Source organism: Heptranchias perlo, unplaced genomic scaffold (genome assembly GCF_035084215.1).
Source record: "Heptranchias perlo isolate sHepPer1 unplaced genomic scaffold, sHepPer1.hap1 HAP1_SCAFFOLD_49, whole genome shotgun sequence".
Classification (NCBI taxonomy): domain Eukaryota; kingdom Metazoa; phylum Chordata; class Chondrichthyes; order Hexanchiformes; family Hexanchidae; genus Heptranchias; species Heptranchias perlo.
In genome coordinates, this window is record NW_027139505.1 from 6,674,006 (window position 1) to 6,818,184 (window position 144,179).

The following is a 144,179-nucleotide window of genomic DNA, read 5'->3' on the forward strand; positions in this document are numbered from 1 at the left end:
TCCAGCTCCTCAAATCAGAGCAGAAATTCCTCGAATGGCAGACACTTACTGCAGATGTCGTCGCTCTGGACAAAAAATGTCCATCATTTTATTTATTTAATTAATTAATTTAGTAGTAACCAAATTAATTACCTCGTTTAATTTATTAGATTACTTGAATTAAGTTTAGTTTTTACAATTTGGTAATGTTCTGTATGTAAACTTAAAACTTAGCCTGCAGTCGCTGCCAATCACTTACTGTCTCACCTGTGACGTCACATTGCAGTTTTCTCTTGTTTCAGGTCTGCTGCTTTTGTCCCCGTTCGCGGTCTGGTGCTGCTCAGGTCCGCTGCCGCTCTGCGGAAAAAGTTAGGAAAAGCAAGGCAAAGCAGTACCTCCTTCCCCCCCTTCAGCGACCTCCAAGTTACTTACCATCTCTCAAGTCGCTCACTCCGTGCCCGCTTCACTCAGTGTCGGTTGCACTCACAGGTCCCTGTATTTCTATTGTTTGTGACTCAGATGAGTCAGCCCTGCTCTGCTGCTGTTTCAGGAACCAGTTTAACCTCGCTAACCAATTAACTAACTGCAGCATTAGGAGAGCTTGCTTGATTGTCTCTGCTTATGCCTGACAGAGTCTTAAAAAAATAACGTTTTAAAATTGAATTTAAACAGTTGATCTTACTTTAAAGTTAATTGCATTTAACACTAGATTTTAAAAGATATTAACCCTTAAACTCCCCCACTTACAAAACGCTCAAGTTGCTCACTCCGTGCACGCTGCACTCATTTGCATTCCTGCCCCAGATTTTACGTTTTCCATTATAAGAAGATAAAAGGAACAAGTGAAAAGCATAAACAGCATTGGAACTGTTTTGAATGAAGCTCATTTGTATCGAGGCTGCTGCCCATAACTTAAACTCTTGTATTCCCTTAACATTTAGTCTTTGTGACGGCACTGTTATGTATCTGAGATCTATATAGTGGGCACTTGGCTGACGGGCACGCTCCATTCTCAGGAAATTATTTCAAGGAGTCATTGTAAATTCATGCTGTATAATACGAAGTAAAATGTTCGTACTAAACATTTCTCTCCAATATTTGGCATAAGCCTTGGCCTTTAAAATCATCGAATTGATTTCCTCGGGCCTTGCACACCTGGAGTTAAGACCAAGCATGGTCTTCAGGTGAAGCTTGGTGGGCGGGCGGAGGGAAGGAGATATTGAGCCTGGCTGCACAGAAATTTACTCCCCATTGTAAAGTCAAACATTGCATCCTGACCTTTACTTAATACTTTGATCTTATATTATTTAGAATTAAGCGGCAAAAATTAAGACAATTTGGGAACAAGAGAAGTGATAGTTGATTGGAGCAGTGGAATACGTCGACAGTGTGCATGTCAAGCAAACGGGAGCCCGACTCAGGTACTACAGCGCCAGCACTGGCGTGAGGCTGTAATTCAGCCTGATAATGTCACTGTGGACAGTTCCCATTATCAATGTGGACACTGTAAAGCATAAAAGTTTACACCAAAAATGTTAGAAAGTGCGACAGCAAAGAGTCAGGAAGTGCGAACAGATCAAGATATTTAATTTATTGTAGATTGGTTCAGAATTTTGCTGAAATAGCGGGTGAATGGAATTTCAGGCAGACATCTGGTTTAGGATCCCACAGCTTAATTTTGATGAGCACAAAGTATTTGTTTAGGTTTTGCATTAAGAATGTCAAATTGAGATAATTCGCATCTTGTTGAAAGTTCTAAACCCGAGATGTGGTCGTTGTTCAGAGTTCCAAGCCACAGTGTGAAGTTAGTGCAAAATCAATCTGAAGCAAATAATTCAGTTGATTTACAACAAGAGTTCTTACTGGATAAACTTCCAGAGATGGTGGGGGCAATTATAAACAAATCCGCCCATCGGAAAACTGACCAGACGAGGTCGAACGCTGGTTTGACACCCCGTCCAATATCCATTGACTTCAATGGAGAGTTAAACCGGGCGAGGTGCAAAACCAGCGTTTGCACCCGATCTCGTCAGTTTCCCGACGGGCGGGTTAGGTTAAAATTGCACAAGCGCTTCCAAAACTTTTCATATGAATCTACATGGAGATTGCTCTGAACTATAAAAGCCACTCGATCAGGATTCAATCCAAACAATAGGAATAATGTTGCAAAGTGGCAGACATTGTGGCGATATTTTAAGTTATCATATTGTTTCCTCTCTGTCAGGCACGTTCTTTCTATTTTTTGTTTAATTTGTTTCTCAATTAATTTCATAAAGGGAACAAGTAAACAATAAAACACATAATCTACAAGTAATTAATATTTAGATTTTTTGTTGTATTCTATTCAAATTTGTAAATGGGCTCGTTTGACAAAAATAACCCCACAACTCACTTGGAGGTCGTTTTAACCTTCGACGATGGTGTGAAACTGACGAGATTTAATTGGTAGCCCATTATGGACGCTGCTTGATTTCGCCTTCCATTGCAAAGGTAAATTGGTCAGAGAGTATAATGTGCGGTTGATGCCCGTTTTACACCATCTTCCCGAAGGTAAAATTGCTCCAATCGTCTTTACCTCACATGTGAAATAATACAGTCCTCTTACAGGTATAGGTGTACGTACATAGGCTGAGAGAAAGGTCAGAGTGATACCAGTGTTTTATAAGATTCATAAACCCTCACTGGCTGAACCCAGAAATTAATGGACCACCCCAATAAATCGCCTGGTAACTCCTTAGGAGCTCCGGCAAACTTACCATCGTTCCCAAATACATCACCGCAGTATGCGCAGAAAAAATATTCTGGGTGCCGAGGTTTTATCCAGGGCCGTGAGGATGTTCTTCAAATGGGCAAAATGAAATGAAGTGAAAATCAATCGTTGATCCTTTGATATTTGCAGAAATATTGGCCATCGGCCATCCACTGCTGTTTGTAACTATTTCTCGCTCACTGGGGTGGAAATCCATCCCTGCATGGTAGCGCAAAACGGGCGGTATCGCATCGGCCGCCTATTTTACGCCCACCCCAATATTCTTTCCCATTAACTTCCATTAACTGAATGTTGGACATTGTCTAGAACAGGCAGCCAATGCGATATCTCCAGTGTTTCGGTCCCCTGGTGATAATGTTTCAAGCTGAAGTTTCAAAATAACGCCAAACTGATATCGATTAGCTCCCATTGAACCGAGCTCGATTAGGTATGCTGGAATATGGTGGTTGCGGGGGGGGGGGGGGGTGTGCGGTGGGGAGAGAAATTCGTTTTGGGCGTTAGCGTAAATCAGGCGAAATCACATCGGTCGCCTGTTGTGTGCTCCGTTCGATATTCAGTTACTTGACTTCAATAGAAGTGAATGCCGGGCGTGTATATAACCGTCGGTGAATTCGATTCCGCCTGTTTTGTACCATCGCCCATGTCCACTTTTCTAAGATTCGGGCAAATAATAATTAATTGTGGGAGACCGTGAGATGAGCTTTAATTTCACAAAATGGGGTTTCTTCTACCATTAAGATGTAAGCTAAATATGATTTGCAACGTACTAGTTTACCAGGCGTTCATGCAAAACAATGTTTTGGAATCATTAAGTAACTCACATAGATAGATATTTATAATGCACACTGAGATGTCAATTCCAATTTGGTTTCAGCAAAATAATATCTAGAATAGCACCGCTGCATTGACACAGAGTGGGGAGAAGAGGTATTTTTTTTATTATTCGTTCATGGGATGTGGGCGTCGCTGGCGAGGCCAGCATTTATTGCCCATCCCGAATTCCGCTTGAGAAGGTGGTGGTGAGCCGCCTTCTTAAACCGCTGCAATCTCCGTGGTGAAGGTTCCCCCACAGTACTGGTAGGAAGGGGGTTCCAATATTTTGACTCACCGACGGTGAAGGATTGGCGATATATTTCCAAGTCGGGATCATTTGTGACTTGGAGGGGAACGTGCAGATGCTGTTGTTCCCATGTGCCTGCTGCCTTTGTCCTTCTAGTTGGTAGAGGTTGTGGGTTTGGGATGTGCTGTCGAAGAAGCCATGGCGAGTTGCTGCAGTGCATCCTGTGGATGGTACACACTGCAGCCAAATTGCGCAGATGGCGAAGGGAGTGAATGTTTCTGGTGTCGGATGCTGTGGCGATCAAGCGTGCTGCTTTTTCCTGGATGGTGTCGAGCTTTTCGAGTGTTGTTCGAGCTGCACTCATCCAGGCAAGTGGAGAGTATTCCATCACACTCCTGACTTGTGCCTTGCAGATATTGGAAAGGCTTTGGGGAGTCAGGAGGTTAGACACTCGCCGCAGAATACCCACTCTCTGGCCTGCACTTGTAGCCACAGTATTAATGTGGCTGGTCCAGTTTATTTTCTGGTCATTTGTGACGACAGGATGTTTATGGTGGGGGATTCGCGATGGTAATGCCGTTTAATGTCAAGGGAAGGTGGTTAGACGCTTTGTTGCTGGAGATGGCACTGGTTTGGCGCGAATATTACTGGCCACTTATGAGCCCAAGCCTGAATGTTGTCCATTTCTGACCTTATGATGGAGGGAATGTCATTGATGAAGCAGCTAAAGATGGTTGGGCATAGGACACTGCCCTGAAGAACTCCTGCAGCAATGTCCTGGGGCTGAGATGATTGGACTCCAACACTCACTACCATTTCCTTTGTGCAAGGTATGACTCCAGCTGCTGGAGAGTTTTCCCACTGATTTCGATTGTCTTTAATTTTTCTAGGGCTCCTTGCTGCCACATTCGGTCAAATGCTGCCTTGATATCAAGGGCAGTCACTCTCACCTCACCTCTGGAACTCAGCTCTTTTGTCCATGTTTGGGCCAAGGCTGCAATGAAGCCTGGAACCGAGTGGTCCTGGTGGAACCCAAACTGATCATTGGTGAGCAGGTTAATGGTGAGTAAGTGCCGTTTGATAGCACTGTCGACGACAGTTGTGTTAATCCTTATGGCAATATGCCTGACTATCTCTTTCACACAACCCGTACAATCCGATTTCTTCGTTACAGTGAGCGCAGACAAAGTGTTCTGGATGCCAGGTCAAACCCATCGCCGTGACGATCAAAAAATCCACAAAGACATGGATTTCGTATTCATAGGCAATGGCGGTGAGTGATCACTCATTCAGTTTACAAGTCTGATATAGGTTTCCCCAGAGGAATCGTGGGAACGATTCGACCCCTGAAGTTCCTTCCATTTAAATGATGATAAGCGGAAATCTGATCGCTTCTTTAAGGGGCGAGCGATGCCCTCAACAGATCTTGTTCTGCCTAGATGATTTGAACGATTACTTTACACCAGTCCTTGATCTAGTTGAGGATTCTCAGTTACCAACAATGTGGGGCACAGTTCTCTCCAATCAAGGTGGATGCGCAGATAGCTCTGGATAAGAAAAATAGGTGGTAAAATAGATCTGGCTGCTGATCCTAATAACCTTCACCCCTAATGTGCAAAAAAGAACGGAGCAGTGACGTCAATGAAAATAATAAACTGGAGAGATGTAAGACGGGTTTCTGATTTGCTATCACCCATTTTACGCGATCACACAAAGTCAAAATGACCCCCATGATGTTACTTTCCACATGTAAGCTAATGTCGTCCACTCTACATTTCCACTAATTCTCTCGATACCTCATGTATTGTCAGACTGCTTCTCCAACATCCACTCCTCAATGAGAAACAATTTCCTCCACTTAAATATGGGGAAGACCGGAACCATCATCTTGGGACCCCGGCAGAAACTCCGTATCATTGCCATAAATTACATCCTCGTTCAAGGCCAATGTTTCAAGATGAAGCCGGTTGTTTGAAACCGGGGTGTATTATTTGACCCCGAGCTGAATTTCAAAACCCATAATCCAATCATCTCTTGCTACAGGTGTGGTGCCAGAGGACTGGAGGCCTCCTAACGCTGTACCATTTATAAAAAGGGATAAAGGGATAGACCAAGTAATTACTGACCAGTAAGCCTACACTAGGTGGTGGGCAAATTATTGGAAACAATTGTGAGACAGAGTATTAATCGCCATCTAGAAAGGCAGGGATTAATCAAAGACAGTCAGCATGGATATATTAAGGGAAGGTCGTGTCTGACTAACTTGATTGAATTTTTTGAGGGAGCAATAAGGATGGACGATGAGAGTGGCAAATTTGCAAGTCCCACTGGCAGACGGGTGAGAAGTAAAATCCCTTGGGATCCAAGAGAATGTGGCAAATTGAATCCAAAATTGGCTCAGTGGAAGGAAGCAAGTGACAATGATCAACGGGAGATTTTTGACTCGAAGGCTGTTTCCAGTGGCGTTCTGCAAGGCTCAGTACTCGGTCCCTTACTTTTTTGTGGTATGTATCAATGATTTAGACTTAATGTAGGTTTCATGATTAAGAAGTTTGCAGGTGATAAAAAAAATTGGCCGCGTGATTGATAGTGAGGAGGAAAGCTGTAGACTGCAGGAAGATATCAATGGACTGTCAAGGTGGGCTGAAAAATGGCGAATAGAATTCGATCGGAGAAGTGTGAGGTAATGCATTTGGGAGGATAAACAAGGCAAAGTAATACACAATAAATGGTCGGATACTGAGAAGTGCAAAGGAACAGAGGGAACTTGGAGTGCATGTCCGCAGATACCCGAAAGCAGCAGGACAGGTAGATCTAATGTTTAAGAAGGCATATGGAATACTTTCCTTTATTAGCCGAGGTATAGAATATAATAGCAGGGAGATTATGCTAGAATTGCATAAAAACTCGTCAGGCCACATTACAGGAAATATGTTAATGAACTAGACAGAGTACAGAGGAGATTTACGTGGATGTTGCCAGGATTGGAGAATATTAGCTATGAGGAAGATTGGATAGGCTGTGGTTGAATTCTTTGGAACAGAGGCGGTTGACGGTAGATTGAACTGAGGTGTATAAAATTATAATGTGCCGAGATAGAGTGGATAGGAAGGACCTATTTCCCTCAGCAGGGAGGTCAATAATGAAGGGGGCATAGATTTAAAGTATTTGATAGAAAGATTCGAGGGGACTTGAGGTGACATTTTTTACACCCAGAGGATAGTGGAGGTCTGGAACTCATTGCCTGAAAGGGTGGTAGAAGCAGAAGCCCTAATCGCAATTAAAAAGTACATGATATGCATTAAAGTGCAGTAAACTCCAGTGCTATGGACCAAGTGCTAGAAATGGGTATTAAGCTGGATAGCTATTTTTCGGCCGGCACCGACACAATGGACCGAATGGACACCTTCTGCGCCGTAAATTTCTATGTTTCTATGTTTTCCTGGTCAGCATTAATGTTAGAAAAGGGTCAGCACCGGTAATGTTAGAGCAGGGTGATCACCAGTAATGTTAGAGCAGGGTCACCACCAGTAATGTTAGAGTCGGGTCACCATCAGTAATGTTAGAGTAGGGTCACCATCAGTAATGTTAGAGTAGGGTCACCATCAGTAATGTTAGAGTAGGGTCACCATCAGTAATGTTAGAGTAGGGTGATCACCAGTAATGTTAGAGTAGGGTCACCATCAGTAATGTTAGAGTATGGTCACCACCAGTAATGTTAGAGTAGGGTCACCATCAGTAATGTTAGAGTAGGGTCACCATCAGTAATGTTAGAGTAGGGTGATCACCAGTAATGTTAGAGTCGGGTCACCACCAGTAATGTTAGAGTAGGGTCACCATCAGTAATGTTAGAGTAGGGTGATCACCAGTAATGTTAGAGTAGGGTCACCATCAGTAATGTTAGAGTAGGGTCACCATCAGTAATGTTAGAGTAGGGTGATCACCAGTAATGTTAGAGTAGGGTCACCATCAGTAATGTTAGAGTAGGGTGATCACCAGTAATGTTAGAGTCGGGTCACCATCAGTAATGTGAGAGTAGGGTGATCACCAGTAATGTTAGAGTCGGGTCACCACCAGTAATGTTAGAGTAGGGTGATCACCAGTAATGTTAGAGTAGGGTCACCATCAGTAATGTGAGAGTAGGGTGATCACCAGTAATGTTAGAGTCGGGTCACCACCAGTAATGTTAGAGTAGGGTCACCATCAGTAATGTTAGAGTAGGGTGATCACCAGTAATGTTAGAGTAGGGTCACCATCAGTAATGTTAGAGTAGGGTCACCATCAGTAATGTTAGAGTCGGGTCACCACCAGTAATGTTAGAGTCGGGTCACCACCAGTAATGTTAGAGTAGGGTCACCATCAGTAATGTTAGAGTAGGGTCACCACCAGTAATGTTAGAGTAGGGTCACCATCACTAATGTTAGAGTAGGGTCACCACCAGTAATGTTAGAGTAGGGTCACCACCAGTAATGTTAGAGTAGGGTCACCATCAGTAATGTTAGAGTAGGGTCACCACCAGTAATGTTAGAGTAGGGTCACCACCAGTAATGTTAGAGTAGGGTCACCACCAGTAATGTTAGAGTAGGGTCACCATCAGTAATGTTAGAGTAGGGTCACCACCAGTAATGTTAGAGTAGGGTCACCACCAGTAATGTTAGAGTAGGGTCTCCACCATTAATGTTAGAGTCGGGTCACCACCAGTAATGTTAGAGTCGGGTCACCACCAGTAATGTTAGAGTCGGGTCACCACCAGTAATGTTAGAGGAGGGTCACCACCAGTAATGTTAGAGGAGGATCACCACCAGTAATGTTAGAGTAGGGTCACCACCAGTAATGTTAGAGGAGGATCACCACCAGTAATGTTAGAGTAGGGTCACCACCAGTAATGTTAGAGTAGGGTCACCACCAGTAATGTTAGAGTCGGGTCACCACCAGTAATGTTAGAGGAGGATCACCACTATTAATGTTAGAGTAGGGTCACCACTATTAATGTTAGAGGAAGGTCACCACCATTAATGTTAGAGGAAGGTCACCACCATTAATGTTAGAGGAAGGTCACCACCATTAATGTTAGAGGAGGGTCACCACCAGTAATGTTAGAGTCGGGTCACCACCAGTAATGTTAGAGGAGGGTCACCACCAGTAATGTTAGAGTCGGGTCACCACCAGTAATGTTAGAGGAAGGTCACCACCATTAATGTTAGAGTCGGGTCACCACCAGTAATGTTAGAGGAGGGTCACCACCAGTAATGTTAGAGGAGGATCACCACCATTAATGTTAGAGGAGGGTCACCACCATTAATGTTAGAGTAGATCACCACCATTAATGTTAGAGGAAGGTCACCACCATTAATGTTAGAGGAAGGTCACCACCATTAATGTTAGAGGAAGGTCACCACCATTAATGTTAGAGGAAGGTCACCACCAGTAATGTTAGAGTCGGGTCACCACCAGTAATGTTAGAGGAGGGTCACCACCAGTAATGTTAGAGGAGGATCACCACCATTAATGTTAGAGGAGGGTCACCACCAGTAATGTTAGAGTAGGGTCACCATCAGTAATGTTAGAGTAGGGTCACCACCAGTAATGTTAGAGTAGGGTCACCACCAGTAATGTTAGAGTAGGGTCACCACCAGTAAGGTTAGAGTAGGGTCACCACCAGTAATGTTAGAGTAGGGTCTCCACCATTAATGTTAGAGTAGGGTCACCACCAGTAATGTTAGAGTAGGGTCACCACCAGTAATGTTAGAGTAGGGTCACCACCAGTAATGTTAGAGTAGGGTCACCACCAGTAATGTTAGAGTAGGGTCACCACCAGTAATGTTAGAGTAGGGTCTCCACCATTAATGTTAGAGTAGGGTCACCACCAGTAATGTTAGAGTAGGGTCTCCACCATTAATGTTAGAGTAGGGTCACCATCAGTAATGTTAGAGTAGGGTCACCATCAGTAATGTTAGAGTAGGGTCACCATCAGTAATGTTAGAGTAGGGTCACCACCAGTAATGTTAGAGTAGGGTCACCATCAGTAATGTTAGAGTAGGGTCACCACCAGTAATGTTAATGTAGTAGGATCACCACCAGTAATGTTAGATGAGGGTGACCACCAGTAAGGTTAGAGTAGAGTCACCATCAGTAATGTTAGCGTAGGGTCAATAACATTAATGTTAGTTTAGGGTCAATAACAGTAATGTTAGTGTCGGGTCAATAACAGTAATGTTAGTGTAGGGTCAATAACAGTAATGTTAGTGTAGGGTCAATAACAGTAATGTTAGAGTAGGATCACCATCAATAATGATAGATTCGGGTCACCAACATTAATGTGAGAGTCGGATAACCAACAGTAATCTTAGCGTATGTTCACCACCAGTAATGGTAGTGTAGGGTCTCCATCAGTTAAGTGAGAAAAGGATCACCACCAGAAATGTCAGTCAGGTCACCACCAATAATGTTAGTGTAAGGTAATCAAACTTAATGTTGGACTAGGGTCATCAAAAATAATGTATGATTAGGGTCATCAAAAGTAATGTTTGTGTCGGTTCATCACCAGTAATATTCGAGTAGAGTCAGCACCAGTAATGTCAGAGTGAGATCAACATTAATAATTTGAGAGTAGACTCACCACCAGTAATGTTACAGCAGTATCGCCACCAGTAATGTCAGAGTATTGCAAACACCATTAATGTTAGAGTAGGGTCACCATCAGAAATGTTAGAGTAGGGTCATCAAAATTAATGTTTGTGTCGGGTCATCACCATTAATGTTACAGTAGGGTTAGCACCAGTTATGTTAGAGTGCGGTCACCACCAGTAAAGTTCGAGTAATGTTAGAGCAGGGTCACCACCACTAATGTTAGTGTATGGTCACCACCAGTGATGTTAGAGTAGGGTCACCACCACTAATGTTAGTGTATGGTCACCACCAGTAATGTTAGAGTATGTCCACCACCAGTAATGCTAGAGTAGGGCGATCATGAGTAATGTTAAGGTAAATGTCCCCAACAGTAATGTCAGAATAGTGTCTCCACCAGCAATGATAAAGTCGGGTCACCCGGTATTGTTAGTGAAGTATCAGCATTGTAATTTGAGGGAAGTATCAACATTAGTGATGTTATTGTCGTGTCACCGCCAGTCGTGATGGATTAGTGTCACCATCAGTAATGTTAGACTAGATTCATCTTCAGTAATGATAGATTAGAGAAAGCGTCAGTAAGGCTGGTGTAGAGTCACCACCAGTAATGTAACAGCAGGGTCACCATCAATAATGTTAGACTAGCGTCACCACCAGAAATGTTAGAATTAGATCATCACTTGTAATGTTAGCGTAAATTCATCACCAGTAATATTAGAGTAGAGGCACGACCAGTAATGTTTTGAGCAAGGTCACCACCAGTAATATAAGTGTCGGGTCACCACCTGTAATATTATAGAGGGGTTTACACCAGTAATGTTGGAGTAGTGTCACCACCAGTAATATTAGCGTAGGGTCACCACCAGTAATGTTAGAGTAGGTTCACCGCTTGTAATATTAGACTACGGTCACCAAAGGTAATGTTAAAATTTGGTAACCACCAGTCATGTTAGAGTAGGATCACCATCCGTAATGTTGGAATAGATTCAACACCAGCGATGTTGGAGCAGGGTCACCATCAGTAATGTTAGAGTAGGGTCATCACAATTAATATTAGGGTAGGTTAACCACCAGAAATGGTGGAACAGAGCCACCATTCGTAACGTTAGAGTAGGGTTAAACCAATAATCTTAGAGAATTATCACCACGAGAAATGTTGGACTAGAGGCAACACCAAGCGATGTTGGAGTAGATTCCCAACCAGGAATGTTTGATTAGGATCACCATCAGTAACTTTAAAGGTAAGTCACCACCAGTACCGTTCGAGCAGGTTCACCACGAGTAGTTTTAGAGTAGGGTTTCCACTAGTAATGTTACAGTTGGTCTCCATCAGTTTTCTTAGTGTCGGATCAACACCAGTAATGTTAGATAATGGTCACCACCAGTAAGGTTGGGGTGGGGTCACCACCAGTAATGTTACAGTTGGGTCACCACGAGCAATGTTAGAGTAGATTCGCCACCAATAATGTTTGTGTAGGGTCACCATCAGTAATTTTAGATTTATCTTTCATCGTTTTCATTATTTTAAGATTTTATTGTTAATATCCAGCAGAGAAACGAAAACGACGAATAACCTTGGATACAGAATATGTATTCCAAAAGTCTGATAATTATATTTGCGGGGTTAAATGTGATCAACATAATGACGATTTCTATTCAAAACAAATGGTACCGTCGGTGTTTCTGGTTTGAGCTGCTGGACCGCATTAAATGTACGATTCCTCTTAAAATAGTCAACATTGCACGTGACTTTGGCTTTCTGTCATGTTGCAATGACATTGGTGACCATTTAAGATCTGCTGCGCTATTTTAGCGCTGCTCAATAGACCAACGTAAGCAATTAAATTTGTGAATTTTTTCACATTATTTACTTTATACATGTCTGTTGATGTTAGATCTCTTGTGGGTTGTATTTTATTTCGAGGAAATATTTCATGTGATACACATGGCATTTTCATCTTCTACCCGATTGACTTTCTAGCGACATTATTGTTCCGGGTTCATGGAGAACCGAACGCGTGATCACACTGAGGACCCGGTTTCACCAACCTCTGGGACAGTTTTACCCACAGCAGAAAGAGATATATATTAACGACCGCTACAGTCACAAAGAAGCAATTATGTTTTCTTGATAGATCTGACGTATGAGGTGTTGAGGCCGCCCAGGGCAACTCCGGCCAGGCTGCATATTACTGTGCCGCCATCTCTGGTTTTAGTGCGTCTTTGTCAGGTTTAACTCGTTCGTGGGACAACTTTCTCAACTTGAGCAGAAGCGCCTGGATTTTCGTGAGTGGGACTTTGTAGTGTTGACTGGGCTGTGATCGCCATAGAATTATCCTGATAGGATATCTGGGTCATTGATGATACGACCGTGTGAATGTCTTCTTCCTGAACTTGGTAGCGATTGTTCGCATCGGGGTGGATCAACGGTCAATCACATAGTGTGGACTGAAGTCACACGCAGGCCAGACCGGGTCGGCGTGACAGGCTCTCTTATCTGAACGACATTAGTGAACTATTTTGGTTTTATTTCAAAACGAGTTTCCGTGGCTGTCATTTTACCTTCTGCTAGTCCACAAATAACCAGGTTTATAGAATTGGATTTCAAGATTTACCATTAAATGATTTGAAGCCGCGATCTCTGGTTGTTAATCAAAAACCATAACCACTGGGATAACGTCATGATACACAATACACATTGAGTTAAATTTTCCCCAAGATTATGCACCTCCCAAAACAATTTCAACAATTATCCAACCAGAAAACCATGCTGATTTTCCAGAATCTCTTTCTACTGCTTTAGATGTCTCATGGGCTCGAACAGTATACCTCCAGTAATGTAACAGCAGGGTCACCATCAATAATGTTAGACTAGCGTCACCACCAGAAATGTTAGAATTAGATCATCACTTGTAATGTTAGCGTAAATTCATCACCAGTAATATTAGAGTAGAGTCACCACCGCCTGGAGGAATCCCCGCCGGCTCTACTTAAAGGGACCATGCAGGATTGACAGGTTAGTGGCTGGATTATTGCCCCTGGCTGCCGAGACATTTGCAACCGTTTTTGGAGGTCTCCTGGATTCAATACTAGAATTCGGTGACATAGCCTAATATTCAGTGCCAGGACGTGCAGGAGTGAAGTTAGAAGCGCAAAGCGTGGGAGACTTTGGAACGCTCTTCTACAGACGGCAGGTGATGCTAGCTCACTTGTGAATGTTAAACCTGGGATTGCTGGATTTCTGTGAACCACGGGTATTAAGGGATAGGGGGTTATGGCGGGTATATGGAGTTAGGTCACAGGTCCACCATGATCTCACTGAATGGTGGAACAGGCTCGAGTTGCTAAATGCCACCATCAATTGCTGCCTCTTGCTATGCGCCACCTTCTCCTGCAAGAAAGCGAGGCGTGTGCCTGAGTGAGGTTCCTGTCTTGGTTGAATAGCTGCCAGTCTGTGTGGCTTGTGGAGTTGTGGGTGGACGGCTTGAAACAGTGGTAATGTGTAATGGCGGGTGGAAGCAACTGATTGGAAGAGTTGAGTACGGATGGAAAGAGTTATTGGTATGAGGGTGATGGGGTGTATTGCGTGGTGCAGTTGTTAGGAGACGCCACTTGACAGTTGAGCTCACTCACCTTGCCTACTCATGTCAAAGCATTGAAATTCTTCCGGCACTGCCTCCATGTTCATGATGCTGTGTGCCTGCATTGACTTCGTCCCCCGCTGCCTCCCACTCTTTTTTGAATATATGTCTGGATGGCCTCGTCTCCTCCCACCCCCAGCGGATATAGGATGTCCCTCCTTCTGTCCACATCTTGAATCCAAGGTCTCTAAAGCATCAGCAGAGAACCTTAGTGCACGCATTCTCGCAGGCCTGGTACAAACTCAGATCGGCAGATTGGTGACGTCTGGCGTGCAGATTGGAGGAAGTGGGATTTGGTAGTGCTCAACCTTTATTCAATGTTTTAATATAATTCATCAGTGTGTAAACATAGGGATGGGATAAGCATCCTTGATTTACGTGTGCGATGTCTGATTTTTGTCCAGACTCCATGCAGACAGTCGAGTTTTATTATCAGTGAATATCAGGTACCAGATACCTTTAAGAGATTTCTCAGAAGCATCATTCCTTTTAGAGATTGAGCTCCCTCTGGTGGTGGAGAGTGGAAATTGAATTGATTCCACGTGCAAGGCCTGGAATGGAACGCTGATTGCAGTTCAGTGCTCCCTTGGGACCAAACTTTCCTCCTGCCTTTGCAGTGTCGGTCGGGCGCGGGGTAACACCGCCCAAAACGGACCTTATCGAATTTTTCCTCCAAGATTCCCGCTCTTGGCCGGCAATTTTAACCTGAACCGCCGGACGACATCGACGAAGACGTTGGTTTTGGAACCCGTCCGATTTTGCTCACCATTAAAGTCAAAGGAGTATAATGAGCTGTAAATCTTGCTCCCACCACCCTTTCAGGGATTGCATTCCCGACCATAACAAGTTGCTGCGTAAAAATATTCTCCTCATCTCCCCATTTACCTTAAATCTGTGTCTTCTAGTTACCGACTATCCTGCCACTGGAAACAGTTCCTGTTTATTTACTCGATCAAAGCCCCTCCTAATTTTGAATGCCTGAATAAAACTTATATTTAGCTTTCTCTGCTCTAAGATGAACAATCCAAGCTTCACTCCGTATTGCTGAAGTCCCTTATCCCTGTTACAATTCTCGTAAATCAGTACCATTCAAGCAAAACTAGCCCATTAATTTCTATTTAATGCGAGGTGTGTGTGTGGGGAAAGTCCAGTCCGTTGTATGAGTGAACACTCACTGGACAGGCTGAGAAAAGAACAGTTGACACCTACCCGATTGCTCGAATGATCTCCTAACCCAACAAGCTATGAATCTCCTCAGTGGCGAGAGGTGGAGCTGGAGGAATTGGCAGGAGGACGACGAGGAAAACAATTTCGTCTTAATTCAAGAAAGTAATGGTGCAGATGTTAGTTCATTTCAATTATGTAAGTTTCTATAGTAAACGGTTGTTTACTATAGAAAGACTAAACAATCAGAGCTAATAGCTATTGGATTCCTGGGAGATTTTAGCCGAAAAATGAAAGAAAGACTTGCATTTATAAAATGCCTTTCACGACCTCAGGATGTCCCAAAGCACTTTACAGCCAATGAAGTACTTTGAAAAAGAGACAGGATTTGGGAGGAGAAGGGGAAATGGGGGCCGAGAGGAGGGGGTAGGGAGGGAAGGGGTTGGAATCTGTGGGGTGGGGGGAGACGGGCGGGCAAAGTGATTGGGTTGTGTTGATGGAGCTGGGGCCTGTATCATACAATGCAGCTTCTGTCCACAAAGCTTCATCTGGGGTTTCATGTATTTTTCATAAACCTATGTTTAAAACTGTAGCATATTTTGGAATGTAGCATGATATCGATGGGAGGGGGCTGTGACTATGAGGAAGGGATTGGGATTATTGCAGTCGGTGAGCGGCGTCAAAGAGCGAGACCAGAGCGGGGATATAAACAGCGCGGAGAGAGCGAGAGTTCAGTCGGTGAGCGGCGGCAAAGAGCGAGACCAGAGCGGGGATATAAACAGCGCGGAGAGAGCGAGAATTCAGTCGGTGAGCAGCGGCAAAGAGCGAGACTCTGAGACCAGCAGCAGTTCAAGGTGACGTCGCCAGTCAGAAAGTGACGCGGCACAGGGGAGGCAGCTGAATGGTGAGTAGGTTTAGGTGAGTATTTCTACCGTTTTGCAGTGAGTGAAGTAATAAGAAAGGGAAGGTAAGCAGGTAGTGGTTTTTTATTAGTGAACCTAGGTCCATAGTATAGTTAACATTTTCTAATTTCAACGTAACTTAAAAGGGGTAACTAACCTAAGGCAAATCATGGCAGCAGACCTCGCAGCCGTGATATGCCCCTCCTGCAAGAAGTGGGAAGCCATGGACACTAACAGTGTCCCTGCCGACCATGTGTGCAGGAAGTGTGTCCACCTGCAGCTACTGACCGATCGTATCTCGGAGCTGGAGCTGCGGGTGGACTCACTGTGGAGCATCCGCGATGCAGAGAAACTCGTGGATAGCACGTTTAGCGAGTTGGTCACACCGCAGGTAAACGGTATACAAGCAGGAAGTGAATGGGTGACCACCAGGAAGAGTAAGAGGTACAGGCAGGTAGTGCAGGGTTCTCCTGTGGCCATCCCCCTCTCAAACAGATATGCCACTTTGGATGCTGTTGGGGGGGATGACTTATCAGGGGAAGGCAGCAGCAGCCAACTTCCTGGCACCACGGGTGGCTCTGCTGCACAGGCTGGGAGGAAAAAGAATGGAAGAGCTATAGTGATAGGGGACTCAATTGTAAGGGGAATAGACAGGCGTTTCTGCGGACGCAACCGAGACTCCAGGATGGTGTGTTGCCTCCCTGGTGCAAGGATCAAGGACGTCTCGGAGCGGCAACAGAACATTTTGGACGGGGAGGCTGTCGTGGTGCACATAGGCACCAACGATACAGGTAAAAAAGGGGATGAGGTCCTAAAAGCAGAATATAGGGAGTTAGGAGGTAAATTTAAAAATAGGTCCTCAAAGGTAGTAATCTCAGGATTGCTGCCAGTGCCACGTGCTAGTCAGAGTAGAAATAGGTGGATATTTCAAATGAATACGTGGCTAGAGGAATGGTGCAAGGGGGAGGGATTCAAATTCCTGGGACACTGGAAACGGTTCTGGGGGAGGTGGGACCAGTACAAACAGGACGGTCTGCACCTGGGCAGGGCCGGGACCGCTGTCCTCGGAGGAGAGTTTGCGAGTGCTGTTGGGGAGGGTTTAAACTAAAGTGGCAGGGGTTTGGGAACCTGGTCAGGGAGAAAGAGGAAAGCGTAACAGGAAGGCACAGAAGGTGTGGAGTAATAGGTAAACTGTTAAAAAAGGAAAAAGCAGGAACTAAGTGTCACAAAACAGATTTGAAAGTTCTTTATCTGAATGCACGTAGCATTCGTAACAAAATGGACGAGTTAACGGCACAAATAACTACGTATGGGTATGATCTTGTGGCCATTACAGAAACATGGCTGCAGGGTGACAACGACTGGGAATTAAATATGCCAAGGTTTCTAACAATAAGGAAGGACAGTCAGGAAGGAAGGGGAGGTGGGGTGGCTATGTTAATAAAGGAAGGAATCACTGTTATACAGATAAATGATATTGGGACAGAGCATCAAGATAACGAAACAGTTTAGGTAGAGATACGGAATAATAAGGTAAAAAAACACGAGTGGGCGTATATATAGGCATCCTAATAGTTGCAACTCTGCTGGAAGAAGTATTAATCAGGAAATAGTCGGGGCATGTAATAAGGGAGCAGCTATTATTATGGGGAATTTTAACTGTCATATTAACTGGACAAATCAAATTGGGCATTGCAGCCTCGAGGAAGAGTTCATTGAGAGCATCAGGGATGGATTTCTTGAGCAACTGGATCCTACAAGCGGGCAGGCAACCTTGGACCTGGTCCTGTGTAATGAGCCAGGATTCATTAATAATGTCCTAGTGAAGGATCCCCTTTGGAATGAGTGACCATAACATGGTTACATTCCATATCCAATTCGAGGGTGAGAAGGTTGAATCTCAAACAAGCGTAGCGAGCTTGAATAAAGGAGACTATGATGGTATGAGAGCGGAATTGATTAAAGTGGACTGGGAAAATAGTTTAAAGGGTAAGACGGGACATCAGCAGTGGGGTTCATTTAAGGAGTTATTTTACAACTTTCAAAATAAATATATTCCACTGAGGAAAAAAGGGTGTAAAAGAAATGACAGCCATCCGTGGCTATGTAAAGAAATCAAGGATAGTATCCGACTAAAAACAATGACATATAAGGTAGCCAAACTTAGTGGGAGGATAGAAGATTGGTAAGTCTTCAAAAGACAGCAAAAAGTAACTTAAGGATTGATTAAGGGAAGTTCGATTATGAAAAGGAATTAGCAAAAAATATAAAAACAGATAGCAAGAGTTTCTATAGTTATATAAAAAGAAAAAAAGGTGGCTAAGGCAAACATAGGTCCGTTAGAGGATGATACCGGGAAATTAATGGTGGGAAACATGGAGATGTCAAAAATGTTGAACAAATATTTTGTTTCAGTCTTTACGGTAGAGGACACTAAGAATATCCCAACACTGGACAAACAGGGGACTCTACGGGGGGAGGAGCTAAATACGATTAAAATCACTCAGGAGATGGTACTCAGTAAAATAATGGGACTCAAAGCGGATAAATCCCCTGGATCTGATGGCTTACGTCCTAGGGTCTTGAGGGAAGTGACAGGAGGGATTGTGGAAGCTTTGGTGATAGATTTGCAAAATTCCCTGGACTCATGAGAGGTCCCGGCAGATTGGAAAACTGCTAATGTAACACCGTTATTTAAAAAGGGTAGTAGGCAGAATGCAGGAAATTATAGGCCAGTTAGCCTAACATCAGTGGTGGGTAAAATTTTGGAGTCTATTATTAAGGAGACAGTAACGGAACATTTAGATAAACATAATTTAATAGGACAAAGTCAGCATGGCTTTATGAAGGGGAAGACATTTCTGAAAAATTTGCTTGAGTTCTTTGAAGTTATAACGTACAGGGTGGATAAAGGGGAACCAGTGGACATAGTGTATTTAGACTTCCAGAAGGCATTCGACAAGGTGCCACATAAAAGATTATTGCTTAAGATAAAAAATCACGGGATTGGGGGTAATATTCTGGCATGGGTGGAGGATTGGTTATCGAACAGGAGGCAGAGAGTTGGGATAAATGGTTCATTCTCCGACTGCCAACCAGTAACCAGTGGTGTTCCACAGGGGTCGCTGCTGGGTCCCCAACTCTTTACAATCCAAATTAACGATTTGGTGGAGGGGTCCGAGTGCATCATATCAAAATTTGCAGATGATACAAAGATGGGAGGGAAAGTGGAGAGTGAGGAGGACATAAAAAACCTGCAAGGGGATATAGACAGGTTTGGTGAGTGGGCGGTGATTTGGCAGATACAATATAATATTGGAAAATGTGAGGTTATGCACTTTGGCAGGAAAAATCAGAGAGCAAGTTATTATCTTAATGGCGAGAAACTGGAAAGTACTGCAGTACAAAGGGATCTGGGGGTCCTAGTGCAAGAAAATCAAAAAGTTAGTATGCAGGTGCAGCAGGTGATCAAGAAAGCCAACGGAATGTTGGCTTTTATTGCTAGGGGGATAGAATATAAAAACAGGGAGGTATTGCTGCAGTTATATAAGGTATTGGTGAGACCGCACCAGGAATACTGCATACAGTTTTGGTGTCCACAATTAAGAAAATACATACTTGGTCTCGAGGCAGTATAAAGAAGGTTCACTCGGTTAATCCCAGGGATGAGGGGGTGGACATATGAGGAGAGGTTGAGTCGATTGGGACTCTACTCATTGGAGTTCAGAAGAATGAGAGGCGATCTTATTGAAACATATAAGATTGTGAAGGGGCTTGATCGGGTGGATGCGGTAAGGATGTTCCCAAGGATGGTTGAAACTAGAACGAGTGGGCATAATCTTAGAATAAGGGGCTGCTCCTTCAAAACTTAGATGAGGAGAAACTTCTTCACTCAGAGGGTGGTAGGTCTGTGGAATTTGCTGCCCCAGGAAGCTGTGGAAGCTACATCATTAGATAAATTTAAAACAGAAATAGACAGTTTCCTAGAAGTAAAGGGAATTAGGGGTTATTGGAAGCGGGCAGGAAATTGGACATGAAGCTGAGCTCGGATCGATCAATGCCCTGTGGGTGGCGGAGAGGGCCCAGGGGCTGAGTGGCCGGGTCCTGCTCCTACTTCTTGTGTTCTTTAGATTTGTGGTTGGGATCAGATCAGCCATGATCTTATTGAATGGCGGAGCAGGCTCGAGGGGCCGATTGTCCTCCTCCTGCTCCTATTTCTTATGTTCTTATGTCAGAGTTGGGAGTCGAGTAGGAGGGGTGGGAATATGGAAAACAGTGGGGTGGAGTGGATGGAGTTGGAAATCTATGGGAGCAGAGAAATAAATAGGATCGAAGAAATGCGGCTTCAGTCATGAATTGGATTTAGACGCCACGGCACCAAGTTGTCTTCCGACTGAATCTCCCACTGCCAATGGAAACCATTCTGTAACAGCGATGGAGGCATCAGACTGCTGTTTATCGAGCCTTGAGGTATCGGTGTTTGGAGGTATTGTTCTCATCAATAAGCTCATTGGGAGGCTGAGAAGGAAAAGGGAATTCTTGTAAAGATCGTAAATTTATGAACAAATAAATACACAAACAAACAAACTGACATAAATGATGATGATTTCCATGCGCAATGTGTGACATTCCTCAATAACGAAGAATCTCGGCATAAGTGACGATATTACACATTTAAATACTTTTGGGAGGTGAACACCAAATTCTGAATCGTTAGAGCAATTATAGTGTGTGAGCTTGGCGCATTTGGTGGCGCTCTTGCTTCTGACTTAGAAGGTTATGGGTTCAAGTTCCACTCCAAGAGGCTTGAGCACCATAATCTAAGCTAGCAGGCCCAGTGTAGTACTGAGGGAGTGCTGCACTGTCAGAGGTGCCGATGAGACGTTAAACCCAGAACCCTTCTCCCCTCTAAGATGGACATAGGAGATCCCATGGCACTATTTGGAAGAACAGCAAGTGCCTTGGCCCAATATCTATTCCTCAACCAAAACCGAAAATTCAGTCATTATCTCATGACTGTTTGTGGGAGCTTGTTGTGCGCAAATTGTCTGCCGCATTCCATGTATTAGAAGAGTAACTACACTTCAAAAGTACTTCATTGACTGTAAAGTCATTTGGCAAGCCGAAATGTCGTTTATAACTGCAAGTTCTTTCTTTCTGTTGAGCACAACTAGAAATATTGATTGATCATTTACGGTCTTGTAATTACCAAGCTCATTGTTGCACAACGCCTTGCATCCGGAAATGGAAATGGCGATTGAAAGCGACAGCTCCAACAGTGCCAGAAGGGAGAGAACCAGTACCCCCAAGGCCGTAACGGTATCTCTGTGAATCAGTGGCAAGAAAATGTTACGGGCAATTGGAAGTAAGAAGGCTTCTGGCAGCGAGAATAGTCGTACGCACAGCGACAGCACAATTCATGGAGAAATTCAAATCGAAACTTACAAATTAGACAATTTTGGGACAATGTACAATATCAGGTTGAAATTGATCTTCATCAGTAACGGGCCCGTTTTACGCACCTCCAGATTTTCCTTTCCAATTGACTTCACTTGAAAGGACAATCTGGCGAGGAGCCAAAGACCAATTTCACACGCATTATCTCAACACTAGGCGGGCAAGCACAGGATGTCCAGAATAAGTCTTCAGATGAAATGGGAGTGGATCTGGGAGTGTGAGGGCAGTGTGAGCAGGGAAACCAGTATGACCGGACTTGGGCGTGCAAGGGTAGTGTCAGCAAAGTGTCCAGTAGGAGCGGATCTGGGCGTGTAAATGGATTGTGGGTGGGGAGAGCAATAGGAACGGATCTGGGTGTGTGAGGCGTGTGCGAGCAGGGAGAGGAGTCGGAGCAGACGTGGATGTGTGAGGGATATGTGAGCAGGGAGAGCAGTCGGAGCAGAAAGGTTATGTTAAAATTGTATCGAGGCGTGTTTCGTACACACTTGGAGTATTCTGCACAGTTCTGGTCTCCATATTATACAAAAGGATATAGAGGCATTGGAGGAAGTGCAAAGAAGATTCACAAGGACGACAGCAGAACTGAGAGGATATACTTATCAGGTAAGGCTGACCAGACTGGGGCTCTTTTCTCTTGAAAAGAGAAGGGTGAGAGGTGACCTGATAGTGCTCATTAAGATTATGGCAGGGTTTGTTAGGGTAGATCTTGAGAAAATGTTTCCACTTGTGGGGGAGACCAAAACTAGGGGCCAATATATAAAATAGTTACCAATACATTCAATAGGACATTCAGGAGAAACTTCTTCACCCAAAGAGTATAAGAATGTGGAAACCGCTATCACAAGGAGTAGTTGTGGGAAATAACATAGATGCATTTAAGGGATATGATGATAGCGTTGGATGAAGAGGGTTGGGAGGAGGCTCGTTTGGAGCACAAAAGCCGGCACAGGCCAGTTGGGACGAATGGCCTGTTTCTCTGCTGTAGACTCGATGTAACTATCTTCACATTTCCGCTGATTGTCTGAAAAACATCTTAATCAAAACACTCATGTAAAGGGATGAAGGAATTGGATATTCGATCCATTTCGGAATTGTTGCAAAAATATAAAAAGGTTTAATTTGTGGTTATAACATTTGACCAAGGATAACGGGATATATTGTTGGCATGAAGCATAACAGAAGAATTGGGATTTACTTCAAGCTAATTTATGGGCCCCACATTTTACAAACAATGGTAAAGCCTTTGAGAGGGTGCCGAGGAGATTTACTAGAATAATACCAGGGATGAGGGGCTTCTGTTATATTGAAACACTGGTGATTCTTGGATTGTTCTCATCAGAGAAGAGAAAGTTAAGGGGAGATTTAATAGACGTATTAATATTTATGAAGTGTTTTGGTACAGTAGATAGGAAGAGACTGCTTCCACTGGCAGGGATGTTGGCAACCAATAAAACACAGATTTAGGATAATTGGCAAAAGAACCAGAGGCGACATGAGAAATATTTTCTTTGGCAACGAGTTCTTATGATCTGATCTGAAATTCATTCCCTGAAAGGGTGGTGAAAGCAGATTCAATACTAACTTTCAAAACGGAATTGGTATATAACTGTAAAGAAAGGATTTGCAGTGCTATGGGGAAAGAGCAGGGGAGTGGGACTAATTCGATCGGTCTTTCAAAAGACCCGTCACAGGCGCGACGGGCCGAATCGCCTCCTTTGGTGCTGTGTGACTCAATGATTCTATGATTCCAATTTGTAAGAGAAAGTACTTGTTTTCGAATTTCGAAGAAGAAAATTGGGTAGTGTGAGCAGTGGGATAATGCATTGACCAATGGTAGATTAAAATGAAGAGATTACAAAATAATTACATAGAAGGATCTCTTCTAGACCGCCTTAAAACAATCCGGGAAACAATGAGAACAGGCATTTGGAATTGCAGCTTCAGCTCGTGGGCATTCTCTGGGTAAAGAAATGTCTCCTGAATTTCTTATTGGATTTATTGGTCACAATATTATATTCATGGCCCGTACTTTTTTCTCCCCCACAAGTGGAAACATCTTCTCTACCATATCGAACCCCTTCATAATTTTAAAGAACGACATGAGGTCGCCCCTCAGCCTTCTCTTTTCTGTCCCAGCCTGTTCAGTCTTTCCTGATAGTTATAACCTCTCAGTTCTTCTATAATGCTTGTAAATGTTTGTTGAACATTCGCCAGTGCTTCTATACTATTTTTGTATTGTGGAGACGAGGACTGTGCATGGTACTATAAGTGTGGTCTAATCATGGTTCAATGTTTAACATAACTTCTCTGCCATTGAATTCTATTCCTCTCGAAATGTAAAACGGTAGAGATTGAAAACGAGCTGCAGATTCGGTATCCCGTTTTACACCTTCTGAAAAAGCCAAGATCCACCCCATTATAGGGACTACCACGTGTCTAACCAATCCCAGTTAAAGGTTAATTTGCGGAAACGCAAATATTCAGGTCAGTGACCACAGTGTCAAGCCAGAACAGTACTCCTTGGGATGGAGTGCTTTGTTTCAATGGAGAACCATTGTGGAGATACTTACAAGGACTTTAGATGATATCTTTTCCAGAAAACACCATATGCACCCACAAAGCATAAACTGGTAAAAAAAAAAGTGAATTATCAATTTCATATGATAAAGCCTTTTTATGTTTAAATCAACTCCCTGAAGCGATGAAGCACAATGTTCTGATTGATTATTCACAGTCTGTGACTGCTGGTGATCTGTGGTGCCCATGGATCTGTACTCTGCCCTCAACTTTTCACTATCTTTATCAATGAATTAGATGAGGGCATCGAGAGCCGTATATCCAAGTTTGCTGGCGACTCCAAGTTCGGTGGCACAGTAAGTAGCATAGCTGGGAGGAGAACATTACAAAGGGACATTGATAGATTATGTGAGTGGGCAATACTGTGACAGGTGGTGTTAATTGAGGGGAATTGCATAGAATTATCCAGTATATACAGCACAGAAACAGGCCATTCGGCCCAACAGTTCCATGTTGGTGTTTATGCTCCACACGAGCCTCGTCCCAAGTTTCTCAGTCTAACCACATCAGTGCGTTGTCATTCAATTTTGAACGAAAGAAAGATAGTTCAGAGCATTTTCGACATGGGAAGAATCCACAAGCTGTGGAGGAGCAGAGAGACGTGTAGATCCATGCACAGAAAACATTAAAACTAGTGCAAAGATACAAAATTTACATAAACTTTTACATAAACGATTTGGACTTGGGAGTTGGAAGTACAATTTCAAATTTTGCGGATAAAACAAAATTGAGATTTATTTTTAATATTGACGAAGTCTGCAACACAATACGAGAAAACATTAATATGCTTGCAGAATGAGCGTGTAAATGAATTTCAATATAGATAATTGTGAGATGGTACATTTTGGAAGGTGGCAAAAAAGAGACTAATTGGGATAGAGGAGCAAAGGGATCGAGGGGCACAGATTCACAAATCGTTAGAAATAGCAACGCAGGTTAACAAGACCATAAAAGAGGTAAACCAGGTATTGGGGTTCATCCTGAAAGGGACAGAATCTAAAAGCAGTGAAGTTATGTTAAACGTGTATAGAATCTTGGTTAGACCAAACTTGGAGCACTTTGCATAGTTCTGGTCTCCATATTATAAAAAGGGTATAGACGCATTGGAGAAGGTACAAAAAAGGATTCACAAGGATGATACCAGAAGTGAGAGGATATAATTATCAGGGACGGCTCAACAGGCTGGGGCTCTTTTCTGTAGAAAAGAGAAGGCTGACGGGAGACCTGATGAGGTATTTAAGATTATGTAATGTTTTAATAGGTAGACGTAGAGAAAATGTATTCACATGTGGGGAGTGCAAAACTAGAGGTCATAAAAAGAGGATGGACACTAACAAATCGTGTATAGAATTCATGAGAAACGTCTTTACCCAAAGAGTGGTTAGAATGTGGAGCTTGCTAACACATGGAGCAATAGAGGCGGAATAGAATAGATTGGCTGAATGTCCCATTTCTGTTATGTAATATCTTATCTAATATTTAATCAGAGTAAAAGATAATTGAAACATCTATTGGAATGTTAGCGTTTATCTCAAGGTGGCTGGAATACAAATGGATACATGCTGTGCGACACTTCTAAAATCTCTAAGTAGACCCCATCTGGAGCACTGCGCTCAGTTTTGGGCACCGCACCTCAGGAAGGATATATTAGCCGTGGAGGGGGTCCACTGTAGATTCACCAGAAGGATACCGAGACTAAAAGGGTTTAAATTATGAAGACATTTTGCATGGACGAGGCATGTATCCTCTGGTGTGAAGAAGATTAAGGGGTGGTGTAATTGAGGTGTTTAAGACGATTACAAGACATGAAAGGGTTGATAGATAAAAACTATTTCCTCTGGTGGGGGGAGTCCAGAACAGAAGGGAATAACCTCATAATTAGAGCTATTTCCGTTCAGGGGGTGAGGTCAAGGAGAAAGTGTTTAAAATATTTTGCCATCTCATGTGTTCAATTCCAACCGGATTGAAATTCCTTCAAACATTTTGTGCTGTGGACATTGGGCGGAAACTCACCAAAAACCCGCTCACAATGTCCGTTCTGTGTTCCCGTGCGACCAATATCCGACTCAGAATTAATGGCTTCCAGAATATTATAAAAACAATATTCCCAACACAATCTGAATGATCTGAAAGAGAACAGTATCGCACTGCCTAAAAATGGAAAAATATTTAAAATCAAACAAAATGCGAGTCTGTGTGTTTGAGAGAGAGAAAAAGTAAGAGCAGAAGGGAGCGAAAGAGATCATGGAACGATACAAATAAAGATTCCTTAGAAAATGAATGTGATCATTTGATTAACAAGTGCACCCGTGGACCACCATAAACATTCACTCCCTCCACCACCGGCGCACCGTGGCTGCAGTATGTCCCATCCACAAGACCCACTGCAGCAACTCGCCAAGGCTCCTTCTGCAACATCTCCCAAACCCGCGACCTCTACCACCTAGAAGGACAAGGGCAGCATACACATGGGAACACCATCACCTCGAAGATCACCTCCAAGTAACACACTGTCCTGATTTGCAAATATATCGCCGTTTCTTCATCATCGTTGGGTTAAAATCCAGGAACTCCCGGACGGAACATCATTGTGGGATAACCTTCCCCACACGGACTGCAGCGGTTCAAGAAGGCGGTTAACCACCAGCTTCTCAAGGGGCAATGAGGGATGGGCAATAAAAATCGGCCTTGCCAGCGACGCCCATATCGAAATTTTACATGTGATCTGAGTGAAGGTGTTTACAACTTACATTACATAGAATTAAAGCACAGAAAGAGGCCATTCGGCCCAATTCGTCGATGCCAGAGTTTATGTTCCACACGAGACTCCTTCCACCCTTTTTATCTCACCCTATCAGCATATCCTTCTATTTCTTTCTCCCTCGTGAGCTTATCCAGCTTCCCCTTAAACGCATCAATTTCTGGATGTAATTGATGTATGAGGTTACACGGTCAATTGAACGAAATAGAAACCTGATTGCATCAATGTAAAAAATAGTGTTTTATTTGAGTTGAACGTACACAAGTTAAGACATTGATCCAATTCTGCATTGTGTTAAATATAAATCGAATAATCAGTTGTTATGACGAATCTTACGGGAGAAGTTCCTTCTCTTTGTCGAACAGACACAGATTTCGGTACAAATAGCTTCACTCACTTCTAATTTCAAAATTTAATATTACCTCAAGCCTGAATTTTAATTTAATTATAACGTTGCAAACTACAACAGTGTCATAACCAGATATGGAAATGGAAATTTATTGATGGTAAAACACAAAAACATTTCAATCGGCCCAACGAGTCCCTGTCGGCGTTTAACCTCCAAGCGAGCAAAATACAGAAAACACATTATGTGAGGAAGTACCATGTTTGAAACCTTACACCTACATTCAGTGAATGGCCGGTTGTGAAGTATTCAACCACAGCTCGGAATTATTAGCACAGAAAATGCTTATCAGTCCACATGGGATAACATTGTGGTAATTGGATGCAATGGTGGGATTGCATTTTAGGACATGAGCTTCACTGACACTTTCAGACTGAAGATATCCAACAATCTGAGAAGATACTGTAATGCTTACGACAAACTTTTTCAAATTTCTGTTTAAATTGGGGTTAATGTTAACTGTGAGCAATGCAGTAAATCGGGCTTTATCGAATATCGTGTTGTGCACCCACGCCAGATTGTCCCTTCAATGGACTTTAATGGAAGGGATAATCTGGCCGGGCGTGTCACGGGCGGCTATTTCCATCTCGGCCATTATAAAGCATCGCCCAGGGTTAAAATTGCCCTGATTGTTCGCAACAGAAGCTGTGTCTCTTCGGTAAAAGGAATTGGAAGTGGAATATGAATTCGACATAACTTACCCGTGAGTAACGTTCACCGATCGGTATTCTGCCTCCTCTTTTTCACCTTGTGAGCCTTTATTATGAAACTTGGGTAATACTGCCGGGTGTAACATGAATAAAAGATCAGCCATCGTATGGTGGTGGGGTTGGGTCCTGGTTCTCACTGGCTTCTCAAAGCGTAAGTCCAACCCCTTTCTCTTCTCCGGAGCTGTTTTAGGCAGTTCAATTCAGAGGAGAACAAATGATATTTGAATGAGACATTGCGGGAATACTGACCTGTGATGTGAGTCTCGACATTACCCTTCGTCCTATCACTGGAGAGACGCTGCGGCGGTGAAATTGGCCATCGGCGGGGACGCAAAACAGGGCGAATCGCATTCGGTGCCCGTTATAGGACACGTCCGATATTCAGTTCCACTGAAGTAAATCTGAATATCAGTGGAAGTGTATAACAGGAAACCAGTGTGATCGAGCCTGTTTTGCTTGCCCGCCCAAGGCCAATTTCAGCCCCTTTTTTCTGTCCCAATGAAATTCCTCTGATTGTTATTTTATCAGAAGGTTCAATATTTCAAGGGAAGAATTTGGTAACCGCACTAAAACTGGAAAGAAGATTTTCATACGAATCAGCGCATTATTCACCCACTATTGTCCCAATATCGATTCCCCCTGTTTTGCATACCCGTCCTTGTCCGACTTCACCCCAGTGTTGGCCTGGCGCTTAATTTTGTTTCATTTATTAATGAGACATCAGAATAAACACCCTCTCCCTTTTCAAAAGCTAAACATTGCGGGCAATCGACCTCTCATTAGCTGAAGTACCCTGTGAGTAGACAATGGCTGAGTTCAAGTTGACCGCACTTTAAACTGACGCCAGACTGGCGTGTTGGTTTTGTTGTTTAGTTTTCATCATAAAATTGCGCTATGTTTAGTTTGGGAAAATAAAGTCGACTCTCAATGAGGGGATCACGGTGTAATGGATATTTTTAAACCAAATAATTGCATGTCTGCAAGAGATAATAAATGTTCCTTTTCTTGCTTCCTGTTGTCGAAATCACTCAGTGCATCTCATGCGTCAATAACCCACCTCGGTTTCTGTGGTGATCGACAATGTAAGTCTAAGACGGTGAGGCACGTACGTCAGTAGGACATTATCTGGGTCAGGTCTGTGCTTTGTAGCAGTTTCTGCACATTGTCAATAGCAACCAAACCACAGTCAGTGCTTTCAACAGCTGCACACTTTGGGGGAGGTTGGGATTCCAGCACAGTGGGATTGCTCTCACTTGTTTCCACACTTATCTATCCAATTGTCACAGAATCATAGTATGACACAGCACCGAAGGCGGCCATTCGGCCCATCGCTCCTGTGAAGGATCAATGTTAAATGTAGCCAAAGTATCTTCAGCAATGGATTCACGACCAAGCCCCTCACCGTTATCTTTGGAGGCCCCCTAACGATTTAAGCTTCACCCATTCTCCTTCCTCATCTACAGTTGCTGCTTGCTGACATCATCTGAAGACATGGAGTCAGCTTCCATATGTCTGAACTCTCCGACTCTATGCCCATTTTATCTATAAGGCTAAGAAGTGAACTAATTGAGAGGTTTAAGATGAATAAATGAGTTGATGAGGTAGATAGAGAGTGACCATATTGCCTGTTGGGTGGGGTGGGTTTGGTGATTGGGGTACTGTCCAGAACAAGTGGTCATGGACTTGAGAGTAGAGCTGGGCCGTCAGGAAGCACTTCTTCAGAAAATGTTATTTCAAATCTGGAAGTCTGTCCCCCAAAAAGCTCTTGAGGCTGGGGTTCAATTGAAAATGTCAAAACTGGGATTAATTAATTTTTGTTTGGCAAGGGTATTCAGGGTTACGGAACCAAGGCGGGTTGATGTGAATTAAGACAAAGATCAACGATGCTCTAATTGAATTGCAGAACATGGTGGAGTGGCTGATTGCCTCCTTGTGTTCCTATGTTCTTACGTGACGTGCAATATAAGACTATAGGAGCAGATCATAATCACCTCTATAGGCACAACACATATTGCGGGTAAACATGGAGATTGTTAAACAATCAAACAATGCATAGCATAGGCTGACACTAGGAAATTCCAAGTAGCTTCAACAGATTGAGGATACACATTGTTTAGAATGAGCACTTTAAACGCGCAAGAAGCGAAAATCAATCAAAGTCCATCCTGAGCTCAACTTTAACTTCCTTGGATCCCACGGTAACATCCACACCCTATGGAGCGGCTGTGTACCTGTCATCTAACTGCCCCATAGCCTCGACCTCCCTCCCTATCTCTGTAATCTCCGCCTACCCTACAACCCCCCCACCCCCGCTCCAGATCTTTGGACTCCTCCAATCCTGGCCTCTTCTGCATCCCTGATTTGCTTCATTCCACCATTGGCGGCCATGCCTTCATCCGTCGAGGCCCCAGCTCTGGAATTCGCTGCCTGAACCTTCCCACCTCTTTACTTCTCTCTCCTCCTTTAAGATTCTCCTTAAAACCTATCTCTTTGACCAATCTTTTGGTAACCTGTCCTAATATCTCCTCATGTGGCTCGGTGTCAAATTTTGTCTGATTTCCGCTTCCGTGAAGTGCCCTGGGACGTTTTACTGCGTTAAAGGCGCGATATTAATTGAAGTTGTTGATGTATCCCCTCAAAATAGCGTCTCGAACGGACACTAATCCTCTAAACTGGCCCTACTCTGCACTCGACAGGAATGTTGCTTTTTTTGCGGTACATCTCTTCCACTAATCGGATTCGACAGAACTTAAAACTCAAATTGCGAACCTCCCCCTAATGTTCAGCTGCCTGCTGAAACCACTGGCTGTGGTTCCGTTGCTATTGGCAATGTGCAGAAACTGCTACAAAGCACAGTCCTGACCCAGATAATGTCTTGTGGACGTGCGCACCCCGTCGTCTTAGACTCATATTGTCAATCACCACCGAAACCGAGATGGGTTAATGACTCTTCAGATGCACGGAGTGACTGTTAGAACAGGAAGCAGAAAAAGGAGCATTTGCTCTCTCTAACGGTCATGCAATTATTTGATAAAAACAAAATTATTTTAACGCTGCCTACCACTTATTGACAGTCAACTTTATTTCATAGAATGATGTAATCACAGAATGATACAGCACAGAAGGATGTCATTCGGCCCAGGGTTCCTGTGCCGGCATATTGAAAGAACTATGCAATTAATCGCAATATCCTGCTGTTTCCCCATAGCCCTTCAAATTTTCCTCCTTCAATTTATCGTGTGATTAAGTGCCCTCTAATAAGCTTGTCAACAATATTGAAGCCCTTGGAATAAAAGGGGCAGTGGCAGCATGGATACGAAATTGGCGAAGTGACAGGAAACGGGGTAGTGGTGAAATGTTGCTTTTGGGACTGGAGGAAGGTGTACATTGGCATTCCCCAAGGGTCAGCTGCTTCTTTTGATATACATTAATGAATTGGAGTTGGGTGTAGAGGGCACAATTTCAAAATTTGAAGACAACACAAAACTTGGAAGTGTAGTAAAAAGTGAGGAGGATAGTGATAGACTTCAAGAGGATAGTGATAGACTTCAAGAGGACATGGAATTGGTGAACACATGACTGTTGAAACTTAATGCAGAGAAGGGCGAAGTGATATATTTTTTCAAGAAGAAAAGAGAGAGCCAATTTAAATTTAATGGCACAGTTCTAAAGGGGGTGCAGGAACAGAGTGACCGAGGGGTATACGTGCACAAATCTTTGTAGATGGCACGACAGGTTGAGAAAACGGTTAAAAAAGTTGACGCGATCCCGGGCTTTATAAATAGAGGCATTGAGCACAAAAACAAGGAAGTTATGTTGAACCTTTATAAAACACTGGTTCAGTCATAACTCGAATATTGTGTCCAATTCAGGGCACCGCACTTTAGGAAGGATATGAAGGCCTTAGAGAGGGTGCAGAAAGGATTTAATAGAATGGTTCTCGAGATGAGAGGCTTCAGTTACATGGATAGAGTGAGAAGATGTGGTTCTCCTTAGAGCAGAGAAGATTGAGAGGAGATTCGATTAAAGTGTTCAAAATCTTGACAGATTGTGTTAAAATAAATAAAGAGAAACTGTGCCCATTTGCGGAAAGATCGAGAATCAGAGGACACAGATTTAAGGTGATTGGCCAAAGAAACAAAGGCGACGCGAGGAAAAACTTTTTTACGCAGCGAGTTGTTGTGACCTGGAATGCTTTGCCTGAAAGTATGGTGGATGCAGGTTCAATCGGGGCTTTCAAAAAGTAATTGGCTAAATATTTGAAGGCAAAATTTGCAGGGCTACAGGGAAAGAGCGGCCGAACGGGACCAACTGGATTGCTCTTACAAAGATCAGGCACAGGCTCTATGGGCCGAATGGCTTCCTTCCGTGCCGAAACGGTTCGAAGATTCTATGCTTCTTATTTTCCAAACTAAAATCACAGTCTCATAGAATGAAACAGCACAGAAGAAGGCCATTTGGCCCATCGTGCGTATGCCAGCATAAGTTTATCACAATTTGTTCTGAACGCGAAACAAAGAAACTAAAAGACAAGTGTCAGAGAGCTGACCACGTAAACTCCGCCATTGTCTACCTACAGCCTACTCGGCCCATCACATTTTAGCTGTTTAGAAGATGGAGGTATCATTTGCTCGCTGCTCTCGAAATTAAATGAATGGATGTTCAAGTTTAGCTGATGAAGTAAATGCAGCGGGATCTTTCTCGAAAGCCCATTAAACTTAAACACCTTGAAATAATTGACCGTCTGAAATGAGACATGGAGAAAGCAACTTTGAACAACAGCGGGGGCAGGAAGAAGGAGAGAAGATTCAACCCCTTTGATTTCCATCTTCATCCAAGCCCGACATGTAAATACATTGTTCGTTCCCGTCTACATTTCTGGCAAGCATTTGTCCAAATCTGCTCAACTTTCCATTCTCCACTGACAGTGACAAAGACGGTTTCACCGTCAGACAGCGGTCCTCATCGGAACAGATCCCAGACATCGCCGATTTGTTTCAGATCATTATTGGTGGGGGTGGCGGGGGCGAGGATACATCACGAGTTGTATACATTCGCCAATGATTTCCTTTGTCCCTTATGTGTCATCGAATTGTTAACCCGTTTATAGAGAATGCGTTTGGGATTTATATAAACACAACTCATCATTCAGAACATCGCAATATCATCAGTTCGGGGAACACCTGACTGTGAGGTTCCATTCTCTACCTTGATGATTAATGTCACAATTCAGCCAATTAGATCGGGTACGGTAGTGTAGTGGTTATGTTCCTGGACTATTAACGTGGAGTCCTCGACTAATAATCCAGAGAATAGGAGTTTCAATCCCACCATGGATGTTTCTAAAAAAATCTGGAAATAAAATGCTGGCATCAGTAAATGTGACCATGAAGCTGCCGGGTTGTTGTAAAAATCCAACTGGTTCACTATTGTTCCTTTAGGGAAGGAAACCTGCCCTTCTTATCCGGCCCGGACCGACATGTGACTCCAGTTCTTACCCAGTCTGGCTCCTTTGTGACTCCAGACCCACACCCAACGTGGTTGACTCTTGACTGCCACTCTGAAGTGTCCGAGCAAGCCTCTCAATTGAATCAGGGGTAAATAGGAATGGGCAATTATTGGCAGCCTTGCCAGTGACGCCCTCTTCCCAGGAATGAATAAAAAGAATTGACCAGATAAATATGTTCTTTTTTACTCGGTTGGCGGATATGAAATTCTGACAGTGTGAATAAGATGAGACTGTATCAAGGAAAGATAGCCTGGAGTTTATTATTGGGATAATAGCAGATTAAGTGACGGACATTCGTATGAAAATCCGCTGTCCAATGTTAGCGTCAATTTCTTCACTTGTAACATTTAACCTTGTAACATAACCAACAGAGGAATATCATCCGGGCACCTGAAGCGTCTCTCCTCTTGTAGGACCAAATGCAATATCTAGACTCACATTACAGGTCAGAATTCCCGGATCATTTCTTTCAAATATCAGTTGTACTCCTTGGGACTGAACTGACGAAAACGGAAGCTAAAGGGGTTGGACTTATGCTTTGAGAAGCTAGTGAGAATTCAGGACCCAAACACACCCACTGGCTAATTGTTTATTTAAGATACACCCCGGCAGTGTTTCCAAAGTGTTCCAGTCATAAAGGCCCTCGAGGTCTAAAGGAGGACGCAGAATAGTGATCGCTGATCGATAATCCCGGGTATGTTATGTCGACTTCATATTCTACCTCCAATTCCTTTTATCAAAGAGACATGGATTCTGTTGCGAACAATGGGGGCAATATTAACTTTGGGCGATGGTATATAATGGGAGAGATCGAATTAGCCGCCTGTTACAGTCCCAGCCCCGATTTTACCTTCCATTGAAATCAATTAAAGGTAACATCTGGCTGGAGGATGTAACACCATAATCGTTATCGCCCGTTTTACGCTATTGCTCAAAGCTAAAATTACCCTTGACGTGTATAGATATGTGACAACTTTATCTGCATACATATTACAGTATCTTCTCAGATTAATGGATCTTTTCAGTCTGAACGTTTCAGTGAGTTTATCTGCTACAATACAATGCAACCATAACATACAATATTTCTTATCACAATGATATCCCATGTCTCCTGAGGAGAATTTTCGGTGCTAAAAACTTTGGAAGGACATTCCAAGCGGTAGTTGAATATTTCACAACCGGCTACATAATGAATTTTGGTATTTGGTTTCAAACATGGTTCTTTTGCAGGCTAAACGCCGACAGGTACTCGTTTGGCCGAATGGTCTCATTTTATTTTGTAACTTCTATGAATTTATATATCTATATCTGGTTATTGCACTTTTTTTGTTTGTAACGCCAGAATTAAATTAAATTACTTGCTTATTATAATGTTGCATTTTGAAAATAGAAGGGAGTGACGCGATTGGTACCAAAATCTGTGTCTGTTCGACAAAGGGAGGGAAATTGTCCTGTCAGAATTATTGGTTGCAACTGATTATTCAATTTGCATTTGACACAATGCAGAATCAGAACTTGTCGACGTTCAACCGAAATAAGGCAATCATTTTTACATTGAAACAATCACGTTTCTTATTAGTTCAATGGACAGTGTAACCTCATAAATGAATAACATTAAGTTTGTTTGAAGTGTTTTATTATTATAATTATAGAAAACGGGATGCTGTTTAAGTGGGAAGCTTTTCATGGAGCTGTATAATGGAAGCAGAACCAAAAAACGCACTCGCAAATTTGTTTTGGTTGTAAATTATAGGGAAATTCCCAATTGGAAAACAAGTCGCTTAATATTTCAGGACCAATACCAGACAGAAAAAAAACACGACATGGAGGCAGGAATAATGTGACCATCGATTGGGGCCGAAATCTATTCCTCCGACTGGGGAAAACAGTTTTCTTCAGAGCTTCGGGTTTTACGGGTTTTGTGAACTGAAATATTAAAATCCTCAATACGTGATGCGTGAAAACGAATCACTTCTCAAGATTGAAATGAAAGAATCATATGAACATGACATGGAAGTATCATACTTATAACTTCAATCGAAATTAATTGAATTAGTAGACAATAGATTCTGTGCCAGGATGATTAAGATGTCACAAGTTGCCATTATCGTGCTTTAATATGATAAAGAGTATTGTTTAGTCACTGTTAAGCGAAATGTTGACCATATTAATGTCTGTGGAACTACTTTCTTATTCACAAAAGGTTTATTGTCCAGTCTTTAATTGGAACATGGAAACTTCACTGAGCACAGAAGGGAACTTTCTCAGTCCCCATATTAACCCACAATCTGGTGCAAGGGAAGTCCCAGTGAGACAGGAAGGCTCTCAGATTAATTCACCAACAAGAAGAGTGACCGGTCCAGGAATTCAGATGGGAGCAACGAGATATCTGGGTGTAAGTTTAAACCATTTCAATTCCTCTTTTATTCCGTCTCAAGTAGATCACAATGCAATTAAGCAATGTTTTACTTTACAGACACCTTATGTAAAATTAGTTCTAATCACTATGTGTAGGGATATCTTCAATCAGCTGTTGAAGATTTGTTCAAGTCACCATTCCTGGATAAACTGTAAGATGACGTGTATGATTTCGCTTGGAATACAAACCGGGAAAGATCTTCAGTAGTACATTGATCAGTTATAGTTTTAATAATTAATTCTCGGGCTTTGCGGGTCGCTAGCATTTATTGCCCATCCCTAGTTCTGCTTGACAAGGTGAGTCTTCATCTTGAACCGCTGCAGTCCGGTGTGGTGAAGGGACTCCCACTGTTCCGTTTGGTTGGGAGATCAATGATTTTGACCCAACCACGATGAAGGAACGGCCGATAAATGTCTCAGTCGGGATGTTGTGTGACTTGGAGGGGAACCTTGAGGTGATGATGTTCCCTGGCGTCTGATGCCCTTGTCCTCTTCTTAGTGGAGGTCACGAATTTTGGAGGTGCTGTGGAAGGAGCCTGGGCAAGTTACCAACATACGAAAAATGACGGCCAGGAGAAAACCCTCTGTTCCATCCAGCCTGTCCCAAATAATTGTGATACCTTGCTAATCTCAATATCACAACCTCCACCCCACCAAAAACCACGTGATCTCCCGGGCGAGGCGAAAACAACTGATTAAAAACCGAGCTCAATTTGCGGAAAACAATCTGGGGAATTCCTATCCAGCCTCCGAAGCGGCACCTACCTTGTTGTACGAGGTGATCTCCTCCCCAGCTAGAAAGAGGTCCAGCCGCGGATGGGACACACTGCAGCCACGGTGCACCGATGGTGGAGGGGGTGAATGTTTCAGGTGGTCGATTGGTGTCCGTCTCAATCCAATGATCTCATTCAGTTTCAAAGGAAGTTTTATTTGTCTTGTTCCTGGATCTCACTCCCTCCTTTCCTCTCCCTCGTCTCTGTCTCACAAACAGAGTTGCATTTTGTTTGATTTTATATATTTTATCTTTGTTTTAGACAGTGCGATAATTGTTCTCTTTCAGATCATTCAGATTCTGTTGGGAGTATGTTTTATAATATTCTGGATGCCATTAATTCTGAGTCCGACATCGGTTTCAGGGGAACACAAGACGCAATGGTGGTGCGGGTTGTCGGTGAGTTTCTGTCCAATGTCAGCCGCATAAAGTGTTTGGAGGAATTTCACTCCGGTTGGAATTGAATGGATGAAATGGTAGATTTTTTTCTTGCAATTCATGCTCGGACTTTTAACAACTTGGTGTAATAATCCTCTGAGTGCCGTCATTTTTTCGGAGGCATCAACTATTTTAAAACGAGTAACGTTCCTATTAAAATAGCGAACAGGTGGGATGTCAGACAAACGAGAGTTCTGAAAGTAAAGTCAGAAAAAAGAATTGCTACAGATGGATTCTTTCAAGTTCTTTATTTGTTCTTTATTAGAACAAGTTATTTGTTTGTTGTTATCCTATTAGAAGTCTGTGAATTATTAACCAAAAAATTGTGCTTCATATTTTAAGGGAGTTGTTCTAATTATACACGGACTTTATTATGTGAAAGTTACATCTCACACTTTTCTTTCTAGTTTATGCTTTCGGGGAGCCTGTGGTGTATTGTGAAAAATAGACCATCTATAGTAATTGTAAGTATCTCCACAGTACTGTCCATTTAAACAAAACACTCCATGACAAGGAGAACTGTTCAAGTTTGACATTCTGGTTGATGAGATGGTTATGTGCGTATTCGCAAAGTAACCTTCAACTGGGATTATTCGGAGAATTGATCTACTACTGTAGATCTTATGGGTGAAATTGGATATTGACGAGGCCCAAAACAGGCGGTCGTGCATTGGTCGCACGATATACGCCCCGCTCGATATTCAGTCCATGTGACTTTAAGGGAATTGAATAACGAGCTTGTCCTATTACGAGCGCCAAATACGATTCCGTCTATCCCCGCTCAAGTCCAATTTCACCCCCGATAAGTGGAGGCGCTTCTAAACGGAGAATGGGGAAGATCACTCGATTTTTCTCTCCGTTGCCGCCAATGGAATGGAAGTTCGGACAGAGTGTATAATGGACGGATTATTCTAAATTGCCTCTTTTACAACAACACCCACAGTTACAATTACCCTCCATAGAGGTAGGTTTTGACTTCGTGCGATAGTATAAGTTGGGTGATAATGATTCGGCAGTCCGTTTTACACCTCTCCTGCTTTTCATTTACATTGAAGTCATCAGGAGAGATGTAAAACGGGCTGCCGTCTCGCTATCACCCGTTTTACATTGTCTCACGAAGTCAAGATCTACCCCCATAGGTATTACCCACTAGCCATAGCTGTAATTCCAAATGCTTGTTGGCATTTCCTCTCAGATTGAATGAAAGTGTGTCTAGAAGAGGTTTTCAATGTAATTATTTTGTTATCTGATCCTTTGACTCTGTCCCTGAGCACTGCATTTTCCCAGTTCACACTACCCATTTTACGTTGGGAAATCCAAAATTGAAAAAGCTTGCCCTCGACAATTTGGATTGAAATAAATCGCAATTCTTCTGTTCGCTTTATGACAACTGGATATCCTGCTTTATTTGATCAAATGCTATTTCCACAAAGGAAAAGGCACCAATTGGATGGCGCCTTCAAAGAGTTGGTACAGGAACGATGGGCCAAATGGCCTCCTTGTGTGCTTTAAGATTCGATTATTCTAAATATTTTTTTGCAAAAAATGTGTATAGGAGTTCATTTCCATCAACTTAATCATTTTAGACAGGGGTTCAAAAATAACAACCAACGGCAGTGTGAAGATATCACCAAATATCGATATTTAATAACCTTTGCTTATTTCTCGAAGGTGGTGGCGTGTCTAGTGATGAATACGATCAATGCCTTTCTTGGCGTAACGAATCTGGCCCTGATCCGCATTTACTTCGAGTTTATGACCCCACTTATTCTCTGCCCTTCTGGAAGTGTCTGCATTTCCTTGTCCATTACTTTCTCTGTAAGTACTGAATTAAAATCTTAATCATAGAGTCTTAGAATGTTACAGCACAGAAAGAGGCCATTCGGTCCATCGTGCCTGTGCCGGCATTCGTTTGCTTCAACTCTCCAAATGTATAACATTTTTTTAAACTAGGTAGTGTGAATCATGAAGGGGGTTGGTGCGGTAAATACGGAGATAATTTTTTCAATGGCAGAATGGTCCGTAACCAAAGGCACAGGTTTAAGGTAATTGGGAAATAATGGAGGTGAAGGGGAGGAGACACTTTTTACGCAGCGAGTTGTTATGGTATGGAATGTACTCCCTGAAATCGTGGTGGAAGCAGATGCAGCAGTAATTTTCAAAAGTGAAATGGATAAATACTTGAAAGGGAGAAATTTCGCACGGCTATGGGGAAAGCGCAGGGGAATGGGATTAATTGCATAGTTCTTTCAAAGAACCGGTATAGGCACAATGGGCCGAATGGCCTCCACCTGTGCTATGTCATTCTCTGATTCTATGAATTGTGTACTGCAGTGATTAAACTAATCTTTGGCCTGCCTGTACTTCCAATATACACAACCTATTATAAACTATCATGCCTTTCCCAATTATAAATTCATTTGTTCACATTTGCAACGAGAATTGTTTATCTGGAAAGTGTGTTGTAATTACATCATTCGCCCAGTGGCTGCGCTGTAGAACACGTTTCCAACTTTATCAGCCTGAATTACAGAGAGCCTTCAATGAATTATTCCTTCAGGCTTCCAACATTGTTGTCAGTTTTGCTGTCTAAAATCAAAGTTCAGACTTTCAAATGGATGCTAAATTATATTTCCACACCCGGTCCAATAAATCCCTCCCATAACGTATAATTCATCGAATCATAGAATTGTGGACACATCTAGCACAGAAGGAGGCCATTCGGCCAATCGTGCCTGTGATGGCACTTTGGTAGAACTATCCATTTCGACCCACTCCCCAGCACTTTCCTGGTAAACCCTGTAATTTGTTTCACACCAAGTATATGTCCAATTCCCTTTGGAAAGTTACTGTTGAATCTGTCACCGCCACCATTTCAAGAAGTGCATTCCAGATCATAACAACTCGCTGTGTAATTTAATTTCCCTCATATCACCTCTTGTTCTTTTGCCGATCACCTTAAATCTGTGTCCTCTTGTTACTGACCTTTCAACCACTGGAAACAGTTCCTCGTTATTTACTCTATCAAAACCGTCCTTGATTTTGAACACCTCCATCAAATCTCCTCTTAAACATCTGTTAGGAGAACATAGAAATATAGAAACATAGAAAATAGGAGCAAGAGTAGGCCATTCGGTCCTTCGAGCATGCTCCGCCAATCAATATCATAATGGCTGATCCTCGATCTTAATACTATATTCCCGCTCTCTCCCCATATCCCTTGATGCATTTTGTGTCCAGAAATCTATCTAGCTCCTTCTTAAATATATTCAGTGACTTGGCCTCCACAGCTTTCTGTGGTAGAGAATTCCACAGGTTCAACACTCTCTGAGTGAAGAAGCTTCTCCTCATCTCAGTCCTAAATGTCCAACCCCATATCCTGAGACTGTGACCCCTCGTTCTGGACGGTCCATCCAGGGGAAACACCCTCCCTGTATCCAGTGTGTCTTGCCCTGTCAGAATTTGTATATGTTTCAATGAGATCTCCTTTCATTCTTCTAAACTCTCGTGAATACAGGCCTAGTCGATCCAATCTCTCCTCATTCGACAGTCCTGCCATCCCAGGAATCAGTCTGGTGGACCTTTGCTGAACTCCCTCTATGGCAACCCAAGCTTCTCCAGTCGATCCATATAACAGAAGTCCCTCATCATTGGTACCATTCTGGTAAATCTCCTCTGCACACTCTCTAAGGCCGTGACATCTTTCCTGAAGTGTGCTGCTCAGAATTGGCCACAATACACACACTGGAGCCGAACCAATGTTTTATAAAGATTTAGCATAACCTTCTTGCTTTCATATTCTATGCCTCTATTTAGAGACCAAGAACCCAGTATGCAATCTTCATCTGAATATTATCCTTGACTCTCTGTCGGTGGTCTCCTAGTACTGAGATAAAGGGGGTGAAATTGCTCTGCTTTATGCATTGCGCCAGATTTTCTTTTCCATCGAAGGCTATTAGAGAATCAAATCGGGAGGAACGTAAAACGGGCTTCCGTGGCCGGTTTCGCGTTACTGGCGAAGGCCAATTTCACTCCCAATATTCTTCATTGACCCAAAATTGGCTAATTTTTTTAGTTTTCATCTGAGGCTCTCCGCGAATTGCGCAGTCGCTGTGTGTACGACCATTCTCGTTGCCAGAAGCCCTCTTATATCCTTCTGCCTTTAACATGTTCTTGCCCCTGATTCACAGATATACCGTTTCGGCCTCGTACCCGGCCTTTCCCTCCTGCTGCTGTTGGAGCTGTCGCTATCAATCGTCCTTTCCATTTTCGCATGCAAGGCGTTGTGCAACATTTCAAAGATACAAATCAATCAGGTTGGTAATTACAGGAGCAGAAATTGCCAATCACCATTTCCGGATGCGCTGAACAGAAATAAAGAAATTGCATTCATACAAAGACTTTCATCACGTCCTAAAGCGTTTCACAGGCAATGATGCTCATTTGAAGTGTAGTCACCGATCGAATGTAGGGAAGCGCAGCAGCCAATTTGCCCACAACAAGGTTGCACGATAAAAATTTGATAAATGACCAGATATTCTGTTTTTTAAGTGTTGTTTGAGGAATAAATATTGGCCAGAACATCCCCCGCTCTTCTTGGGAATAGTGACGTGGGATATTTTATGTCCAACCGAGAGAGCACCTTAGGGTTTAATGTCTCAACCCTAAGGTGACACGACAGACAGTGCAGCACCCTCTCAGTATTCCGCTGGAAGTGTCGGCCTAGATTCTGGTGCTCAGAGTTTCTGGAGTGCGACTTGAACCCATGACTCTCGAACTCAGAGGCGAAAGCGCCAGCAACTGAGACAAGGCAGAGAGACGATAAGTGCACTGACAATTCAGAAATAGGTGCTCATCTCCCAAAAGTATTGTAATGACAATTATCGTAAGGTACGTCGAGACCCTTCGTTAGTGAGGAATCTTGCACATTGTACGGGGGAAATCATCACCATTTATGTCAGTTTGATTCTTTGCATAATTATTTATTTATTTGTTTATTTACTGTTTTTCCTTCGATTCCTTTTTCCTTCTCAGACTCTCAGTGAGCCTACTGATCAGGAAAACATCTCTCAAGCACCGAAACAACAAGGCCCGACCTACAACCATCTGCTGCCTCCACAACCGTTATAGAATGCGTTTCAACTGGTAAAAAGAGAGATCGTACAATGGGACACAGGGCAAATTAAATTTAATCCATAGAAGTCATATGGGATTATTGGCTTTATAAATAGCAGCATAGAATACAGAAGCAAAGAAGTTATGCTGAAACTTTATTGGTTCGACATCGGCCTGAGTATTGTGACCATCTCTGAGTCCAACACTTTGTGATTAATATCAAGGCCTTGCAGTGGGTGCAGAGGCGATTTACTAAAATGGTGCCAGCGTTGCGGGACTTCAGTTACAAGGAGAGACTAAAGAATCTACGGTTTTCTACTTAGTGCAGAGAAGGTTAAGGGAAGATTTGATAGAGGTGTTCAAAACTATATGGGGTTTCGATAGAACAAAAAAGGAGAAACTATTTCCACTGGCGGGAGGGTCGGTAACCAGAGGACTCAGATTTAAGATAATTAGCAAAAAAGCCGGGAGGAGATGAGGAGATATTTTTATTCCACAGCGAGTTCTTATGATCTGGAATGCACTGCCTGAAAGTGTGGTTGAAGCAGGTTCAATAATAACTTTCAAACGTTGAGAGAATATAAAATTAAAAGGTAAAATGTTGAGGGCGGTGGGGAAAGAGCAGGCGGGAGTGGGACTAATTGGATACTTCCTTCAGAGAGGTGGCACAGATACGATAGGCCGAATGGTTTCCTTCTGTGCTTTATGATTCTATGGTTCTATGGTTCAGCACGAAGATAACTTGTTGCCGTGGCGTCTATGATAAGTTCATGACTGACATTGTTTTCTTCTGTCCAACATCACGCGTGAAGCTCAGAGCTTTACCTGAATAAAAAGCTAATAGATAAAGAGAATAAAATGATATTTACAATCTGTCGCAACGGTTTACAGTGGCAAAAATCACCCTGGAATGAAATAACAATCAGCTCTGATTGTTTGGTCTTTCTGCAATAAACACCCGTGTTCGTCTATGATGCCAGACTGAATATATGGCTAACACAATTGCAATAAATTACCATCTGCACCATTACTTTCTTGATTAAAGACAGAATTGGTTTCTTCCGACTCCTCCCGCCCCACCTTTCACCCCTGAGGAGCTTCATTGCTTGTTGGGGGAGGAGATCATTCGGGAAATCGTGTAGGTGTCAACTCTTCATTTCTCAGCCTGTGCGGTGAGTGTTCACTCAGACAGGGAACTGGACATTCCTTCCCCATACACACACGCTCCTCGCACTAGAGGTTCATTGTAACCTAACAGTTCAGCCTGATGGTATCGGGTGGAACGCCAGTTTTAAACCCCACACAATGCTGCCCTCCATTAACTACAGTTGTGATTAAAATCAAGCGGGGTGTAATAACAGCTGCACACGATCTGGTCAGTTTACAGGCGGGCCGGTTAGTTTAAAATTGCCTACTTCAGAGTGGGAATCGTGTCTCGTTTTCACCTCTCAAAGAATTATAATCGAGTTTGGACATTTCCACATTAAATGGTTTAGTGGTTCGCCGCGTATACGGACGAATCTATGGAATTAATGGCGTTGATGTTATCTGGTTCACGGGCTGTGCTCATTTTCATCGTCCCGGTTTCAAGAGTCTGTCACCATTTGCAAGGAATTGGAACGGATTTTCTTTTCTAGAATGAGTGCCTGGGAATGGCCTATCACTCAGAAGACGCCTTATTGGGGAATCGAGCGTATTTAGCAGATATTTTTTTATCAATTGATGTTACAGCTGCCTTTTGTGACACCACGGTTCCCGGTCAAAATGGAGAAGATTGGGTAATGCCTCAGTCAATCACTGCTTGAAATGATGGGATTCAATTAAGGCACATAATTTGTGTATAACTATCATCCACTCACTGCATTTTACTGGAGAAATAATCAATTTGTATTATGTAACTATCCCCCACTCACTACATTTTGCTGGAGAAATAATCAATTTGTTTTATGTAACTATCCCTCACTCCCCGCATTTTGCTGGAGAAATAATCAGTTTGTGTTATGTAACTGTCCTACACTCAGTGTATTTTGCTGTGGAACTTACCCTGCTTTTATCAGTGAAGTTGCTGTAATTTTGGTCATGAGTTTTGTTTGCTGTAGTTCGTCGAGACTCTTTCTAAATAGAATCTGTGGACTGTTATCTGTTGTGCGCTGCTTAAACAGAATCTTTTTGCTCAGTGAATAAATGTTGTTTACTGCAAAATAGAGAGTTTGATGTGAGTCTTGAAATAAGTCCCGGCCCGCTTTCAACTCATTGCCAGACACAGTGCAACACATTAGCTGACACAGTTGTGCCAATAGACACTCTGGATACTATTTCCTACGCCCCCACTGTTTCTGCAATATTCGTCCACTGCCTGCCTGTCTTGCTGGTAGTGTGGGACCATGGAACATCACGCTCTGGATCTTCATGGATGGTCAGATTGGGGAGAAATGGTCAGATTGAAGGGAACAGGTCAAATTGAGGTTGGAGGAGACCTGTGTTCACAGGGCGTGTGTAAATGTATAATGAGGGGAATGCAATTCCCTACCACAGCCCCTCAGGGTTGCAGAGTCTTTCATGATCCCGACCGATTTATGTGTCCAGCTCGGAAAGCTCAGTCGACGTGGGCAAATTTTACCTGCATTTTTAAACTGGTAAAAACGTTCTCTTTGACGACACAGCGAATCTATCTGGCTGTGGCACGGAATTACATTTCCCGCACTTCATTCTCAAAGCCGCCCTGTTCCCACACGTCCCGTCATAAAATTGCTTCAGCTTAACAACTGTTATCAGCCCATTTCCTCTCAAACAAACTGCACTCCAACTGCCATCAATCTGCCCCAAATCTCCACCATCCTCAATTGACACTATCTCCTCAATCTCACTCAACTGCTCAATCTGACTCTTTCTCCTCAAGATAAACCTGTTCGACTTAATCTGACCCTTCTCCCCAATCAAACTCCTTCTCCCCTATCAGAACTCTTCACCCCAAATTGACAATCTCCTCAATCTGGACATTCTCCTCAATCTGACTCCATCTTCTCAATCGTACCTATTTTCCTCATTATTCCCCTTCTCCTCAATTTAACCACTTCTCCATCTGACACCTTGTCCTCAATATGACCACTTCTCCCTTATCTGACCCATTTTTCTCAATCTATCACCTTCTCCTCAATCTGCCCCTCCTCCCCAAGCGAACCCCTTCCACACAAATTAACTTAATTGGAGAGTAAATTAGTGCTGGGTGCATAATGGGCAGCTAATTCACCATCGCCTGTTTTACACCGTGACCGAACGTTAAATTTACCCACAATATCTCCAGGGTAACACTTTCACCCAGAGATGCCAGAAACGATCCCTATTGGGAGCCTAAACGGGTTTGCATCAGTGTCCCGCTCCATCCAGATTGCCCAAACCAGTAATAATGCCGGACCCCAGCCCGATGCAGATCAGGTAGCTCGACACTTCCGTTATTGTTGCTGATGGAGGTTTGCCTCTTCAGGGTGGAGATGGCAGGTTTGGCGGGATGAAGGGCTTATGGGACAAACTGGCGAGGCTGCTCCTCAATCGGTTTGGAACACAGCCCTTCTGCTCAATCTGACCCCTTCTCAATGTGTTCCTTTTCCCCAATCCGACACCACATCCTCAACCTGAAACCTTCTCCTCCTGAGCCACGGGTGACACAGCTGCACAGGAGGGGAGGAAAAAGAATGGGAGAGCAATAATGATAGGGGATTCCATCGTAAAGGGAGCAGATCGGCGTTTCTGGGGCCGCAGACGTCACTCGAGGATGGCATGTTGCCTCCCTGGTGCTAGGTCAAGGAAGTCACAGATCAGGACATTCTGAAGGGAGAGGGTGAACAGCCAGTGGTCGTGGTCCACATTGGTACCAACGACTTCGGTTAAAAAAAGGATGAGATCCTGCAAGCAGAATATATGGAGTTAGGAAATAAATTGAAAAGCAGGACCTCTGAAGTAGTAATCCCAGGATTACTCCCAGTGCCACGTGCTAGCGAGAGCAGAAATAGGAGAATAGACCAAATGAATTCGTGGCTTGAGAGATGGTGTACAAGGAGGGCTTTAAATTCCTGAGGCATTGGGATCGATTCTGGGAAAGGCGAGACCTGTACAAGCTGGACTGGTTGCACCCAAGCAGAACCGGGACCAATATCCTCGCGGGGACATTTGCTAGTTCTGTTGGGGAGGGTTTAAACTAGTATTGCAGGGGGATATGAACCAAAGAGCAGATACAGAAAGGACAAATTCAGACCAGGAAACGGGAAGTAGAAAAGCAGTTAGTGACGTAGTTAGCGACTCAGAAAGCAAAAGAAGCAAAGCTTAAATAGTGTTCAGCAGAGGAATTTTACCGGGTTAAAGGATATATACTTTAATGCAAGGAGTATTACAAACAAAGCAAATGAGCTAAGGGGACAGATAGACACATGGCAGCATGTTATCCTTGCTATAAGGAAACTTGGCTTAAAGAGGGGAAAAATTGACAGCTCAATATCCCTGGATATAGAGTTTTCAGGCAGGATAGAGTGGGTGATAAAAATGAGGGGGAGGGTAGCATTATTGGTTAAAGAATCAATTACAGTTGTGAGAAGGGATGATATGCGAAACGGATCATCAATCGAGGCCATATGGGTAGAGCTAAGAAATAATAAAGGGGCATTCACACTAATGGAGTGTACTATAGACCTCCGAAGAGCAAAAGGGAGATAGAAGAACAAATATGTCCGCAAATTTCTGAGTGCTAAAATAAGAGGGCAATAATACTGGGGGACTTCAACCACCTTAACATCAATTAGGATTCAAACAGTTTGAGGGGCACAGAGGGCGCAAAATTCTTGATCGTTGTCACGAGAACTGTTTTAGCCAGTACGTGACAAGCCCAACAAGAGTCGGATGCAATTCTAGATTTAGTCCTGAGGAATGAAGATGGGCAAGTGGGTGAAGTGACACTGGGTGACCATATTGGGGACCACAATTCAGTTAGTTTTAACAATTATTGTGGAAAAGGACAGAGTTTAATCAGAAGTAAACATTTTAAATTGTGTGAATTCAAATTTTACAGAACAAAGAGGTGATTTGGCAGAATTGGACTGGACAGCACAACTTGAGGAGAGATCAGTGGCAAGCCAGTGGGGGGCACTAAAAAATGAAATTCTACGGGTACAATGCAGATATGTTCCCTCAAAGAAATAGCGTGGCACTGCTAAATTTAGAGCAACCTGGTTCTCTACAATTATACAGGGCAAGATAAAGCAGCAAAAGAAAGCTTATGACAGTCACAGAAAAGTAAATACTGCAGAAAGCCTAGAGGAGTATATAAAGTACAAGGATGACGTAAAAAAGGAAATAAGGAAAGCAAACAAAGGGCATGAACAAATACGAGCTAGTAAGATTAAAGCTAACTCAAAGACGTTTTAGCAGTACATTAAGAATAAGAGGATAGCTAAGGAAAAAGTGTGACCAATCAGGGATGATAAGGGTAACTTGTGTGTAGAAGCAGAAGATGTGGGTAGGATTTTAAATGAATATTTTGTCTCCGTATTTACAAAGGAAAGGGATGATCCGGATGTAGGGGTTAAAGAGGAGAGTTGCGAAATATTGGATAAGGCCATCGTAAGCAGAGAGGAAGCACTCGAGGGACTGGCATCCTTGGAAGTTGATAAGTCACCGGGGCAGGATGGATTGTTTCCGAGGCTATTGAGGGAAGCCAGGGAGGAAATAACGGATGCTCTGAGGATCATTTTCCAATCCTCACCAGATACAGGAGAGGTACTGGAAGACTGGAAGCCTACAAACGTAGTACCATTGGTCAAAAAGGGTACGAGGGAAAGGCCGAAAAATGATAGGTTGGCCAGTCTTACCTTGGTGGTGCGCAAACTATTAGAATCAATACTGAGAGATATAATAAACTGTGACTTGGAAAGGCATGGTTTAATCAGGTATAGTCAGCATTGATTTGTGCAGAGAAGGTCATGCCTTACAAATCTGAATGAATTCTTTGAGGAAGTGACAAGGAGGATTCATGAGGGTCGTGAAGTGGATGTTGTCTGCATGGATTTTACTGAGGCATTTGACAAGGTCCGACATGGCAGATTGGTCAGAAAGGTGAAAACCGATGGGATACAGTGACATTTGGCGAATTGGATCCGAAATTGGCTCTCTAACAGGAAACAAAGGGTAAAATGGGAATTGAAATCCGTTTGAGTGGTGTGCAACGGTGCTCAGTGTTGAGTCCCTTTCTATTTGTGGTATACATTAATGAAGTGGACATGAATGTAGGGGGCATGATTGGCAAATTAGAAGACGTGACTATTTTTATTTATTCGTTCATGGGATGCGGGCGTCCCTGGCAAGGCCAACATTTATTGCCCATCCCTAATTGCCTTTGAGAAGGTGGTGGTGAGCCGCCTTCTTGAACCGCTGCACTCTGTGTGGTGAAGGTTCTCCCATTGTGCTGTTAGGTAGGGAGTAGCAGGATTTTGAATCAGGGACGACGAAAATAACGGCGATAAATTTCCAAGTCGGGATGGTGTGTGAATTGGAGGGGAATGTGCAGGTGGTGTTGTTCCCATGTACCTGCTGCACTTGACGTTCCAGGTGGTAGAGGTCACGGGTTTTGGAGGTGCTGTCGGAGAAGCCTTGGCGAGTTGCTGCAGTGCATCCCGTGGATCGAAAACACTGCGGCCATGGTGCGCCGGTGGTGAAGGGAGTGAGTGTTTAGAGTGATGGACGGCGTGCCAATCAAGCGGGCTGCTTTCTCCTAGATGGTGCCGAGTTCTTGAGTGTTGTTGAAGCTGCATTCATCCAGGCAAGTGGAGAGTTTTCTATCACACTCCTGACTTGTGCCTTGTCGATGGTGGAAAGGCTATGTGGAGTCAGGAGGTGAGTCACGCGCCGCATAATACCCAGCCTCTGACTTGATCGTGTAGCAACAGTATTTATATGACTGGTCCTATTAAGTTTATGGTCAATGTTGACCCCAGGATGATGATGGTGGTGGATTCGGTGATGGTAAGTCAGTTGAATGTCTACGGGAGGTGGTTAGACTCTCTCTTGTTGGAGATGGTCATTGCCTGGCACGAATGTTACTTGCCATTTATCAGCCCACGCCAGGAATTTATCTATGTCTTGCTGCATGCGGGCACGGACTGCTTCATTATCTGAATGGAACTGAACACTGTGCAAACATAAGCGAACTTCCCCATTTCCATTTACATTGGCCTTGTAGTTGATAGTGAAGAGGATAGCTGTGGACTACAAGAAGATATCAATGAATTGGTGGAGTGGGAGGAAAAGTGGCAAATGGAGTTCAACTCGGAGAAGTGTTACCTAATGCACTTAGTGAGGGCAAACAGTAAAAGGGATTACGCAGTAAACGGAAAGATATTGAGAGGGGTTGAGGAAGTGAGAGACCTTGAAGTGCATGTGCACAGTTCCCTGAAGGTGGCAGTCCAAGAAGGCATACGGAATGCTCTCCGTTATTAGCCGAGGTATAGAGTACAAAAGCAGGGATGTGATGATGGAACTGTATAAAACGCAGGTAAGGCCACAGCTGAAGTATTGGGTGCAGTTCTGGTCACCACATTACAGGAAGGACGTAATTGCTCTGGAGAGAGTGCAGAGAAGATTTACAAGAATATTGCCAGGCCTTGCAAATTACAGAGAGGAGGACAGATTTGATAGGCTGGGGTTATTTTCCTTGGAGCAGAGGAGACTGAGAGGTGACTTGATTGAGGTGTAGAAAATTATGAGGGGCCCAGATGGAGCAGACAGGAAGTACCCGTTTATCTGAGCGGAGAGTTCAAGAACGAGAGGACATAGATTTAAGCTGATTGGCGGAAGGATTAGAGGGAACATGAGGAAAAACTTTTTTTACCTGGAGGGTGGTGGGTGTATGAAATTCGCTGCCCCAATTGGTGTTTGAGGAAGGGACCCTCAACTTTTGTAAAAAGTACCTGTACCTGTACCTAAAGTGTTGTAATCTGCAGGGCGACGGACCGGGTGATGGAAGGTGGGATTCGAAAGGGCACCTGGTTGTTCTTCGAGCAGACGCAGAAACGATGGACCGAATGGCCCATCTGTGCTTTGTCTTTTCGATGGTTCTATTCTGACCACTCACAGTTATCAGAAAACACTTTTTCACACGAATTGTAGTGGAAATCTGTACCACTCTTCCCAAGTAGGCTGTTGGTCAATTTAAATATCAGGACTGAGATCGATCGATTTTTGTTGGGTAAGGGATACGGAGTAAAAACGGGTAAATGAAGTTGAGGTACGGATCAGCAACGCGCTAATTGAATGGTGGAATACGCTTTACCGGCTGACTGTCCTATTCCTGTTCCCAAGGTTCATCACCTGCTTTTTCTATTCAAAGGTTGACTGCCCGACCACCAGTTTTAATATGGACTGTTTTAATCTCCATGGAAAATAATCAATAATCAACGATACCATAAGAGATGCAGAGAAAGAAAGATGAAGGAATCGGGGAAGGAAGTGGAAATGGGCAAGGATTTTCCACCATTTTAAACTGGTACAAAAGTTCCCTTTGAGTGAATCTGACTTCTTCTCAATCGTTCAGTTCCCTCCTCCCGGATTTAAAGTTCCCTTTGAGTGAATCTGACTCCTTCTCAATCGTTCAGTTCCCTCCTCCCCGATTTAAAGTTCCCTTTCAGTGAATCTGACTCCTTGTCAATCGTTCAGTTTCTTTCCTCCCCGATTTAAAGTTCCCTTTGAGTGAATCTGACTCCTTGTCAATCATTCGGTTCCCTCCTCCCGGATTAAAGTTCCCTTTGAGTGAATCTGACTCCTGGTCAGTCTTTCAGTTCTCTCCTCCCTCACTCCGCTGGGCAGCAGTTGTGCACTGAATAATAATGCAGCTCAGTGACATCTATATTTTTGGGCAGCAGACTTTAACTGACTGCCGCTTAATGGCGGTGATTTAAGGTGTAAATTGAGTGGGATTGGAATTGATAAAAGCAACACCCAAACAGGGACTTGAACCCTGCAGCCTCAGAATAAGACTGTAATGGTTTATCGACTGAACGATGCGAACTTTGGAGCAGCAACGACACAGCGACCACGACTGGCTGTTTTAGGGAATTACATTCCCTTCACCACGTTCACAGCCGCCCTGTCAACAAACGGAACGTCACAAAATTGCTTCAGATCCAACACCTCTTCTCAGGTCATTCCGTCTCAAACATACCGCACTCCAACCACCATCTACCTCTCCGAGTGACTTCCAAACTCAACCTGACCCTTCATCCCAATCTGAACCTTATCCTCAACCTGACCTCTTCTTCTCAATCTTTCCCTTCTTCTCAAACTTACTATTCTCTTTAATTTGGCCCCTTCCCTCAATCTGACTTCTTCTCAAACTGTCCACTAGTCCTCAATCTGAACTTGTATAAACTGCCAACTTTTCCTCAATCTGACCCATTTTTCCCACTTTGACTACCTCTCTTCAATCTTTCCCTCTACCAAATTTGATCCCCTCTCCTCAGTTTGTCTCTTCTCCCCAAACTGAAATCTTCTCCACAATCTGACCTCTTCTCCCCAAACTGAGCCTTTCTCCACAATCTGACCCCTTCTCCCCAAACTGAGCCCTTCTCGTCAATCTGTTCTCTCTCCCAAATCTGCCCCTTTCTCCACAATCTCTCGGTTTATCCTCAATCTGACCACTCCTCCTCAATCTGAACCCTTCCACGCAATCCGATCCCATTTGCCTCAATCAGGTATTTTCTATGCAATCTGACCATTTCTCCTCAACGTCCCCCATTCCCCCAATCTGTTCTTTTCTCCTCAATCGGACCCTTTCTCCTCTCCTCAGTCTGACCACAGAGAGATAGGACATTTAGGACCGAAATCAGAAAGCACTTTTTTTCTGACAAAGGATAGTGGAAATCTATAACTCACTTGCCCTCATAGGCTGTGGGCAATTGAAATTTCAGGACTGAGATTGATCGTTTTTTGTTGGTTAAAGGAGATGGAGCAAAGGCGGGTAAATGAAGTTGAGGTACTGATCAACCACAATCTAATTGAATGGTAGAATAGGCTTCAGGGGCTGAATGGCCTAATCCTGTTCCCTCGGTTCATCATCTGCCTTTTCTTTGCGCAGTGAGTTGTTATGATCTGGAATGCAGTCCTGAAAGGGTGGTGGAAGTAAATTCAACAATAACTTTCAAATGGGAATTGGATACAAACTTAAAGAGGAAATATTGACAGGGCAATATGGAAAGATCAGGGGAGTGGGACTAATAGGATACCACGTTCAAAGAGCAAGTACAGGCACGATGGACCCAATGGCCTCCTTCTTGCGATGCAGTACTATGATAATATGATACTGTGATTGAGGACAAAGAAGGCGTCTCCTTGTGGAGATGGAGAGCATGCCTAATGTGCTGGATGAATTCCTAGCATCTGTCTTCACAAAAGAAGAGAGTGAAGTTAATATCGTAGTCTAGGAGGAGGGAGTAGAGATATTGTATGAAATAAAAATAGAAAGAATGGAGGTGCTAAATAGGTTGGCATCATTGAAAGTTAACAAGTCACCCGGTTCAGAAGGGATACATCCAAGGTTGGGAGGGAAGCAATTCTAAAGATAAAAGAAGCTTCGACCACTTTCTTTCAATCCTCCTTGGATATGGGAGTGGTACCAGAGGACTGGAGGATTTCAAATGTTAAATCCTTTGAACAGAGAAGATTAAGGGGAGATCGAATAGAAGTATTCAAAGTAATGAGGGGATTTGAACGAGCCAATCGGGAGAAATAATTTCCTCTTGCGAGTGGTTCGGTAACCAAAGGTTCTCGATGTAAAATAATTGGCAACAGACTTAAAGCGGAAATGAGGAGACATTTTTTATCAAACAGAGGGTTGTTAATATCTGGAATTCGCGACCTGAAAGGGTGGTGGAAGCAGATTGCGTAGGAACTCTCAAAACGCAACCAGACATGTACAAGTAGAACTGCAGTTACCTTCAACAGGTTTTATTTTACTTTATTTTATTTTATTTTGTAACATTGCACGACATCTCCCATTTTTTCAGATTACCAGAAAAGACTTTCTAATGCAGACAATGATTTGAAATTTGGCTTTAGTCATGAGAAGAATCTTTAGTTTGACTTATTTTTTTCTCATTTTTTAACCAATCTGAGAATCAGTGACCAGGGAGATTTCAGTAGAGCTATCAGTTCTTCTCTGAATTTCCTCTGGGTAGCTGCATAAATACACGTATTTGTGCAGGAATTCAAATACATGAGCAGATATCCGCTTTCAGTGGCGATATATCCAGGGTTTGAGTAATCACCTTGGTAATCAAAGGTTTTTGACAGCCGAGTGGTTGCAAAACACACGACAGCTGTCAGCCACAAGAGTACAAAACTGCCCGATATAGTGAAGAGTAAAATGATGGATTTCCTTCGGTTCTCCATCTCTGGATCACTCTGATTCTTACTGCTGTGACCCCGGAGTTCCCTGCGGGCTCTATTGGACACTAAAATTCGTCTCACGGTCAATGAGTTAAAAAGTACCATGAAACTGAATGGGAGCAATGGGATTGACAGAGCCTGGAGCCAGTTGTATGCGGCCCATGTGGGTAATGTGAAAACGTCCACCTTTGGCCGGCAACCCCACTGCACATTGTTAATTATTCGTTCAGGTTCATATGAAAAAAACATAGGAACGCCCTTTGAATAGGCGAGGACAGAGGCCGCTACAGTAATGACGGTCGCGGTTCTCTTGGTGCAATACTTCGCTTTAAACCCTTGAAAACAGATCGCCACAAATCGATCAAACGAGAACAAGACTGTAAACCACACCGACATATACAGGCTGGCAAAATTAATGTAATAAATGAACTTACAACAGAGAGTGTAGGAAAGGAATGAATATGGAAAGTTATCATTGAATATCCGGCAGATAATTACGTTAAACAAGATGACCAGGAGATCTGCTGTTGCCATCGCCAACATGTAGACGGAGACACATTTGGAAAGGCCACAACTTCCTCGGGAGAGAATCACAATTGTCACTACGTTTGCTGTAAGAAAGAGAGAGAAGAGGAAAGTTACTGGGGACACGCACACGGAATCTCACTACATTCAGCTTTGTTGCTCCCTTCCGGTGATGTACACGGGCTCCTTTTTAACAGAGAGCATTAGTGAGAATGTTAAAAGGAAAGAAAACATTACACAGAAAAAATATAGGAATAGAAATCACTGGTCCGAGATTTACAAAAAGTGTCAGTTAACGGGGAGCAACGGAGAATGAGGATTGGTGGAGGGAGGCGATTGAACTTGTTGATTTTAGAAAGTCAATAAATAGACACATTCTCTGTCATCCATCCAGACATATATTTCGGTGCAGCGTTGAGCGCTGATCTCACACCGCCATGAAGGTTTCAAAAACGTATTTCACCCACCCAATTTTGTCACTTATGCCCTGAATTGCTGCAATTGATTTTTCTATCCACTCTGGCTCGGCGATGGTTAATCCTTGGGTGGTAATGACCAAAATCTACCCCGTAATATTCCAGAGGACGCCGGAGGGTTTTCAGAGCAGCGCCTGGAGGAAACCGTGAAGTTTCTTTCTAGCAGGAGTCATCTCTCTCAGCCGCATTATCTGTGGTTTGAACAAATGTTCCTCAAATTATCTTTCAAAGTCACCGATGAGGTGGAGATGTCTGTAATCCGAGTAATACCCACATGAAGCAGAGTGATCAAAGAATCACAGAATCATAAATTTGTACAGCACAGAGAAGGAGGCCATTCGGCCCATCGTGCCGGTTCGTAACGTAATCGGTGCAATGGAACCATGCATCGCAATCTTTAGTGAGCTGCTCACTGTGCAATGGAAGGGGGTAAATCGCCCTCCTGCAGTCAAGTGAGGAAATGAGGGCGCCCATTGCCAACGATATATTGACCAGAATAGCGTCTTGCCTGCTGCCTGGTGGGTTAGCGCTGATATTTACTACTTTATCCCGGCGCCTCTGTGATTTTACAATGAGGATATTATCGGGAATTTGCAATGTTATCAAATCAGCACCGAAACAGTCTCAGTCAACAGAAATTAAACAATAGGATACATTGACTTACCGGGAACACCAAAAGATGCGAGAACAGGGTAGAAAATATATTTTATCTGGAGAATTGCTGCCTGTACCATTTTCAGATGAGCAGGTGAATTCTGTCCAGCTTTACGGTTCAGATTGAAGTATATCTGAGATCAGTAACTGCTCCCCCTTTATAGATCAATCAGTGCCCCGGTGAGAAAAACAGGTTGCATAAAATTGACGTTAGTTCCAGTCACTTAACAAATAAGCGGAGATCTTCCGCTTCAGCTAACGCACCCGGGAGTGTCAATCGGGAAATAATGTACTTCAGTCCTTGAAATTCCGATCATTAAAATTACTGAACGGAAAATAACTCCTGCGATCCCTATGGGTCCTTATATTAATTCAATGAAATATTCCCTCAACTATTACACAATTACAATTGTTTTGTACTGTGACGGCGGCCGGTGGTGATCCGTCTCTAACACGACTGGTGATGACACTAATCTAACATTGCTGGGTGTGGCTCCACACTGACGTCATTGGAGTCGACCCTTCTCCAACATTACTGTTGGTAATCCTACTCTGACATTAATTGTGGTGAAACTACCCTAACATTACTGGTGGTGACCCGACTCGAACATTACTGATGGTGATTCTACTCTAACATGACTGGTGACGACCAACTCCAACATTACTGGTGCTGATTCTACTGTAATATTTCTGGTGACCCGACTCCAACATCACTGGTGGTGATTCTACTCCAACATCACTGGTGGAGATTCTACTCTAACATAACTGGTGGTGACTTTAGTCTAATATTACTGCTGGTGACTCATACTCTGACATTACTAGTGGTAACACTACTCTCATATTACTGGTGGTGACCATTCTCTAAGATGACTGGTGGTGACACTAATCTAACATTATTGGTGGTGATTCTGCTCTAACATTACTGCTTTGACGCAACTCTAACATTACGGGTGGTGATCCTACGATAACATTACTGTTGATGCTTCTATGAAATCATGAGTTCTGGTGGTTCTACTCCATCATTACTGGTGGTGATTCTACTCTAACATTAATGGTGGTGACCCTACTCTAACATTACTGGTGATGACCCGACTCTAACATTACAGTTGGTGACACTACTCTAAATTTACTGGCAGTGAACCTGCTCTAGTGTGACTGCAGGTTATTCTACTCTAACTTTACTGATGGTGATTCTAATCTAATATTACTGGTGATGATTGTAATCTAATATTGTTGGTGGAGATTCTTCTCACGCATTACTGTTGGTGATCCTACTCTAACATTACTGGTGGTGATCCTACTCTAACATGACTGGTGGTGATCCTACTCAAACATTACTGGTGGTGATCCTACTCTAACATTACTGGTGGTGATCCGACTCCAACATTAATGGTGGTGACCCTACTCCAACCTTACTGGCGGTGATCCTACTCAAACATTACTGGTGGTGATCCTACTCTAACATTACTGGTGGTGATCCGACTCTAACATTAATGGTGGTGACCCTACTCAAACATTACTGGTGGTGATCCTACTCTAACATTACTGGTGGTGATCCGACTCGAACCTTACTGGTGGTGACTGCACTTTAACATTACCGGTGGTAACTTTGCTCTCACATTAGAGTTTGTAAATCTACTCACTCATTACTGGTGGTGACCCGACTCTAACATTACTGGTGGTGACCCGACTCAAACATTACTTGTGGTGAACCTACTCTAACATTACTGTTGGTGATTCTGCTCTCACATTATTGGTCGTGGATCGACTCAAACATTGCTGGTTGTGAACCTACTCTAACGCGACTGGTTGTGATCCGACTCTTACATTACTGGTGATGGTTCTAGTCTGACATTACTGGTGGTGATTTTCATAGAATCATAGATCATATCATAGAATCATAGAATCATAGAAGTTACAACGTGGAAACAGGCCCTTCGGCCCAACATGTCCATGTCGCCCAGTTTATAACACTAAGCTATTCCCAATTTCCTGCACTTGGCCCGTATCCCTCTATACCCATCTTACCCATGTAACTGTCCAAATGCTTTTTAAAATACAAAATTGTACTCGCCTCTACGACTGCCTCTGGCAGCTCGTTCCAGACACTCACCATCCTTTGAGTGAAAAAATTGCCACTCTGGACCATTTTGTATCTCTCCCCTCTCACCTTAAATCTATGCCCCCTCGTTATAGACTCCCCTACCTTTGGGAAAAGATTTTGACTATCTACCTTATCTATGCCCCTCATTATTTTACAGACTTCTATAAGATCACCACTTAACCTCCTACTCTCCAGGGAAAAAAAGTCCCAGTCTGTCTAACCTCTCCCTATAAGTGAAACCATCAAGTCCCGGTAGCATCCTAGTAAATCTTTTCTGCACTCTTTCTAGTTTAATAATTTCCGTTCCATAATAGGGTGACCAGAACTGTACACAGTACTCCAAGTGTGGCCGCACCAATGCCCTGTACAACTTCAACAAGACATCCCGACTCCTGCATTCAATTTTCTGACCAATGAAACCAAGCATGCCCAATGCCTTCCTCACCACCCTATCCACCTGTGGCTCCATTATCAAGGTCCTATGAACCTGTACTCCAAGATCACTTTGTTCCATAACTCTCCCCAACGTCCGAGCATGAACGGAGTAGGTCCTGGCCCGATTCGATCTACCAAAATGCATCACCTCACATTTATTTAAATTAAACTCCATCTGCCATTCATCGGCCCACTGGCCCAATTTATCAAGATCCCGTTGCAATCCTAGATAACCTTCTTCACTGTCCACAATGCCACCAATCTTGGTGTCATCTGCAAACTTACTAACCATGCCTCCTAAATTCTCATCCAAATCATTAATATAAATAACAAATAACAGCGGACCCAGCACCGATCCCTGAGGCACAACGCTGGACACAGGCATCCAGTTTGAAAAACAACACTCTACAACCACCCTCTGTCTTCTGTCGTCAAGCCAATTTTGTATCCAATTGGCCATCTCACCTTGGATCCCATGAGATTTAACCTTATGTAACAACCTACCATGCGGTACCTTGTCAAAGGCTTTGCTGAAGCCCATGCAGACCACGTCTACTGCACAGCCCTCATCTATCTTCTTGGTTACCCCTTCAAAAAACTCAATCAAATTCGTGAGACATGATTTTCATCTCACAAAACCATGCTGACTGTTCCTAATTAGTCCCTGCCTCTCCAAATGCCTGTCGATCCTATCCCTCAGAATTACCTCTAACAACTTACCCACTACAGATGTCAGGCTCACCGGTCTGTAGTTCCCAGGCTTTTCCCTGCCGCCCTTCTCAAACAAAGGCACAACATTTGCTAACCTCCAATCTTCATGCACCTCACCTGCAGCGGTGGATGATTCAAATATCTCTGCTCGGGGACCCGCAATTTCCTCCCTAACCTCCCATAACGCCCTGGGATACATTTCATCAAGTCCCGGAGATTTATCTACCTTGATGCGCGTTAAGACTTGCAGCAACTCCCTCTCTGTAATATATACACTCCTCAAGACATCACTATTTATTTCCCCAAGTTCCCTAACATCAATGCCTTTCTCAACCGTAAATACCAATGTGAAATATTCATTCAGGATCTCAACCATCTCTTGTGGTTCCTCACATAGATGACCTTGTTGATCCTTAAGAGGCCCTACTCTCTCCCGAGTTACTCTTTTGCCCTTTATGTATTTGCAGAAGCTCTTTGGATTCTCCTTTGCCTTATCTGCCAAAGCAATCTCATGTCCCGTTTTTGCCCTCCTGATTTCTCTCTAAACTCTACTCCGGCAATCTCGATACTCTTCAAGGGATCCACTTGATCCCAGCTGCCTATGCATGTCATATGCCTCCTTCTTCTTTCTGCCTCAATCTCCCGAGTCATCCAAGGTTCACTACTTCTACCAGCCTTGCCCTTCACTTTATAAGGAATGTGCTTACCCTGAACCCTGGTTAATACACTTTTGAAAGCCTCCCACTTACCAGACGTCCCATTGCCTGCCAACAGACTCTCCCAATCAACTTCTGAAAGTTCCTGTCTAATACCATCAAAATTGGCCTTTCCCCAAGTTAGAATTTTAACTTTTGGGCCAGACCTATCCTTCTCCAGAGCTATCTTAAACCTAATGGAATTATGATCACTGGTCCCAAAGCGATCCCTCACGAACACTTCTGTCACCTGCCATTCCTTATTTCCCAAGAGGAGGTCAAGTTTTGCCCCCTCTCTAGTCGGGCCATCCACATACTGAATGAGAAATTCCTCCTGAATACACTCAACAAATTCTCTCCATCCAAGCCCCTAATGCTATGGCTGTCCCAGTCAATGTTGGGAAAGTTAAAGTCCCCTACTATTACCACCCTATTTTTCTTGCAGCTGTCTGTAAACTCCTTACATATTTGCTCCTCAATTTCCCGTTGACTATTTGGGGGTCTGTAGTACAATCCTATCAAAGTGATCTCTCCCTTCTTATTTTTCAGTTCTACCCATATAGACTCAGTGGGCGAACCCTCGGATATATCCCCTCGCACTACTGCCGTGATGTTCTCCCTAATCAAGAACGCAACTCCCCCTCCTCTCTAACCTCCTGCTCTTTCTTTCCTATAGCATCTGTACCCTGGAACATTGAGCTGCCAGTCATGCCCCTCGCTTATCCATGTTTCAGTAATAGCTATAACATCCCAGTCCCATGTACCCATCCATGCCCTGAGTTCATATGCCTTGCCCATCAGACTTCTTGCATTGAAATAAATGCAGTTTAATCTAGACTTCCCTTGGTCTTTGCCCTGCTTTCTCAGACCATCTGTCCGGTCATGTTCTGTACGCTCTCCCATACTGCCTTTTGTTTCTGTCACCACTTCATTTCCCACTGACTTCCTGCATCGGTTCCCATCCCTCTTCCGCATTAGTTTAAACCCTCCCCAACAGCACTAGCAAACACTACCCCTCGGACATTGGTTCCAGTCCTGCCCAGATGCAGACCGTCCAATTTGTACTGGTCCCACCTCCTCCAGAACCGGTTCCAATGGCCCAGGAATTTGAATCCCTCCCTCTTGCACCATCTCTCAAGCCACGTATTCATCCTAGTTATCCTGTCTTTCCTACTCTGACCAGCCCGTGCCACTGGTAGCAATCCTGAGATTACTACCTTTGAGGTCCTACTCTTTAGTTTAACTCCAGCTCCCTAAATTGAGCTTGTAGGACCTCATCCTGTTTTTTACCTATATCCTTGGTGCCTATATGCACCACGACAACTGGCTGTTCACCCTCCCACTCCAGAATGTCCTGCAGCCGCTCCGAGACATCCTTGACCCTTGCACCAGAGAGGCAACATACCATCCTTGAGTCTCGGTTGCGTCCGCAGAAACGCCTGTCTATTCCCCTAACAATTGAGTCCCCTATCACTGTAGCTCTGCCACTCCTTTTCCTTCCCTCCTGTGCAGCAGCGCCAGCCACGGTGCCATGAACCTGGCCACTGCCACCTTCCCCTGGTGAGCCATCTCCCCCAGCAGTATCGAAAATGGTATACCTGTTTTCGAGGGAGATGACCGCAGGGGACCCCTGCACTGCCTTCCTACTCTTCCTCTGTCTGTTGGTCACCCATTCACTATCTCCTTCAGTAATTTTTATCTGCGGTGTGACCAACTCACTGAACGTGCTATCAACGACTTTCTCAGCATCGCGGATGCTCCAAAGCGAGTCCATCCGCAGCTCCAGTGCCGTCAAGCGGTCAAACAGTTGCTGCAGCTGGACACACTTCCCGCAGGTGAAGGAATCAGGGATACAGGAAGGATCCCTGAATTCCCACATCCCACAAGAGGAACATGACACGGCTCTGGGATCTCCTGCCATGACTTAACCCTTAAGTTAGCTTAACAACAACTGCAATGTCAAGTGAAAAAAAAGGAAATAAAAACAACTTGCCACTCCCTTTAAGGAGTTTACTCCTTTAAATTGTTCTTAATTTAGAGAATGTTAACTACACTAGGGAACTTGATTTACTGAAAAAAATACCGCTACTTCCTACAAGACCTGCAGACCTTCCCTTTCTTTTCACTTCAGTTCCTGTCGATCAGTAGAAATACTCACCTGAACCTACTCACCAATCAGGTGCCTCCCTTGTGTCGCGTCCCGATCTGATTCCTGACGTCACTTCGAACTCGGTCGCAGCTCCCTCCGCTCCTCTCAGCTGTTCTCAGCGCTGTGAAATCCCGCCTTTTATCGGACGCTCCCTCCGCTCCGCTCCTCTCAGCTGTTCTCAGCGCTGTGAAATCCCGCCTTTTATCGGACGCTCCCTCCGCTCCGCTCGTCTCCTCTCAGCGAGTTTTACTCTAACATTACTGGTTGTGATTTTACTCTAACATTACTGGTGTGACAATATTCTAACATTACTGGTGGTGATTCTAATCTAACATTACTGCTGTGATTCTAATCTAACATTGCTGATGATGGTTCTTCTCTGACATGACTGGTGGTGAATCTACTGTAACATTTCCGGCGGTGATCGTGCTTTAACGTTAATGTTGGTGACTCTAATCAAGAATTACTGGTGGTGACTCTAATCTAACATGACTGGTGGTGAGTCAACTCTAATATTACAGGTCTTGATTCTAATCCAGCATGACTGGTGCTAATACGACCCTAACATTACTGGTGTCACCATACTCTAACATAACTGGTGATGACTGAACTCTAACATTACTAGTGGAGTTTCTATTCCAACATTAGTGGTAGTGGTTCTACTCTTATATTACTGGTGGTGATTCATTAAACTGTAATGTTACTGGTGTTGACCCAAATCTAATGTTAATGGTGGTGATTCAACTCTAAAATATCTGGTGTTGACCTTACTCTGAAATTTCTGATGGTGAACCTACTATAATTTTACTGGTAGTGATTCTACTTTAACATTACTGGTGGTGACACTTCTCTAACATTACATTTTTTATTCGTTCATGGGATGTGGGTGTCGCTGGCGAGGCTGGCATTTATCCCTAATTGAGCTTGAGAAGGTCGTGGTGAGCCGCCGCCTTGAACCGCTGCAGTCCGTGTGGTGACGGTTCTCCCACAGTGCTGTTAGGAAGGGAGTTCCATGATTTTGACCCGGCGACGATGAAGGAACGGCGATATATTTCCAAGTCGGGATGGTGTGTGACTTGGAGGGGAACGTGCGGGTGGTGTTGTCCCCATATGCCTGCTGCTCTTGTCCTTCTAGGTGGTAGAGGTCGCGGGTTTGGGAGGTGCTGTCGAAGAAGCCTTGGCGAGTTGCTGCAGTGCATCCTGTGGATGGTGCACACTGCAGCCACAGTGCGCCGGTGATGAAGTGAGTGAATGTTTAGGGTGGTGGATGGGGTGCCAATCAAGCGGGCTGCTTTATGTTGGATAGTGTCGAGCTTCTTGAGTGTTGTTTGAGCTGCACACATCCAAGCAAGTGGAGATTATTCCAGCACACTCCGGACTTGTGTCTTGTAGATGGTGGAAAGGCATTGGGGAGTCAGGAGGTGAGTCACTCTCCGCAGAATACCCAGCATCTGACCTGCTCTCGTAGCCACAGTATTTATATGGCTGGTCCAGTTAAGTTTCTGGTCAATGGTGACCTCCAGGCTGTTGATGGTGGGGGATTCGGCGATGGTAGTGCGGTTGAATATCAAGGGGAGGTTGTTAGACTCTCTCTTGTTGGAGATGGTCATTGCTTGGCACTTATCTGGCGCGAATGTTACTTGCCACTTATGAGCCCAAGCTTGGATGTTGTCCAGGTCTTGCTGCATGCGGGCTCGGACTGCTTCATTATCTGAGGGGATGCGAATGGAACTGAACACTGTGCAATCATCAGCGAACATCCCCATTTCTGACCTTATGATGAAGGGAAGGTCATTGATGAAGCAGCTGAAGATGGTTGGGCCTGGGACACTGCCCTGAGGAACTCCTTCGGCAATGACCTAGGGCTGAGATGATTGCCCTCCAACAACCACTACCATCTTCCTTTGCGCTAGGTATGACTCCAGCCACTGGAGAGTGTTCCCCCTGATTCCCATTGACTTCAATTTTGCTCGGGCTCCTTGGTGCCACACTCGGTCAAATGCTGCCTTGGTGTCAAGGGCAGTCACTCTCACCTCACCTCTGGAATTCAGCTCTATTGTCCATGTTTGGACCAAAGCTGTAATGAGGTCTGGAGCCGAGTCTTCCTGGCGGAACCCAAACTGAACATCGGTGAGCAGTTTATTGGTGAGTAAGTGCCACTTGATAGCACTGTCGATGATACCTTCCATCATTTTGCTGATGATTGAGACCAGACTGATGAGGCGGTAATTGGCCGGATTGAATTTGTCCTGCTTTTTGTGGACAGGACATACCTGGGCAATTTTCCACATTGTCGGGTAGATGCCTGTGTGGTAGCTGTACTGGAACAGCTTGGCTGGAGGGGCAGCTAGTTCTGGAGCACAAGTCTTCAGCACTACAGCTGGGATGTTGTCGGGCCCCATAGCCTTTGCTGTATCTCGTGGTGATCCTACACTAACATTACTGGTGGTGAACCTACTCTAACTTTACTTGTGGTGATCCTAATCTAACATTACTAGTGGTGATCCTACTCTAACATTACTGGTGTTGACTGTACTTTAACATTACTGGTGTTGACCCGACTCTAACATTACTGGTTGTGATTCTACTCTCACATTATTGGTTGTGGTTCTACTCTAACATTACCTGTTGTGAACCTACTCTCACGTTACTGGTTGTGATCCTACTCTTACATTACTGGTGATGGTTCTCGTCCAACATTACTCGTGGTGATTTTACTCTAACATTACTGGTGGTGACTGTACCCGAACATTATTGTTGGTGATCCGACTCTTAGATTTCTGGTGATGGTTGTAGTCTAACATTACTGGTTGTGATTCTACACTAACATTACTGGTGGGGACCATACTCTAACATTAATGGTAGTGATTTTACTGTAACAGTATTGGTCGTGATTCTACTCTCACATTACTGGTGGTGATTCGACTCCAACATGACTGGTGGTGACCCTACTCCAGCATTGCTGCTGGTGACACTGCTCGAAAATTACTGATGATGATTCTACTCTCACATTACTGGTGGTGACCCCACTCTAACATTACTGGTGGTGACCTTATTCTAACGTTACTGGTGGCGATGATGTGGAGATGCAGGTGATGGACTGGGGTGGACAAATGTAAGGAATCTTACAACACCAGGTCATAGTCCAACAGTTTTATTTGAAAATCACAAGCTTTCGGAGGCTTTCTCCTTCGTCAGGTGAGTGTGTGATTCCTTGAAGGTTAATGCATACATAGTCAGAGAACAATGCCAGCTGATTACAAATAATCTTTCCAACTGCCCGTTGTCAAGGCAATCAGACAGAGAGACAGTACATTTTGAACTACTTAGTATACAAACGGTCCGATCCCAAAGACAGAGAGAGAGAGAGAGAGGTCCAAAAGGAAGAGAAAGAGAGAGAATGACCAGTTGTATTAAAAAGAGATAACTCTTTGTTCGATGGTGGGGTTACGTGCAGCGTGACATGAACCCAAAATCCCGGTTGAGTCCGTCCTCATGGGTGCGGAACTTGGCTATCAATTTGTGCTCGACGATTTTGCGTTGTCGTGTTTCTCGAAGGCCGCCTTGGAGAACGCTTACCCGAAAATCGGAGGCTGAATGTCCTTGACTGCTGAAGTTTTCCCCGACTCCCTGGAAGGGAACCCTCCCGTCAGGCGATTGTTGCGCGGTGTCCGTTCATCCATTGTCGCAGTGTCTGCATGGTCTCGCCAATGTGCCATGCTCCGGGGCATCCTTTCCTGCAACGTATGAGGTGGACACCTTGGGCCGAGTCACAGGAGTATGAACCATGTACCTGGTGGGTGGTGTCCTCTCGTGTGATGGTGGTTTCCGTGTCGATGATCTGGCATGTCTTGCAGAGGTTGCCGTGGCAGCGTTGTGTGGTGTCGTGGACGCTGTTCTCCTGAAAGCTGGGTAATTTGCTGCGAACGATGGTCTGTTTGAGGTTGGGTGGCTGTTTTAAGGCGAGTCGTGGAGGCGTGGGGATGGACGTAGCGAGGTGTTCGTCGTCATCGATGACATGTTGAAGGTTGCGGGTAACATGGCGTAGTTTATCCGCTCCGGGGAAGTACTGGACGACGAAGGTTACTCTGTTGGTTGCATCCCATGTTTGTCATCTGAGGAGGTCTGTGCGATTTTTCGCTGTGGACCTTCGGAGCTTTCATCGATGACGACGAACACCTCGCTAAGGCCATCCCCACGCCTCCACTACTCGACTTCAAACAGCCACCCACCAGGTACACAGTTCATACTCCTGCAACTCGGCCCAAGTTGTCCACCTCATACGTTGCAGGAAAGGATGTCCCAGAGCATGGTACATTGGCGAGACCATGCGGACACTGCGACAACGGATGAACGGACACCGCGCAACAATCGCCAGACAGGAGGGTTCCCTCCCAGGGAGTCGGGGAACACTTCAGCAGTCAAGGACATTCAGCCACCGATCTTCGAGTAAGCGTACTCCAAGGCGGCCTTCGAGACACACGACAACGCAAAATCGTCGAGCACAAATTGATAGCCAAGTTCCGCACCCATGAGGACGGCCTCAACCTGGATCTTGGGTTCATGTAACGCTACACGTAAGCCAACAAACGAAAAAAGAGTTATCTGTTTTTAATACAACTGGTCATTCTCTCTCTCTATCTTCCTTTCGGATGTTTCTCTCTCTCTCTCTGTGGGTTCGGACCGTTTGTATATTTTGTAGTCCTGTATGTATTGTCTTTCTCTCTGTTTGCCTTGAGAACGGGCAGTTGGAAAGATTATCTGTAATCACCAAGCGTTGTTCTCTGTCTATTTATGCAGTAACCTTAAAGGAATCACACACTCACCTGGCGAAGGAGAAAGCCTTCGAAAGCTTGTGATTTTCAAATAAAACTGTTGGACTATAACCTGGTGTTGTAAGATTCCATACATTACTGGTGGTGATTTTACTCTCAAATCACAGGTGTTAATTCTACTCTCACACTACTGGTGGTGACCCTACACTGACATTGCTGGTGGTGACCCTACACTAACATTGCTGGTGGTGACCCTACACTAACATTGCTGGTGGTGACCCTACACTGACATTGCTGGTGGTGACCCTACACTGACATTGCTGGTGGTGACCCTACACTAACATTGCTGGTGGTGACCCTGCACTAACATTGCTGGTGGTGACCCTACACTAACATTGCTGGTGGTGACCCTGCACTAACATTTCTGGTGGTGACCCTACACTGACATTGCTGGTGGTGACCCTACACTAACATTGCTGGTGGTGACCCTACACTAACATTGCTGGTGGTGACCCTACACTGACATTGCTGGTGGTGACCCTACACTGACATTGCTGGTGGTGACCCTACACTAACATTGCTGGTGGTGACCCTACACTAACATTGCTGGTGGTGACTATTTTCAAACTTTACTGGTCGTGGCACTCGTCTCACATTACTGGTGGTGAAACTTCTCCAACGTTATGCATGGTGGCCCGATTGTAACGTTATTTGTGGTGCGCCTATCTCAAATTATTCGTGCGGACACTGTGCTTAACATTACTGACGGTAAATCTACCTTGCCATTACTCACGGTGACCCTACACTGACATTAATTGTGCTGACCATACTGTAAAATCATTGGAGGTGATGATATACTTACCGGTGGTCACCCTACTCTAAACATTCTGCCGCTCTCCCGAGTCTAACATGACTGGTGCTGAACCTTCTCCAACATTTTTGACGGCAGTCCGATTCGAATCTTGTTTGTGGGGGCTCCACACTAAAATTATTGCTGGTGAACAACTTCTAACATCACTGGTGGCGACCCTCGTCTAACATTAATGGTGGTGTCCCTACTCTGACATTACTGATGGTGATCCTACGACAACATTACCAATGGTGACCTTATTCCAACATTTTAATTGGTGACGCTACTCTATCATTATTGATAGTTACCCTACTCTAACATTACCGACAACTTGCAGATAACTCACATCTCGATGTGCCGAGTACCTGAAGGTAAACAATGGCAGAGTTTAAGTGGTTTGCTCTCTGATGCGGACAACTTGTGAGGTGATGAATTTTGGCACGAAGAATAAGGAGTTCACATACGGCTTGGATAACTAATGTGGTAGAGATGCTAGGGATCTCAGGGTACAGCTACACAAATCACCAAACGTTGCGACTCAAGTTAGTAAGGCCATAACAAAGGCAGACCAAGCACTGGGGCTCATTTGGAACGGGATATGAATTGAAAAGCAGAGAAGTTGTGTTGAACTTGTTTAGAAGCTTGGTGAGACTTTATTTGGATTATTGTGTACATTTTTGGGATCAATGTTATAAAATGGTTACAGAGGCATTGAAGAATGTGCTAAAACGATTCACAGGGATGATACCAGAACGGTGAAGATTTACTTATCAGGAAAGGCTTAACGGGGCGGGACTCTTTTCGCTAGAAAATAGAAGGCTGAGAGGTGAATTGATAGAGGTCTTTAGATAATGAAAGGTTTTGATCTTTAAGACACAGGGAAAACTTTCCCCACTTGTGGAGCATTCCAAAAATAGGAGCCATAAATATAATATAGTCACCAATAAATTCATTCAGGAATTCGGGAGAAACACTTTACTCAGAGAGTGGTGAAAATGTGAAACTCGCAGCCACATGGAGTAGTTGAGGCGATTAGTATTGATGCCTTTATGGGGAAGCTGTATAAACAAATGAGGGATAAAGGAATAGAAGGATATGGTGTTAGAGTGAGATGAAGTAAGGTAGAAGCAAGCGCGTGTGGAGCATTGTGTTGGCCCGAATGGAAATAAAATTCTCGAGAGATATGGTAGCTTATCGAATGCCTTTTGAAAATCAAATGTCGATTACCTCCAATGTATGATCCTTCCCGATTCTCTCTGTTACTTCATCAAAGCATTTAATAAGGTTGGCCAAGCATGACCGTCCCTTTTGAAGTCGGTGCTGAATACCCGTTATTAATTTTCGATTCAGGATGTTTTTCTATTATATCATTGAGTAAAGATGCTATTATCTTTCCTTCCACTGATCTTAAGCTATCTGGTCTCTTGTTCCAGGAATCACCAAGTACAGATATCTCAATAAAATATTGCTTAATCATCGAAGCTGGCGGTGATGGATGCGATCAGAGCCCTTATTGCCGTCGCCAATCTGATCCTGCTTTCCATTCACTTGCGGATTTGGAGCACACGCATTTTCCGCCCTTCTACAAGTGTCTGCGATTCTTCGCCGATTACTTTGGCTGTAAGCACAGAATGGAAATCTCAATATGGACTAAAAGTTGCAAATCGGGAAAAAAATCCATCAGCACGTGTTCGAGCTTTTTTTTTACATCGAAATACATTGAATGTACAGCACAGAAACCGGCCATTCGGCGGAACAGATCTGTGTCGGTGTTTATGCTCCACACCAGCCTTCTCCCACCCCTCTTCATCTATCCCGATCGGCAAATCCTCCTCATCCTTTCTCCCTCACGTGTTTATATCGCTTACCCGAAAATGCATCTATGTTAATCGTCCCTCCATTCCACGTGGTAGCTCGTTCCACATTCTCACCACTCTCTGGGTAAAGTAGGTTCTCCTGAAGACTTTATTGCATTTATCAATGACTATCTTATATTTATGGCCCTTAATTTGTATTATGTAACTATCGCCCTTTGCCGAAGAAACAAAAACAATGTATTTTCTAACTATCACCCACTCACTGGATTTTGCTGGAGAAATAATCAATTTGTATTATGTAACTATCCTCCACTCGCTGTATTTTGCTGGAATAATAATCAATTTGTATGATGTAACTATCCCCCACTGACTGCAACATTGCTGGAGGAATGACCCTGCTTTTATCGGAAGAAGTTGTCCTGGTTTCAGTTTTGAGTTCTATTTGCCAGTTTGTAGAGATTCTTTTTAAGTCGACTCTGTAGACTGTTTGTTGTAGTGCGCTGTTTAAACAGACACTGTTTGCTCAGTAAATAGATGTTGTTTTCTGTAAAATACACTCTTTGCTGTGAGTCATGCGTCATTCCCGCCCCACCTCCAACACATTGGCTGAAACAGTGATGTCAATATGGATACTCTGGATGTTTCATGCTTTTCCATGCTTTTTCCGCAGTATTTGCCAAATGCGGGCCAGGTCTGGACCACAGAAACGCCGCCCTCGACGTTCAAAGATGGCAGAAGGCGAGCGACCTCGCTCGATTGTAGCATGAGTCGTTCTGCCTGCCAAGCCTGGCAACAACACCCACTACCCCAAAACCCCCGCCACGGCTCCCCACCGACAGCATGAAGAGGCATACCGCCCTCAGCTATCAACAATAAGCGTCGGCTAGGGGCCAGATTGTGTAGAACGGGTCAGATTGAGATGCAGGGTTCATATTGAGGACAATGGATCAGAATAAGAAGAAGGTGTCAGGTTGGGCAGAAGCGTCAAGATTGATTAGAACGGGTCAGATTAAGAAGAAGGGGTTAGATTGAGGAGAAAGTGACAGATAAATGAGAAGGGGTCAGGTTGAGAAGAAGGGGTCAGATTGAGGAGAAGGGATCAGATTGAGGTTGGCGGAGACTCGTTGCAGGTTGATGGCGGTTGGAGTTCGGTATGTTTGTGATGGAATGGCCTGAGAAGTGGCCTTGGAGCTGAGGCAATTTTGTGACGGAACGTGTGTTGGCAGGGCGACTGTAAATATATAGTGTGGGGCTTGAAAGCTGTGAGCGTGAAGTGAACGGAATATAACGGCCAGTCGGAGTCGCTGTGTCTGCAATTTTTCAAAGCCTGGAAAGCTCAGTCGGTAGATTTTCAGAATATTATCATGATGGGCGAGGGTTCAAGTCCTAGTTCAAGCATTGTTGTTTTTTTTCAATTAAAACCCCACTCAAGTTAAATTTTGACGCACCGTCATTTAACGTCAGGTATTTAAATTCTGCAGTGCAAAATATAAATGTCTCGGAGCATTTTATTGATTCCGTGCACAGCATCTTCCCAAGCGAGTCAGGAATGAGGGAAACGAACCGAATTCACCCAAACAGAATTTTTTGGTCGGTAAAATTGCTTTAAAAACTTTCAGCACATCTGCTACCCTCCCCCTCTGTCTTCATCTTTCATTCTCTGCATTTTCTGTTCTCCCGGCGATTCATGATTATTTCTCATCGAGATTAAATCCGAGCTTGTTAAAACTGGCCATCGCGCAGTCAGCATTGGAGAGGAGAAGGCAGGTGATGAACAGAAGTAGGCCATTCAGACCCTCGAGCCTTTTCTGCCATTCAGTTAAATCATGGCTGATCTGCATCTCAAATCCATTTGCCCGCCTATATTACACTTGCTACCGTTGATGCCATTCCCCAACTACAATCTATCGATCTCAATCCTGGACTTCGAATTGACCCCCAGCATCCACAGCCTTTTGAGGGAAGAGAATTACAGATTTCCACTACCACATATCTGAACACTTCCTGCCTGATTTTGTTCTTGAATGTCCTCTCTCTCAGGGACCAGATTGAGGAGAAGAGGTCACACTGATGAGAAGTGTTCAGATTGAGGATAACGGTACATATTGAGGAGACGGGGTCAGATTGAGGATATGGGATCAGAATCAGGAAACAAGGTCAGAGACAGAAGTGGTCAGATTCAGGAGAGATGAACAGATTGAGGTGAGGGGGTCACATTGAGGAGGAGTGAGATTGAGGAGAAGGAGTGAGATTGAGGAGAACGGGTGAGATTCAGGAGACGGTGTCATTCTTATAAAACGGGGTCAGATTGAGGAGATGGGTTAAAATTCCAGAGAAGGGGTCGGAACAAAAAAGGCATTTGATGAATTTCCATATAACAGGTTATTCGGAAAATAGAAACATATAAGGTGAAATGGATGGTGGTAACTTGGCTACGTAATTAAGGGATGGGAGACAGGGAATAGTGGTGAACAGATGTTTGTTTGACAGGAGAGAAGTGTGCAGAGCGGAACTTGGTGGTCGGTATTAGGACAATTGTAGTTATTTTATTTATAAATGACCTTGACTTATGTATAGAGGGTACAGAGTAAGGTAACCAGAATGATACCAGAGATGAGGGACTTCAGTAATGATGAGAGATTGGAGAAGCTGGGTTGTTTTCCATCGAGTAGACAAGGTTAACGGGAGACCGAATAGAGGCTGTCAAAATTATGAGGCGTTTTGACAGGGCAAGTAGGGAAAAACTGTTTCCTCTACCAAGTTACTTGGAAACCAAAGATCACAGATTTAAAATAATTGCCCAGAAGAGATGGAGGGGAAATGAGCAGAAATGTTTTCACACAGAGGTTTGTTAAGATCCGAAATGCAATACTTGAAAGAGTGGTGGAAGCAGATTCCATTGGAACTTTCAAATGCAATTTGACGTCAAAGAGAAAGGGGATATTATGCCTATCGTGTCTGTGCCTCCTCTTCGGTAGAGCTATCCAATTAACCTCACACGCCCGCTCTTTCCCCAGAGCGCTCTAACTTTTCCCCCTTCAACTATTTGTCCAATTCTTTTTTGGAAGTAATGATTGAATCTGTCTCCACCACCCCTTCAGGCAGTGCATTCCACATCATAAGAACTCGCTGCGTAAAAAAATGTTTCCTCATGATGCGTCATGTCCTTTGCAAATATCTTATATCTGTGTCCTCTTGTTCCCGACCCATCTGCCAATAGAAGCAGTTTCTCCTCATTTACTCTACCAAATCACTTTATGATTTTGAACAATTCTATTAAATTTACCCTTAAACTTCTCTGCTCCACGGAGAACAACCCCAGCTTCTCCAGTCTCACCTGTTCGAGTGCTGCTTTTAACTCAAGATGATCAATTCCCACTCACATGCAGCCCCATGAAACATGAGCAATTGACGCTGATCTTCCTGCTCTGGAAACAAAATTCATTAATATACTTTGAAGTTCTGATGAAAGGTTCCACGTCAACTACAGGCCAGTCAAACGTCGATGGTGAGGGAACATTAAGAGACATGAACCCGGTAAAAATTAATTGGCACTTGGATAAATATGGGTTGATAAATGAAAGCCAGCACGGATTTGTTAAGGGCAAATCGTGTTTGAGTAACTTGACTGGTTCGTGTGATAAAGTGACTGAGAGGATTGATGTGAGCAGTGCGGTTGATGTGCCTATGGGTTTTCAAATTGAATTTCATAAAATACCACATTATAGGCTTGCGAGCGAAATTGAAGCACTTGGGATTAAATGGACAGTTGCTGCATGGATGCGAAATTGGCTAATTGAGAGAAAGCAGAGAGTAGTGGTTAATGGTTATTTTTCAGAATGAAGGGAAATCCCCAGGGTCGGTGTTGGGAACACTGTTCTTTGATAAGGGGGGATATAACTAGAAGTAAGCAGCCAACAGAGATGTCATGGGTTGAATTGAGAGATAGGAAAGGATTTAAGACTATAGTGGGAGTTCAATATAGGGCCCCTGGCAGCAGCTCTGAAGTGCTGGATTGGATAAATGCAGAGATTAGACAAGCGTGTAAGAAAGACATAATTGTTTTAATGGGGGACTTTAACCTTCACATAGATTGGGAAAAGCAGACTAGCAACTGTCAGAAATGTAGCGAATTTCTTCAGTGTATCCGGGATAGTTTTCCACATCAGTATATCCTAGAGGCAACAAAGGGGCAAACCATACTCGATTAGTAATGAGTAATGAACCAGATTTAGTTAACATCTTAACTGTGCGTGAACATCGATCCAATAGTGATCATAACATGATCGAGTTCAATGTAGTGTTTGAAAGGTTAAAAAGTGAATCAGCTGCTAAGATTCGAGACTTGGGCAAGGCCGACTTCAATGGGATGAGACAGAGTCTGTCCTCAGTTAACTGGGCAAATCTGTTAATGGGTTAAACGACTGATGATCAGTGGGAAATGTTTAAAGAAACATTTAACGTGATACATAATCGGTTTATACACATGAGGGGTAAACACTCTACTTGCCAAAAAACAGCCATGGACAACTAAAGAGGTGAGGGACAGTATAAAACATAAGGAAAGGGCATACAAAAAGGCAAAAAATGGCACAGATCATGGCGAATGGGAAAGATACAAAGATCAACAAAGGGTCACAAAACAGATAATTAGAGCTACAAAAAGAGAGTATGAAAAGAAACTCGCAATGGATATCAAACTCAATACACAAAACTTCTATAGTTATATTAGGAAAAAGAGGGTGCTCAACAGCAGTGTTGGCCCCTCAAAACTGAAAGTGGGGATATTGTCATTGACAATGGGGAAATGGCAGACATGTTGAACAATTACTTTGCGTCAGTATTTACAGTCGAAAAAGAGGATAGCATGCTGCAAATCCCAAGAAAACTAATATTGAAACGGGGACAGTGACTCGATAAAATTAACATAAGTAAAGCAACAGTAATTAAGAAAATAATAACACTAAAGGGCGACAAATCCCCAGGACCGGTTGGTTTCCATCCCAGGGTTTTAAAGGAAGTCGGTGAGCACATTGTGGATGCCCCAACGATAATCTTTCAAAGTTCTCTCGATTCAGGAACTTTCCCTCTGGATTGGAAAATTGCACATGTCATTCCGCTGTTTAAAAAAGGAGAGAGAGGGAAAGCGTGGAATTATAGACCAGTTAGCCTAACATCTGTTGTGGGGAAAATGCTGGAGTCTGTAATTATGGATAGGGTGACTGATCACCTCGAGAATTTTCTGTTAATCAGGGAGAGCCTGCATGGATTTGTGAAAGATAGGTCGTGCCTGACAAACCTGATTGAATTTTTTGAAGATGTGGCTAAAGTAGTGGACAGGGGAATGTCAATGGATGTTATTTATATGGACTTCCAGAAGGCATTTGATAAGGTCCCGCATAAGAGACTGTTAGCTAAGATAGAAGCCCATGGAATCGAGGGAAAAGTACGGACTTGGTTATGAAGTTGGCAGAGCGAATGGCGACTGAGAGTAGGGATAATGTGTATGTACTCACATTGGCAGAATGTGACTAGTGGAGTCCCGCAGAGATCTGTCATGGGGCCTCAATTATTCACAATATTTATTAACGACTTGGATGAAGTCATAGAAAGTCTCCTGTCTAATTTTGCCGATGACACAAAGAATGGTGGCATTGTAAGCAGTGTAGATGAAAACATAAAATTACAAAGCGATATTGATAGATTAGGTGAATGGGCAAAACTGTGGCAAATGGAATTCAATGTAAACAAATGTGAGGTCATCCACTTTGGATCAAAAAAGGGTAGAACAGGGTACATTCTAAATGGTAAAAAAGTTAAAAACAATGGATGTCCAAAGGGACTTCGGGGTTCAGGTGCACAGATCATTGAAGTGTCATGAACAGATGCAGAAAATAATCAATAAGGCTAATGGAATGCTGGCCTTTATAACTGGAGGACGAGAGTACCAGGGGACAGAAGTTATGCTGCAGCTGTACAAAACCCTGGTTAGACCGCACCTGTAGTACTTTGTGCAGTTCTGGGCACCGCACGTTCGGGAGGACAGATTGGCCTTGAAGGGAGTGCAGCCTAGGTTTACTAGAATGATACCCGGACTTCAAGGGTTAAGTTACGAGGAAAGATTACACAAATTGTGGTTGTATTCTCTAGAGTATAGAAGTTTAAGGGGTGGTCTGATCGAAGTTTATAAGATATTAAGGGGAACAGATAGCGTGGATAGAGAGAAACTATTTCCGCTGGTTGGGGATTTTAGGAGTCGGGGGCACAGTCGAAAGATTACAGCCAGACCTTTCAGGAGCGAGATTAGAAAACATTTCTACACACAAAGGGTGGTCGAAGTTTGGAACTCTCTTCCGCAAACGGCAATTGATACTAGCTCAATTGCTGAATTTAAATCTGAGATAGATAGCTTTTTGGCAACCAAAGGTATTAAGGGATATGGGCCAAAGGCAGGTATATGGAGTTAGATCACAGATCAGTCATGATCTTATCAAATGGCGGAGCAGGCAGGAGGGGCTAAATGGCCTACTCCTGTTCCCAAGATCCTATGTTCCTATGTTCCTATTCTGTCACTTTTTAAATCTCACTCCCATTCCCACACTCGTTAATTTTCACTGTGATCCTTCCTCTTTCTGCTGCCCTGCTGTACCTGAAATATATGGAGCAAGTACATTGTAAGCAAAAATAATCCTTAAAGATTTCGTGAACACGGTGTTTACTCCGATCATCACAGTGTGAAGGTAAAACATGGAGCAATGCCCATTCCCTTCGACCCACAGTGCTCGCTGGAGCGCTCTGAAAGCCGTCTATACGGATCTTTCAGTGTGATTTGGTAATAGAGCAAGAGAGAGTGCTGGATACTGAAATGGAAAGAACACGAAATCATTCTGAGAAATAAAGGGAGCAATAAAGGAAGTTATAAGATGGCGAAATGGGAAAGAAAGGGTCAGATGGAAATCACTGTTTGTAAAGTTAAGCTGCATCTTTGTCAAATAATTAATACCATTTATTCGTTGCTTTGGGAAAGCTGGATGATGTGAAAGAACAGAGGGATTGAGGGGATGGGTGAGGATTCTGCCAATAAGCCCTTCAAAGTAGCACCTCAGCTGGATACACCCATTAAAAACTTGAAGAACTATTGGGTTTTATGGCAAGTGGTTATAGACTATAAAAGTACAGGTGTAATGGTGAATCTGCGTGAAACATTAGTGAGACGATAGCTGGAGTAATGTGTGCAGTTTTGGGTTACACATTATCGGAAGGGTGTTGATGCAATAGAAAGGGTACAGCACAGAGTCATTAGGATACTGCCTGGTATGAAGAAATTGAACTACGAAGAACGTCAAGAATAATCAGGCCTGCTTTAGTTAGAACCGAACAGATTATGGGGTAATTTAATGGAGATGTTTCATATTATTTAAACGGATTGCACAGAGCAGGTAGGAATTGGATTTTATGTTTGGCGCAGCAGACTGGAACACAAGGACATATTTGTAAGGTTAAGTTAGGACAGAGAGCAGGAGAAACTTTATTGCATGGAGTTGTGAGGCTGTGGAATGCACGAGCAGATTTAGTATTTGAAGCATCGCCCTTGCGCAGTGGGTATAGGAGTGCAGTGGTTATATTAGTGGGAACAGTAAACCAAACACGCGGCAGTTTGAAAATTTGAGTTCAGTTTTTACGACATCTGCAATTAATAAAAAAGCTGGTGTCAGTAAAAATGAACCTGTTGGATTTTCGTTAAAAAAAACAATTAATTCACTGATTTCCGTCAGGGGAGGAAATTCCGCCCTTGCCCAGTCTGACCTGCTTCCAACACCAACGTAACTGAGTGTTAGCTGACCTTTGAAGTGGTCAAGCAAATCATTCAATTGTATCAAACTGTTACAAGTAGTATAAGAATAAAGCCCACCACCACCTTCTCATGGCAACTTTGATGGGCAGTAAATGGCCACATCGGAGAATGAATCAAAAAATTGTCAACATTTAAGAATAACTGAGATAGGTGGTTGACATGAAGGGGAGTAAAGGAATATGGGAACATAGTGGGACCATGGGATTAGGACTAATGCTCATGGATAAACAACACGGTCATTTTTGGTAAAATGGCCTATTCAGTCTTTCAATTTCCATGTAATACTGACTTATGAGCCCTCCTCAGGGGTGTGTGGGGAGGGGTACAATTTGTTGCTACCATTGCATTAGCCCTTTGGTTGTCTCAAACTTTCTTTGGCTTGGCGCCTACACGAAGCAAACACAGGAAACAGGAAACATAGGAAAGAGAAAACACAGGAAACAGGAGATATGGAAAGAGTAAGCACAGGAAACAAACGAGACACAGGAAAGTGCAAACATAGGGAAAGTTAAAGATAGGAGAGAGTCAGCATAGGAAACAGGAAACAAAGTAAAGGGTAAACAAAGGAAATGGTTAATATAAGAAAGAGGAAACATAGAAACCAGGAACGTTAGGAGACAGGAAGCGAAGGAAACAGTAAAAACAGGAAACATCGGAAGTAGGCCTTTGGGAGTTTGTCCCGCCATTCAGTTGCATCATGGCTGATCTGCACCTCAACTACATTTATGCACCTTCGTTCTACATACCATGACACCTTTACCTAAGAAAACTCTATCGATCTCAATCTTGAAAGGTATTAGATCTCGGAAACTAATGTAACTCAGCGTGGATGAGAGAGATGGGTGAACAACACATTGCCCCAGAATAGGTGAAAAGTGGCAGTGATTTTTTTCATGGAGGTTGGGAGGCAGAAAGGACATCTTTGGGTTGATCATGTATGGCAGTAATAAAGTCATTTATGAGGATTTCAGTTCCGGATGGGGTGACGCGGTTGTGGCAATTGGCGATGCTATGGATGTGGTGGTCGGCTGACGCTGTAATGCAGAAGATGTGGTGTCAGACATTGAACTCGGAATTGAAAAAGACACCAAAGCGGAAACAAACTGCATCAACCTGAGATATTTACTGAGGATCAGGACACCAAGGTTGAGAATAACATGGTTCATCTTGAGGCATCAGTTGGGCAGGGGGTTGAATCATGCCGGAGGAGTGGTGTGAGGGAGGGTCAAAGCTGATGACTCATCACAAGGTCTAGAAAATGTGCATTTTACCCGCAGCAGTATGGTCATCACGGAGTGAAAATAAGGAATAATGAACAATAATCTAAGAGAGCAATAACCATCCGAAATATTAGAATAGCGTCATCACCAATGAAGTTAAAATAAGGCCAACATCATTATTCTTAGAATGGAGTGACTCGCAGTAATGTTGGAGTAGGGTCACCACCAGCAATATTAAGTACAGTCACCATCAGTAACGTTAGAATAGGATCACCACCAGTAATGTTAGTGTCGGTTCCGCACCAGTAATGTTAGTGTAGGGTAACCACCAGCAATGTTAAGGTACAGCCACCATCAGTAATATTAGAATAGGATGACCACCAACAATGATAAGGTGCAGTCACCACCATTAATGTTAGAGTCGGGTCATCACCACTAAGGTTAGAGTAGGATCACCACCAGTAATGTTAGAGTAGGATCACCACCAGTAATGTTAGAGTCGGGTCACCGCCACTAAGGTTAGAGTAGGATCACCACCAGTAATGTTAGAGTAGGATCACCACCAGTAATGTTAGAGTCGGGTCACCACCAGTAATGTTAGAGTAGGGTCACCACCAGTAATGTTAGAGTAGGGTAACCACCAACAATGATAAGGGGCAGTCACCATCATTAATGGTGGAGTAGGATCACCATCAGTAATGTCAGAGTCGGGTCACCACCAGTAATGTTAGAGTCGGGTCACCACCAGTCATATTAGAGTCGGATCACCACCAGTAATGTCAGAGTAGGGTCACCATCAGTAATGTTAGAATTGGGTCGCCACAATTAATGTTAGATTTCTGTCACCTCCAATAATGTTAGAATAGGTTCACTATCAGTAATGATAGAGTCCAGTCACCATCAGTAATGGTAGATTAGAGTCACCACCAATAATATTAGAGTCGATTCACCAGCAATAATTTGAGAGTAGTTTCACACCAGTATTGTTAGAGTAGTGTCACCAACAGTAATGCTAGAGTAAGGTCACCACCAGTAATGTTCGAGTAGGATTACCACCAGTAATGTCAGTGTATCGCCACCACCAGTAATGTTAGAGTAGGGTCACCACCATTCATGTTAGAGTTGGGTCGCCACCATTAATGTTATATTTCTGTCACTACCAATAATGTTAGAGTAGGGTCTCCATTAGTAATGTTGGATTTATGTCATCATCTTTAATATTAGAGTAGGGGCACACCAAGTAATGTCAGAGTAGGGTCATATCCAGTAATGTTTGAGTAGGGGCACATTCAGTATTGTTAGAGCAGCATCACACCCAGTAATGATCGAGTAGGGTCCCCACCAGTCATGTTAAAGTAGGGTCACCATCAGTAATGATAGCTTAGGGTCACCACAATTTTGTTATTGTCGTGACAGCACCAGTATTCTTAGAATAAGATCGTCATCATTAATATTATTATAGTGTTACGACCAATAATGTTAGAGTAAGGACACCGCCAGTAACGTGGTAGCAGAGTCACCACCAGTAATGTTAAAGCAGAGTAACCGCCAGTAAATTTAGAGTAGAATCACCACCAGTATTATCAGATGAGAGTCACCACCATTAATGTTACAGTAGATTCACCAGCAATAATTTTAGAGTAGGTTCCCCACCAGTAATGGTTGAGTAAAGTCACCACCAGTAATATCAGAGTATCGCCACCACCATTAATGTTAGAGTAGGGTCACCAGCAGTAATATTAGAGTCGGGTCACCACCATTAATGTTAGAGAATGGTCGCCACCATGAATGTTAGATGTCTGTCACCACCAATAATGTTAGAGTAGGTTCACTGTCAGTAATGTTAGAGTACAGTCACCATCAGTAATGTTAGATTCGAATCGCCACCAATAATGTTAGAGTAGATTCACCAGCAATAATTTTAGAGTAGGTTCACCAACAGTAATGTTAGAGTAGGGTCACCACCAGTAATGTTAGAGTAGAGTTAACACTATTAATGTTAGAGTGGGTTCACCAGCAATAATTTTAGAAAAGGCTCACCACCAGTATTGTTCGAGTAGAATCATCACCACTAATATTGGAGTGAGGTCACCTCCAGTAATGTTACAGTAGGGTCACCACCAGTAATGTCAGAGCTCCGTCACCACCAGTATTGTTAGAGTTGGATCACCACCATTAATGTTAGATTTCTGTCACCACCAATAATGTTCGAAGAGTTTCACCATTATTAATGCTAGCTTTCTGTCATCACCTTTAATATTCGTGTAGGGGCACACCCAGCAATCTTAGTGTAGGGTCACACCAAGTAAAGTTGGAGTAGTGTCACACCAAGTAATGTTAGAGTAAGGGCATACCCAGCAAATTTAGACTAGAGTCACACCCAGTAATGATAGAGTAGGGTCACCATTAGTAATGTTAGAATATGATCAACATCAGTAATGTTAGAGTAGGGTCACTGGTAGTAATGTTAGAGTAGGCTCACCATCTGTAATGTTAGATCAGAGTCATCATCAGAAATGTTGGAGTCGGTTCTTCCCCAGTAATGTTAGAGTAGAGTCACCAGCAGTAATTTTAGAGTATAGTCACCAGCAGTAATGTTTGAGTGGGGTTACTATCTGTAATGTTAGAGTCGGATCGCCATTAGTAATGTTGGATTTCTGTCACCACCTGTAATATGAGAGTATGGGCACACCCAGTAATATTAGAGTAGGGGCACACCCAGTAATATTAGAGTAGTGTCACACCTAGTAATGTTAGAATAGGATCACTACAAGTAATGTTAGATTTCTGTCACCTCCAATAATGTTAGACCTGAGTCATCATCATCGTACAAAACAAATTTCAATTATGTAATGGATAAGTGAAGATTTCACCGAAATAACATGTGTCCCTAAAAACCTAACACACTGTCCTTGAGGGATGTTCCCTTCAGAGATGACAGAGGGTACGCAGAGCGTTCATAATTTCAATATAACAAGTTTCATGAACTGAACTGTACAATTTCCCCATTGGTGTCCCGGGCGCACTGAGGAGGAAAATCGCGCTTTGTTTGTTAAGCGAATATAACTGACGCGAATTATTGTGTAACCTGATTTTCTCACCGGACACCGATATTGTTCTATAAATGGGGTAGTGTTTACGGATCTCAGATACACTCCAATCGGAACCATAAAGCTGGACTGAATTCACACATTCTTCTAAACAATGGAAAGGCCAATAATGCTACAGATCAAGGACATCTACTACCCTGTTCTCGCAGTCTTTGGTGTTCCCGGTAAGTCAGTATATTCTGTTATTTAATAATTGTTCACTCTCTCATTGTTAATGATTATGTAACATATTCCGAGAATGTCCTTATTGCAGAGTAAATTATCCAGCGGTAGATGTTGATGAACATCTGCGTGAATCCGAACAGTCCTCACGGCCGGTGAGGCGCTGCTCTGGTCTGTGGATCTTGGGCACCGAACGATCAACTTTCTTCCCTATACCGAGGGAGGGCGATGCTGATTCCGCAGCCCCTCCAACAGGACATAGTTCACTAAAGGATGCATTTCTTAGTGTCTATGCTCATCAACTCATTTGTACCGCTGTCTACTTTTACTTATAATTCCGCGGTCTGCAGCCACCTCCACCCAACAGGGGCCTTTGAAAGATAATTTGAGAAACAATTGCCGCTCGGGGAGCTGTTCCCCTCCCCTCGGCTGCAAAGAACTTTTGCGGTTCCACCAGCTCCCGCTCTGTTACCTCGGGGCGATAATAAATAGAAAAAGTGTAGTGTTTCGACCGAATCGAATGATTTTGTCATAGCTGAATGTTTTATTTGGATTCATAGCTTTCCAGTAATTGTTGTGAAATTGTATTTAATTCTTGACGACATCTGACTGAAGGATACTGGAAGAACGGCGGACTTTCAGTCCCTCTATATTGTTTGTTTGAAGTTTTCTTTCTTCTAAATAAGATATCGTCAACTCTCGCCTTTACCAATAAAAATGAATCCGTATGTATAATCCTAAGCGGGAAAACATCGAAACATTTCCTCCCAATATGCTGTGAGATTTACCTGCGTATCCCCGTTATTTACCTCTTGTCCCTCTTTCTTACAGCGAATCTATTGACAATCGTGATTCTCTCCAGAGGAAATTGTGGCCTTTCCAAATGTATCTCTGTCTATATGGTGGCCATGGCAACAGCAGATCTACTGATCATGATCATCAATGTAATAGTGCATCACATTTTCAGTTATTTCTTTCCATATTCATTCCTGTCCTACACTGCCGTTTGCAAGTTAATTGTATACATGAAATGTAACAACCTGGATATGTCGGTGTGGTTTACAGTCTCGTTCACATTTGACCGATTTGTAGCTATATGTTGTCAGAAGTTTAAAACAAAGTATTGCACAGTGAGAACTGCGGCCACGGTTATTACAACGGTCTCTATCCTGGTCTATTTAGAAAATATCCCCTATTGGTTTGCATATGAGCCTGATCGAATAATTAGCAATGTTTACTGGGGTTTCCGTCCCAGACTGGACTTTTTTTCATCGCCTGCAGGTATAGCGTTCTCCTGGTTAGATAGTATTTTCGTTGCCTTGCTTCCTTTCGCTTTGATACTACTGTTTAATTGTTTGACAGTCAGGCGCATTTTAGTGGCCAATAGACTCCGCAGGGGACTTCGAAGTCACAACAGTGAGAATCGAAACGATCCAGAGATGGAGAACCGTTGGAAATCCATTATCTTACTGTTCACTGTATCGGGCAGTTTCATACTGTTGTGGCTGACAACTGTCGTTAGTTTTTTATCGACCAGACTGACAAACGCCATGTATTACCGTGGTGATTATACTGCACCTGCTTATATCGCCGCTGAAACAGGTTACATGCTTATGTTTTTGAGTTCCTGTACAAACACGTGTATTTATGCAGCTACTCAAACTAAATTCAGGGCCGAGCTGAAACAGCTGATGAAATTTCCTTGGACATTTATTCCAACAATGGTCAAGCAATGAACAATCAAACCAAAACTTCCTGTCCGACTCAGAGCTCAATTACAGCCCGTGTTCCATTTTAGAATGTCCGTCTTTCGTTTACAGCGACAATGGATTTTTGTTGTGAAAATTAAAAGCTGTTAGAAAACATTCCTTCCCTTTGGTGCCGTGCATTTGATGTCTGCTACTTGCTCAGGGTGAACAGAATCGTTTCGCTAAAACAGCGCACTTCCCGCTCAGGATTCAAAGAGGACAGTCATGATTGAGATTCAGCAGTGGTGCAGAACATGTGGCGTCAGCGTTTGCTGTTTAATAACGTAGGTACTGGAATGAGACGCGTTGTTTATTTAAATAATGAAGCTTTCTTTAGTGTAGCAGCAATGAAGGATGTTACAATCGTGATTATTTGTAATTATTCTGTAATCTTGGTGTGAATGTTGCAGGCGCTGGTCTCGACATCAGACACTGCTCCCCATTGTCTCCTGGCCCAATAGAACGGGACCCTGTCTCCTGATAAGTCACGAATGAAGGAGACAGTAGAAACTTGACTCGTCATTTGACGTCAGTAATCTTTGTTTATAGATATTTTCTCAAAGTCTCAACTGATCTAAATGTTGGAATGTTGAAACATGGCAACAGACCATTCGACGCACAGTCCTTGTCGGCGTTCACCCTCCACCCGAGTAAATAGTTCCATTCACTTCACTCGCCTCGTCTCAACATCCCTCCAACCTATTGTTATTCATCGATCTATCCAATTGAATCTTGGATTTAGACGTCATTTCTGCCTCTGTGTATTCTGCAGCCTTACAACTCTCCATGTAAAGAAGTTTCTCCGAGCTTCAATTCTCAATCTCTGAAATGTGTTCCGGAATCTATGGCCATTAGTTCTTGATTCCTCACCTGATGGAAGCAGTCTGCTTCTATCTATCCTGTCCCATCCCTTCTTAACATAAATCCACTGGGCACGACTCAACAACATGTATCAATCTGGTATCAAAACGCAAGCTGGTGAAAGTCAGGAAAGTTTAGTTAGGATAGTTAATTGATATCTTTCTCTTGGAAATGGTTGTGTCCTTTGTTTATACTGAACATTGAGAAGAATGTATTTGATGATTGTCCACTACCCGAAACATCGGGACCGTGCACAGGGAGATTCTAATCAAACACCTTCAGAGCCCATCATCTCTTGGTAGATTAGCAAAACGGGCAGGAATATTTTGTATCGGATGTCTCCTGCTACATGATCTTGGGATATCGCTGTGTTTACAGAAGTGACGTGTTGTGCGTGAATCATCCTGCGTCCGATATGTATGACGAAGATGCACTGAAGAAGAATCATCGAATCTTACAGCACAGAAGAAGGTCATTGGGCACGTCGTATTTGAGCCAGTTCTTTAAAAGATCTGTACAATTTAGTCCCACACTCCAGCTTCTTCCCTAGAGCCCTGCAAATTTGTCCACTTCAAGTACATGTCCAATTGCCTTTTGCAAGTTCCTATGCAATCTGATTCCACCAACATTTTAGGCAGTTTGTTCCAGATCTTAACAACCCACTGTGTGAAAAAGTTACTCTTCATTCCCTTTCTCGTTTTTTAACCAATTATTTTAAATATATGACCTTTGGTTACTGACCCACTCGCGAGAAGGAACAGTTTGTCCCTACTTGCTCTATCAAAACGACACATAATTTTCAATACTTCTGTTGGGTCTCCCGTAAACATTCACTGCTCTAAGGAGAACAATCCCAGCTTCTCCAATCTCTCTACAAAACTGCAGCCCCTTATCCCTTGCATCACACGGGTAACCCTCCTCTGTACCCTCTCCAAAGCATTGCCCTCCTTCCTAACGTGAGGTGCCCAGAATTGTACTCATTACTCCAGCCGAGGACGAACCAGTGATAAGTATAGGTTTAGCATGACTTCCTTGTTTTTATATTAAATGTCTCTATTTACAAAGCCAAATAGCACAAATGCTCACTTAATCACCTTATCAATTTGCCCTGTCAACTTCAAAGATTTGTGAATATGTACCCACAGATCCCTCTGCTCTTGCACCCCCTTAAAATAGTACCGTTTAGATCAAACTGCATCTCCATTTTGTTTCTCCCAAAGTGCATCACTTGACAATTATCCACAATAAATTGCACTTGCGCTGTGTCTGCCCATTTCACCAGTCTGTCCACATTCTCCTGAAGTCTGCTATTATCCTGCTTATTATTTACTATGTTGCCAAGTTTTTATCATCCACAAACTTCAAAATTCCACTGCCAAGTCCTCGTCATAAATATAGACCAAGAAAAGCAATGGTTTAATACCGACCCCTGGTGGACGCTACCGCGTACTTCTCTCCATGCAGAAAAACATCGGAACATGAGAAATCTGAGCATGAGTCGGCCAGACGGCCCCTCAGGCCTGCTCTGCCATTCAATAAGATCATGGCTGATCTTCGACCTCAACTCCACTTGCCCACCCTATCCCCATATCACTTGATTCACCTCGAGTCCAAAAATCTGTCGATCTCAGCCTTGAACATATTCAACGACTCAGCATCCACAGCCCTCAGGGGTCGAGAATTCCAATGATTCACAACCCTCTGATGAAGAAATTCCTCCTCATCTCAGTCTTAAATGGCCGACCCCTTATCGTGAGAATATGCCCCCCTAGTTCTAGTCTCTCTAGCCAATGGAAACAATCTCTAAGCATCTGCCCTGTCGAGCCCTCTCAGAATATCGTAGGTTTTAATGAGGTCACCTCCCATTCTTCAAAACTCCAGAGTATAGGCCCATTCTCCTCGTAGGACAAGCCGCTCATCACAGGTATCAATCTAGTGAACCTTCGTTGCACTGCGCCCAAGGCAAGTATATCCTTCCTTAGGTAAGGAGACCAAAAATGTACACAGTGCTCCAGGTGAGGTCTCACCGAAGCCTTGTACAATTGTAGCAGGAGTTCCTTACTCTTGGAGAACAACATATCATTTGCCTTCCTGATTACTTGCTGTGCTTGCATGCTAATATTTGTGTTCCTTGTACGAGGGCACCGAAATCTCTCTGAACACCAACGTTCAATAGTTTCTTACCATTTAAATATATTCTGTTTTTCTATTCTTCCCACCAAAGTGAATAACCTCACATCTCCCAACATTACAATCCATCTGCTACCTTCTTGCCCAATGACCTAACCTGTTTATATCCCATGCGTACTTTGTGTGCTCCTCACTGCTTACTTTCCTATGTCGATTTGTACCGTCAGCAAACATGGATAGATTGCACTTACTCCGTTCATATATGCCATTGGTATAGATTGTAAATAGCTGAGGACCAAGCTCTGATCCTTGCGGCACTCCTCAACCTGCCAACCTGAAAATGATCCGTTTATCCATCCTCTCTGTTTTCTCTCCGTTAGCTAATCCTCCATTCATGGCAATAAGAACATAAGAACATAAGAAATAAGAGCAGGAGTAGGCCAATCGGCCCCTCGAGCCTGCTCCGCCATTCAATAAGATCATGGCTGATCTGGTCCTAACCTCAAATCTAAAATCATATCCAATTTCCTGCCCGCTCCCCGTAACCCCTAATTCCCTTTACTTCTGGGAATACATCATTCCCAACCCCATGAGCCCCTATCTTACGTAGCAACCTTTTATGTGGCACCTTATGGAATGCCAATTGAAAATCCAAATAGAGTACAACCACCGGTTCCCCTTTACCTACCCAATTAGTTGCATCCTCAAAAAACTCCAATAATTTTGGCAAACACGATTTCACTTTCATTAAACCATGTTGACTCTGCCCAATCATGTAATGATTCTCAAATTGCCCTGTTATCACTTCCTTAATAATGGATTCCAGCATTCTCCCGACGACTGATGTTAGGCTGACTGGCCTGCAGTTCCTTCTTTTCCCTTTCCCCCCTTTATTGAATATCTGGGTTACATTTGCCGGAAAAAAAAAACATCTGCTCACCACTACTCTCTGCCTCCTGCTCCGCAGCTAATTGCTTCCCCAAGTTATCACTGTCCCTTTAACACCATGTGCTTTTATTTTCCGAATAAGTCTGTCATGTGGTAATTTTATCAAATGTCTTTTGAAAGTCCATATGCACATCTACTGCACCATTTTCATCAGCCCTCTGGATTACTTCATCAAAGAACTCAGTCAGGTGAGTGAGATAAGATTTGCGTTAAACAGATCCTTTATTAACCCATCCTTCCCCAATTGAGAATTAATTATGTCCTTGACAATAGTCTCCAATAGTTTCCCCACCACTGACTTTATACTGATTAGCCAGTAGTTACCAGGTTTATTCCTCTCCACTTTCTTAAACAAGGGCGTAACTTTTGCAATCCTCCAGTCCTCTTGCACCACTTTAGGGGGATGGAAAGATTGTCGTCAGACTTCCTGCAATCTGCACCCGAGCTTCCTTCAACAACCTCGGATGCATCCCAACTGGACCGGGTGACTTGTTAATGTTGAGCGAAGCCAAACTATTTAGTACCTCCTTTCTATCTATTTTTATCCAATCCAATATCTCTGCTCCCCCCTACTCGACTGCGATATTATCTTCATTCCCTTATTTTGTGACGACTGATACAATGTGCTCATCCAGTACCTCAGCCATGCCCTATGCCTCCACAAGAAGAAGCACAACAACTACTTTCATTCATAGAGCTCCTTGAACGGAGTAAAACGTCCAAAGGCACTTCACGGAGCGATTATCAAACAAAATATGACACCGAACCACATAAGGAGATATTAGGACAAGTGACCAAAAACTTGGTCAAAGAGGTTGGTATTGTAGGAGACCCTTAAAGAACGAGAAAGAGGTAGAGGTGGAGAAGTTTAAGAAGGGAATTCCATAGCTTAGCGCCGAGAAAGCTGAGGGTACGGCTGCCAAAGCTGGAGCGATTAAAATCGGGGATGCACAAAAGGCCAGAATTGGAGGAGCGCAGAGATTTCGGTGGATTGTCGGGCTGGAGAAGGTTACAGAGAGTCCATATGGTCAGTCACACTGACATCCCACTACGTGAAATGGTTAATGGGGCTCTGGAGGGTGAGCGCATGCAGTATGTCAAACCGATAGGTGGAGATCGATGCAATAGAACAGATCAAAATAGATATATGACGCTGATGAGATATTGTTTAGTGTTCGCCTTAAACAATCTAACACCAACGAAAGTTGCATTGTAAAGAAAGGTTTAATCAGACTCTCCCGAATTATTCTAATGTTACAGTTGCTTGGTTTCTCGTTATTTTGTAGTAGCGATAATATTTAGCCTTTGTCTGTTAAGCAGGGAAATGTCAGTACATTTAAAGTACCACTGGGATGTTGGGCCAGGGCTGACCCTGCAGCAATGGTCAGTTTCAGAATGAAGTAATAAGAAACTTAATTAAAGACGGACCATTAAACACTGATTCATAAATTTCAGAGGACTTTAATCGTTTGATAACAGTATGGGAAGCAGTTAGTTCTGCCGAGGAAAACATCTGGTAGTACACAACCAAATTAATTGGTTAAAATGTTACAGAAACAAAGAGATATTATAATTAAATATTCAACTTGGTCGAATTGAAATTATATGCATCAAGAGTGAAACTTTCAATAAGATAATTCAATTAAATTATCGTTATATGGGGCAACTTTAATATAATTATGTAATGCAAAATTGCATGGATTGTCACTTACAGGATGTGAGAAAAATGCAAGAAAACTGGCAGTTTGTAATGATAATTCGGTTTCCACAATTCCTGAGATATTGAGGTCAGAACTCGAACATGTTTGATTCTCCAGGCAACCATCATCGGGTGTATTGGAATCACTATGTTTTAACGATATGTTTAAGTATTTCGCATGTACTGTGTGCTTAATAAACAGATGACACCTCACTTCATTGTGCAAGAACCTTACTGGAAAACCTCACGCTAACAATAGCCTTAGTACTTTAATTGTGAATGGGCCTTCATTTGTTAACTGTGATTAAGTGCACTCTTTACCCGTCATTGTTTAACGTTCCACTTTATCCTGAGGTTCTCCAAAAGTCAAACTCCACTTGTTTTCAGGTGCCGGTGGAGACCAGACTCTGCCAATTCTGCTGGTATCCAGCGTTTGGGGGAAGTGGTGATCAGAGGCTGCAGTTCTGTGCAACTGGTACGTTCTCATTTAACTGGATTCAGACGACTAACAGTATTTACGATACGAGTCAGGCTGTCGGCAGAAGTTGTAATTGCAACGGGCAGCGATATATCTGCACCAAATTATAATCGTGAGAACGCGATGTGTAATCAATCACATCATCCAATGACAACAGGTCGAATAGAAAGCAAAGGCATGATCAAGTTAACTATTACATTATCGTGTCGAATTCAATGCCATAAGGTTGTTAGTCCGCGCCTCTGTTTCTAATTATATAGTTGCTGTGTTCGCTTGAGTTCATCTATTTCTAAGTAAACAGTTACTGTCTTCCCGTTTCCCCCATTTCTACTCAAACAGACCTGTCCCCATCCTGAACCCACACAGGCGAAATTTTCAGCAGGGTCACTGGGCACTGATACTGAGCGGGAACCCTGGGTAATATTAACCCCAAGAAAATCAAAAAGTTGGTATGCAGGTGCAGCAGGTGATCAAGAAAGCCAACGGAATGTTGGCTTTTATTGCTAGGGGGATAGAATATAAAAACAAGGAGGTATTGCTGCAGTTATATAAGATATTGGTGAGACCGCACCTGGAATACTGCATACAGTTTTGGTCTCCATACTTAAGAAAAGACATACTTGCTCTCGAGGCAGTACAAAGAAGGTTCACTCGGTTAATCCCGGGGATGAGGGGGCGGACATATGAGGAGAGGTTGAGTAGATTGGGACTCTACTCATTGGAGTTCAGAAGAATGAGAGGCGATCTTATTGAAACATATAAGATTGTGAAGGGTCTTGATCGGGTGGATGCAGTAAGGATGTTCCCAAAGATGGGTGAAACTAGAACTAGGGGGCACAATCTTAGAATAAGGGGCTGCTCTTTCAAAACTGAGATGAGGAGAAACTTCTTCACTCAGAGGGTGGTAGGTCTGTGGAATTTGCTGCCCCAGGAAGCTGTGGAAGCTACATCATTAGATAAATTTAAAACAAAAATAGACAGTTTCCTAGAAGTAAAGGGAATTAGGGGTGATGGGGAGCGGGCAGGAAATTGGACATGAAGCTGAGTTCGGATCGGTCAATGCCCTGTGGGTGGCGGAGAGGGCCCAGGGGCTATGTGGCCGGGTCCTGCTCCGACTTCTTGTGTTCTTTAGATTTGTGGTTGGGATCAGATCAGCCATGATCTTATTGAATGGCGGAGCAGGCTTGAGGGGCCGATTGGCCTACTCCTGCTCCAATTTCTTATGTTCTCATGTTCTTATGTTCTTAACCCAGGACTAATGGATCCAATTGTCAGTGTCCCACTTCAGCCCAGACTGAGCCCCACCCTCGGCCGTTCCTGTCTGCACTTTTATCCAGTGAGTCCCACTGCAGCCCAGACACAGCCCCACCCTGGGCCCTTCCTGTCTGTACATTTACCCAGTGAGTCCCACTGCAGCCCAGACTGAGCCCCACCCTGGGCCCTTCCTGTCTGCAGATTTATCCAGTGAGTTCCACTGCAGCCCATACTGAGCCCCACCCTCGGCCCTTCCTGTCTGTACATTTACCCAGTGAGTCCCACTGCAGCCCAGACTGAACCCCACCCTGGGCCCTTCCAGCCTGTACATTTACCCAGTGAGTCCCACTGCAGCCCAGACTGAACCCCACCCTGGGCCCTTCCTGTCTGTACATTTACCCAGTGAGTCCCACTGCAGCCCAGACTGAGCCCCACCCTGGGCCCTTCCTGTCTGCAGATTTATCCAGTGAGTTCCACTGCAGCCCAGACTGAGCCCCACCCTCGGCCCTTCCTGTCTGTACATTTACCCAGTGAGTCCCACTGCAGCCCCGACTGAACCCCACCCTGGGCCCTTCCTGTCTGTACATTGAACAGTGAGTCCCACTGCAGCCCAGACTGAACCCCACCCTGGGCCCTTCCTGTCTGTACATTTACCCAGTGAGTCCCATTGCAGCCCAGACTGAACCCGACCCTGGGACCTTCCTGTCTGTAAGTTTACCCAGTGAGTCCCACTGCAGCACAGATTGAGCCCCACCCTCGGCCCTTCCCATCTGTACATTTACGCAGTGCCCCATTGAGGAACATTCAGCCCCGGATATCCTGCAGAATCAACGCTGTGGAACCGGGCGGCTGAGTGTCGTGACCCTGTCACTCGGCCTCTGACGTCACAACGGGAGATGACGCTCACACAGCTCGAGCTGAAAACCGTTAAACGACCGTTCGGATTTAAACCTGGAGCGCGGCCGTTTAAAGGGGAGGGACAGAAAGTCGGCCAAAAATATTCATAAAATGAAACCATTTAGGTTTATAATTTGAAATCGTCACACTGCCACAATTAGTCCGGGTCTGGATTTTTAAAAATTCGTTCATGGGATGTGGACGTCGCTGGCGAAGCCGGCATTTATTGCCCATCCCGAATTGCCCTTGAGAAGGTGGTGGTGAGCCGTCGTCTTGAACCGCTGCAGTCCGTGTGGTGAAGGTTGTCCCACAGTGCTGTTAAGAAGGGAGTTCCAGGATTTTGACCCAGCGACACCAGGAGTCTCTTTCTGTTTGAACTGAGCCGATTCCACTCCAACCTGAAACAGATTACATTTAAAGCGGAATTAAAGACTGCACAACAGTATAAGTTACAGGAACAATGTGGTTGATATTGCAACAATAATGAGACAAATATTAACCATAAACGTGACTGAATCCCATTTTTGTTTTATTTATTACGCTGAACATTAACACATCACTCACTCGATCAACTCCAGACTCCTGCAGGTCTGTATGAGGCGGCAGAGAGAAGGGACAGATCGGTCTGTGAAGGACTTTGATCCCAGAAACAAAACTGTCAGTGACCGGTTTGTACTGAGAGCAGAGACGCGATCCTCGGTACAAGAATCTGAGAGATGGACAGCAATCAATCTGGAGATCAGTGAGAGAGAGATAGAGAGAGGGAGGGGGTGAAAGGGAGGGAGAGGGAGGGAGAGAGTGTGGGAGAGAGGCGCATGGAGAAGGAGGGAGAGGGAGGGATAGACGCGCATGGAGAGGGAGGGAGAGAGAGGGAGGGTGAGGGTGGAGAGAGGCCTATGGAGAGGGAGGGAGAAAGAGGGGGAGAGGGGGAGAGAGGCGTATGGAGAGCGAGTGAGAGGGAGAGGTAGGGAAATGGAGAGCGAGATGGAGAGATGGAGGGGGAGAGGGACACGGATGGAGTGGGAGGGAACGTGAGGGAGGGAGAGTGAGGGATGGAGAGAGAGGGAGGGGGAGAGAGAGGGAAAGAAGTAGGGAGAGAGAAATAATATAACTCAGAGTTAATTTCTCGTAGTTATTAATAACACTATTACTGATACTAATAATGCACATTGATTATTAATAACAATATTACTAATACTAATGTACAGTACTTATTAAGAACACTATTACTGATAATAATGTACAGTGTTTATTAATAACGGTATGATTCAGAATAAACTTCTTCATTTAATAGGAAGCTCGATAAAGGTGAAGGGAATAGAAAGACGTGGTGATAATGAGATGAAGAAGGGTGGGAGGAGGCTGGATTCGAGAATAAACACCGGATACCCATTTTTTGTGCGGTATATTTTTTTTGTAATTCTTTCTATTAGTGATACTAATAATGTACAGTGTCATTCATCAAGTTATTATAAACACAATCTCACATTTACCCCAGTTTCTCTATTTTAAATTCCGGGTTCCTCAGAGCCGCAGAGAGTAGTTTCACTCCTGAATCCCGCAGTTTATTTGCCTTCCTAACTGCTTGGTGCACCTGCATGTTTGCTTTCAGTGACTGGTGTGCAAGGACACCCAGGTCCCTTTGCACATCAATATTTCCAAATCGACAGCATTTATGTAATACACTGCCTTTCTGTTTTTCCTTCCGAAGTGGATAACTTCACATTTATTTTTATGTTCGTTCATGGAATGTAGGCGTCGCTGGCGAGGCCGGCATGTATTGCCCATCCCGAAATGCCCTTGAGAAGTTGGTGGTGAGCCGCCTTCTTGAACCGCTGCAGTCCGTGTGGTGACGGTTGTCCCATAGTGCTGTTAGGAAGGGAGTTACAGGATTTTGACCTAGCGACGATGAAGGAACGGCGAAATATTAACAAGTCAGAATGGTGTGTGACTTGGAGGGGGACATGCATGTGATGTTGTTCCCATGTACCTGCAGCTCTTGTCCTTCCAGATGGTAGAGGTCGCGGGTTTGGAAGGTGCTGTCGAAGATGCCTTGGCGAGTTGCTGCAGTGCATCCTGTGGATGGTGCACCCTGCAGCCACGGTGCGCCGGTGGTGAAGGGAGTGAATGTTTAGGGTGGTGGATGGGGTGCCAATCAAGCGGGCTGCTTTATCCGAGATGGTTTCGAGCTTCTTGATTGTTGTTGGAGCTGCACTCTTCCAGGCAAGTGGACAGTATTCCATCGCATTCCTGACTTGTATCTTGTAGATGGTGGAAAGGCTTTCCGGAGTCAGGAGGTTCGTCACTCGCCGCAGAATTTCGAGCTGCTGACCTGCTCTTTTAACCACAGTATTCACGTTCCTGGTCCAGTTAAGTTTCTGGTCCATGGTAACCCCCAGGATGTTGATGGTGGGGGATTCGGCGATGGTAATGCCGTTGAATGTCAAGGGGAGGGTGTTAGACTCTCTTTTCGGAGATGGTCATCGCCTGGAACTTGTCTGGCGCGAATGTTACTTGCCACTTATCAGCCCAAGCCTGGATGTTGTCCAGGTCTTGTTGCATGTGCGCACGTACTGCTTTATTATTTGAGGGGTTGCGAATGGAATTGAACACCGTGCAATGATCAAAGAACATCGCCATTTCTGGCCTGATGATGGAGGGAAGGTCATTGACGAAACAGCTGAAGATGGTTGGGCCAAGGACACTGCGAAGATGCGAAAATTACAGAGGCAGAAATTCAGTCAATATTCAAGGTTAAATTGTACAGATGTGTGAATAAAATGAGGTGAAGGGATTTTGAGGCTGGGCGGGTAAAGTTTTTGGAACTATTTTCTCGAGTGAAGGGAAAACGCCGACAACGGCTGGTTGGACCAAATGGTCTGTTACAACATTCAGACATTCTGATGATCAGTTGATATTTTAATAAATATCTCTTCACAGAGAAGCCTAATGTCACATTGACGAGTCAATTTCCTAATGTCTCCATCACTATTCAATTATCAGGAGAAAAGGCCCGTTCTATTGGGCCAGGGGGCAATGGGGAGTGGTGTCTGATGGGGAGACCAGAGCCTCCAACATTCAAACAAAGATTACAGAATGATTACAAATAGTCACGATTGTAACACGTTTCATTGTTTCTAAACTAAAGAAAACTTTATCCATTAATTAAACTGGCGCGTCTTATTCCAGTACCAAGAGTGTAAGGCAGTAAACGCTGATACCACATGTTCTACTCACTGCTAAATCTCAATCATGACTGTTTGTTTTTAATCTTGAGTGGGATGTGCACTGTTTTAGCAGCAAACGATTCTGTTCACCCTGGGAAAGCAGCAAATATAAATCACGGGGCACACCATGGAAGAAATGTTCTCTGATCCCTGTTCATTTTCACAACAAAGAAAGACGGTCAATTTAAAATGGAACACGGACTGTGCTTGAGCTCCAATTAGGAGAGGAAGCTTTGGTTTGATTTTTCAATCCTTTAACCAAAATCCGAATAAATGTCCAAGGAGATTTCACCAACTTCTTCAGTTCCTCCCTGAATTTCGTTTGCGTAACTGCATAAATACACGTGTTTGTACAAGAACTCAAATACATAAGCATGTCTCCGATTTCAGAGGCGATATATGCAGGAGCTTTATAATCGGATTGGTAATACACGGTCAGACTGCTAACTATATTACTCACGGCAGCTGTCAGCCACAACATTATAAAACATCCCGATAGAGTGAACAGTAATATAATAGATTTCCTTCGGTTCTCCATTTCTGGATCGATCTGATTCTCACTGCTGTGACTCCGGAGGCCCCTGCGGGCTCTGCTGGCCATTAAAATGCGTCTGACTGTCAAATAATTAAACAGCTATATTAAAGCAAAAGGAATCCATGTCACTAACATACTATCCAACCAATTGTACACTACACCTGCAGGCGATAAAAAAGGCCAAACTGGGGCGGAGACCCCAATGAACATTGTCAATTATTTGTTTATGTTCAAATGCAAACCAATAGGGGATGTTTTCCAAATCGATCAGCACAGAGACCGTTATTATAACCGCAGCCGCAGTTCTCACTGTGCAATATTTTGGTTTAAACTTCTGACAACATATGGATACAAATCGGTCAAATGTGAACGAGACTGTGAACCACACCGACATGTCCAGGTTTGTACAATTAATGTATATCTTGAACTTACGAATCAAAGTGTAGGACATGAATGAAAGTGAAAAGTATTTACTGAAAATTTGATACTTCATTACATTGAAGATGATGACCAGCAGATCTGCTGTTGCCATGGCCACCATATAGACAGAGATACATTTTGAAAGGCCGCAATTTCGTCTGGAGAGAATCACGATTGTCACCAGGTTCGCTGTAAGAAAGAGGGACAAGAGGTAATTGAAGGGGATTTTCAGAAAAATCTCACAGAATATTGTGGGGAAATGTTCCAATGTGTTCCTACTGAGAGTTATGCACGCGGGTTCTTTCTTTAATATAGGCGACAGATGACGTCAATTTATTTAAAAGAAACAAAACATTCAACACTCAATATTGAGGGACTGAAAATCCCCCCTCCTTCCTGCTTACTTCAGTCAGATCTTGTCAAGGCAGCGGGGGGAGGATCGCCAGGAATCAGTCTGGGGAATGGTAACGGAGAGCGACCCCACAACTGCCGATACCAAGGAGCTGGTGAGTCAACGGGGGGATTTGGATTTTGGGCGATATTGTAAAACAGGCGACATCGGATCATCCGTCCGACATACATCACCGTCGAATTTTATTTCCATCGCTTTCGCCACAAACGCTAAATTGAGGTTCCACTCAAAATATACTTGTGGGGTCCAGGCTATCCTGCAACATCTTGTCGGGACGGTATATGTGGAGATAAACTCGCCTTAACGGGAAACTTTGGATGGTTCTATCACTTGCGAATTTTCGACGGTCAATAAGTCAACGGATTCCCTTACTTGCGTACAAACACATGCAGTGTTGATCGCTAAAACCATCCCACCCTGAGGATTGTACCCATGTGATGCACCGACCCTGTTTTATAATTTACTGCTGCGGCCCCATGGCATAATAGATCGAAATTTACATTTAGTTCCTTCAGTTTCTGTGGCGAGCGGTGTCTCGGGAGCTGCATCAAATGTCAGCAGTATTAAATATAATTTCACAGCAATTACTGGAAATATATGAATTCAAATAAAACATTCAGCTGAGACAAAAGCATTCAATTTCAGTCGAAACTCGGAGCTTTCTCTATTTCTAATCGCCCCGAGGGAGCTGCTCGGTAAAAAAGCGGTAACTGATGGAACCGCGAAAGTTCTTTGCAGCTGAGGAGAGGTGAACAGTTCCATGAGCAGCAATTGTTTATTAAATTGTCTTTCAAAGTCTCCTGTTGGGTGGAGGTGGCTGCAGACCGAGGAATTATCAACTGAAAGTAGACAGGGAACAAAGGTACAAATCAGATGATTCCCAGGGACACTGGGCAACACATCCTTTAGTGATCTATGTACAGTTAATGGGGCCGGGGAATCAGGCTCGCCGTCCCTCAGTATAGGGAGGAAAGTTGATCGCCCGGTGCCCACGATCTACCGATCAGAGCAGCGCCTCACCGGCAGCACGGAGTGCTCGGATTCCCGCTGATATTCACCAACTTTTCCCGTTGGATAAGTGACTCTGCAATGAGGACATTCTCGGAAACTGTTACATCATCATTAACAATGACATGGTGAACAGCTATTAAATAACAGGATAAACTGACTTACCAGGAAAACCAAAGGTTGCGAGGACAGGGTAGTAAATCTCCCTTATCAGTAGAATTGTTGGCCGTTCCATGTTTTAGAGGAATGGATGAATTCTGTCCGGCTTCAGGGTTTCGATTGGAGTGTATCTGAGATCCGTAAATATTCCCCCTTTATAGAACAATCGTTGCCCCGGTGAGAAAATCAGGGTAAACAATGATTGGCGTTCGTTACAGTCGCTTAACAAACAAGGAGAGATGCTCTGCTTCAGTGCGCTGGGACGCCAGTGGGGAAATTGTAGAGCTCAGTCCATGAAACTCCGCCCATTAACATCAATAAACGGAATGTAATCCCAGAGGGAATGTGCCCTGTGCATTCCCCGTGAACCGCCAAGGGAACATCCGTCCTGGACACTGCGTTAGGTTCTTGATGCCTCATATAAATTCAGTAAAATCTTCACTCATCCATTACATAATTAAAATGTGTTTTGCATCATAATGATCACTGGTGATGACTCGGCTCCAACATCAGGTGAACCTCCTCTGACATTACTGGTGATGGCAAAACCCGAACATTACAGGTGATAAGCGTACTCCAACATTACTAGTGGCGACCCAACCCGAACATTAATGTTGGTTAACCGACTCCCACAATACTGGGAGTGACCCTACTCCACCATCACTGCTGATAATCCTGCTCTAACATTGGTGGTGGTGATCCTACTCCAACATTACTGGTGATAATCCGACTCTAACATTACTGGTGAAGACCGTCCTCTAACATTAATGGTGGTGATCCAAATCTAACATTACTGCTGGGGACCCCACTGTAACATTACTGGTGGTGATCCTACTCTAACAGTACCGGTGAAGACCTTATTGTAACATTAATGGTTGGCACCCTACTCCAACATTACAGTTGGTGATCGTTCTCGAACATTACTGGTGTTGAACCTACTCTAATATTACTCGAGGTGACCCGACTCTAACATTACCCGTGATGAACCAACTCTGACCTTGCACCTTCTTTACCAGTGGTGCCCATACAATTAGACTAGAGCTATCCGTTATCCTCTGGTACTAATTGTACCCTGCACTAACACTAGGGGTGACCTTGTTTTTTTTTCTCGACTAGTGTTGCCCCGACATTTACACTGGTGATAACTGTTCTCCTCCGGTATTAGTGATACTCTCAACTTACACTAATTGTGACATTGCTATTCCACTACTACTGGTACCCTTACACTTACACTATTGTTGATCGTGCTCATCCAGTACTCGCGGTAACCCTACACTTACAGCATTGTTAATCGTGCTCCTCCAGTACTAGTGGTATCCTTACACTTAAACTGGAGTTGTCCATTCTCCTCCGCTACTATACTAGTAGTGCCCCTAGATTTACACGAGTAATCCTGGTGTCTCTACACTTAAGCTGGTTGCGACCTTTTTCCTCCGCTACTACTGCTACCCCTACACCTATACTAGATGTGACCGTAGGCCCCCGGTACTAGTGGAAAATCTACACTTACATTATAGGTGACTTGCTCCTCCGGTACTTTTGACACCGTGAATTTACACTGGAGGTGACTGTGTTCCTTCTGTATTGTGATAACCTACACTTACACTAGATATCGCGAAGTTCCTCCGGTGCTCGTGGTACCCTACAGTTACAGTGGAGGTTTCCGTTCGGCTCCGGTACGAAACTAATGGTGCCCTTACACTGGTGGAGACTTTGTTCCTCCGGTACTGCTGGGACTCCTACACAGACACTGGAGGTTTCATTCCTCCTCCGGTACAAGTTCCACCCGACACTTACACCATCTGTGGTCGTCCTCCTTCTGTACTTCTGTACACACAAACTTGAGGTGACCGAGCTCTTCCAGTAGTAGAGGAACCCTCCAGTTACACGAGAGTTGACTGTTATTCAGATACTAGTGATACACCTACAATTACTCCAGAGGTGACAGTGTTCCTCTGTACTACTGGTACCGTACACTAACACTATAGGTGAGCGTGCTCCTCCAGCACTTGTGGCTTCCAAACACTTTAACTAGAGATGACCGTGCTTCTCCGGTACATGTGGTAGCCCTACATATACACTAAGCGTGACTGTGCTCCCTCTCTGTTCGTGAAGCCCGTGAACTTACACGAGAGCGAACAATTCTGCTCCGATACTTGTGGTACACTACATTTACACTAGGGGTGCCTGTGCTCGTCTGCTATTAGTGGTAGACCCTGCACTTAAACAAATGGTGACCCTGGTCATCCGGTACTAGTGGTAACTCTACACATACATATAGTGCTGATCTTGCTGCTCCGGTACGATTGGCACCCCTTCACTGACACAAGAATTGATCGTGCTCCTCTAGTATTACAGGTACCCGTACACTTACACTGGAGTTGACCGTGCTCCTTCTGTACTCATGATGCACCTGCACGTACACCAAAGGTAACCGTGCATCTGTGGTACTCCTGGGATCCTGTGGTTAAAATAGAGATAACGGCGCTCCTCCGGTGCTAGCGGTACTCCTAGAATTATACTGGATGTAACCGTTCTCCTCCCCTAGTAGATCTAACCTACAGTTACATTCGAGGCGACTGTTCTACTCCAGTACCAGTGGTCCTCATACATTAAATTAGAAGTGACAGTGCCCCTCCAGTACTATTGGTGCCCCTACACTTACACTAGCTGTGACTTGCTTCACGCTACAAGTGGTATCATATCCTTACCCTCGGGTTGACCGTGCTCCTTCAATACCCATGGTACCTTAAACTTACACTAATGGTCTCTGTCGATTCACTTTCTCAATTCATTAACAGACTCCGTCTATCCAATTTCATTACCCATTGATGGTATCAGTCATTTTAATTTCCCAATACATTGATGATATCCCTCCATTGACTCTCCCAATCCGTTGATGGATCTGTTCATTCACTTTCCCATCCATTAATGATATCCGTCCATGGCACTTTCCCAATCCATTGTTGGTATGCACCCATTCACTTTCCCAATTCATTGACGGTTTCCTCCATTCAATTTCCCAATCCATTGATGGTTCTGGTCCATTCAATTTTCCCAATCGATTAACGGTTCCCGCCCATTTTCTTTCCCAACCTATTGATGATATCGGTACATTCACTTTCGCAATCCAGAAAATATGTTCCTCCATTCACTCTTCCAATCCGTTGGTGGTTCTCGTCCATTCACTCTCCCAAGAAGAGAAACACAAATACACATTTAAACGGAGTACTGCTGGCACCGGATATACTAAAGTTTTGGGGCAAAAATAAGAACTTTATTATTTAACATTATTTTGTTAAATTGTATATTCATTACAGGAAAGATGTGATTGTACTGGAGAGGGTACAGAGGCGAGTTACGATGATGTTCCCAGGAGTGAAGAATTTGAGCTATGAGAAAAGATTGGATAGGCTGCGATTGTTTTCCTAGGAATAAACAAGGCTGAGGGAAGGTTTAATTCAGGTGCGTGAACTTATGACGGGAATGGATAGATTAGATAGGAAGACTTATTTCCCATATCAGATAGGTAAATAACCAGGGGCATAAATTTAATATAATTGGTAGAAGGATTAGAGGGGAGCTGAGGAGATTTGTTTTAACGCAATGGATGGTGGGAGTCAGGAACTCACTGCCTGAAAGGGTGGTGGAGGCAGAAGGAGACATCACATTTAAAATGTGCTTGGATATGGACTTGATGTGCCATTACCTACAAGGCTACGGACCAAGTGCTGGCAAGTGGGATGAGGCATGATAGCTCTTCTTCGGCCGGCACAGACACGATAGGCCGAATTGCCTCCTTCTGTGCCGTAAATTTCTATGATTCTATGATTTATCCTTGCAGTTATTTTAATGGAATGTTGTGTGGTGCCTGTCCCTACTTTAAAAAATCAAAAGCTGGCCACCCAGTTAGATGCACTCCACTGAAGTGCAAACAGAGGACTTCCCATTTTATGTTTTGAAGTGGCCCGTACACAGGAACAGACGCAAATAATCTCCTGTGCTGTGAATTCATGTATTTTCCAAAGTCGTGGAGGTCCTGTTCTAGGTAAGCTAGGTTCTGATACACGGCCAGATATATGCCGATGTACCAGGTGAGTCCTTGTTTACCTCCTTTAACTGTTCACTGAGGGATTGTCTGGGGTTTTCCCTCCCAGTGTATCTGTAGGGGTGAATGTTGCCTGATTCGGTTCCTGAACTAACTTATATTTAACACATTTCGCATAAAAATGAATTAAATTTAATAACCCTCGATTTGGATTATCTTCTAACTATTTCTTGCAAAACCGTCAAGGAAGAAGCCAGATCACTGCTGGGACCCCGGATTCCCCTGCGGCTCTACTGGTCACTAAAATCCATCTGATTGTCAAATAATTAAACAAGGCAATTAAAGTAAAAGGAAGCCAAACCCGCCAAATGCCATGAAACCAGCCGTACGTTATAACAAGAGATGAGGAGAGAATAACCTCACTTACCCGGCAGCCCCAATGCACTTTGTTCATATTTCGTTCGGTTGCAAATACAAACAAAACAGGATGTTCTTTAAAAATATAAGAACAGACACCGTTGTTGTAACAGTGACCGCAGTTCTCTCGGTACAATAATTGGTTTTAAACTTCTGGCAGCAGAAAGGATCAAAACAGTCAAATGTGAAGGAGACGGTGAACCAAACAGACAAATCGAGGGCGACAGTGACCATGTATAGAATGAACCTATACACGGGAGTTGCGAGAGGAATTAAAGTGGAAAGTGATAACACAAAATATGTTACACTATTATATTGATGATCATGACCAGTAGATCCGCTGTTGGCATGGGCACCATGTAGACAGAGATACGCTTTGAAAGGCTGCAGTTTCCTCGTGAGAGAATCAAAATTGTCATCAAGTTCTCTTTCAGAAAGAGAGAGGAGAGAAATAATATTCCAGTGTCGGAATGAAATACTACATGCAGTATATGGAGATACGCGTTGAAAGCATTTTACTCCATTCAGTGTGATTATTAACACGGAGCAGTGTGAGAACAGGATTAATATTGGAGCCATTACCAGGGCAACCTCCCCACACATGTTAATGAAGTGCTGCAACGCTCACTCTGCACGGAGTGAGAAGACGGTCCGCAAATCCTCTAAAATCCTTGTGTTAGAGCTGCAAAGAATATTGTTACATCAGTAAAATTATCAGATCAAGGGGAACGCAGAAAGGGTAGAACAACTGTTTCCAAATTGGTCCCGGTCAATGTCGAATGTGTAATGCTGACATCCGCGGGAAACATGTTCCCTTTTCCAATATGCAGTAAGAACAGTGAAACAGTTCACAAATAGACTCAGGGAAGTTATTTTCTTCTCTGATATGGCAGATTGAGAGAAAACGTTGAAATTGTGATTGGACAGTGGGGTAACATGATTCAATTTTATGAATACAACTGAATTTGGTTTCACAGCAATAATAAACATTTATAATCAGCGTGCCCAGTCCTGCACCTGTGAGTAACCTGATTTAAAATCACTGAAAATGACTTTCTAAACTACACTGAAACACTTATTAGATTCCTTGGTCAACATTAGTCAGTTTCTGAGTAAATGAAATATTTTTTTATTATGTAAAACTTTTAAAACGTGCCTACTGGTGCCTGTGCGCCTATGAAATTAATCACAATTTGAAGAGCCTTCTCGACCAAGTGCATGTGGCAGAATCTCGCAATTTAGACGTGGCCAGTTTTGTGGCCAGGACCTGATCCTTGCGATTCGAATCTTGAACCAACGGAAAAGATCGCGAATAACACGAAAGTAATTGATATCCGGTGTAACTCACACGGTTAAACGGCCCTGCTTTTTTCCACTGGTTCTGCCAATTGAAGTGGAATCTGCATGTGAAACTAACGGAAACAGTCGGAAGCCCGACCCCGTGCCTCGTCTGGCTCCTGAAGTGGACGCATAGAAATTCTTACCCTGAATATAGCGACGTGTGTAAGTTGTAGAAAGATTATTCCATTGGGCTGCCGTATTACTTTTTTACGGCCTTACTTACAAGGTAGAATGCACGGGAATGTAGGAATGAATGGATCAGGAAAGGCAATTGGGTTCCATCTGACCGATCCAGGACGTAGAAAGTGTCACATCCCATAATATATTTCATTCTGCTCTTTCATTTTACTCCAGACTCATGAACGAACTGATCCATCAGCCCGCACTGCTTCCCACGGTGGTCCATTCTATATAATCGTCACAATCTTTGTGAAGAACTTAAATCTAATATCTCTTTAACCCTCACATTCAAACTGTGAGTCTATGACCCTTTGTTGTACAAACTGGGACAATATAAAACATGCAACACTTTATCTTTTCGTCTCCCGACACGTTGTCGAACATAAGAGCATGAGGACATAAGAAATACGAGCAGGAGTAGGCCATACTGCCCCTCGAGCCTGCTCCACCATTCAATAAGATGATTGCTGATCTTCGACCTCAAATCCACTTTCCCGCCCGATCTCCAAATCACTTGATACAGCTAGAGTCCAAAAATCTATCTATCTCAGCCTTGAATATAATCAACGACTCAGCATCCACAGCCCTGTGGGACAGAGAATTCCAAAGATTCACAACTCACTGAGTGAAGAAATTCTTCCTCATCTCAGTCTTGAGCGGCCCACCTCGAATCCTGCGATTATGCCCCTGAGTTCTGGACTCTCCAGCCAGGGAAACAGCCTCCAAGCATCAACCGTGTCAAGCACCCTCGGAATCTGATATGTTTCAATGTGATCACCTCTCAATCTTCTAAACTCCAGAGAGCATAGGCCCGTTCTACTCAAACTCTCCTCAATGGCTCCCAGTCCGCAAACGCCTCAATTTTAAAATTCTCGTCTTTGTTTTCAAATCCTTCCATGGCCTCGCCCCTCTTTCTCTGCAACCTCCTCCAGACCTAAACCCTCCGAGATATCTGCGCTCCCCCAAATCTTCTCCGTTGCACATCACCTGTTTTAATCGCTCCACCATTGATGGCCCCGCCTTCAGCTGCCTCGGGCCTAAGCTCTAGAATTCCCTCCTTTAACTTTTCCGGTTCCGTACCTCTCTCTGCTCCTTTAATACGCTCCTTGAAACCTAACTCATTAACCTGCCCTAATACCTCCTGATGTGGGCCGGTGTCAAATTTTGTTTGATAACGCTCCTGTGAAGCGTCTTGGAATGTTTCACTACTTTAACGGCGCTGGCTAAGTGTAATTTGTTGATGTTATTGTTAATAAAATGAGGTGTATATCCTTTTCAGATTCTATCACTGTGTTTTAGTTTTGATGCTCCATGTATTTCCCATGGTTCTATGTCATTGGGAACTTCGACAAGTGACCATCATGTCCAAGTGTCAGCCATGGTTCTGTTGGCGAGCACTCTTACATCTGAGTTGGAAGGTCGTGGGTTCAGGTCCCAGTGCAAACAATTCAGACCAAAATCTCGGCTGACACTCCAATGCATTGTTGTTTGAGGGATCTGGCCGTGAGCAAATTGGCTGCTGCGTTTCCTACATGACAACAGTGACTACGATTCATGGGCTGTAAAGTGCTTTGGGACGGTCACGTCCTGAGGCTGTAAAAAGCGATCTATAAATGCAAGTCTTTCTTTACCTAACTTGTTCTGCCCAGTTTCTAGTTAACGGAGCCCATGACACGGGGATGATAACGACACACCTCGCTCCATGAACTGGCTATTGGAATAACGTACATGTTACCGTCGGGAAAGAGATAGTGAGTGTGTCAGAGACAGGCAGAGAGATGGAGGCAGAGTGAAGGTGGGAGGGGTAGATAGTGGGAGATTGTGTCCGTGTCTGATTCTATCCATTTCCTTGTGTTTCCTTTCACGTCTTTTTTAAATTTTAATTACATGAATCAGAACAGGTTCAACTTTATTTTAGGGGGAAATATAAAACTAATTCTAAAAAGGTAAATTTAATTTAATGAATGCGGTTTTCCCACCAATAAATCCCCGAGCAGACTCGCGAGGTGATGTTCTGGGTGATAAAGTGGAAGATAGGTGGGCAGTCGGAGCGACCCACGCCCCCCGCGGATCCGAGCTATCCTGGAACTGTCGCTGGCGATTTTAACCCACGAGCAGGTCTAGCGACCTGCTCCATGTACCGGGTGGCACAGGATCAGGAGTGTTGGGCTGAAGTGGAGACAAGAATGTAGGAGCAGTCCCTTTAAATAACAGAATAGGGGCTGCAAGCGTTTCACACTCCAGATATCTGTGATACATGGGTTCACCGAGGCCGAAGAACTGACCTGCGGGTCGGTGTATCAGTGAACTGGCTCCAAACAGCCATTGCCAAGGGCAGCGCGCTCCACCCCAGGTCCCCACTGGCGCAGGGGAAGACACAGAACCGGAATAACCAGACTGGGGACGCATTTTCAGCAGCAACCTGTTGTATTTGGATTCGAAGGGGCAATGTACGAGGAGGAGAAGAAGCAGATGTTCGGACTGACGGGGACCTTTGGAAAGAGTGCAGTGCCAGTGTGGCTGTGCACGAGGTGGGGAATCGAGGACAAGGGAACATTTTGGGCCATTGTTGTGAGCTCTGCGGTGTAACTCGCGCCCCGCTGAGTCAGCGGTTCGCTGGTTCAAGCCCCACTCCAGGGACGGAATAAACAATCCAGGCTGACTCTCCCAGTGCTGCGCTGTCAGAGGTGTTGTTTTTTTCGGATGTAAAGTTGTACCGCGCCCAATGGCGCTCTTGCAAAGAGAGCAGCGAAGTTGTTGTGAGGTGCGGTGTCCATGGGGTAGGGCGTCGGTCTTGTCCAACGGAACAGCACGTGTTTGACCCCCGTACCTGCTTTAAGCTTTCAATCTTCAATGAATCGATCTTCCCGAAGCTACTTAATGGTTCTCGACGCCTCAGCTGAAATGTCAAACTCCCCGTGTAAATTTAAAATATTTAACAATTAACTATTGATAATTCGCAACCATCCTATTATATATCTCGGTCAATTGACATACCCAAACCCTAACTGTTTCTGAAAGCATTGATGTTTGCAATACATGACTTCCCTAATCCATTAAAATGTCCCAGTCCATAAACTTTCCCAATCCTTTGAGAGATCTCAATCTATTTACATTCCCAATCCATTGATATATCCCGGTCCATTGTATTTCCCAATCCATTGATATATTGCAATTAATTGACATTCCCAATCCATTGATATGTCCCAATCCACTGACTTTCCCAATGCATTGAACTTTCAGAAGGACATTGACAAGGTTCCACAGAGTCGGCTCGTGACGAACTTCACAGCATGTGGAGTCAGGGGACAAGTAGGGCTACAATACAGAAAACAGAGAGTGGGCATTAAAGGTAGTTACTCAAACTGGCGTAAGGTGAAAATTGGTGTTCCACAAGATCCGAGATTGGACCTCTGTTGTTCATCGTTTACAACAGATTCTTTGAACTTAATAATCGGAAGTAAAATAACAACATTTGCGGCTGACACCAAAGTGGTGGGGGTGGGGTTACATTGGAGGATAGTTAATATTGAGGAAGACTGCAACACAAAATACAAGGAGACGTTAACAAAGTTGCAGAATGGAAATATAAATGGCCAATGAATTTCAACATAAATACGTGTGAGGTGTTGTATTTTGGTCGGAGACGTGAGGAGCCCACCTACTACTGCAGATAAGTTACGTTAAAATTGTTTAGGACATTAGTCGGACCGCACTTAGTGTATTGAAAACAGTTCTGTTCTCCATACTGCAAAAAGGATATAGAGACACTTGATATGGTGCAAAAAATGCGAGGATGACACCAGGACTGAAAGGTTCTCACCAGCAGGAAAGATTGAAGTGGCTGGTGCTCTTTTCTATTGAAAAGACAAGGCTGAGTGGTGACCTAACAGTGGTCTTTAGAATTAAGAAGTAGTTTGAGCGGGTAGACATGGAGAAAATGTTTCCAATTGTGGGAGTATCCAAAACTAGGGGTCATAAACATCAGATAGTCACTAATCAATCCAATAGCGAATTCAGGAGAAACTGTTTTAGAAGTTGGAATGTGGAACTTGCTCCCACATGGAGTAGTTGAGGCGAATAGCATAGATATATTTAAGGAGACGCTAAATAACCACCGACTACCCGTCACCACCCTCGTTCCTTGTGGCGGAAGGTGTATTCAGATATCAATATTGAAAAATGTTTAACAGCTGGAGTGCGATGTCCGGAGTGCGTAAGAACACATGGAGGCAGCGTAGTGGCCCAACGGTAAGTCCTCAGTGTTGTAAAATGAAGAGCGTGGGTTCGCCCCCTGTTTGGGCCTCTGTTCGCTATGAATATTTCAGGCGATGTTTACACTGCACCCACTCCATGACAAATGTATCCTTTCCAAAATCGAAAGAAGTTATCCAGATGAGATCTGACCAAGGCTCTGTCCAAGTGAAGCACAACTTACTACCCGTTTTATTCGAGACCGATTGAGAAAAAGGCCAACATTCCATTAGCCTTTTTGACTGGGCCACTCGCAATTTACTCAACAAACATTAAATCGAATAGGATCCCGCAGGCAACTCACGGCGTTTATTTTTAGTGACTTGTAGTGAAGCAGAGCGTGTTTGTAAGTGATATTTCCAAAGTGAGATTTCACCAACAGGACAAGTCTGCTTTTAATAATATACAGGGCTGAGATTGTGGCTGAAAAATTCTGAATTAAAATATGATCGGAACCACTAAAACTGTTGAATTGTAGCAGACCTTAGCATCAGCAGTTCAATTACCCGTTACGTGTTAACAATCCTCTGACAAACATAGAAAGTCGCAGGAACATCCAGGACCTGAGTGTATGCGAGACAGCACGGTTATTCCACCAGATAATGTAAAAAATGACAACCTCTTTCACCTTATCCAGAACAGTAGAACCAGAAGTCACGGCCCGTGCTTGAAGGGGTTAAATTCAAAACTAATCTACAGAAGCATTATTTCATTGAGCGAGTGGTCGATCTCTGGGAGAAGCTCCTTTCCCAATCTATATAATTAAAATTAGAGATGGGGAATTTAGAGGAACACAATAACAGCTTCATTAGAAATAGAGGACAAAGTAATCCAGGGGAAGACGAGCTGCTTAATTAGAAATACAATTATGGGGAATTTAGGGGGTTAGATTAACTTTATTATGAATAGTAACGGGGGAATTTAGGGGAGCACAGTAACTGATTAATTTGAAATAATGTTCAGGGGAATTTAGTGGAATATAATAACTGTTCAATTTGTAATGGACAGCAAGGGAATTGAGTGGAATACAGTGACCATTTAACTTGAAGTAGAGTGCAGCGGATTTTCAGTGAATGACAACTGTTTCAGTAGAATTAGAGAAAAGAGGAACTCTGGGGAAGACCGTAAATGTTCAATTGGAAATAAAATAAAGTGGAATCTCGGGGGAACAGACTAACTCTTTAATTAAAGATTGAAAACTGGGAAAATTATGAGAATACAACAACTGCTAATTAGTAATGGGGACCAGCAGAACACAACACCCTTTTACTTAGAAGTAGGCGGCACGGGGAGACTGTAACTGATTAATTAGAAATAGAGGAGACAGGAATGTCAGGGAAACCCAGTAACTGTTCAAATATAAATAGCGGAATTCATTGGAAAAGAACAACAGTTTGATTAGGAACAGGGGACGGGGAATCACAACCAGATTGGATTGAATTTGACACGGTAATGCAATTGTTTACTTGATCATGACTTTGCTTTCCAGTTTGCCTGCTGATTTTGGATGATGTGGTTGATTACACATCGGCTTCTCCCGATTGTAGTTGGTTGCAGACACATCGCTGGTCGATGGAACTAAAACCTCTGCCAGCTGCCTGACTCATGCCTTAAATACCGTTGGTCGTCTGCATCCAGTTAAACGGGAATGTGCCCATTACACGGAGCTACCCAAAACCAACCACCATTTCCCAGAAGATCGAAGATCGAATCAAGCCGGATAGGCACAGCCTGGGATCCATGGGGACCTGCAACCATGTGGAGTTTGGCTTTTGGAGAATCTCAGGATTAAGTTAAACTATAAAGAATGACGGGTGAAGGCGGCATCTAATCACATTTAATAAATGAAGGCCATTCACAATTAAAGTACTAAGGCTATTGTTAGCGAAAGGTTTTCAATAAGGTTTTTGAACATTGACGTGAGGTGTCATAAGTTTATTAAGCAAACAGTACATACAATAGTACTTAAACATACTCTTAAAATGTTGGACTTACAACAACACCTGATGATGGTTAATTGGGGATACAACCGTTTTACAGTTCTGAGCTCAGTATCTTAGCACTTTACGAATCAGAATACTCACTACAAACATACAGTTTTTATTCATGTTTCTTACTCTCTCTGCCTGGAAATAAACACAATTATGAATCACATAATTATATGGGAGTTAAAGTTCAACTCCACATAAGGAGAATGGAATTGACTTATCCTTTATCAGTAACGGTAATTTCGCTTACAAACCGAGATCCTTTTTTATTGGCCGAACAAGTATAATTCGCTTATTTCGTTATACCATCGATAGTTTCACCCAATGATCCATATACATGCAATTCTACCTCTAATAATATGTCCATTCTTATTTCTGTATCACTCGTACCAATTAAATTGGTTATGTATGCCGGATGTTTTCATTTGAAGAACTACGTGTTTTCCTACACTGTTTTCAAATGATTAAAGTTCTGTGAAATTTATGGATCAGTATATAATGGTTCGTCTTGAATTAAGTGTCTCATGATGTCATCCTGAAACTGACCATTGCTGCAAGGTCAGCCCTGGCCCAACAGCCCAGTGGTTCTTTCAATTGACTGATGCTTCCCTGCATAACAGCAAAGGCTAAAGGTGAACATTACTACAATAGAAGGAAAAATCAATCCAGTATCACATTAGCACTCTTCAGGACAGTGTGATTGACGATTTCCTTGCAGTGCCTTCTTTTTTGGCGTTAGAGTATTTAAGGCCAACACCAAACAGTATCTCATCAGTGTTATGTATATGTCTCGGTTTATTCTATTGCACAGATCTGTACACATTGGTTTTGCATGCTGACCAGTGCTGCATTAACCAGTTCATGTCGTGGTAATGTCAGCGTGACGGACCATGACTTCCATCCGTTCTCCAGTGCAGCTTCATCACAGAATTACATAGAATTATACAGCACAGAAACGGGCCATTCGGCTTAACTGGCACCTGCCGATCTTTATGCTTCACACGACCCTCCTTCCACCGCTCTTCATCTAATCCTATCAGCATAACCTTCTATTCTTTTCTCACTCATGTGTTTATCGAGCTTCCCTTTAAATGCAGCGATGCACATCGCATGCTGGTTGCTTCATGGGCAGCACGTCACTTCTGCAAATACAGCGATATCCCAAGATCATGCAGCACGAGATATCCGATACAAGCCATTCCTGATCTTTCTCAAAAGATCGTGGGCTCTGGAGCTGTTTGTTTAGAATCTCCCACTGCACAGTCCCGATGTTTCAGGTAGTGGGCAAACTATTAAATACATTGTTCTCATTGTTCAGTATTAGCAAGGACCCAACAATCTCCAAACAAAGAAATCAATCAACTATCTTAACTACACTTTCCTGACTTTCATTAGATTGTGTATTGATACCAGATTGATGTCTTTTGGCGAGTTGTGACCAGCTGATTTAAAATAAGAAGAGCTGGCACAGGATAGAAAGATATCGACTGCTTCCATTACTTGAGGGATAAGGAAATAAAAGCCAAAGATAACAGAATAAATCTAACAGTTTTAGAACTGAGAGTAGGAGAAACCTGTTTACACGGAGAGCTGATAAACTGCTGAAATTACAGAGGCAGAAATCACTTCAATATTCAAGATGAAATTGGATAGATGGATGAATAAAATAGGTTGAAGGGATTTTGAGAAATGGCGGGTAAAGTGATTCGATCTATTTTCTTGGCCGGAGGGTAAAAGCTGACAAGGACTGGTTGGGTCGAATGGTCTGATTCTCTGTTAAAACGTTACAACATTTTGTTGATCAATTGCGATTTTAAGTAATTATCTGTTAAAAGACATGCCTAACGTGACATTGACTAGTGAAGTTTCGACTGTCTCCATCATTAGACACTCATCAGGAGACACTGCCCCGTTCCATTGGGGCAGGAGACAATGGGGAGCGGAGACCACCGCCTCCAACATTCACATCAAGATTACAGAACAGTTAGAAACAACCATGAATTTAACACTTTTCATTCTTACTAAACACAAGGAAACTCTATCTATTAATTACAATGGTGAGTCTCATTCCAATAACTGCGGTATTAAACAGTTAACGCTGACGCCACATGTTCTAATCCACTGCTGAATCATAATCATGACTGTTTGCTTTGAATCTTGGGCGGGAAATGCACTGTTTTAGCAGGAAACGATTCTGTTCACCCTGGGAAAGCAGCAGGCATCAAAAACGGGGCACACAATGGAAGAAACGTTTTCTGATCCCTGTTCATTTCCACAACAACAGTCCATTTCCGTCGCAACAGAAAGACGGCCATTTTAAAATGGAACACTTACTGTATTTCAGCTCTCGTTAGGATAGAAAGCTGAGCTTTATTTTCATTTTTTTAACCAATGTCAGAATTAATATCCAAGGAAATGTAATCGCCTGTTTCAGCTCTTCCCTGAATTTGGTTTGGGTAGCTCCATAAATACACGTGTTTGTACAGGAGCTCAAACACACAAGCATATTTCCAGTTTGAACGGCTATATACGCAGGAGCTGCATAATCGGGTCGGTAATGCACGGCCTGACCACGAGTTAAATTACTCACAATAGCTGTCAGCCATAACAATATAAAACTGCCCGATACAGTGAACAATAAAATGATGGATTTCCTTCGGTTCTCCATCTCCGGATCGTTCTGATTCTCATTGCTGTGACTCCGGAGTCCCCGGCGGGCTCGACTGGCCACTAAAATGCGTCTAACTGTCAAACAATTAAACAGTAATATCAAAGCAAAAGGAATCCATCTCATTAAAATACTTACTAACCACGAGTACGCTGCACCTGCAGTCGATGAAAAGAAGTCCATTTTGGGGCTTAAACCCCACGGAATATTGTTAATTATTAGTTTATGCTGAAATGCAAAACAAATGGGGATATTCAGTAAACCTATCAAAACAGACACTGTTGTTATAACCGCTACAAATCGGTCAAAGGTGAATGAGACTGTAAACAACACCGATATACCTACGTTGTTACATTGCATGTAAACAATGAACTTACAAACGGCTGTGTAAGATAGGAATGATTGTGGAAAGAGTTTACTGAATATTTGATACACTATTACATTGAAGATAATGAACAGGAGATCTGCTGTTGCCATGGCCACCATATAGACAGAGATACATTTGGAAAGTCCGCAATTTCCTCTGGAGAGAATCACGATTGTCACCATGTTCGCTGTAAGAAAAAGGTAAAAGGGGGACACTCAGATAAATCTCACAGCATATTTCTGAGGAGATGTTCAGATGTGCTCCTAATTATGGTTATGCAAACGGATTATTTTTTTTTTGTTATACAGGCGAGCGTTGACGACATTTCATTCTAAAAGAATGAAAACAGTAAACACTCAATACAGAGGAGTGAAAATCCTCCGTCCTTCCAGCACCCTTCAGTCAGATGTCGTGAAATATTAAAAGTAATTTCGCAGCAATTACTGGAAAGATATCATTTGAAATCAAACATATAGCTGAGTAAAAATAATTCAATTCCGGTCAAAACGCTGGCCTTTTTCTATTTATAATCGCCCCGAGGGAGCTGCTCGGTAACAGAGCGGGAGCTGGTTGAACCGCGAAGGTTCTTTGCAGCCGAGGGGACGGGAGCAGCTCCCTGAGCGGCAATTATTTCTCCAAATGTCTCTAAAACACCCTTTTGGGTGGAGGTGGCTGCAGTGCGAGTAATTATCAACTGAAAGTAGACAGGGAACAAGGGCACAAATCGGATGATGTCCGTGGAAACTAAGAAAAACATCCTTCAGTGAACTATGTCATGTCGGACGGGCCGGGGAATCAGCCTCGTCCTCCCTCGTCTTCGGTAGGAAATTTGATCGCCCGCTGCCAACGATTTACCGATCAGAGCAGCGCCTCACCGGCGGCACGGACTGCCTCGGATTTCCTCTGTTATTCACCAACTTATCCCGGTGGATAAATGAGTCTGTAATGAGGACATTCTCGGAATCTGTTACATAATCATGAACAATGAGACAGTGAACAGGTATGAAATAACAGGATAAACTGACTTACCGGGTAGACCAAAGGATGCGAGAATAGGGTAGTAGATGTCCTTGATCTGCAGAATTGTTGGCCGTTCCATTGTTTCGAAGAATGTGTGGGTTCTGTCCGGCTTTGCGGCTCCGATTGGAGTGTATCTGAGATCCGTAAATCCTCCCCCTTTATAGAACAATCGGTGTCCGGTGAGAAAATCAGGTTACACAATAATTGGCGTTAGTTACAGTCACTTAACAAACAAGGCGATATTTTTCTCTTCAACACCAATGGGGAAATTGTACATTTCAGTCCAGGAAACTTCTTCCACTTAAATTGATGAATTTGAATCAATCCCACAGAGAATAAGTTCTGCGCGCCCTCTGTCATCTCTGAAGGGAACGTCCCTCCCGGGGACTGCGTTAGGTTTTTGTGGCCTCATATTTATTCGGTGAAATCTTCATTAATCCATTACATAATTCAAATTTGTTTTGTACTGAGATGATAAATGGTGATGACTCGGCTGTAACATTACTGGTGGTGACTCGGCTCTAGCATTACTGGTGGTGACTCGGCTCCAACATTAATGGTGTTGACTCTGCTCTAAAATTACTGATGGTGACTCTGCTCGAACATGACATGTGATGACTCAGTTCTAACATTAAATGTGGTGATCCGACTATGACATTATGATTGTGATCCTCCTCACACATTACTGGTGGTGACCCGACTCTAACATTACTGGTGATGACCCTACTCTAACATGACTGGTGATGACCCAACTCCAACATTATTTGTGGTGACTGCACTCTAACATTACTGGTGATGACCCTACTCTAACATTACTGGTGATGACCCTACTCTAACATTACTGGTGATGACCCGACTCTAACATTACTGGTGATGACCCTACTCTAACATGACTGGTGATGACCCTACTCTAACATTACTGGTGATGACCCTACTCTAACATGACTGGTGGTGATCCTACTCAAACATTACTCTGGTGACTCTTCTTTTTTAATTCGTTCATGGGATGTGGGCTTCGCTGGCGAGGCTGGCATTTATTGCCCATCTCTAGTTGCCCTTGGGAAGCTGGTGGTGAGCCGCCTTCTTGAACCGCTGCAGTCCGTGTGGTGAATGTGCTCCCACAGTGCTGTTAGGAAGTGAGTTCCAGGATTTTGACCCAGCGAAGATGAAGGAACGGCAATATATTTCCAAGGCGGCATGGTGGGTGACTTGGAGGGGAACGTGCAGGTGGTGTTGTTCCCATGTTCCTGCTGCTCTTGTCCTTCTAGCTAGTAGAGGTCGCTGGTTTTAGAGTTGCTCTGCAAGAAGCCTTGGAGAGTTGCTGCAGTGCATTCTGAGCATGGTACACATTGCAGCCACGGTGCGTCGGTGGTAAGGGAGTGAATGTTCAAGGTGATGGATGGGGTGCCAATCAAGCGGGCTGCTTTGTCCTGGATGGTGCCGAGCTTCTTGAGTGTTGTTGGAGCTGCACTCATCCAGGCAAGTATACAGTATTCCATCACACTCCTGACTTTTGCCTTGTCGATGGTGGAAAGGCTTTGGAGAGTAAGGAGGTGAGTCACTCGCCAGAGAATACCCAGCCTCTGACCAGCTCATGCAGCCACAGTATGTATATGGCTGGTCCAGTTAAGTTTCTGGTCAATGGTGACCCCCAGGATGTTGATGGTGGGCGTTTCGGAGATGGTAATGCCGTTCAATGTCAAGGGGATGTGTTTATACTCTCTCTTGTTGGAGATGGTCATTGCCTGGCACTTCTCTGGCGCGAATGTTACTTGACACTTATGAGCAGAAGCCTGGATGTTGTCCAGGTCTTGCTGCATGCGGGCTCGGACTGTTCCGTTATCTGAAGGTTTACGATTTGAACTGAACACTGTGCAACCTTCAACGAACATAACAATTTCTGACCTTATGATGGAGGGAAGGTCATTGATGAAGCAGCTGAAGATGGTTAGGCCTTGGACACTGCCCCGAGGAACTCCTGCAGCAATGCCCTGGGCTTGAGATGATTGACCTCCAAAAACCACTACCATTTCCTTTCTGCTTGGTATGACTTCAGCCACCGGAGAATTTTCCTCCTGATTCCCATTGACTTCAATTTTACTCAGGCTCCTTGGTGCCACACTCGGTCAAATGCTGCCTTGATGTCAAGGGCAGTCACTCTCACCTCACCTCTGGAATTCAGCTCTTTTATCCATGTTTGGACCAAGGCTGAAATGAAGTCTGGAGCTGAGTGGTCCTACCGGAACCCCAACTGAGCATTGGTGAGCAGGTTATTGGTGAGTAGGTGCTGCTTGATAGCACTGTCGACGAAACCTTCCATCAATTTGCTTATGATTGAGAGTAGACTGATGGGGCTGTAATTGGCTGGATCTATTCTAACATTACTGGTGGTGAACCTAATCTTACATTACTGCTGGTGATCCTAGTTTAATACTAATGGTGCTAACACTTCTCTAACATTACTCGTTGTGACCCAACTCAAACGTTGTTGGTCGTAACCCAACTGTACCGTTATTGTTGGTGACCCTACTCTCACATTATGTGAGCGGATCATACGCTAACATTACTGGCGGTGACTCTATGCAAACTTCACTGGTGGTGACCCTGGTCTATCCTTACCGGTGGTGAACTTATGTTAAAGTCAATTGTGATGACCCCACTTTAACATTGCCGGTAGTGAACCTATGCTAATTTCATTGGTGGTGACCCTACTCTAACATTACCTGTGGTGACCCTATGGTAACTTCACAGGTGATGACCCTACTCTAACATTACTGATGGTAATTGTACTCTGACATTATTGCTCATTATTCTGAATTCCTACTAACGGATGATGACGCTACCGCTGCGGGTAATGATATACATTTTCCGGACCTCGTGATGAGTCATCAGTTTTGACCACTCCCCTAAACTTCAGTCCTCGGTCATGACTCCAACCCCTGCGCAATCAGTGCCTCAGGCTGAACCATGTTGTTCTCAAACTTTGTGTCCTGATCCTCAGCCAATATCTCAGGCTGATCTAGGTTCTTTCCACGTTGGGTTCCAGTTCAACTCCGAGTTGAGGTTCTGACCTCAAATCTTCTCCATCACAAAGACAGCCGACCACTACACCCATATCATCTCCAACTACCACAACTGTCCAACCCATCCGGAACTGAAACCCTCACAAAGGCCTTTATTACCACCATACTCGATTACCCCAAAGACGTTTTAGCCAGCAGCCCACCCGCCATGAATTCCAGATTTTCAGAATTACTGCTACTTGTAACCTATTGTGAGGAAGGTGTTGTTCGCCCTTCTCTCATCCTTGTTGAATTACATTAGTATCCGAGATACAACATCTTTTTAAGACAGATATCGAGAGCATTTTATTCTGTAAGATTATCAAGGCACATGGAACAAAGGCGGGTGAAGGGAGTTGAGGTGCAGATCAGACGTGGCCTCACTAATTGGCGGAACAAACTTGAAATGCTGAATGGCCTGCACCTGTTCCTTTGTTCCTATTTCCTTTGTTTCCTGTTTCCTCTTTTCTATGTTTACTATTTCCTATGTTTACCGTTTCTGACGTTTCCTATTTCCGAACTGTCCTGATAACTATGTTTCCGCTTTCCTATCTGCCCTATGTTTACTGTTTCCTGCGTTTACTCGTTCCAATATCTCCTGTTCCCATTATTTCCTGTATCATGTGCATTCTGTTTCATCGGTTTCCCGTTCCCTATGTTTCATTCTTCCTGTTTCCCTGTGTTTCCTATTTCCTGTGTTTACTGTTTCCTTGTGTTTACTCTTTCCTGTATCTCATATTTAATGTGTTTACTCTTCCCTATGTCTCCTTTTTCCGAAACCTCCTTTTTCCTATCTCTCCTGTTTCATATGTCTCCTGTCTCCAATGTCTCCTGTTTGCAGTTTTTCCCCTTTTCTATATCTCCTGTATCTTATATCTCCTGTAGACTTCGTCTCCTCATTTTTCTATTTCCCCTTTCCAATACCTCCTGTTTCCTATATCTCCTGTTTCCGATATCTCCTGTTTCCTATATCACCTGGGATAGGCGGTTTTACCCAATCAGCCCGTGTTGTTTATCCATAAGCAGTAGTCCTAATCACAGGTGCCCACCGTGTTCCCATATCCGCTTATCCACTTCCCTTCAACCACCTATCACAGTATCATAGCATCATAGTACGTACAGCACAGGAGGAGGGTATTGGGCCCATCGTGCATGTACAGGATCTATGAAAGAGCTATCCAGTTAGTCCCATCCCTTCCTCTTTCCACATATCCCTATAAATGTTTTCCCTTCAAATATTTATCCAATTCCCTTCAGAAAGTTACGATTGAACCTGCTTCCAGCACCCATTCAGGCAGTGCATTCCAGATTATTACAACACGCTGCATTAAAAAAAAATCCTTCATTTTGCCTCTGGCTCTTTAGCCGATCAATGTAATTCTGTGCCCTCTGTTCACCGACCCTTCTGCCACTGGAAACAGATTCTCCTCATTTACGCTCTCAAAACCGTTCAAGCTTTTGTACACCTGTATCAAAACTCTCCTTAACCTTCTCTATTCTAAAGAGAACAGTCCCAACTTCTCCAATCTCTCGACATATCTGAAATCCCTCATCCCTGGAAGAATTCGAGTAAATCTCTAAGGTCTTGACATCCTTCCTAAAGTGTGGTGCCCAGAATTGAACACAATACTCCAGCTGAGGCCTGAGCAGTGTTTTAAAAAGGTTCAGCACAACTTCCTTGTTGTTTTACTCTATGACTCTATCAATGAAGCCCTGGATCACAATGCGTTTTAACAGCATTCTCAACTTGTCCTGCCACCATCAAAGATTTATGTCTGTGCACCCCGATGTCTCTGTGTTCCTGCACCCCATTTAAATTTGTACGATTTAATTTAGATTGCCTCTCCTCATTATTCCTCCCAAAATATATCACTTCACACTTCTCTGCGTTAAATTTCATGTGCCATGCGTCTGCCCATTTCACCAGTCTGCCTATGTCCTCCTGAAGTCTGTTATTATCCTCCACATTGTTTACTACTTTTCCGAGTCTCGTGTCATCTGCAAACTTTGAAATTATACCCTCTATACCCAAGTCCAGGGCATTAATTTATATCAAAAAAGGCAATGGTCCTAATACTGACTCCTGGAGAACACCACTGTATACTTGTCTCCAGTCTTAAAAACAATCGTTCATCGCCACTCTCTGCTTTCTGTCCTTTAGTCAAAATTGCATCCACGCTGCCACTGTCCCTTTAATTCCATGGGTTTTAATTTCGCTAACAAGTCTATTATGTGGTACTTTACCAAATGCCGTTTGAAAGTCCATACACACATCAACCGCATTATCATCATCTACCCTCTGTAAAGAACACAATCAAGTTAGTCAAACACGATTTTCCTTAAACATATCCGTGCGGATTTTCATTTATGAGCCAATACTTTTCCAAGTGCCAATTAATTTTGTCACTGATTATTGTTTCTAAAAGTTTCACCATCACTGACGTTGGACTGAGTGGCTCCTAATTGCCGGGTTTATACCTCTCCCCTTTTTTCCACAGAGTTGTAACTTTTGCAAAACTTTCGTCTTCCCACACCGGCCCCATATCTAATGAGGGTTGGAAGATTGTGGCCAAACCCTCCCCAATTCCCACTCTTACTTCCCTCAGTATCTAACTTTCGAATCGATTCTTAAATGTTGGCAATTCGTGATTCATTCTCTGATGTGACCATTTGCTGCCTTTCCGATGATGTTGGTGGACCTTCTTGAACCACTGGTAATAGTTTGATACAACTGAACAGTTTGTTCGGCCTCTTCAAGATCAGTTAACAGTCAATTACGTTGATGTGGGATATAAGGTAGCTTGTCTAAGGACGGAATTTCCTTCCCTAACGGACACCAGTGAACGAATTGGATTGTTAACGAAAATCCAGCAGATTGAATTTTACTGATCGCAGCAATTCTTTTTATTCATTGCAGATTTTGTTGAAAACTGAATTCAAATGCTCTCACTACCTTAGTGGGATTTGAAGTGACGTTCGCCAAATTATTAGTTCACGCATCTGGGTTACCATTTCAGCAACAAAACCACTGCACGACTCTACTCATTGCACACGGGTTCTGCTTCAATCACTAAACCTGATCCTGCATTCCATAGCGTCACAACTCTCTTTCCGTTGAAATTTCTCATGGTCTCTCTCCTAACTCCTAAGCATTTAATTTATTTCTATGTCCTCTCGTTTTATGCTCCTGAACCAAAAGGAAAATCCCATTGCTATCTGCTCATGGCAATCCTTTCTCATGATATGAAACATCTCCATTGAATTATCCCATAATCTGTTCTCTTCTACCGAAAACAGGCCCGATTCTTTATGTCGCTCTCCGTAGTTGCATTTCTTCATACCAGGCAGTATTCAAATGAATCTGTGCTTTACCCTCTCTATTGCATCAACATCCTTCCTGTAATGTGCAAACTAAAACTGCACACATTACTCCAGCTGTGGTCTCACTAATGCTTCACGCAGATTCATCATCACATCTGTAGTTTTACAGTCTATAACCTCTTGCCATAAAACCTTTAACTTTGTAATGGGTGTATCCAGTTGAGGTGATGTTTTGAAGCTCTACTGGGAATAATCCTCTCCCCCACTCCTTCCATTCCCTCTGCTCTTTCACATCATCCAGCTTTCCCCAAGCAACGAGTAATTAGCATTGATTATTTGACAAAGATGCTAGCTTACATTTACAGATACTGATTTCCATCTGACCCTTTCCTTCCCATTCTACCATCTTTTCAATATCTCTTTACAGATACCGATATTTCTCAGAATTATTATACTGTTCTTTCTATTTTAGTATTCAGCACTCTCTCTAGCTCTATATACAAACCACTCTGAAAGATCTGGATGGACGGCTTTAAGAGCGCTCCTGGGACCACTGTGGGTCTATGGGAATGGGCATTGCTACATGTGTTAAATCCACACCGTGGTGATTGGAGTAAATACGGTGTAAGTCCTGGCACAGTGTAACGCTTTCACACCGTGATGATTGCAGCAAATGCAGTGTCAGTCCTGGCTCAGTGTCGCTATTTTTGATCGTGATGATTGGAGTAAATACGGTGTCAGTCCAGGCTCAGTGTCGCTCTTTCAAACCGTGATGATTGCAGTAAATACAGTGTCAGTCCAGGCTCAGTGTCGCTCATTCAGACCGTGATGATTTGAGTAAATACTGTGTCAGTCCAGGCTCAGTGCAGCCCTTTCACACCGTGATGATTGGAGTAAATACAGTGTCAGTCCAGGCCCAGTGTAGCCCTTTCACACCGTGATGATTGGAGTAAATACAGTGTCAGTCCGGGCTCAGTGTAGGCCTTTCACACCGTGATGATTGGAGTAAATAGAGTGTCAGTCCTGGCTCAATGGATCCCTTTCAGACCGTGATGATTGGAGTAAATACAGTGTCAGTCCTGGCTCAATGGATCCCTTTCACACCGTGCTGATAGGAGTAAATACAGTGTCAGTCCTGGCTCAGTGTCGCCGTTTCAGACCGTGATGATTGTTGTAAATACAGTGTCAGTCTTGGCTCAGTGTCGCCGTTTCACACCGTGATGATTGGAGTAAATACAGTGTCAGTCTTGGCTCAGTGTCGCCGTTTCAGACCGTGATGATTGGAGTAAATACAGTGTCAGTCTTGGCTCAGTGTCGCCCTTTCACACCGTGATGAGAGAAGTAAATACAGTGTCAGTCTTGGCTCACTGCAGCCCAATCACACCGTGCTGATAGGAGTGAGTACAAAGTCAGGCTTCGCTGAGTGTTGCCTTTTCGCCTCTAACTCAGAAGTTTGTGGATTTAAGTTCCACTCCAGAGACTGAGCACAAAATCCAATCTGTTGGAGCTGCCGTTTTTCGGAAAGACCTGAAACCGTCGTTAACACGAATGACATCTCCGGTGGATGTAAAAGATCCCATCACACTGTGTGAAAGAAGGGGTCTACTCTCCTACTGCCCGGCCAATATTTCTCCCTCAACGAACATCATGAAAACAGATTGTCTGGTAATTATCGCATTGTGCTTTGTCGGAATTTACTGTGTGCAAATTGGCAGCCACGTTTCCTACATTACAACCGTGACAACAATTCAAAAGCACTTAGTTGGCGCTGAAGCGCTGGGGACGTCCAGAAGTCGTGAAAGGCGCGATAATGGAAGTCATTCTTTGATAAGCATAAAATACAGAACTGCTGTCGAAATGCATAGGACGGTCACCTCTTACATTGAGCATTTAATGAATGGTGATATGAATGAGGTGACTGACCTCTGTGGAGGAGCAAACAAACAACAAAGGACTGATCTATATCACCCAATCAACATGACCTTTCAGGCTCTCATACTGCAGCTGTGAAGTGCTACAGTCAGGACTGACCTTGGGTACTGACCTTACTTCTCGTCAACTCTGTTAGGAGGGTAGAAGCCACCGCTGAGAGCGCGGTAGAAAGGGGCCACTGGACCGAGGTCCAGAGTAAGAGGACTCGTCCAGCAGGAAATTACAGGGAAATGTCAAATTGTTCAACCTTGAGAGGCGGCGCAAGAACATATACACATCGGAAAATTACGACAGGTAATAGACCAGCTGCTTCATCAAGCCTGCTCCAAGATCATGATACCTGGAACAACCCGACTGAACATTTTCTACCTCTCCGCAGCCTTGTAATCTCCTGGGAGGCGCAAAATACAAGAAAAATAAATGGGAACTTAGGGGAAAAAGGTGGAAAATTCCTCCCTGAACAACTCAAGCGATGGAAACCAGTCCAGTGGATGACATGGACCAAGCGTACATTAACTCTTAATCCACTTACATTCTGTATGATGCGATCTCTGGCCCAGCCAAGAACCAGTCCAGCTCCCTATTGAAGGCGTGCAGAGAGTCAGCAAACACCGCACAAACTGGGAGCGCATTCCAAGGGCTCACTACTCTCTGGAAAAAGTAGAGCCCCCGAACATCTAGCCGATCCCTACTTAAGCATAATTTAAATCCAAGTCCCCTGGTCATCCCCAATCCGTCAAAATTAAAAAATCTCTCAACAGGCACGCTCTCGAGTCCTTGCATTATAATGTACACCTCATTAATTTGCCCTCCAAGAGTGTGGACTCTGTACAGTTAGGCATGTCACTGGGTGGAGTAAACAAGCTTTATCAGAAGCAGGATAAAGGGTAAAGAGGAGTAAAGGGCCAGATCTTGGACCAGGAGGAAATTCTTCGCACTTGGGTTGACTGATACCTGAAGTGGTATTTTGGGTAGGGAATGGAGGGGAGACTTTTGAATCGTTGAAGGAGCAGTTAGAGGAGGTGATGGAATTGTGGATCCCAGTGGATTGATACGCTCGATAGACCGAATGTCCTTCCTCATCCTTACTTACCTGAGTGAACTCGGGCATCACCAGAGCTCAGATCACACATGGGAGAGGTGGCACGTTAACCAGAGGATCAATAGTTATTGCACAGGACATTGCAGTAAACGGCTAACACGGGGCTTGATTATAACTAGTTAATGAGTAAACCAGCACCTCTAAGGATTAGCCATAATTTTGATTATAGTTTGATAATAACTAGTTACTGTTTTGGACAGAGGACTGAGCTACATTAAGGGATTAATAAGATGTTTGCTATAGTTACCGTGAGACTGGGTAATGAAGAGTTAATCCTGGATTTTATTTTAGCTGTTTCATTAAACACCGAGAAATTAACAAAGTCTTCAAATGTACCTCGTTACAGAATTCCACATGACAGTAAGGGATTAATAAATGTTTGGTTACAATACGCATTAAACAGAATATTGAGAACGGAACAACAGGTTTCGTTTTATCTGCTTCAATTAAACAGAACACAAAGCGTGTTGACCCCAGTCGGCTGCTGGATTTGGGTGCTGGGATTTATGGTCCTTTTGGACAGGGGCCCTGAGGGATTAAACACATGATGTGAGTCGGCTCGCACACATGCTCTGTCACTCACACATGGATTTAAAACTCCACCTGCTTTGACGAAGCCAGTATTTTAATCTGATCAGCTACGAACCTGCCTGTCTCAGGCCAGGCTGAAGGATTCTGTGGTGCTCGCAGCCCGGACAATGTCAGGAAGCCTGAGGCTGCGATCCTCTTCGCACCCCTCATTTTTCAAATACATTTGTTGGACTATAACCTGGTGTTGTAAGATTGTTTACCCTTCGAAAGTGTGCGCCTCTCCATTAATGAGAAGGTCCTCAGGGAATGTCACTTGCTCTCCACGGACTCAAAGCACGGTAAGCGTTTCAGGGACAGTATTGAGATGTATTTTCTACACATATTTACATCACACAGCCCAGTCCCTCCCCGCGTATGTGAAAGGCAGCAACTGACAGGTTTATTTCGGTTTTTCTGAGTCATTTGACTCTCGGGTTTCACTCAGCCTGAGTTGGCAGCGATTCAACTTTGGATGTTGCTTTCAGCGTGACTTTTTCAGAACTATCTCTCATGATCTATTAGGGTGAAATTTTTTTCTTTAAAACATGTTTTAAATATCTATAATGCTTTAGTTTATATATATATATATATATATATATATATATATAATGTTTTAGATATATCGATAATATATATTTGAAACGCAAGCTCACTGGTTGACTGCAGCTTTAAAGATAATTTTTGCTTGCACTGCACTGGCTCCCTCTGGTTCAGGTACAGCAGAGCAGCATAAATAGGAAGGATCGGAGCGAAATGTACAGTGAGGGAATGGGAGTGAGATAAACAGAGTGAGATAATGGGAGTGAGATTCACAGCGTGAGTGAATGTGAATGGGAGTGAGATTAACAGAGTGGGAGAATGTGAACGGGAGTTATGTTTGGAGAGTGAGGGAATGTGAATGGGAGTGAGATTTGCAGAATGAGGGAATAGTAGTGAGATTTGCAGAGTGAGGGAATAGGAGTGAGGTTCGTAGATTCAGGGAATGGGAGTGATATTTAGAGCTTGAGAGAATGTGAACGGAAGTGAGATTCACAGCGTGAGAGAATATGAATGGCATTGATAGAGTGAGGGAATGGGAATTGGAATGAGTTTTACAGAGTGGGAGAATGGAAATTCTATTTCACGATGTGGGGGCCTGAAAGGTAGTCTTTGTGCGACAAGGGCCAGTGGGATCAGTCGCGTTACTATAGACCAGCCCACCTGTCGTTTCGCTGACCGACTTCCAGAATTTCTTCTCAGTTTAAAATTGACTTCAATGGAAAAGTAAATCGGATGGAGAGCGAAGCGGGCTGCCGATTCATTATCGCTCGTTTTGTGGTACTGCCGAATATAAATCCATATAACCACACCTCCCACCTCTCTCTCTGGGACTAATTCCAATTTTGGGCGATGGTTCAGAACGAGCGATATTGACTGGGACGCCCATTATGATTCACGCCCGAATTTCCTTTGGACTGAAGTCAATAGACGGGAATATCGATGGGTACATATTGGGCGTTCAATGATAAATCGTCCACTTTACAACATCACCCAGGGATAAAATTACCGCCTCTGTGTGACTTCAATAAACACCCAACTGGCAACTTTGCTGTTTTGAATAAGATGACGAGAGACCCTATTGTTGTTGACAGGCCTGTTGAGCTTTGCCAACGGTTGGGACTCCGCCTCTTGGCTCCAAGAAAGAAAGTCACGGTGATGCTCATGGGAAACCATTCGGCTGGCAAGAGCTCCTTTATCAACTGGTGAGTATGTCATTTTGTTCTTTTCTCGCGGGACTTTGACAACGCTGGAAAGGCCACACTTATTCCCATCTCGAGTTGCCCCACCGGTATTAACAGTGAAGCACTCGGTGCAGGACTGGCGTCATCTTTAGGCCAGAACAGGTAGTGGTTATACAAAGACAAGCGCACGGATTTATTAAAGGGACGCTATATTTGAAAAAATGTAGTCTTGTTAAATAAAAGGAAGTGACCAATTGAATCGAGAAAAGGTCATTCTTAGATGTAATATATATGAATTTTCCAAAGCCATTTGATAAGTTGTCTGACAGGAGGTTTGTTAGAAAATAAAGGAAAACGATATTGGAGGAAATATCGCACGGCAGTGAGACAGTTGGTCGCCGCAGGGGAAACAAGGAGTTAAGGCAAATGGGGATTGGTGGGTTTGGAAAAGGGTTGGAAATGTTATACTCCAGGCGTCCGTACTGGGTCCGTTTTTGTTTTCGGTGCAAAGAAATGATTTGGAATTGAGCATAGGGAGCACAGTCTCAAAACTGGCGCATGAGACAACAGCAGCGATTTGGGAAACAGAGAGGGCATAGAGTGCAGGAATGGAGTTTTGCACACATCATTAGCGAAATATATTAAAGCAAAGATTCACCAGGATGATGCCTTCACCCTGAAGTTTTTTGTTTTATTCGTTCATGGGATGTGCGCGTCGCTGGATAGGCCAGCAATTATTGCCCATCCCTAATTGCCCTTGAGAAGGTGGTGGTGAGCCGCCTTTTGAACCGCTGCAGTCCGTGTGGTGAACGTTCTCCCACAGTGCTGTTAGGTAGCGAGTTCCAGGAATTTGACCCAGCGACGATGAAGGAACGGCGATATATTTCCAGGTCAGGATGGTGCGTGAATTGGAGGGGAACTTGCAGGTGGTGTTGTCCCCATGTGCCTGCTGCCCTTGTCCTTCTAAGTGGCAGAGGTCGCGGGTTTGGGAGGTGCTGTCGAACAAGCCTTAGCGAGTTGCTGCAGTGCATCCTGTGGATGGTACACCCTGCAGCCACTGTGCGCCGGTGGTGAAGGGAGTGAATGTTTTTGGTGGTGGATGGTGTGCCAATCAAGCGGGCTGCTTTGTCCTGGATGGTGTCGAGCTTCTTGAGCGTTGTTGCAGCTGCTCTCATTCGAGGAAAGCGGAGAATATTCCATCACACTCCTGATTTGTGCCTTGCAGATGATGGAAAGGCTTTGGAGAGTCAGGAGGTGAGTCACTCGCCGCAGAATACCCAACCTCTGAACTGCTCTTGTAGGCACAGTGTTTATATGGCTGGTCCATTGAGTTTCTCGTCAATGGTGACCCCCAGGATGTCGATGGTGGGGGATTCGGCTATGGTAATTTCGTTGATTGTCAAGAGGAGGTCGTTGGACTCTCACTTGTTGGAGATGGTCATTGCCCGGCACTTTTCTGGGACGAACGTTACTTGCCACTTATGAGCCCAAGCCTGAATGTTGTCCATGTCTTACTGCATGCGGGCACGGACAGCTTCACTATCTGAGGGGTTGCGAATGGAACTGAACACTGTGCAATCATCTGCGAACATCCTGATTTCTGAACTTTTAAAGGAGGGAAGGTCATTGATGAAGAAGCTGAAGATGGTTGGGCCTCGGACAGTGCCCTGAGGAACTACTGCAGCAATGTCCTGGGGCTGAGATGATTGGCCTCCAACAACAACGACTATCTTCCTTTGTGGGAGGGTTGACTCCAGCAACTGGATGGTTTTCCCCCTAATTCCCATTGACTTCAATTTTACTCCGGCACCTTACCTCTGGAATTCAGCTATTTTGTCCATGTTTGGACCAAGGCTGTAATGAGCTCTGGAGCCGAGTGGTCCTGGCGGAACTCAAACTGAGCATCGGTGAGCAGGTTATTGGTAAGTAGATGCCGCTTGATAGCACTGTCGACGACACCTTCCATCACTTTGCTGATGATTGACAGCAGACTGATGAGGTGGTAATTGGCCGGATTGGATTTGTTCTGCTTTTTGTGGACAGGACACACCTGGACAATTTTCTACATTATCGGGTAGATGCCAGTGTTGTAGCTGTACGGGAACAGTTTGATTAGAGATGCGGCTAGTTCTGGAGCACAAGTCTTCAGAATTACAGCCGGAATGTTGCCGGGACCCATAGCCTTTTCTGTATCCAGTGCACTCAGTCATTACTTGATATCACATGAAGTGAATCGAATTGGCTGAAGACTGGCTTCTGTGAAGGTGGTGATATTGGAAGGATGCCGACATGGATCATCCACTCAGCACTTCTGGCTGAAGGTGGTTGCAAACGCTTCAGCCTTGTCTTTTGCACTCACGTGCTGGGCTCTGCCATCATTGAGGATGGGGATGTGTACTGAGCCTCCTCCTCCCGTTAGTTGTTCAATTTTCCACCGCCCTTCACAACTGGATGCGGCAGGACTGCAGAACGTTGATCTGATCCGTTGGTTGTGGAATCGCTTGGCTCTGTCGATAGCATGTTGGTTCCGCTCTTAAGCATGCATATAGTCCTGTGTGTAGCTTCACCAGTTTGCACCTCAATTTTAGGTAAGCCTGGTGCTGCTCCTGGCATTCTCGTCTACACTTCTCATTGAACCAGGGTTGATCCCCTGGCTTGTTGGTAATGCTACAATTAGGCCATGAGGTTACAGATTGTGGTGGAATAAAATTCTGCTGCTGCTGATGGCCCACAACGCCTCATGGCTGCCCAGCTTTGAGCTGCTAGATCTGTTCTGAATCTATTCCATTCAGCACGGTGGTAGTGCCACACAACACGATGGAACGTGTTCTCAGTGTGAAGACGTGATTTCATCTCCAGAAGGACAGTAGTCATTCCTACCAATACTGTCATGGACAGATGCATCAACGACAGGTAGATTGGTGAGGACGAGATCAAGTATGTTTTTCCCTCGTGTCGGTTCGCTCACCACCTGCCGCAGGCCTAGTCTGGCAGCTATATCCTTCAAGGCTCGGCCAGCTCCGTCAGTAGTGGTGCCACCGAGCCACTCTTGCCGATGGACTTTGAACTCCCCCACCCAGAGTATATTCTGCGCCCTTGCTACCCTCACTGATTTCTCCAAGTGGCGCTCAACATGGAGGAGGACTGATTCATCAGCTGAGGGAGCGCGGTAGCTGGTAATCAACAGGAGGTTTCCTTTGCCCATGTTTGACCTGATGCCATGAGATTTCATGGGGTCCGGAGTCGATTTTGAGGGCTCCCAGGTCCACTACCGCCTGACTGTATTTCACTCTATTGCCACCTCTGGTGGGTCTGTCCCACCGGTGGGACCGGACATACCCATGGATGGTCATGGAAGAGTCTGGTACGTTGGCTGAAAGGTATGATTTCGTAAATATGGATGTGTCAGATTTTGCTTGACAAGTCTGTGCGACAGACTCCCCCAATTTTGACACAAGTCATCGGTTGTCAGTGAGGAGGGTTGCAGCGTCGATTGGGCTTGTTTGCCTTTGTCGTGTCCGCTGCCTAGTGGTCCGATGCCGGGTGGTCCACACGGTTTTATTCTTATTGTTACTTTTTTTGCGAGATTATACAACTGAGTACAATTATGAAGGTGTTTGAGCTTGGAAACATAGTGAAAAAGTTTCCGATTGTGGGCACATCCAAAACTATGGGCTATAAACATAAGATAGTAACTCATAAATACAATCGGGAATTCAGGAGAAATTTCTTCAGAAGTTAGAATGTGAAACTTGCTGCCACATGGATTAGTTGAGTCGAATGGCATAGATACATTTAAGGAGACGCTCGATAAGCACCGTCGACCCGTCACGACCCTCCCTCCGTGAGGGGGAAGGTACAATCAGATATTAACATGTCGGGAGTCAGCACGGCCCCGTGGAGGCAGAGCAGTGGCCCAGCCTTAAATCCTCAGTATTGTAAAATGAAGAGCGTGGGTTCAACCCCTGATTGCACCCCTGTTAGTTTGGAATATTTAAGGCGATGATTGCGCTGCAGCCCCTCCAAGGCCGATATATCCATCCTGATGTGCAGTTCCCAAAACCGAATGAGGCACTCTTGATTTCGTCTGAACAGAGGCTCCATACAACTGAAGCATTGCTTTGCTCCCCAATGTGTTCCACACCGTTTCAAATAAAGATCAATATTCAATTAACATTTTTGACTGGGCTACGAGCAAGTCACTCAAAAAACAATAAATCGAATGGGATCCTGCAGGCCACTCACGGTGTTTACTTTTCGCGACTTTGTCATGAAGTAGAGTTTGTTCGTAAGTGAGATTTCCAGGGTGAGATTTCACGAACAAGACAAGTCTGCGTGTTTTATTCTATTCAAGTCTAAAATAGCGGCTGATAGATTCCGAATTAAAATATTATCTAAAACACTGAAACTGTTGAATTGTAGCTGGTCTTAGCTTCATCAGTTTAATTACCCTTTTCGTGTTAACAATTCCCTGACAAAAATACAGAGGCCCCAGGAATATCCAAGACCAGAGTGTTTGCGAGACAGTAAGGTTACTCCACTGGGTAATGGAAAAAAAAAGACAAGCTGTTTCCCCTTGTCGAGAACAGAAGAACTAGAGGACACGAACTGCGCTTGAAGGGGTTAAATTGAAAACTAAACTGCAGAATCATTATTTCAGTGAGAGAGAGGTCGATCTATGGAACAGGCTCTTTTCCCAATCTATATAATTAAAATTAGAGGTTAGGGGAATTCAGAGTAACACAGAAACTGCTTAATTAGAAATAGAAGACATAGTAATTTAGGGTAACAGGAGCTGCTTAACATTAAATGGGAATTTCGGGGGGTGGGGGTGGAAGTGACGGTTTAGTTAGAAACAGAGAACAGGGAAAGTAAGGGGAAAACAGTAACTGATTAATTGGAAATAATGTACAGTGGAATTTAGGGGAATGGAGTGCCTGTTAAATTAGAAACGCACAACAAATGAATTTAGGGGAACTCAGTAACGATTAAATCGGCAACAGAGGTCAGCGGAATTGAATTGAATATGGCAACTGTTTAATTAGAAAAAGAGGAAAGAGGATTATGGGGGAACGCAATAACTGTTTAATTAGAAATAGAGGAGACAGGAATGTCAGGGAAACACAGTCATTCTTCAATTAGAAATAGAGAAATAGAGAAACTCAAGGGGGCACTTAATCACAATTAATACATGAAGGCTATTCATAATTCAAGTACGAAGGCTATTGTGAGCAAAATGTTTTCAATAAGGTTCTTGAACATTGAATTGAGGTGTCATAAGTTTATTAAGTACACAGTACATACAACAGTACTTAAACATACACTTAAAACGTTGTACTTACAACCAAACCTGATGATGGTTAATTGTAGATTTAAGCGTTTTACAGTTCTGAGCTCAGTATCTTCGCACTTTACGAATCCGAATACCCTGTACAAACACAGAATTTTTATGCATTTTTCTCACTCACTACCTGGAAATACACAAAATTATGGATCACATAATTATATGGAAGATAAAATACAACTCCACATAAGGAGAATGGAATTGACATATCCTTTATCAATAACGATAGGTTTCTTTACAAACCGAGCCCTTTTTCTATTGGGCTAAAAAGTATAATTCACTTACTTAGTTATATCATCGTTAGTTTCACCATTGATCCATATACTTGCAATTCTACCACCATTAATAAGTCCATTCTTGTTTCTGTATCACTCGAACCAATTGGTTATGTATGCACAGATGTTTTCCTTTGAAGAACTACCTGTTTTCCCACACTGTTAACCAATGATTAAAGTTCTCTGTAATTTATGAATCAGTATGTAATGGTCCCTGCTTAATTAAGATTCTTATTATGTCATCCTGAAAATGGCCATTGCTGCAGGGTCAGCCCTGGTCCAATAGCTCCTTCGGACTTTACATTGCCTTATAATTCCCTGCTTAATAGGCAAAGGCTCAAGGTTAACATTACTACAGTGTAAGGAGAAACCAATACTGTATCACATTAGCACTCTTCAGGACAGTGTGATTTACTATTTCCTTGCAGTGCAATTTTTTTGGAATTAGAGTATTTAAGGCCATCATTAAACAATATCTCATCAGCATTATGTATCTTCCTCGACCTATTCTATTGCACAGATCTCTGCCCATTGGATTTGCATACTGTCCAGTGCCACATCAACCATTTCATGTAGTGGTATTGTAAGCGTGACTGACCATGTCTTGGATCAGTTCTTCAGTGCAGCTCCATCACAGAATTATATAGATTATATGGAATATACAGCACAGAAACAGGTCAGTCAGCTCAACTGGCACATGGTCTTTATGTTTCACACGACCCTCCTCCTGCCCCTCTTCATCGCACCCTATCAGCATTACCTTCTAATCTTTCACTCTCATGTGTTTATCGAGCTTCCCTTTAAATGCATCTCTGCATATCGCATGCTGGTTGCTTTACGGGCATCACGTCACTTCTGTGAACACACCGATATCCGAAGATCATGCAGCACCAGATATCCGACACAAGCCATTCATGCCCTTTCTGGCTCTCTCTCAAATGATCGTGAAGTCTGGAAGTGTTTGATTAGAATTTTGCACTGAATAGTTCGGTGTTTCTGGTAGTGGGCAAGCTATCAAGTACATTCTTCTCATTGTTCATTATAAGCAAGGGCACAACCATCCAAAAGGGAATGATATCAATTAACTCTTTTAACTACACTTCACTAACTTTCATTTGATTGTGTATTAATACCAGATTGATATATTGTGGCGAGTCGTGTCCAGCTGATTTAAGATAGGAAGGGAGGGTGTCGGATACAGAGAAGGAGACAGTATCCATTAGTTGGCAATCAAGAAGTAACAGCCAAAATACGGGAATAAATGTAAGAGATTTCCAACTGAGGGTTGGAAAAACCTTTGTTGGGAGAACTCTCTTTACAGATTCAGAAATTATGTTAATATTCAAGATGGATGAATAAAAATAGGTTGAAGAGATTTTGAGAGATGGTGGATAAAGTGATTGGAACTATTTTCTACGGTGAAGGGTAAACGACGATAAGGTCTGGTTAGGTCGTATGATTTGTTTCCCTGTTAAAACATTCCAATATTCTGATCATCAATTGATATTTTAATAAATATATTTTAAGAGAGACGCCTAACGTCACATTAAAGAGTCAAGTACCGACTGTCTCCATCATTGGTCATTTATCAGGAAACAGTGCCCCGTTCTATTGGGCCAGGTGACAATGGGGAGCGATATCTGATGGGGAGACCAGCGCCTGCAACATTCACACCAAGATTACAGAATAATTACAAATAACCACGATAATAACACCCTTCATTGTTTCTGCACGAAAGAACAAATTATCTATGAATTAAACAGTAAACGCTGACGCCACATGTTCTACTCCACCGCTGAATCTCAATCATGACTGTTCGCTTTGAATCTTGGGCGGCAAGTGCGCCGTTTTGGCAGGAAACGATTCTGTTCACTCCGGGAAAGCTGCAGGCATCAAACACGGGGCACCCAATGGAAGAAATGTTTTCTGATTCCTGTTCATTTCCACAAAAACAATCCATTTTCGTCGTAACAGAAAGAAGGCCATTTTAAATGGAACTCGGACTGTAATTGAGCTCGAGTCAGGACAGGAAGCTTTCGTTTGACTTTTCATTGCTTTAACCAAAATAAGCATAAATGTCCAAGGAGATTTCACCACCTTCTTCAGCTCGTCCCTGAATTTAGTTTGGGTAACTGCATAAATACACGTGTTTGTACAGGAACTCATATACATAAGCATGTATCCGATTTCAGAGGCGATATATGCAGGAGCTTTATAATCGGGTTGGTGATACACGGCCAGTCCGCTCGCTGAATTACTTACGGCAGCTGTCAGCCACAACATTATAAAACAGCCCGATACAGTTAACAGTAAAATAATAGATTTCCTTCGGTTCTCCATCTCTGGATCGCTCTGATACTCACTGCTGTGAGTCCGGAGGCCCCTGCGGGCTCTGCTGGCTACTAAAATGCGTCTGACTGTTAAACAATTAAACAGTAATATTAAAGCAAAAGGTATCAATGTAATTAAAATAGTTTCCAACCACATGTACACGACACCTGCAGGCGATAGAAAAAAGGCCAATCTGGGGCGGAAACCCCACTGAACATTGTTAATTATTTGTTTATGTTCATATGCAAACCAAAAGGGAATATTTTCTGAAATGATCAACACAGATACCGTTATTACAACCGCAGACGCTGTTCTCACTGTGCAATATTTTGGTTTAAACTTCGGACAACATATCGATACAAATCGGTCAAATGTGAACGAGACTGTAAACCACACCGACATATCCAGGTTGGTGTTACTAATGTACATTATGAACTTACAAACGGCAGTGTGGGACAGGAATGAAAGTGGAAAGAATTTACTGAAAATTTTATACTCTATTACATTGAAGATAATGACCAGCAGATCTGCTATTGCCATGGCAACCATATAGATGGAGATACATTTGGAAAGGCCGCATTTTCCTCTGAAGAGAATCACAATTGTCACTAGGTTCGCTGTGAGAAAGAGGAACAAGAGTTAATTAACGGGGATACTCAGATAAATCTCACAGCACATTGTTGGGAAATGTTCCAATGTGTTCCTACTGAGAGTTATGCACGCGGGTTCTTTCTTAGTTTAGACAAGCGATGAGGCTATTTTAATTTTAAAAAAGAAAACATGAAACAATCAGTTTAGAGGGACTGAAAATCCGCCGTCCTTCCAGCATCCTTCAGACAAACGTTGTCAAGACAGCGGAGGGAATGTCGCTCGGAATCTGTCTGGGGAATGGTAATGTCGAGCGACGCCACGACTAGCGACACCCAGGAGCTGAAGAGTCAACGGGGAGATTTTGACTTTGGGCGATAGTGTCAAACAGCCGTCCTTCATACATTTCTCCCGAATTTCATTTCCATCTCTACCGCCACTAACACTAGATTGAGGTTCCACTCACAATATAACTGTGCGGTCCAAACTAACCTGCAACATCTGGTAGGGACGGTCCAGGTGCAGATAAAAGCGCCTTAAAGGGAAACCTTGGATGGAGCTGCATCAGATATCAGCAGCATTTAATATAATTCCACAGCATTTACTGGAAAAATGTGAATTCAAATCAAACATTGGGATGAGAGAAAGCATTTAATTTCGGTTGAAACTCTGGGCTTATTCTATTTATAATCGCCAGAGGGAGCTGCTCGGTAACAAAGCGGCAATTGGTGCAACCGCGAAGTTTGTTTGCAGCCGAGGAGAGGGGAACAGCTAAGCGGCAATTAACTCCACAAATATCTTTCAAGGGCCCCTGTTGGGTGAGGTGACTGCAGTCCGGAAAATTATCAACTGAAATCAGACAGTGAACAACGGTACAAATGAGATGATTTCCACGGATACGAGGCAATACATCCTTTGGTGATCTGTGCACTGTCAGTGGGGCCGTCCTCTTCCTCCCTCAGTTTAGGGAGGAAAGTTGATCGCCGACCAACCGATCAGAACAACACCTCACTGCCGCGAGGACTGCAGGATTCCAACTGATATTCACGAACTTATCCCGGTGGAAGTTTTCGGAATCTGTGACATGATCATTAACAGTGAGATAGTCAACAGTCATTAAACAACAGGACATAATAACTTACCGGGAAGACCAATTGCCGCGAGACAAGGGTAGTAAATGGTCGTTATCTGTGATATTGTTGGCAGTTCCATTTATTAGAACAATGGCTGAATTCTGTCCGGCCTCACTGTTCCGATTGGAGTGTATCTGAGATCCGTAAATATTCCCAATTTATAGAGCAATCGGTGCCCCGTTGAGAAAATCAGGTTGCACAATGATTGGCGTTAGTTCCAGTGGCTTAACAAACAAGGTGCGATTTTCCGGTTCAGTGCACCCGGGACGCCAATGGGAAAATTGTAAACCTCAGTCCATGGACACCACGTTTGGTTCGTGATGCCTCATATAATTCAGTAAAATCTTCACTCATCCATTACATAATTAAATGTGTTTTGTATTGTGATAATCACTGTTGAGGACTCGGCTCTAACGTTAGGCGACCGTACTCTATCATTACTGTTGTTGACTCTACTGTGATAATAATGACGGTGACTCTACTCTAACCTTACTGGTTGTGACTCTATTCTAACATTACTGGTGGTGACCCTACTCTAACTTTACTGTTGTTGAACCTACTCTGTCAATACTGTTGGTGAGTCTACTCTAATAAAACTGACGGTGACCCTTCTTTAGTCTTACTGTTCGTGACCCTTCTCGAGCATGACTGTTGGTGACAATACTTCAACGATACTGATGCTGAATCTAATCTAACATTACTGGTGTTGACCCTACTCTAACATTACTGATGGTGATCCGACACGAACATTACTGGTGGTGCCTCCACATTAACATTAACATAGGTGACACTATTCCAACATTAATGGTGGTGATACGACTGTAACATTTCTGGTGATGACCCGACTCTAACATTTCTGGTGGTGACACTGCTCCACCATTACCGGTGGAGACCCTTTTCTGGCATTACTGGTCGTGACGCTACTCTAACATTAATGATGGTGATCCGACTCTAAAATTACTGGTGGTGACCCGTCTCCAACATTATTTGTGGTGACCCTACTCCAACGTTATTGGTGTTGATCCTACTCTAACGTTATGATGATGATCCTAGACTAACATTACTGATGGTGAGCAAACTGAAATATCACTGGTCGTGACCCTGTTCTAATGTTACCATTGGTGATCCTACTCTAACATTGCTGATGGTGACGCTACTCTAACGTTGCAGGCGGTGACACTGCTCTAACGTTACCGGTGAAGACATTTTTCTGACATTACTGGTGGAGATACTATTCTAACATTACTGGTGATGACGTTACTCTAGCACTAATTGTGGTGACCCTTCTCTAACATTACTGGTGGTGACCGTACCCTAACATTACTGATGGTGACCCTCCTCTAACATTACTGGTGGTGACCGTACCCTAACATTACTGGTGGTGACCCTACTCTAACATTACTGGTGGTGACCCTGCTCTAACATTACTGGTGGTGACCCTGCTCTAACATTACTGATGGTGACCCTCCTCTAACATTACTGATGGTGACCCTACTCTAACATTACTGGTGGTGACCCTGCTCTAACATTACTGGTGGTGACCCTGCTCTAACATTACTGGTGGTGACCCGACTCTAACATTACTGATGGTGACCCTCCTCTAACATTACTGATGGTGACCCTACTCTAACATTACTGGTGGTGACCCTGCTCTAACATTACTGGTGGTGACCCTGCTCTAACATTACTGGTGGTGACCCGACTCTAACATTACTGATGGTGACCCTCCTCTAACATTACTGGTGGTGACCCTGCTCTAACATTACTGATGGTGACCCTTCTCTAACATTACTGGTGGTGACCCGACTCTAACATTACTGATGGTGACCCTCCTCTAACATTACTGGTGGTGACCCTTCTCTAACATTACTGATGGTGACCCTTCTCTAACATTACTGATGGTGACCCTTCTCTAACATTACTGGTGGTGACCCTTCTCTAACATTACTGGTGGTGACCCTTCTCTAACATTACTGATGGTGACCCTACTCTAACATTACTGGTGGTGACCCTCCTCTAACATTACTGGTGGCGACCCTACACTAGCATGACTGGGAGTGGGTCTGCTCCAACATTAATGGTGCTGACTCTACTCTAAAATTATTGGTGATGAATCTACGCTAACATTATCGTGATGACTCTGGTTTATCATAAATAATGATGACCCTACCCTAACATTACTAGTGATCACCGTACCCTCACATTACTGGTGGTGACCCGACTCCAACATTACTGGTGGTGACCCTACATTAACATTACTGGTGGTAACACTGCTCCAACATGACTGGTGGTGACCCTACATTAACATTTCTGGTGGTGTCCCTATAATATCATTAATGGTGGTGACCCTACATTAACATTACTGGTGGTAACACTACTCCAACATGACTGGTGGTGACCCTACATTAACATTACTGGTGGTGTCCCTATAATATCATTAATGGTGGTGACCCTACATTAACATTACTGGTGGTAACACTGCTCCAACATGACTGGTGGTGATTCGACTCTAACATTAATGGTGAGGAATATACGCTAACATTACGAGAGATGATCCGACTCTAACATTACTAGTAGTGTCACTACTTTAACATTACTGGTGCTGTCCCTACTTTAGCATTATTGGTGAGACACTACTCTAACATTACTGGTGTTGACGCTGCTCTAACATTAGTGGTGGTGACTCTATTCTATCATTACTGTTGGTGACTCGACTTCAAAATCACTGAAGGTGACCCTAATCCAACATTACTGGTGGAGACTCTACTCCAACATTACTGGTGGTGACTCAATTCGAACATTACTGAGGGTAGTCCTACTCTATCATTAGTGGTGGTGACTCTACCCTAGCATTACTGATGGTGAATCTACCCCAACATTATTGGTGGTGACCCTACTCTAATATTACTGATGGTGATCCAACTCTAAAATTACTGGTGGTGACCTTACTCCAACGTTACTGATGGTGACACTAATCTAACATTACTGATGATGATCCGAATCTAACATTTTTGATGGAGACCACCTGTAACATTACGAGTGATGACCCTACTGTAACAGTAATGCAGGTGACCTTACTCCACGTTAGTGGTGGTGACCCTACTCCAGCATTACTGCTGCTAATCCTATTCTAACATACCTGATGGCGATCCCATTCTAAGAATACCGGTGGCGACCCAGCTCTCACATTACTGGTGGTGATTCTGCTCCTAATTACTGGTGCTGATTTACTCCAACCTTACTGATGGTTGTCCGAGTCTAACATTATTGGTGGTGACAATACATTAACATTACTGATGGTGACCCTACTCCAACATTATTGGTGGCGACCCTACTCTATTATTATTGATGGTGATCCAAGTCTAAATTTACTGGTGGTGACCCTACTCCACGTTACTGGTGGTGAACCTACTCCAAAATTGCTGATGGTGATCGTACTCCCACATTACTGGTGGTGATCCTACTCTTACATTACTGGTGAAGACCATACTCCAACGTTAATGTTGGAGATCTAATCTAAACTTATTGAGGGTGATCCGAGTCTAACGTTACTTATGGTGACCCTACTCCAACATTACTGGTGGTGACCCTACTCCAACATTAATTTTGGTGACCGTACTCTATTATTATTGATGGTGATCCAAGTCTAAATTCACTGGTGGTGACCCTACTCCACGTTACTGGTGGTGAACCTACTCCAACATTGCTGATGGTGATCCTACTCCCACATTACTGGTGGTGATCATACTCTTTCCTGACTGGTGAAGACCCTACTCCAACGTTAATGTTGGAGATCTAATCTAACCTTATTGAGGGTGATCCGAGTCTAACATTACTTATGGTGACCCGACTCAAACATTACTGATGGTGACTGTACTCCAACATTACTGGTGGTGACCCTAATCCAACATTACTGGTGTTCAAAAAAGTCGAGAATTACTGCTGGTGACCCTAATCTAACATTACTGATGCTGACACTAATATAACATTACTGATGACGATCCTACACTAACATTACTAATGGTGACCCGAATCTAACTTACTACTGGTGACCCAATTTTCACATTATTGATGGTGACGCCACTCTAACATTATTGGCGGTGACACTTTTCTAACGTTACTGCTGGTGACCCGATTCTCACATGACTGGTGATGACCATACTCTAGCATTACTGGCGGTGACCGAACTCAAACATTTGTGGTGGTGACCCTACTCTAACATTACTGATGGTGACGCGACTGCAACATTACTTATGGTGACACTAATCTAACTTTACTGAAGCTAACATTATTGATGGAGACTAAACTGGAACATTACGAGTGACGATCCTACTCTAACATTACTGGTGGTGATCCTCCTCTAACATTACTGGTGGTGACCTTCCTCTAACATTACTGGTGGTGATCCTCCTCTAACATTACTGGTGGTGACCTTCCTCTAACATTACTGGTGGTGACCCTCCTCTAACATTACTGGTGGTGACCTTCCTCTAACATTACTGGTGGTGACCCTCCTCTAACATTAATGGTGGTGACCTTCCTCTAACATTAATGGTGGTGACCTTCCTCTAACATTACTGGTGGTGACCTTCCTCTAACATTAATGGTGGTGACCCTCCTCTAACATTAATGGTGGTGACCTTCCTCTAACATTACTGGTGGTGACCCTCCTCTAACATTAATGGTGGTGACCTTCCTCTAACATTACTGGTGGTGATCCTCCTCTAACATTAATGGTGGTGATCCTACTCTAACATTAATGGTGGTGATCCTACTCTAACATTACTGGTGGTGATCCTACTCTAACATTAATGGTGGTGATCCTACTCTAACATTAATGGTGGTGATCCTACTCTAACATTAATGGTGGTGATCCTACTCTAACATTAATGGTGGTGATCCTACTCTAACATTAATGGTGGTGACCTTCCTCTAACATTAATGGTGGTGACCTTCCTCTAACATTAATGGTGGTGACCTTCCTCTAACATTAATGGTGGTGATCCTACTCTAACATTACTGGTGGTGATCCTACTCTAACATTACTGGTGGTGACCCTCCTCTAACATTACTGGTGGTGACCCTCCTCTAACATTACTGGTGGTGACCTTCCTCTAACATTAATGGTGGTGACCCTCCTCTAACATTAATGGTGGTGATCCGACTCTAACATTAATGGTGGTGATCCTACTCTAACATTACTGGTGGTGATCCTACTCTAACATTAATGGTGGTGACCTTCCTCTAACATTACTGGTGGTGACCTTCCTCTAACAATAATGGTGGTGACCTTCCTCTAACATTAATGGTGGTGACCTTCCTCTAACATTAATGGTGGTGACCTTCCTCTAACATTAATAGTGGTGACCTTCCTCTAACATTACTGGTGGTGACCTTCCTCTAACAATAATGGTGGTGACCTTCCTCTAACATTAATAGTGGTGACCTTCCTCTAACATTAATGGTGGTGACCTTCCTCTAACATTAATGGTGGTGACCTTCCTCTAACATTAATGGTGGTGACCTTCCTCTAACATTAATGGTGGTGACCTTCCTCTAACATTAATGGTGGTGACCTTCCTCCAACATTAATGGTGGTGACCTTCCTCTAACATTAATGGTGGTGACCTTCCTCTAACATTAATGGTGGTGACCCTCCTCTAACATTACTGGTGGTGACCTTCCTCTAACATTAATGGTGGTGACCTTCCTCTAACATTACTGGTGGTGACCTTCCTCTAACATTAATGGTGGTGACCCTCCTCTAACATTACTGGTGGTGACCTTCCTCTAACATTAATGGTGGTGACCTTCCTCTAACATTAATGGTGGTTATCCTACTCTAACATTAATGGTGGTGACCTTCCTCTAACATTAATGGTGGTGACCTTCCTCTAACATTAATGGTGGTGACCTTCCTCTAACATTAATGGTGGTGATCCTACTCTAACATTAATGGTGGTGACCTTCGTCTAACATTAATGGTGGAGATCCTACTCTAACATTAATGGTGGTGACCCTCCTCTAACATTACTGGTGGTGACCTTCCTCTAACATTAATGGTGGTGACCTTCCTCCAACATTAATGGTGGTGACCTTCCTCTAACATTAATGGTGGTGACCTTCCTCTAACATTAATGGTGGTGACCCTCCTCTAACATTACTGGTGGTGACCTTCCTCTAACATTAATGGTGGTGACCTTCCTCTAACATTAATGGTGGTGATCCTACTCTAACATTAATGGTGGTGACCTTCCTCTAACATTAATGGTGGTGACCTTCCTCTAACATTAATGGTGGTGACCTTCCTCTAACATTAATGGTGGTGATCCTACTCTAACATTAATGGTGGTGACCTTCGTCTAACATTAATGGTGGAGATCCTACTCTAACATTAATGGTGGTGACCCTCCTCTAACATTAATGGTGGTGACCTTCCTCTAACATTAATGGTGGAGATCCTACTCTAACATTAGTGGTGGTGACCTTCGTCTAACATTAATGGTGGAGATCCTACTCTAACATTAATGGTGGTGACCTTCCTCTAACATTAATGGTGGTGACCTTCCTCTAACATTAATGGTGGTGACCTTCCTCTAACATTAATGGTGGTGATCCTACTCTAACATTAATGGTGGTGACCCTCCTCTAACATTACTGGTGGTGATCCGACTCTAACATTAATGGTGGTGACCTTCCTCTAACATTAATGGTGGTGACCTTCCTCTAACATTACTGGTGGTGACCCTCCTCTAACATTACTGGTGGTGACCTTCCTCTAACATTAATGGTGGTGACCTTCCTCTAACATTACTGGTGGTGACCTTCCTCTAACATTAATAGTGGTGACCCTACTCTAACATTAATGGTGGTGACCTTCCTCTAACATTAATGGTGGTGACCTTCCTCTAACATTAATGGTGGTGATCCTGCTCTAACATTAATGGTGGTGACCCTCCTCTAACATTACTGGTGGTGACCTTCCTCTAACATTAATGGTGGTGACCTTCCTCTAACATTAATGGTGGTGACCTTCCTCTAACATTAATGGTGGTGACCTTCCTCTAACATTAATGGTGGTGACCTTCCTCTAACATTAATGGTGGTGACCCTACTCTAACATTACTGGTGGTGACCTTCCTCTAACATTAATGGTGGTGACCTTCCTCTAACATTAATGGTGGTGACCTTCCTCTAACATTAATGGTGGTGACCCTACTCTAACATTAATGGTGGTGATCCTACTCTAACATTAATGGTGGTGACCTTCCTCTAACATTACTGGTGGTGATCCTCCTCTAACATTAATGGTGGTGACCTTCCTCTAACATTAATGGTGGTGACCCTACTCTAACATTAATGGTGGTGACCTTCCTCTAACATTAATGGTGGTGACCTTCCTCTAACATTAATGGTGGTGATCCTCCTCTAACATTAATGGTGGTGACCTTCCTCTAACATTCATGGTGGTGACCTTCCTCTAACATTAATGGTGGTGACCTTCCTCTAACATTAATGGTGGTGATCCTCCTCTAACATTAATAGTGGTGATCCTACTCTAACATTAATGGTGGTGACCTTCCTCTAACATTAATGGTGGTGACCTTCCTCTAACATTAATAGTGGTGATCCTACTCTAACATTAATGGTGGTGACCTTCCTCTAACATTAATAGTGGTGACCTTCCTCTAACATTAATGGTGGTGACCTTCCTCTAACATTACTGGTGGTGACCCTTCTCTAACATTACTGGTGGTGACCTTCCTCTAACATTAATGGTGGTGACCTTCCTCTAACATTAATGGTGGTGACCCTCCTCTAACATTAATGGTGGTGACCTTCCTCTAACATTAATGGTGGTGACCTTCCTCTAACATTAATGGTGGTGACCTTCCTCTAACATTAATGGTGGTGACCTTCCTCTAACATTAATGGTGGTGACCTTCCTCTAACATTACTGGTGGTGACCCTTCTCTAACATTACTGGTGGTGACCTTCCTCTAACATTAATGGTGGTGACCTTCCTCTAACATTAATGGTGGTGACCCTACTCTAACATTACTGGTGGTGACCTTCCTCTAACATTAATGGTGGTGACCTTCCTCTAACATTAATGGTGGTGACCTTCCTCTAACATTAATGGTGGTGACCTTCCTCTAACATTAATAGTGGTGACCTTCCTCTAACATTACTGGTGGTGACCTTCCTCTAACATTAATGGTGGTGACCTTCCTCTAACATTAATAGTGGTGACCCTCCTCTAACATTAATGGTGGTGATCCTACTCTAACATTAATGGTGGTGACCTTCCTCTAACATTACTGGTGGTGACCTTCCTCTAACAATAATGGTGGTGAACTTCCTCTAACATTAATGGTGGTGACCTTCCTCTAACATTAATAGTGGTGACCTTCCTCTAACATTAATAGTGGTGACCTTCCTCTAACATTACTGGTGGTGACCTTCCTCTAACATTAATGGTGGTGACCTTCCTCTAACATTAATGGTGGTGACCTTCCTCTAACATTAATAGTGGTGACCTTCCTCTAACATTACTGGTGGTGACCTTCCTCTAACATTAATGGTGGTGACCTTCCTCTAACATTAATGGTGGTGATCCGACTCTAACATTAATGGTGGTGACCTTCCTCTAACATTAATGGTGGTGACCTTCCTCTAACATTACTGGTGGTGACCTTCCTCTAACATTAATGGTGGTGACCTTCCTCTAACATTAATGGTGGTGACCTTCCTCTAACATTAATGGTGGTGACCTTCCTCTAACATTAATGGTGGTGACCCTACTCTAACATTACTGGTGGTGACCTTCCTCTAACATTAATGGTGGTGACCTTCCTCTAACATTAATGGTGGTGACCTTCCTCTAACATTAATGGTGGTGACCCTACTCTAACATTAATGGTGGTGATCCTACTCTAACATTAATGGTGGTGACCTTCCTCTAACATTACTGGTGGTGATCCTCCTCTAACATTAATGGTGGTGACCTTCCTCTAACATTAATGGTGGTGACCCTACTCTAACATTAATGGTGGTGACCTTCCTCTAACATTAATGGTGGTGACCTTCCTCTAACATTAATGGTGGTGATCCTCCTCTAACATTAATGGTGGTGACCTTCCTCTAACATTCATGGTGGTGACCTTCCTCTAACATTAATGGTGGTGACCTTCCTCTAACATTAATGGTGGTGATCCTCCTCTAACATTAATAGTGGTGATCCTACTCTAACATTAATGGTGGTGACCTTCCTCTAACATTAATGGTGGTGACCTTCCTCTAACATTAATAGTGGTGATCCTACTCTAACATTAATGGTGGTGACCTTCCTCTAACATTAATAGTGGTGACCTTCCTCTAACATTAATGGTGGTGACCTTCCTCTAACATTACTGGTGGTGACCCTTCTCTAACATTACTGGTGGTGACCTTCCTCTAACATTAATGGTGGT